Source organism: Onychostoma macrolepis, chromosome 18, assembly GCF_012432095.1.
Source record: "Onychostoma macrolepis isolate SWU-2019 chromosome 18, ASM1243209v1, whole genome shotgun sequence".
Taxonomy (NCBI): domain Eukaryota; kingdom Metazoa; phylum Chordata; class Actinopteri; order Cypriniformes; family Cyprinidae; genus Onychostoma; species Onychostoma macrolepis.
Window position 1 is genome coordinate 4,284,357 of NC_081172.1, and position 144,179 is coordinate 4,428,535.

The window sequence follows — 144,179 nt, forward strand, 5'->3', positions numbered from 1 at the left end:
ATTATATTTCACAATTTTACAGTTTTTACTGTATTTTTGATCAAATAAATGCAGCTTTGATGAGCATAAAAGGCAGTAAACATCTTATTGACCTCAAACTTTTGAATGACAGTATGGCCTCCTTTCATGGTCCTTTATGATGCTTTTTTATTTTCATTATATTAAAAAATACAGAAAAATGCAATTTACATGGTTGCAATGAAAGGAAGAAAATAATGACATAATTCTCATTTTTGGTTGAACTACTCCTTTAATAGTTAAGACATGGGTCTTTGAGCATTGCTTTTGTGATTTTCATGCCCTCATGGGTGTGAAATTTGGTTATGAAACTTAGAAAAGCTAGAAATACAGATGGGCAGTGTGGTTTTTTGCAAGCATTTGCAAATTGCAAATCTGATTTACAGTAGAGTCAATGAACACTTGAAGAGCAATGAAAAAATGTGTGCGTGTTTGTGTAAAAAAAAAAAAATCACTACGGCGTGCAGCCACAGTCCTGACGTGCGCTTGGCCGCGGGCATCACTGTCGTAGCCGTGTCTGTGTGAGAGAAAAAGCCAGTGAGTTTGAATATTGATGAGGAGAGGAACAGTCAAAAGAGGCTTCTCTCTTATGCAGATTCACTGCGCCGCCGTCCACGCCTGGGACGCTCCAGTAAACATAATTTAATTTGAGCATCAGGATAATCCAGACAGGAGGAATGTTTCAAATAGCTTGTTAGTTATGCTCCGTTCACACTGCAGTGCATCCTTCTCTTTCAGATGCACACACACACACACACACTATGTTTTGCATGCTTCTTCGTCTCCACTTTATCACCCTCTAATTGTCCCCTCAGTGTTCGGTGAAGTTTTCAATTGCAGGACAGACTGAACCCTGGTGCAATCTTTCTACGGCTTTCAAAATACTATAACATGCAGGATATACACGGTTCATTAATCTATGAAAAATATAATGCTGTTAAAATTTGATTTATGAAGAAAATGTGAGTGGTGCTTACCAGTGCAAAACCTGGCATCATGATGCAAGTCTGCTTATAAAATGCACAACTACTTGCAAAACAAAACAAAATAACAATAATAAAAAATCTCTCTCTCTCTCTCTCTCTATATATATATATATATACAAATATATAGAAAAACAACGAAATTTGTGAATAAATTAAAAAAAAAAAAATACTTAAAATAATGAAAATAAAATACATAAAACAATAATAAAATAAATAAACAAAACATAAGAAGATATAAGAAAAACAAAAAATATAATAATAAAAATATAACAATAAAAAACAACAAAACATAATACATAATATAAAGACATATAATGTAAGCAAATAAAAAATAAAACACTAAATAAAAATAAACAACAAAATAAATACATTAAAAAAATGAAACAAATAACATAAGTAAAGCAAAGAATGAAAAAAAAAAAAAACAACACCAAAAATAAACTAAAACATAAAAAAAAAAATTAAACAAATAGAACAAAAACAAATATAAATATCAATTTGAGTTTTATTTTATTTTATTATGCACAGAAGAAAGAGCACATGCCAACCAAGTTGCAGAATGTCACAGCTGGTCAATCAGAGTAGTACACTCTAAAAAATGCTAGGTTAAATACAACCCAGTGCTGGGTAAATATTGGACAGAACACATGCTGGGTTGTTTTCAACCAACAGTTGGGTGTTTAAATGTTTAACCCAACCTTCTGGGCAGTAACCTAACCGCTGGGTCTAAACAACACAATCGTTGGGTTCGTCCATATTTTACCCAGCGCTGGGTTGTATTTAGAGTGTACGATTTCCTTCAGTCTATGTAGTCATTGACAAAAGGCCCCAAAACCCCAAATCACTGAGCCAAAAATGCTTTTGCCTCCTGAAACGACTGTGTAGTCTGAGATAACTTGCATTATTAAAGCCAGCGTGCGTGTTTGTGTGCATTCGTGGAGTTGAACCGGAGTTCATTACGCCGTACAATATGTATTGTTTCCTTTGGAGGAAGGCAACATGCATTTCAGCATCACAGGGAGGAAGTGAACACACAAACACACAGCCAGCTTTGATAAAACAAGAGCAGCTACTAATGAAGCTTTTATCATTCCCAGATTCTTTTTCAGCGCCCCGGCGAATTGGTTTGAGATGAGCGCAAGCGTTCGACACAGACGCACAGACATACACGCAGACAGACAGACAGACTTTCATTTACATAAATTCAAACTGTTCCGTGTTTTTCTGAGACACCCGGACAGAGATAAAAGCGAGCGGTTTTGATTTTCTCTTTGATGAGTCTTGGACAGAGACAAGCACATTATGTTAAGATGCCAAATAACACTGGTGAAATAGATGAAGCCTCTTCAAACACCCCCTGCTGGTTATATCTTCCAGAAAATGAGGCCGAGCGAGACGAGAGGGCCATAGGGCACAGGAGGACCGCGGGACACGGGCGGAATGAGAGATGAGAGATGAGAGGCCGTTATGACTGCAAGGAACGTCATTGCAGTGACATTCGAAACAACAAAAAAATAAAATAAAATAATAATAATAATTACTAAAGGCTGGAATACACGTCTTTTAAAATCTGAACAAATCATTCACTTACCGTCTTTGCAAACAGTCACAAAGGAAAACTGGCCATCATACACTAAATCACACACTACAAGACTTCAAAAACTTTAAACTTACACCTTGTTGCTAGGAGACAAATGAAAACAATCCTCCTTATTCTTCCCATTAAATTGGGCGCGGCCATTTGTAAATTTCATGGGTCTCGCTTCCGGGCTCATTCGCTTCCAGATATTTTTATCTGTACAAAACCACTCCTTTTGCTGCTTGATATTGCAAATTGGTGTGTCTTACCATATTATTTTAATGTGTTAACTTAATTGCAAACACACTGGTTTGTAGTGCAAACAGTTTTACCCTTTACTGTTATTTTCCTATAGCGGCTAATGAACTGGAAGTCTTTGCACACCGAGTCTGAAATTCTCGTCTGAAATTGTCGCACGTTAAAAAATAATACCACTTCACGTTGTGTCAATCACGTTTACACACTGCCTCAGAAGCTTTCGTCCGTCACAAAAGAATTCGGAGCAGGTTCGATTTTCTGCGTCTTCGCATCCGTAGCAAGCATTTTGATAGGAAAGGATGACGAATACGAAGGAAAGAAAACGCATACGAAAATTTCGGACTCAGTGTGCAAGAGTCTTTACTTCCACGTTGAAGAATGAAGTGGATATGTGTTCTAAATTCGGCTGAAAATCCTCTGACTGGATGAAATCATAGTCTAAGCTAAAAAAAAAGCTAAGTCGTCACGTACTACACGATTTTCTATGAAATCTGTCAACTCAGATCTGCAGACTGGCTCTGACTTTCGGCAACTAACATCGACGTAGTCACACTGTAAATTGGGGGAAAATCGAGGCAAAAGTCATGTAGTGTATTCTTAAGTCTAGCAAAACAAAACTTCCATTATAATCAAGAAAGACATCATCACTGGAAATGTGAAGTTTACTGTACTTTTGATCAAATAAACACAACCTTGGTGAGCATAAGTGACTTCTTTCAAAAACATTAAAAATCTTACTGACCCTAAACTTTAAACTTTTCCATGGTAGATAGAGATATATATATAAGAATGGACTACTTTAGTAGCGAAAAAAAACCTCCCATCATAATAAAGATGTCAACAATGGAAGATGATGAACACAGTGGTCCAGTAATTTTTTTCATCTACACATCTAAAATACTGAATCACATTTAATTTACAAATATTTAGTGTGAACTTTGTCTATGGATCTTGTTTTAATATGCATTTAAGTAACTGAATGCACAGTCAGAGTCATATTTTTGTAATTTTTTGCAGATTTCAGGTCATGGGATTTTATTTTTTAAAGAAAATAATACACACTGTATGTGTGTGTGTGTGTGTGTGCGCGTGCATTTTTGTGACAAATGAGGACATCAATTTGTATAATGACAAGGGTATGACATAGGTATTACAAGGAGGTGGTGACTTTTCGGGACATTACCCCATGACCCCATGAATTTTAAGACTACTTTATTTAACAATTTTAACAACAATCCATGCAATGGATCTTAATTAAAATCCACACAAAACACCAAATATATTATTCAATACAACTTGAGAAGAATAAATCATCGTCTATAACAGTGCACAAAACATCATCATAACTCCATACATCTTTAAAGCCTTGAATATTATTCACTAATTTATAAAACATAAATTCATGTCTTATTCTTGCTTTAACTAGACTTCTGAAAGTGCCATCAACATCGAGAGAGAGAGAGAGAGAGAGAGAGGCCTTGAGAACCACAGGCGAAAGACAAGCCCAAAAAAACATTTTTATTCTCACCGTCATCGCATCTGCTCTACCTGTTCTTCTCCCCACAATCCACCGAGCTAACGGTGTCTCGACGATAAAAGTGATTTAACCAACAGCAAACGACTTTGTTCCATCAATATGAGAGAAAAACTGAAAGATGAAGCTGCTGTCAGACACTGACACACAGAAAACAAATGTTCAGAGAAACAAAGAAAAAAAAACAAACACACAGTGCTTTTCAGATGACATGATGTCGACTTCCTGCTCACAGCCTGCAATTAGCAGACCAAACACTATTTAAATGGCTTATATATATTAAATAGTTTTATAGAATTAAATAGTATAAAATAGTTTTAGTATGTGACACTGCAGAACATTTCACTTACCCATATATGATTGACCTCTGACCTCCCGCGTCTGCAGTGAACCCATGTGTCTGCCTGTCATCCAGCGCTGTGGTTGAAACCTCTGTGCTGCCATGACAACGGGTAAATTGGCTGACCTTTTGACCCGCATCCATCAGCCAACACGTCACTGGAAACCCCATAAATGACCTTAGAGGAGAAGCTGGACGAGAGCATCACAGATTACATGATACTGCGGTGTTTCAGTCAAGTATTCAATTAGTGTTCGACTGAAATAACAGTCTAAGAGAACTGACAAGTTACTGTCCTCTGGGTTTTCTCTCATATTCCCAGAGGAAAATTATGAAACTCTCCTGTTTCGTTTAGGTATCAGCTCTATCTTTGATGTTCCTTCTAGAACTAATTAGAAAAACTGCTGCAAATAAGACAATTGTTGTCATACAACAAGGAAGTTATAAAGTTAATTCATATAATATCAGATAACTGTGAGATCTTTGACTTTTGACTGCAGACCAGAGTTATTAACTAAAATTAAAACCATAAAAAAGTTAACTTTTGCATATTTAAAAAATATATTTTTTAAATAATTATATTATTTCCCATCTTCGTTTAGTTAAAGTACTAAAATAACTAATATATATAAACTAATAAAATTAATTTTTAAAAAAACTGTATAGGTATATTTCAAAAATGACATTATGAAAAAAAAAATTAAAGAGAAAACAGCAAATAAAAACATTAATCTAATTCGAAATATTTGCAAAAAATGTATCAATAATATTTTAAAACGGGTAATATAAAAAAGCTAATTCAAAATGATCTATCTATCTATGAAGTCAGATATATATCGATATATTATATATTAAAAACTAATACTATAAGAACACTGCTGCTGAAATGTGTGTCTTTGCAAGTCTGAGATCTCTTCTGAAAGTGTGATGTGAGATGACTAAGATATTTTTTTATACTGAAACAGACTTGAATAAAACCCTGTTGCAGATCTCTTTAATCTCAGAATAAACAAGTGCTAGGCCTATATTAAAGAAATCTCATTTGCAATTCTACAACTTTTTTTTTTTTTTTTATTGCATTTTATTGAAAAGTTATCGTGATGCTTAAACATTCAAAATCATTATGTAAACATTTCATTCAATGCAATGCAGTGAAATTCACTCAAACATCACAAAGGTTTGAGAATGTAAACAAGAGCGGGATGCGATGCGCAGCTCCACACTGCCCCCTCCCGTCTGAACACGCCACCGCCGTCGAGAGATTACAGCGACATGTTGAATGCGGAAATAATTTGTTAATTTTTCCAGCTGATAATGGGCAAAATGACTCTAGAGGCACTGTAGGAGGGGTAAGAGAGAACTCTGCTAACAATATCACACCGTAAAACAGTAAAAATCACCTGCTGATGGTGTTAAAAATAAAACCTGAGTAAACTCTCTCGAGCACAGTCCAAACCTTTCCTCTGTCTAATTTCCAAACTTTTCTGCTCCTTCTCACAGCTCTAATGTTGACACTTCTGTTTGACGCCTCCTCCTCGCCATCACCTCGACAGTCTCATTCATCCCCTCCGTCAGCGTCTCTCGGTTCTCATCTTCCTCATTGCATCTTCTCTCTCCAGGAAGAGGAGAATCAGCAGGTAGTTCAGTAAACGAGAAGAGGAGGAAGAAAACGACACAGCTGAGAGGAAGTAGGAGGGAGCAGCAGGCGTAGAGTGATCCAGTGAGTGGAGGAGACAAACAAACTCAATTCTAATACAGGTAGAAATGATGGGAAGACTCCAGAGAGCAATTTTGACTTCCCTTCAAACCGAAACCCTAGAACCTAGAACTAATGAGACAGGAGAGGGGAAAAACAGCAGAGAAAGTAATGCTAAAATAATAAACTGCAACTAAACATTTAATGGTTTGTGGATACCCAAATGCCATTAGGTACTATTTTTTGGTTTTCAAAAAGAACCTTTCAGTGATCAGTTCTTAAAAAAAACTATTTTTCTTAGTTTAAAGTACGTTTGAATAATCTAAAAAGAATCCTTTTCCACTATGAAGAATCTTTTGTGGAATGGAAAGGATCTATAAATGTTAAAGAATTTACATTAAACCAAAGTTGCCGATAAAGAACCTTTATTTTTAAGAGAGGAAAAATGCCATGCGTCCAACCAACAGTATCAACAGTATTTGTGTGTTAAATATTCATCCATTTGGTGGAAGCTAATCAAATCCATGCAGACCACATCTTTTGTGCAGTAGCCTATAGTTTTCATGTTTTCAAAGTGAAAGTCTTGCGTCATTTAACTAAAGTTTTTTTGTTTAAATGTTGATTCAGTAAGGTTATTCTTAAGCTTTTCATATTTTGTATGCAATTAATCACCAATTGCGAAGTGTACTTGCTTATTAATAATTATATGAATATTAATTGACATAGAAATGCTGTTTATTGGTAACACTTTACAATGCTGTTCAAGAAGAATATTCATATTTCTATGTATATGTTTTTAACATTTCAAGTTATATAAATTGACATCGTTTACCATTGTATTGGATAGCCAATGTAAAATCTGCATCCTGAAGCACTGACCTAGAGCTGAGAGATGCACTGGCTCTTGATGAGTATCAGATTGATGTTATACAATGAAATTAGGACATGCATATAACAAGCAAACAAAACACTCCAAACTGAAGAAAATCAAACGCTGATGCCGTATACTCAAGAGCTACTGAGGGATTATGGGAAATAGCATCTATCAGGCCAGAGCGCCAACAGGATTGGGACTGCACACACACACACAACAGAGACACACTGAGACGTGCCGCGTGTCTAATCCCGAACACTAGACGATTCCCCAAGGAGGTGAGACTTCAAAAAGGATCCCGCCCACAGCTACAGAGATAAAGCACCCCACAATTTTCAATTAACCAGTCTTTTTCATGTTCCGTTGCGTTCTCTCGGTTTGTTTGTCTTGTTTGCTTCAAATTCCATTCTTTCCGTCATTCCTCTCACTATCTTCCAGGGCAAAGGTACCCACACACGGAGAAACGAACGCACATTGCCTTCTTCACGCTGTGAGGTGCATATCAAGCGCAGAGTTACGGCCCCTTAGCGTAACGATGACAAAAAAACGATAACGGCCTACATCAGAGCGTTTGCATCCTGGCTTCAGGCTACAGGTCCACAATACTCACCGTCGACTTCTAGTTGTGTGTGTGTGTCGATAACATACAGAAAACCCCCGGAAAATGCTTCTCCCTGGCAAGTTGCGCAAGTATATGCCTCGGGCCGTGATTTCTGTGGACTGGGAAAGGTCTGATATTAAACAAAATTATAAAAAGAAAGTAAAAGGAGTCAACAACTCATCTACATGTTGGCTGAAGATGGCAGGCGATATCCCAAGTGCACATTTGATGACAAGACCGAATCGAGAGGCAGAAAAGAAGTGCTGACAGCTACCGACACACTGAAGTGAGCAATCGCTCGAGGGCCTTCATCAGGAAAAGCGCCGGATGAGTGACAAGGAAGCCTGCTGGAAAAACGAGTGCTTCTTATATAATTCAACAGGAGGGCATGTGAGCACTTATACGGGAGCAAGAGCACGAACATGATCTTTCATATTAGTGAGGCGTTAAAACTCCTAATTGCCCTGTTGAAACTCATTGGGTGTGACATCAAAAAGACATAAAAGAAAGAAGAAAAAAAAAAAAAAAAAGGCCAGTGAGGCATCTACTTGATTGCCTTGAGCAAAACGCCACTGATTTGCATATTAATTAATATGTAGGAAGTGGAGAACATCCTTCAAACTCCCCGTCCACATAAACGCGAGTCAGCACGACACGTCGCTAGATATTTAGACGCTTAGACAGTGATGTGTTCATTACCTGCAGCTCTGTGTGAAAGAAAACAGGAATTTCTAGTGACATAGGCAGAAAGTTGAAATACTTTGTGTTGGAGTTTACCTGGAATGCAGTCCAACTGAGAACCAAGTCCTGTTGAAAACCAAGGAGTAATGAAAAGAGTGGCCACCAAAAACAAATCCCATTATAATAAAAATGAAACATTTAGCTGAATTTCTGCTTCGGTTTAAGTTAACTCATTTTGAATGGATTTGAATAAAAATGAGTATAGCACTGTATGAAATTCTTGCAAAGCCACTAAAATAATCATTTCTGATTATTGCTTGTGTTAACTTTTAATGCATGTTTTTTCTCACTAAAGTCAGTTTGAGGTCAAACAATAACTGCTGACGACCATATACTAAAGACCCTAGGTAAATTGTACAAAATTATTGCCTTATTCAAAATATATTACTAATAAATTTGACTTCTATGAAAACAAAAAAGAAAAATCCAATAATAAAAGTAAATGTACACACTTTATGATGCTTGCAAAGCCAATAAAACAATCAATTTGATTATCATCTGTGCATATTATTTATTATTATCAGTATAATGTATTATTTATTTTTTGCGGGAGAGACAATGAAACTTTTCATGAACTTCAGTTTAGGTTGAAGTTAACTTATTTAAAACAACCGTTAAAGACCTTTGGTACAAAAATATTGCCTTGAAAATGTATTACTATTTTTATTATTATTATTATTATTATTATTATTATTTACTTATTCAAAAAATAAAGTTGCTAAAATTTACTTAGAACTTCACTTAATTTATACAAATCTGCTTTACGACCTTGTGTTATTTATTTTGGATTGGTGGAAACGCAAAAATCTTCAATGCTGGTATCAAATATGATATTCAATGTTCAGTGCCAAAGCATAAAGTTTCACACATCATGGCAGTAAATTTACAAGACTCAGTAAACACTGAGCTCAGACGTCACCTATAAAAGCCACCTAATGCATTCTGAGCTGGAATGGAGAGCTTTAAAACTCAAACATGCTCTATCAAAGTGGACTTCAAAAGCCCTGCCGCTTATGTTAAAATATTCCCTCTCACGAGAAAAGCCTTTGCATGTTCACAAGGTCTTCTGCAGTCAGCAGACATTCCAAACACTCACGGTCTCCATGGTTTCGGTCAGTAACAGCTGTCAATCAAAGTGCACTGGAGAAGGAAGAGGTTGCCTTGGGACATGAGGCCTAGAGTTCATATGAGGAGAACATGCATTATGCATTACAGCAATAGGGAGAACACCTGAGGAGAAGCAGTAGGACATGATGTGAATAAGCCATGATCCTGATGCAATGCAGTCTAGCTACGGAGAAAAGAACCTCAAGAGGAACGACAAAACTTCTCCACAGCAGGAGACTAAAAGTATATAATGGGTACAGAATACAGTATATTCACACAGATGTCTACAGACGTTCATATTTCAGAACTGTGCAAGTATTGAAGAATCTCTAAGTGGCCCTTAAAAATTCTAAGTTCTCAAGGTGTTGAGATCATAAAGGAAAAGAAGAAACACTATAAATAGGAAAACAACTTGAAGGACCATTCGAGGGTCTTCAAAACATCACACTGATCAAACCATTTGAAGAACATCTAAGGTTATCAATGACCATAAAAGAAATGAAGAAACTAGGCACTTTTTAAAAAGTGACTGAACCCTTTGAAGAACCCCTGGAAGTTCTCAATCTATCGATGATCATAAAGGGATGGAAGAAACATCATAAAAATGAAAAGATAACTTTAGGGACGATAGAAAGTCTTCAGATTTCAACTTGGCAGAAATATTTGGAGAGCCTCTAAGCATCATTTCTTTTAAAAAGTTTTCATTTTTAAACGATTAGAATCATAAAGGGAAGGAAGAAATACTATAAAAATAAAAACAACTTTGTTGGATGATTTGAGGGTGTTCAGAATGCCATACTGATGGAAACCTTTGGAAAATCCCTAGGTGCCCTTTAAAAAGTGAAGTTCTCAGAGTGTTGAGATCATAAAGGAAAAGAAAAAAACACTATAAACATAAAAACAACTTGAAGGACCATTCAGGTGTTTTTTTTTATAGTGGAAAAAGTTTCTTCAGATGGTTCCTTTAAGAACTGTTCACTGAAGGGTTCTTTGGTGAACCCAAAATGATTTTTCTGTTACACTGCACAAAAACCACCTTTTGGAAACTTTATTTTTTAAGAGTAGAAGGACATACAGGCATGCTTTCAAACAGAGCTGGTTTCTGTAGAACTTACAAAAAGGAACCCATAATTTCCTAATAAGTTCCCAAAAGACTGTTTATGACTTCCTCAGTAATCCAGTCATAAGCGAACTGGTTTGTGGCACTTGAAAGTATATTGTAAACAGCATCTGAAGCACCTTCTAATGCGCTCATGTAATTCATACAGTAACATCTAAGGTCATGAGGCTGAATGCAATGCAAAATGACTTGGATAAAAGCGCTCATCCAATGCATTCATGAAAATGTAAGGTTTTTTTTTATTTTACAGCAAGTATTACTAATAAAACAGGGAAAGCAACATATTGGGTGGCAAGAAAACTTTAAAGCACCTACCTAACCAAGTCCAACCTAATTAAATGGCTGTGCACATTATATACTAAAAAAAAATAAAAAATACAAAACTGGTCTAAAACAGCCAACCTACCATCCAATGCCTCCTGCATTGCTGTGAATCTTAACTTCGTGCACCTGGAGTAAGAAGAGCACTTCTATGAGATGGACAAAGTAAGCCAGGCATGAGTAGAAGCAAGTCCAGAAAGTAAGAAGGAACTGTCAGCAACGTCAAAGCCCACACATATTACCAGTACTCTTTCAAAGCCTCAGGTATGTCTCATGGCAACCAGGATGTGAGAGAGGACTGTGCATGCCCAGAGTCCAGACATTCCTCCTTTCACACTGATGCTGGAGAAAAGCACGTTAGAGACACACATACGAAAGGCGAAGAAAAGTATTATACTGTTACATGTAAAGCAAAAGTTCCAAATCCCTAACAGCAGCTTCACACACTTTGGACAATTTGCGATTGTTAAAGTGAACCTTGGATCTTATTCAAGTTTAAATTGGATCACAGAAAACACACAAGTCTATGAATCCTTGATTAACTCAGTCGTGAAATGACAAGATGTAATCTTAAAATTAATGGGCTCATTTCTTTGCTTAGAAAGACATCATATAAAGTAAAACTGATGATTTACCATTCAGAAAGCATTTCAAAAGATTACAGGCACTCGACACTCTTAAAAATAAGGGTTCCAAAAAAGTGTTTCTGCTGTCATGCCATAGAAGAACCATTGTTGGTTAACAGTTCCTAAAAGAACCATTTTGAAGACCATTTAAAGAACCTTTTCTGCGTTTGAAGGTTCCATGGATGTTCAAGGTTCTTCATAGAACCATTGATGCCAATAAAGAAACTTTATTTAATAAGATTGCAGATGCAAAATTCATTGTGGGAAAGGCAATACCAAAATGTGATTATCAACTTATCCAAAATTAGCAGCCGAGTCTAGAAATTATAAAATGGTTTCCTTGGCTTTTTTTTCTTCTAGGTAAGTAACAAGATAAAATACTATAAAACAGCAATTTAAAAACCTATATAAGCTTTTAAAGTTTGCTTTAGGTATAAAAAAAAAAAAAATAAAAACCAACAACTCTAAAATGGGTTAAGGTTTCATTCCAGTAAGACAGAACAAGACAAAAACATAACTCATTTTTGTGCTTGTATATGTCCCTTCTTCTATGGGTTTTTTTCCCATCTGATTTATAATCCACCAGACAAAAACCCCAACCGAAGTATCAATTACTCCCAATGTGCAACCAAAGTTTAATACTTGAGGTTAATCCTTAACCCAAGGTATGAGCAACAGTAATTGTGATGCTTACCTTAGCATATCTTCAGGCTGAAATGGGGACAAAAAATAAAGTAAAAACCCCAAAAACTTGAGTTTGACATGTGCGGTGTTTATTTGAACAATTCTGTTACCAAATATCTATTAAATATACATCTCTCATTCAAGTTCAAAGCATCAGAGGAGACAGCTAAACCCCAGCATTTACAAGCACGTCTGGACGCCCCATGTCCCGTCCCGTTAAGGCCCCCCAGGCATTTGGCTTTCTCTTGGACTGACCGGACAGAACGAAAACACGTCGGAAGCGAGACAGAGGGAGAAAGCAAGCGAGAGTGTCTCCACAGCGATAGTGTGACTGTAAAGCGCAGGATATGAGAAACGCTGGACGGTCGCTCCAGCTCATGAAGATTAGATTTAGATGGGGTTAGAAACCATAATAGAAGCCATCCAGCCTTAAGTGTTACCGCCAGGAGACAAAAATCATAAATTACAGTCCAAAGGATTTTTTTTTTTTTTTTTTTTTACATTGTTCATATAAAGGTTATTTAAAAAAAAAAAAATACACTTCTATGACTCCTATGCGACAGTTTTGAAGGTCTGCAGTATCAAGTTGGTTTGGTGGATGAGCCGGTTGGCACTGGCAAACACGTTTATTGCCCTGGGACAAAGGTGGAGAGGGAAGGGATGCAAATTAGATCAGAACACATTTTAATGTTATAAATGAAAGTACAAATGTTATGCAGTGAAATTGCAGGGTTCTTCAGGCAAAGAGTTGGTTTAGGTTAACACTTAATTCAAAATGAGCTGAAAACGACCAAAAAGTTATGCGTGTGGGTGAAATGCCCATTTCCAAAAGATGGAAGAACTAAAAGTACACAAATTATGAGTTCATAAACTATTATCATTTTCGCCTCTACTCTAAAATGATTCTAACTTTTAAAGTCGCGTGATGATAATATGTACTACTGTTCAAAAGTTTGTGGTCAGTAAGATTTTAAAGATGCATTAAAATCCACAAAAATATGAAGCAGCACAACTGGTTTTAACAGTGATAATAATAAGAAATGTTTCTTGAGCAGCAAATAAGCATATTAGAATAATTTCTAAAGGATCGTGTGACACTGAATAATGTAACGATGCTGAACATTCAGTTTTGAATAAATCACAGGAATACATTACATTTTAAAATATCTTAAAATAGAAAACAGTTTTTAAAACTGCAATAACATTTCACAATGTTAATATTTTACCACATTTTCGATCAATTAAATCAAATAATTGCAGCCTTCATGGGCATAAGAGACTTCTTTCAAAAACTTCTTAAAAATGTTACAGAGCCCAAACTTTTGAATTCTGTTATTTGTGTTATCAAATGCATACCACTTAAGTTATATTTTTTACTTTAATATTCCACATTTCTCCATAATAGAATAATATTAAAATGTTAAATGCAACAAAATAATGAATTACGTTGAAGCTGGTTGTCAATATATGTTTGTTAGTTAATTTCCATTTACTGTTTTATGTTTTTGTTGTGTTGAAAACTTTCTACTAAGAACTATCCATTACAAATGTATATGAAAAACGTTTTATTTTGGAATAAAAAATAAAATTTATTTTATTATTATTGAAAATAATGAGGTAGTTCTTAAAATTTCCATACTTTCCGTCTTTGAAGTATGTTTTCAGAGTGTCGCTGAAGCTTTTCGAGTGTTTCACAAACTCTTTCTTCTGATGCTCAAGTGCCTGGAAAACACAAAGCCATTTTCATTTCTTCCTTCAGTAAGTGAGGGATAGAGATGAAGTTATACAGTACACTGACTGTATCCATCTCATAATGACAGCGTATGTGTGTGTGTGTGTGTGTGCGGTCACTCACTCTTCTGTTCTGGTACTGGTATTTCTTAAAGACGTTGTTCACCGTGTCCAGTAGTTCTTTTATGGCACTGGCTATATCTCTGTAAACACCAATTAAACCAATTTAAAATGTTTATAAACACTGTATTAACGTCTCAGTCATTTGATTTTTATGCTTTTTATCAACCGTTTTTATGACCTTGAGCAGGGAAAAGTAATAATGGTGAATACACAAAATTTCCCCTTGCTGCGTTTTACATACAACTGACAAAATTCTTATTTTATTTTAAAACTGTAAAAAAAGTGGCTGAGTGACATTTAATTCCAAAAATATATAAAAAAAAAAAAAAAAAGAGGGATAAAGAATACAAAATCCTACTGCAAGTCTTAATTATCTGTTTTTCTTTTGGTTTGGGGTGAAATAAGAACCAGACGTTTGTTCAAATATTAAACAAATACTTCAAAAAGAAACTCTGTCAGGGCAAGTGCACACGTAAAAACTGACGTAATGAAACGCAAGCCGTGTCAGTATGTGTGTGTGATTGTGGGCATAGTAACGTTCTCACTTGATTGTCTGCAGGAAACGGACTCGGTCGTTGATTTCGTCAGGGATTTTGCTGAGGATCTGTTTCAGAGCGCGAGCTCTTTCATTCAGGTCCTGGAACTCCCGCTCAGGCCTGTCAATCATGTACTCTGCACACAAAGAACACACCCACAGGAAACACTCAGTCACCATAGCAACAACAGATGACTTGCCTCTAATAAGCTGTCATCAAAATGCGATGCACTTAAAGACATAATGGAACTAGACTGCTTTTAAATGGCCAATCATGATTGACAACCATCTGAGAAACAGAAACTTCTATATTGTCCTGTGAAGTACGTTAACACAGTCAGGCACCTCAGCGTATACAAGGATAGATTACGGTAGGAAGAGCAAAACGAGGATTTTACAATGAGCTTGGATTCAATTTGGAAGTACATTTATTATTCTTTACATTTCAAATAAACACAAACGAGCATTACCCGGAAACCCGATGCGTGTCTGCACATTCATTAGCAGTATAAATCTGAACATGTCAAAACTCTTGCAAAAAGCACAGAATTAAATTACAAGGGAAAATACATTACAGTTGTTCCTGGGTTTTAATTCATGAGGAAACAGCTCCCCCTAGAGGCGCGAGGCTGCATGGTTAACAACACTTTGCATTGCAAACCATACACAATGTTGTTCCGCTGTTCAAAAATATGGAAAATCATACACACCCTCAACATCGTCGGCAGCCATGCGTAATAAAGACTCTGTGAAGTTGATCTCCACGTTCTTCTTCTCCAGAATTTTCATGATAATATCCTGAGTCAGTCCTGGGTTCTCCTTCTCTGCCTGACAACAACAAACCCAGAGCACGAGTCAGTCCAACGCAACCGCAAATAAAGCAAACAGCATTTCTGATATTTAACAAATAAATTCATTTTAGAAAGATCTGACATGTGCTGAATTACGAAGAGGAAAACCATCAATATATCAAACTTGAGACATCATTTCATTTTATTAAATAATTGATTTTATGTAATATATATATATATATATATATATAAAATGGTATATTTTACTACCATTAGGAAAAGATAAATGACAATGTCACAGTGCTTTCATGATTCTAACATTATGATTTATATGACTTATGCAACAGCATTACAAAGCCACGAGCGGAAATGGGGCTGCTGAGACAGCAAAAGCAGAAAAACTATGATTTTCTTGCTGAAGTCTCATGGTAAGTGAGATATTTCAGGAAAGATGGAAAAACCCCACAAGACTGAATAAAAACTGCACTTTTGTAGCATCCTTTTTCTCCCCTGTGATCCACTTATAATGTTAGTCAAGGTTTTCGTGATTAACCAAAAACAGTTACTCATAACTATCTCCTTATCATTAAAATGGCTGTTTTGTTACAGTATGTTTAAAATGTCATCTTTATATGCAAATAACCTCTGTTATGATCAGGTGCCATCATATGTGAATGCTTTAAAAATATGTCGATAAAATGCAATTTCCAAATGACCCTCCTTTGCGGTTTAGATTCCACCTGTAGTTTTTGCCTTAGCAAGGAAAACAAAAACCACTGCCTATATAGCCATTTGAGTTCTGACTAATATTATTTTCTAGGCCCTGGTGACATCTGCGGAAAAGGAAAGTCGTTTTAGAGGTGGAGAATGTTACTACATTTTGATAAAAGATTATGAATACATATTCTTTCTTTGGAATAACATGCACTGATGAAGTGAAGTGTGAAGTGAAGCACAAGTAAATGGGATCCATTTTGATTTCTACTTGATGTAGATGAAATTCGGATGGACTGAGGGTGATTTTCTGACACATTAGAAAAAAAAAATCAAGATGAAGAAATGATAATGACTGAATCACGTCCTATTTACTCACCTTTATGAAAGCTGCTCTCAGAGTCTGTGCTGCAGACAGATTTACTCTCTCCAGCTGTAACACACAAAAGCCATTTTAATTTACTGCAAGATAAAGCAGGCTGTTTGGTTTTAGTGTTGCACACATTATACGCAGTCATTATCACCACATTAAAATTAAAATATAGTTGGTTGTAGGTGTAGATTTTGCCTCTAATTAAATAGAAACATCAGTGAATCCACAGAAGCACATATAGGCTGTTAACTGTGCTCATATGAGAGTATGAAGATTAGTAATGTTACAAAAGACTTCCATTTTAAAATGATATGTTTCTTGAGCAGCAAATCAGCAAATTAGAACGATTTCTGAAGGATCATGTGACACTGAAGACTGGAGTAAATGATGCTTAAAATTCAGCTTTGCATCACAGGAATAAATTACATTTGAAAACATATTACAATGGAAAAAAGTTATTTCACATTGTAATAATATTTCTCAATATTACTGTTTTTAATCAAACAAATGCAGCCTTGGTGAGCATTGAAAGGCACAAAAAAATCTTACCAACCCTAAATTTTTGAAAAGTTGTGTAACAATCTAGTAACTAAATATAAATATTATATACTATATTTTAAAAATAAAAGTGCATTTCTTAGAACTTGGACACAAAATAATATTTACATTATAAAACTAAAAGAAAAAAGTGATACCAACAAATATTAGCAAAGTTACAAGACAAAGCAGCTAATTCATTGAAATACAAAATTGTGTAGGCCTAATTATCTCAGTCAGTTGAATTTTATTATAAATGTACACTCCTTACAACTACAACAAAAGTTTAAACAAAAAATATAAAACAGCTAATATTAAATATTTAACTTAAAACAATTATTTAGCTACCAAAAAAAAATAAAATCACAAAATGTCACAGGAACTTTACAGAACACTACTGAGAATCTTTTTTAACCTCTCAAGCTATTTCCTGAATAAATTAGTCACTTTAGAGGAGAATGTTTTATTATTACCTAATTTTGCTTGTCTACAACAATGCTAAAAAATGTTGTTGTTGTTTTTCTTTCATTTTTACAAGGCCAAGTTAGCAAAGTTCCTTCTTTTAGTTTTTAACTTCCCAATGTTGATGCAATTCTCATATCATCTTGAAGCTAAATTCAATACTTTAATTCTCATCTTAAGTCGGTTCTTAAATCAGGTTCTAAAAAATGAAAAAGAGACATTTGTATTTATTCTTAAAAAATATTCAAAGACGTAGGCTAGCTCAGCCAGACAACAACTTCAGCATAATTGTCTGATCAAATAATGAACTAGTCATCTCAGTCTTCAACAGAGAGCAGTGTGACTGTATGAGTCTACACAACCTCAGAGAATGTGGGTGTGCATCATTTGCATCTGACCTTCAGTCTGTCAACACAACCTTAACTGAACACTCTCCTGACCACCGTACCTCATTGAAGACAGGGTACATCACAGCGTAGCGTCATGGATACCATCGAGGTCGCGTCTGCTTCATTCTTCATCTCTTCCATTGTCATCCTCGTCAGGGCGCGGGAAGGGATGGGGGGAGCGTCATTCACTCCTGGGGGGCTCGCGATGAGGGGGGCCCAGACGGTCGCTGAAAGGGAAACCAATGAGGAAGAGATTATAAAAGGGTAGCGGGATTTCATTTCACAGGTAAGGAAATGACATTTTCAACTTGCGTTCAAAAGGTAGATGTGATAGCCATGGGAAAGCGCCAAGTTTTCAGTGAGATTTAGGTGATTCAGGCCCCTCAAGATTAAAGGAATGAGACACGTGGCCAGTGCAAGAAAAATAAAGGCTGTTTCCTGGACAGTGAACCCTTGCCTTATGGTTAGATTTTGAATTAGACATTTTGGGTTGTATGGACCAAAGACAATACTGACTGTAAGGAAAAACTATAGTCGTAACTAAAAAAAAAAAAAAAAAAAGTAGACATAACTAAATTCAACAGCAAATTGGCGCCCATTAACGCAAAGAATCATAACAAATTAGCATCCACGCCAATGTACAATAATGTTCTGTTTATTATAAGAACAATCTGCAGGTTTGTACATAGATTCTGTGATAATACTGTGACAGGAATTTATACATTTGTGACGGTAAAAATAAATTTGAAAAAAAATCTATTTTTGGTATAACACTTCAAATGTCACAGAAACCTCCATTTTTGTAATATCAGCTTAAAATTTGGTGATTTTAGATTCTAAAACATTTTGAATTTTATTCATCTGTGACAGGAAAATTGGATTTTTATTATGACACAAACAAAATGTCACAGGACCTTCAAATTTGGAACAAATTTTTAGAGCAATTTTAGATTGAAAAATATTTTGAAAAATGTATATTTGAGACTGGAAAATTAATTTAAATTAAAAAAAATAAAAAATTGGTATAAGACCGAAAAAAAAAGTCACAGGAACTTCAAATTTTGCAATATCACCTTCAAATTTGGACCAAATTTTAAAAAATACTTATTTTCTATAATATAAAAAACAAACAGTACATTTTCTTTACAATATTTTAAATAAAATTCAACAAATAAAGGCTTGTTAACACCAATCCCAATGTACGATACGGTTCTGTTTATTAAAAGCATGCACTACAGTTATGTCTTTTGCCACTTTAAATGACTGAGTGGATTCTGATTGGCTGTCATTGTTTTTATCATTCATCAGCTGGAAAAAATAAATACATAAAATGATTCCAATAAAATCATTCCTCAGTTTCATTATCGTTATAGTTGTAGTCTAGGTTTCCCTGTTTGTATATGATAAGAATGATTTTAAACCTTTGTAGTCACGGTTATCTTTATAGCTTTGGTGCAAACAGGCCTCAAGTCACCTTATTTCTTCTCAACATCGACAACAACATACCAAAGTGTTTATTCCTTCACCCAACACGTGTGAAACAATAGCGCTTGTTGTTATCTGCAGAAGGTCACGGTTCCTCTCAAGCTACAAGGAACATTACAAACCATTGAAAGTGAGGCACGCTTATCTCAATGCCGTTGATTCAGACTAATGGACAGGAGGTCGTGAGTCATTCCCACCTGATCGGAAGGCCTTTGGCCCCACGGTGGGAGGCAGCCTTATCTGGGTGACATTCACAGGGATCGCTATGACGTCGTCACATAGAGCAGGCCTATGGTTGGAAATACCAGCACTCCTCTTATAAAACACTGTTGCCAGGTTACATATGCATTTTAATGACTCACCTTTTTCCTCCTGACAAAGGCCAACCAACACCTGATTCCTGTAGTGTCTCTAGTCAGAGTCTGACCTTGGCACTGAAACGGGTAACGCCCTAATGCAGGTGAATCCTGAATAATAAATCACCCTATGCTACATTTTTACCTCACAATGCATAAAAGATTAATTAAGCTAGAGAAAGTGAATCAACATATTTAGTGTCAAGCGAGGGAAAGTTCTGCCAATTATTAAACCACATCATCATAAAATAATGCAGCTATGCATTACAATAGTATATTTCATTGTATTTCTGTTTGAGTAAATAGTAGTACATTTTCTCTCATTACATGACTGAAACTACATAAATAGCACCATCATGTAAGCCAACCACTGAAAACACATCAGCTGACCACTGAATTCAGCTTTCATGACTATATATGACTGATAAAACCAACCGTCATGTTCTGACTTTTCAATCTGATGTTGACTAGCTGGAACAAATTAGTCTCCATACATATTACAGTTATGAATAAACAATTATTCAGTAGTCATTCAACATAAATAAAGACACCAACAAAAAAAATTGAAAATGTCAAACATTCCTTCCACCCAAGATTAAAATCCAAGGATTAAAAAAAGTTTATATATTAGAAATGCCATGAAAATGTTTCTATATTCCGTAAACATCTTCTCCAAGCAACTCTCCTTCCGTTTTCCAAACAACATTTTACATCATTCTGCCTCTTACACAATTTTGGAGGATTATAAAAACATTCCAAAAATTCAGCTCAATTTCATTCATTAGAGAGATCTGAAGATCGACAGAACGAGCTCAGTGACAGCTCAGCTATATTATTAAACCAAAAATAAATACATTTATCAAATAAAACGTCGTAAACAACTGCCAGACTGATTCAAGCTGTCAAGATGTTTCAGGTTTACACCCAACTGTGACGTCATCATATTTATCAAAACTGCAGTTGTGTGAAACACTGTAACAAACAACAGCCTGATCTGAAATAGATCTATGATTTCAACGCTTCAACATTTGTAAAGATATAACAGCCATCTAATCTGATTGGTATAAGATCAAAAGCTATTTCATAGTACATTTTGTCATTCTAAACCTGTCTGTGGACTAATTATATTTTGCCTTAGTCTTCAGCAGGCCTACTTTTGCTGTCTTTAAAACTGATTTACTCTCCATTACAGCTTGAGGCCTGGAAAATACTAATCTAAGATGGGCTACCTGGCATTGGATAAAACATAAAATCAAATTTAAACGTTATTACTTTTCTTAGTTTCTGATCTATTGTGAAGATCTGATTAGCTGGATTGCTAAAGTCTCTGTTAGCTAGGTGACTGCTAGTCCCAACACAAATTATTTTCATAGAAATCCCAGCGAAATGAACGCCGTCGATTACAAGTTAAAGTTAAAAAGTGTGATTTCAGCTTATCTTACCTGTGTGACGCTCGTACAGGTGTTTATTTGACTGCTGATTAGCTCGGTAACTCTTTTGAATATTTTCCTTTCTGTGTGGAATCGCTCGCCAAAGACGGAAGTTTTCTGCATGACCAATCTAAAGAACGAGGGGCGGGGCTACGTGTCGGTGAGAGCCAATCAGTGAACAGCAAGGGGATAGAACGACGCGACGTCTGACGTTATGTAGTTCTCAAAACGACCTCAAACGGTGCAAGACTGCACGCAGAGGCTAGACAAAGAACTACAACTCCCAAAAACCTCTCGACGTGCCGTCAAAAGACTGGCGTCTGTTTCGCCATATCGCAGTATTCATATAAATTCTTGGTTAATATTTACTTCTGTATTTTAAACGTTACTTTTAATGCCACAATATTTGTTTAATACAAAACTAGGACGCGTAATATAACAAATAAAAGAGAAAATAACGGAAAAGAATGTCAAAAATAACATCGATTTAAACCCTGACCAATCAGAAGAGAAAGGGGGCAGGACTGCTTCTCATAATAAAGGTGTGTAAGAGCGCAGAGACGAGCAGGATTTAACATCAGCATCCCAGAGCATCAGCATCTCTCTGACATCTCACGGTAAGAGAAATCCACGCATCGTCTATTCATGTTATCCAAATGACATCTATCCGTCATTCTGCAAGTTTTATAATTCATGTTATATCTGGTGTGATGGGTATATTCTCTACAAGAGAGGGTGTGCAGATGTGAATGTCCTTAAATAACAAGTGATGGTTCTATACATTTTCCGTTTAACCTCCCTTTTTTTATGTTTTTCTGCTCAAATTTTACATTCATAACAACATTTATTTAATTGTAGCCTATTAGAGGCTTTCGCAGTTTTACATGCCATTCACACAAATATATTCTGCACAAAACAATTTCATTTGGTAGATATAACCAAAAACATCAACATAAATCATCACAATCCTTGCTGAAGAAAATTCAGGATAATTCTGCTTTTTAATATTATTCATCCATTTGTTTTCCTTGTTGTCTTGATAAGTGTTGTTGCTTATTCTTGGCATTTTTTTTCTTCATTTTCTATTTTTAAACCCTGGATTCAATAATTCAAATGTTTGTATTGAATGTGGATACCACATCTGGGCGTATCTGGGGATGCGTAAATCATCTCCTGAAAGAAAATCCTATTTCATGTTTCTGTAAATGAGACACGCGGGGAGAGCAGAATGGAGGACGCACCTCCTTTCCAAACCCCCCCTCGCCTCTGCTGGTGTAAAATAGCCGGTTTGTTCTGTGGGATGCATTCACGTGGAGATTAGGTGTGCTGGAGAGCGTGTGTAATGTGGACTATATAAGAGAGAGAGAGACAGAGGAGGCCACTAAAAGAGAGGGGAGGGAAAATGAGGTGTTAAAGTGCAATCGGTTTGAGTAGGGAGGCAATGAAAGCGAGGGATCGATAGGAGAAGGATGAGGAAAGAGAGAAGACTAGAAAGCAACGGTGAAAAAGCAAACTGCATGAAGGTGCAAAGGAGTTGGAATAGAATTGCAGCACGTTTCAGGTCTAGAACACACACACACACACACACACACACACACACACGTGGACTCCTTGGTGGTCACCTCCAACCAGTGTATATCGATTCCCAGATTGATTGCTGGTTTGCAGGCGTGCATGAGCCATTCATTTGAAAGCATGAATAACAATGACAGTTCAAGTGCCTTCTCAAATGTATCGACACAGTTAGCAACACAAGACATGAAAATATTGCACAACGTTTTCTAAAAAATGATGTGAATAACACAAGCATAGGTTATTATTGCTCATACTAGTAGTTAAAAAAAATCCGTAAGCCAACGGATTGTAACTCTACCTGCAACCTTCGTGCAAAAATGATCTCAAATCACACTGCTTTTGCTTTCTTCAACTTTTTTTTTAGCTATTTATTTTTTATTTTATGTTATGTTATGTAAGATTTTATTTTATTTTGCATGGTGTATGATAAAATATGTTTAAAATAGTTTTTGTTTTCAAACTAATTTATTTGATTAATGCTTTGGCTGATGTATGTGATTTTTTTTTTTTTTTTTTTTTTTAAAGAAAATAATATTTTACTTTTTCTTTTTGCAGTTTTTCTTTAACTTGATTTTTAATACTTATTTTATTTTTTATTTTATTTTACATGGTGGCTGATTAGATTGTTTTAAAATATGTATAGCAGGTTTTTGTATCCAAACTATTTTATTTTATTTTGCATGGTGGATGATAAAATTGTTTTAAAATAGGTATAGCGGGTTTTTGTGTCCAAACTATTTTTGTAATTTTTATTTAATTTTCAAATTTATTCTTAAATTAATTTAAGTTCATTTGATTGATGCTTTGGCTGTTTTCCATTTTTGAGAACACGGTGGATTAGTATGTATTTTTTGAAGAAGATTTTACATTTTTATTATTATATTTTAAAGTGTAAAATACAATATAGCCAAATATAGCTTAAATGAGATGGCTCATTGTCAGATTTCAGCATGAGCAAGGCCGACATAAACCCAGGGATTTTTTTTCCAGATCCAGATAGTTGTGTCTTCCCGCAAACACTCATCTCTTGGCCTCAGGACTGCACAGATGGCATAAAGAGTATTAAAAACATCTGCGTTCTCTCAAAGGCTGCATCACTAAATGTGCAGAATATATTGAACTTCACTGTTGCTCTCTGAACATGTTCCTTGAGCATCTGTGATGGCCTTTCTAAACATATGCAAAGCTCCTGGTATTGATCGCTGTTCAATTGTGTGTCAAGCCCGTGAACTGCATCTGCTAAATGTGCCCTATAGCAGAAAGCAGACTGGGTCAGAACAACAGACCAACATGGACCAATTAATTCTCTGCTTCTGAGAAGTTCATCAGATTCCATCCATAATAATCAGTCGATTTGTGCAATACTAAGGAGATTCGCAGGTAGATGGGAAGCTAAAGCAGGACAGACAAAATTCACACTCCACTGTGTGGATGAACTGTAGAAGAGAAGATCACACTCATTTAATACATGTTTTGTGTGTGTGTGTGTGTGTACAAGTGTATAAAATTAAGGCCATTTTCCTTGAATTTAATATATTTATTCAAAGTAATTGCTGTGATATCCTTGCATAAATCATCTAAAGGTTAACAGGTTTTTAAGGTTGGTGTGCAATTGTACACTCTCAGAAAATGTACAAAAGCTGTCACTAGGTCAGTACCAATATGTACCAATATGGACCCTTTAGGTACAAAGGTTACCTTTTGAAGGTACAAGCCCCAGTGACAGCTTTTGTACCTTATTTCTGAGAGTGTAGTCTTATGTGCATATACTATATATTAAGTGCAGTCATTTTAAAATAAGGTTATAATTAGGCTAAATTTTATATTTTTATTATTTTTATTTAATTCTTTTTATAACATTATTTTAAATAAACTGAAGTGAACCCATACTATTTTTGTAGTTTTATGTTTATTTCAAACATATTTGTTATATATTTTTATTTATATTTAAATATTTTATATATTAATAAAACATTATATTTAAACATATTTGAATATTATTTAATTATTTTTAAGTTAGTTAAATAGCTGTTATGAACCTAGATTACTTTAACACTTTAGTTCATGTTTCTGTTATTTGCTTTAAATATATATATCATTCTAAATAAATTTGATAAATATTTAAAATATCTGATTTGTTATTTCATTAGTTTTAATAAAAATCTGTATTTTTTTTTTTTTTTGTTTGTTTATTAAGCAGTTTAAATTTAAGGACTTTTCAAGTAATTAATATAAGCATTGCTGATTGTAGGCTGCTTCTGCTGCTGATAAACCTCACTAAATCTGTGCGAGTTGATGAGGAGATTTGAAGCGTCAGAGCATTGGCAGCTCATGAGCGATTGGGTTTGTCAGTGTTTGGCCCTCTCGGGGGGTGATTTTGAAGGACGTCTGCATTTCTGAGTCACGTATTCTCTCGTCAGCACATGGAGGAAGTGACTCTGCCTTTGAACTCGGGAAGGATAAAAGAAGGTTTTTAACTCTGGGTTGCTGGCAGTGGTAAAGCCAAACTCAGGTAATCTGCTGTCTTAAAGAAGCAGTTCACTTGAAAATTATAATTCTGTATTAATTTCTTTCCAAACCTCTCAAAATATACATGGTAAAGAACAGGTATTAGTTAGTCAAGATGTAGAATATAGCTATTATAACAACTTTTATGATGCTTTTTTTTTTTATCACTATGTGGTCATTACAAATTACAGTATGCTTTGCAAGCTAATTGCTTGATTTTTGCTGGAAAATATATCATGACAGAAATTATATTTTTGGGTGAACTGTTCCTTTAAGGAAGTGCAAGCATAGGTCAGATGGAAATGACTTTCAAATGACTTAGACAGATGCAAAGAGAGATGTGTGGCTAGCATAAGAAAGTGAAGATGCCTCGTTTATAACAGAGCGACATGCATCAGTCTGGTGGTCTCTATGGTGGCAGCGATTTCTGGCCCGGCTTTGTTTATTTTCCAGCGGTGGGCAGTGCTGTTGGACAGCTGTGCCAATGCAGACTGAAGGAGATCATATCACACACACACACTGCGGTTAAAGCCTCTTATGCTGAACCTCTGCCACGACGCTGTCAGGACGAGCCAGATGCTAACCCTCTAATGATAGACGCATGCTGCCATGTGTTGACCTGGGTGGTACAGGACTGCTGGCAAGATGAGAGCTTGCCTAAACCCATACAACCTGTGTATGTGTTCGGTCTACAACATTTTTTCGACTGGACTGAGATTATTAAGAATTAAATTCAGATTTCTCTTAATGACTCTGCATCCTTAATGGATTCATTACCAATTCTGTAGGTACTTAAATGTTTGGATAATAGAAATGCTGTTTCATTGTTAAGTGGTAATTTTAATAATTAATAAACTGTAAACAGTTCTTGCAAACAGACTTTTTACAATCTTTTTACTGGTGGCAACTGGCAAGGCAACATACTAACCAAACAGAAATGTAGCAACATATTTTATTTACGTGTTATAAAATGCTACTGATACATCTCGTAATGTGCATCTTCAACTGCATGTTTATGTCGTAGAAACAACCAGTCAGTAAATGTACTGATTTGAGTCTGGCAGTTAAGTGTTGGATTCATTTAGAAGAATTGATTATTTCTGTAATCAGACAACAAACACAAAGTCTTTTTACAGTCTTTTCAAAGGTGGCAATCCAACTAAACCAAGTGACTCTTGGGAAAATGCCTTTTTTTTTTTTTGTCCCCCATTTTTAGTATATGCATTTTTTCCCAAAAGAGCCACTGTAAAAAATTATGTATTATTATGAAAAACGTGTTTTTTTTCTCTCTCTCAGTAAGCTATATATCAATAAATGATCTATTTATTGGTCTGTTTTAATATAGAACTTTGTCTATTTCAGTTAAAATACAGGTTGTTATTGTTTTGGTCAATGTCTGTTTGCCATAAAAAGTCTGCCCCCCTACGAAGACGAAATGCTTCCACCTAACGTACCCATTTATGTTGTGGAAGGGGCCGGCTTCACGTGTTTGCCTGGGGGTCCTGAGCGCCGTAACACCCAGTCCAAGCATGCGCTGGCGCCTCACCCCAGGGTGTGCACGAGCAAACCGGGTGCCAATCCGTGCCGGTAACCGGATGCTGCTCCGCGGCACAACTGAAGCAGCAGACACGTCAAGTCCTTCGCGGGAATTGCGTTTAGCGTACGCAACCCGCGAAGTCCTAAACACAGACTCGCCGAATGAAGCTTCACGAGGAAACTTCGCTCGACCGTCGGTATTGAACTTACCTTTCCGTCCCGCAGTACAGACACGCTACTGAGCTCGAGGAAGAATTCAACGGATAAATGAGACCGAAGGCGCGAGTCTTTAGAGCGCGTGTCATTGTGACGTCACTGAGACTAGCTGTTTGTATTTGACGTTTAGGCGCGCTTTCAAAGAAGTTACACTGAAAAAAATTATAGCCTACAATTTTTTTTAAGGTAAGTGGTTGCAAACAATTTATTTTAGCTACATTTAAATAAAAAAATGTTGAAAGTTAGTCAACTGAATTTATTTAAATGTAGCTAAAATGTTTAGTAAATTCAATGAATCTTTTTTTTTTTTTTCCTTCAGTATACATATAAAAATATTCATTTGAGTAGTTGCAAATTTTTTTTAGACTACATGCATCTTTTGTAACTTAGAGGAATAATCTAAAACACTTATTTTATGAAATGTGTTGGATTGAGGTTGAATATATAGGCCTAATTAAAGATTCGAGTTTCTGGTAAAGATATATTTTTGTTGTATAAAAATAAGAGTTTGGAGCAAAATTTGGTGATTAATTTAATAATTATGTATGGGAAATACCACACACACACACACAAAGGTTTAATAATAAACAATGCATTACATTATTTAAACCTGAACTTAAGCATTACATTGAAGCATTAAAAGATCTAAGAAATAAAAAAGCAAAAAGGATATATAGACTTTTTGAATCCTTTTCTTATGGAAAATTATTGTAAGTTATCCCCTGAAGTAGCTTTTTTCTTCTTCTATCTTTCTTTCCTTCTTTTTTCTGTTCGTTCCTTTGATGCTATTATGAATGTAATTGATAATAGCTGAAAACACTGTGATCCTCTATATATGTATATTGTTTTAATGTTCTTATGTAATAATAATAAAAAAAAACCTTTAAGTGCACTATTTTGCTATTTATTTTCTTTCAGTATATGTATTTTGTATTAGTTTTTGTCTGTCTGTTGTTGTTGTTGTTGTTTCTTGCTCCCTTGGCATTGTTTATGAAGAGTTAATTTGCAAAAACAGATAAAAAATCATGTTTTTTCATTGTGCATTCCAATTAATCTCAATCAAACTGCAGTTGGGTTATTTTGATTAGGTAACAAATAACTAAAAAATACTAGCTAACAAACAATAAAAACATGATAACTGAAAAAAAAACTGAGTTATCTGATTTTTGCAAATAAACTCTTCATATGTTCTTGTAATGTTTTATTGTTCAAAGAACAAGTTTTAGGCAAGTAGAAGATGCACAGAAAGCATCTTTCAGTAGCGGATTCAGCTCTTTTTCGTGGGTCATTGCACATTTAATATTTCATTTTAATAGCTATCAAGGACATCCCACTCTTTACTTTCACATTCATGCTTGTTTCTTAATGAATAATTTCAAACAGTCCCGTCCACTGAAAGCTGGCATAGGACACAAATTCACAGTCATAAAAATAAAAAATGTCATAATCAGACTGCACTGGCTGCACTGTATGTATTTGATACACTATAAAGAACCAATTCATAAGAGTCATTCATCTAACAATTGCGCTGCATGTGTTTGACTCACTTAGAAGAATCAACTCATTAGAGTCATTCTTTCTGTAATTGGATTCACATTTTATGGTCTGCTTTATGTAAAATAGTTTTTCATAAGATGCTATTCAAAAAGTAAAATAAACATAAATGTAAAATATAGCAAAAATTTATCAAAATGATTGATTTTATCATAATGAATGCCCAGCTCAGAAGAATAAATATCCCTATTGCACTTGAATGCAGTAAAAACTTCTCTGAAGTCTATGTCTGTTTAGCTCAGTCTGCATCTATTCTCTACCTGAGGATGAGGATCAGAGTGATAACAGTGTTTTGTCTTGTACAACATGCTTAGCAGGTTCCTGTGGGTGTTGATCGCTTTAATAGAGTTTAATTAAAGCTGACCCATGTCTTGCTCTTCTCTGGTCTCCAGTGGAGTTCCCACACCACTGCGCTGTCACTGCACGGCTCTTTAACTCCTCAACTAGAGTGTCTTCTCCTCTGCAGCCTTCCATCTAAACATTTGGTCTCATTCCGAATCCTCGATGTGTGCTCGACATTTCACCTGCAGTCAAATCCTGCTCCGCTCCGTCCTCTTTTTCCGTGTCCTCTTCTAAACAGCACTGCACCACTGGGTTTGTCCTCTGGAGGCCTTTGGAGCCAGGAGGGGAGAGAGATGGCAGTTTACCCAGCATGCTCTAGTCTATCTGGGCCATCCTGTCAGGAAAAAGGAGGCTGATGGATGTAGATAGAGTGTTCTGGTGCCACCAACCGTTTCTCTCTCTGATGATGATAGATCCGTCTGTATGAATGAACGATCATCTTTGGGAAATAAGAGATCCATTCCGAACTTGATGGAAAACCATGTTTGTTTGCTTAGATTTGCCTCCCTTGTTAAAAATGAAAAATATAAAATATTGCTCTGCTTAGAAAAGAAAAATAAACATGGAAATCTCTGTAATACATCAGTTGTTTCTTCTAGACAGCAGTGAGATTATTTGACAAAGACATTATTTGCAATTATATAAATTTGCATTGAGAATCTGAGGGTGCAAAAAAAAAATATATATATATATATATATTGAGAAAATCACCTTTAAAGTTGTCCAAATGAAGTTCTTAGCAATGCATATTACTAATCAAAAATGAGTTTTTATACATTTACGGTAAGAAACTTACTAAATATATTCATGGAACATGATCTTTACTTAATATCCTAATGATTTTTGGCATAAAAGAAAAATTTATAAATTTGACCCATACAATGTACAAATATACCCCAGCGACGTAAGACTGGTTTTGTGGTCCATACTCTGTGTGTGTGTGTATATATATATATATATTTACATTTTCTCATTCCTATTTCTCCAAAGGTTTTCTTTAAAATAATGAGTTGTGAAAAAGTGACCTCTGAGTAATATACTTTTTATTTTATTATGATATAATATGATTTTTTTCTCTGTGTTTTTGACTAATTAACACATGAAATACTCACACTTTAAATAAATAAACTAAAATTGTCATAATTTTCTGCCAGGACATTATCCATTATTTTTTACTGATATTTCCATTAACCCTAAAACACAATGCAACATGTTACACAATTCAAAATACAGGTAAAACGCCTGCAAAAATGCATAATGGAAAATTCCTTAATATTAATACAGTAATGTAACTCAAAACCTGGACAAACCAAGTATATGGTCAAATTCAATCTCACTTCTCGTTGCTGAACTTTTTGATCACTGGTTGCGCAACACCTTTTTTTTTTTTCATACTGGTGTTTCCACTTGGTCTTTATTTACTTTACCATCAAGACATACTTGCTGAACTTCACTAGAAACACCATGCATCAATTAAATTAAGATGGTTATTTGCATGGCTGTCCAGCATGGATATTCCTGGTACTCTTAGCTGGTCTAACAAACTATCTTCTTTCTCTGTCCTTTTGTTCTCTTGTGTTTCAGCTCCATCTCAAAATGAAAAGCGTAAAAAAGTAAGAGCTAGAAAAGGTCGCCTACGCTGCCCCCATTTCAGAAACGTCTTGACTGTGCGCTTGTTAGTGCAGTTTGAAGGCGGTTGGGAGGATATAGGACATATTTGGAGCAATTTCTCTGTGCTTGCGTGAAAGGAATAGAAAAGAGTTTTGTGGCACTTTGAAGCTTGATTTCACTTGAGCAGATTCTGACAAGTTTGACTCAACTTTAGTTTATATGTGTGCCAGATATCAGTGCTTTGAGGCAATAAAAACAGTTTCTTGAAGAAAAATATTAAACTTTGCCATCTAACTCATTCCTCACGTTTATGTTATAAATTACACCTCATTAATGGTATCTCAAATTGTGCGGCATATTATTTTTAGGATTTTCACCTGGCAGACCAGAAAGGACAACTCAGGATTTCTTTGTCGCTAATTTCTTTCTGGTTGGGCGCGTTAGTGTGGTTGGTGGTCTCGTTGACTTCTCCCAGGTGGCCGTCAGACCTTTGTCCAGAATTCAGCACGGGTTAGCGAAAGGTCAGGCAGGTCTGGTGCTGTTTTCACATGTACCTTCTCTTGTCCCCAGCGTTCACAAGCGGCCATCTGTTTTTCAGCCCAGACCTCGGTCACCAGGGTCAGGTCCAGTTACACAAGCCTGCGCACATGAGTCCGAAACCGAGAGAATCCGAGATACAGCGTTCAGGTCATGAGAGATCGGGAAAGCTCACGAAATAAGAACAGATGAATCTTCTGTGGATTGTTGGCCAGGCCTTTTGAATCGGTTGCTTGTTTTGCTTGAAGTCCATGTGCTGAAAAGATGCATGTGAATATATAGTGAATATAGTTTTGAAATCAATGACTGGAGTGTTTCAGATGTTTTTAGGATTAAAACAACATCCCAGATCGCCCTAGCACATTTCAACTCGCTGTATGTCACTCTGGATAAAAGAAAATGTAAATGCATTGCAATGCACTAAAACCACTGCACTATTTCATTGCTTCAGAATAATCTGTCAGGTTATAAAAAAATTTCTGTTGTTAGCTTAATTTATATATCTGGATTTTATGTTTACCTATGTCTGTTTAATGTGTAGGTTCAGCGTATCGTGCATGTCTGTCATCATCTGTTCAATGACAAACTGAATGAGTAATAAAGTTTAAAGTATGTGGCAGCAAGCTTTTCACGGGTAAACACAAACAGAAAGAATTTTCTTCATGTAAAATATAGAAACAGTTTTTTTATTCTTGGGTCCAGTGCCACTGCTGTCACTAAGGCGTTTTTAGTCATAAAGAGAAAGAAATTCGTAGAGGTTGAGGGTGAGTAAATGATGACAGATTTTTCATTTTTGGGTGAACTGTCCCTTTAATTGCTGGGTATTATAGACCAAATACCACAAACTGCATTGTAGCTTTACGCAGTGCATGCTTGTTCCTTACACTGCATACACACATACTTGAGCCCAACCTGTCTACACACTCACTCTCTCTCTCTCTCTCTCTCTCTCTCTATATAACACAATGGCACAAGGCCACATTCTCCCCAGCATTCTTAGTTTGTGTGGAAAACACTGTTGCCAGGCAACGACTAAAGCAGAGAGACTGTGCCATGCGAGGATGAAGGTAGAGCTATATCTGTGCATATGTGGGTTTGTTCGCTTGCATGAGCAGGTATATGCTGGTGTATTGAGCGGTGGCTGCACAGTCAGAGGGAGAAACAGAGGCATTAACCCCGTGTTGAAGTGTGATTTGTTTACACTATTGCTGAACCCCTTTTTAACTTCCATTATACAGAGTGAAACAGGTTATTCTCAAATTCAATACTCGTATGGTTGAATAATAACATGACTTGATGTAAAATAGGCAATTCGTTACAAGTCACCTTTTTCAGTGTACACTGATAAACTGTGTACACGATGAATGAATGAATTTTCAGATGTCTGTATGCAAATGACCTCTCTTTTGATTAGCTAACATTTGTGCATGTGAAATGAGTGACATTTGATTAGGCTGTTTTTAACTGCTTAAAGGGACAGTCCACCCAAAAATTAAACTTCTGTCGTGATTTCCAAACCTGTATAAGTTTGACGGCAGCCAATGACTTTTGATTTTTTTCCATAATAGGGAAGTCAATGGCTACCGTCAACGGTTGGGTTCTTTAAGCCTTTAATCTCTATTCTTTAAGGCTGAAGAAACGCAACACGACTTATTCTGAACAGATTGCAATAAAAATTAAAACAATGTGTTCTAAAATTGGCTCAAAATATCCTCTGACTGAATTGAATCATAGTCTGAAGCTTAAAAAATTGGAGTTAGTGGCCATCGTGCACTATGAAATTTATTGTGAAATCTGTCAACTCCGACTTCTGAAAATCTGCAAACTGGCTCTTACTTCAGGCAACTATCGCCAGTTCTTCCAGACTGCAAAAATGGGTGAAAAAGTCATGTGGGATATTCCAGCCTTGAGTTTCCGTAAATGTTCTGGCTGAACACAGCAGTTTTGCATTGTGAGCGTTATGTTAGAATATAGAATATATTTCCATGATGTAGATTCCTCTTATTCGCGAGGGGTTGTATTTACCATGTCCTTCACTCTGACTCATTGTTTCTTTCGTCAGCTCGTCCCTCGTTTACCATGTTGCTGCTCGGACTCTTGCCACTGATGTTGCTACGGGGGTGCGGCTGCCAGGCGGCAGACGTTCCCGAGGATGTGACGGCAGAGTTCTCGGTCAGACTGTACCACCAGCTCCAGATCACGGGGGGAGAGGAGAACATCATCTTCTCACCCCTGAGCGTGGCTCTGGCTCTGGGCATGGTGGAGCTGGGCGCCCGTGGCTCTTCTTTAGAGGAGATCAGGCAGGCCGTGGGCTACAGTCATTTCAGAGAAGGTACGGTCATCTGTAAAACAGCACGAGGGGTTACCTGTTCTCTTTCATCTTTAACTTTTGAGTCTTTTTCCCAATTAGCCGAAACAGTGACCACCTACTTTTTCCCATTAATTTTCTCCATAGGCATTTAAAAAAAACAACCAGCTTTGAAAGAAATCATAACAGAACAACATTTGATGTTGTAGGAATCATTCTAGGTTTGTCTTGAAAGGTTTATATAAGAAATTTCATAAAAACATGTCCAAGTCACATTGCACCCACAAAACGAAATTAATACATGAATATTTTGCATAAAACAAAAATGAAGCCTATTTTAATATATTTTTTAATTTATTTTAGATTTTAATATATGCCTTATTTTCATATAAAAATATTTGATTGCAATTAAGCTCATTTTCCACACAAATTTTCTGATTCCCAATATTCTTTATATCAGTTAAAGGCGGTACAATAAATGGTTTAAAGTAATATATTTTGTTGGAAATTTAAAGAATTTATTTGTATTACATTCATGAGATAGTTGACTGTTGTTTAGTCTAAAAGTCCCAATTGTAGTAATTGTAAAAACAGACTATATCGGTATATAAATAGTTTAAAGTATTAATTTAAAAAATAATAATAATACAATGTATTTGCATTACAGAAGTATCACTAAAGTAATATTTAATTTAATTTTTTTTATTATAATACTGTTGATAGGTTTCTTCCACTTCCATGACTGTAATATCGCAGCACATTATTCAGAAGTGTTGTCTTCTTGTCTGCACCTGCTTCAGATGAGGAGTTCTCTCTGTTGAGCAACCTGACCCAGGCCCTGTCCACAGATGAAGAGCAGTACGTGGTACGGCTGGCCAACTCCCTCTTTCTGCAGACGGGGGTTCACTTCAACGAGGACTTCCTGCAGCTCATGAAGAAGTACTTCAAAGCAGAGGTGGAGACAGTGGACTTCAGCCAATCAGCAGCTGTGGCTGAACGCATCAACTCTTGGGTGCTGAACCACACGGAAAGTAAGTTATCTATAATCACTGAGGAAAGAATATATTCAAACTGGACGCGTGCTGTTATGTATTTGAAATAGTATCCTTGTTATTTAATAAGACTGGATGAAATGGATTGACAAACAAAGATTTATTCTTGTATTGATTTCTTTCCTATTGACATAGACAGTTTGGATGTAGTGAAAAGTTTGTTCTTTTATAAGTACAAGTAGAGATGGCCTCAAAGCTAATGGAAAAAAAAAAAATAGAAATATGTTATAACGTTATAAATGTATTTACTGTCATTTTTCAGCAATTTAATGCATCCTTGAAAGGTGATGGATATATATATATATATATATATATATAGCCTTCATGTTTACCTTTTAGGTTAAATTAAATGCCATTTAACCACTGAATATAGTCATAGTTTATAATCCCATTTGGAATGATTTTACTTTCAAGTAAAACCCTCTTCAAAATGAATAGATAGTGTTAAAAGGAATTACTGTCCTCCTTCACTAAAGTCAGAGTAAAGTAGATAATGGCCGATCAGTCATATTCTGCATGATAATGACATTCCCAAGCCATTTCCAGGCAGATCCATTTTCTCACAGTCAGCTTTCGCCTTTGCGGGAGGACTGTCAGATAGCTGCACAAATCCCAGAGCTTTGGAAGAGAGATGATTTTATGCCACTGAAGAGATCATGCTATCTTTCCTGTTCTGAGAAAGAGAGGATTGTGACGTGCAGCGTTTATTTCAATCTGGGTTTCTGTTGTTGTTGCAGGCAAAATCCAGAACCTGGTGTCTGCGGACGACTTCAGCAGCTCCACCATGATCATGTTAGCGAATGCGGTGTACTTCAGAGGCAGCTGGAAGAACCAGTTCAGACCAGAAAACACCAGAACCTTCTCCTTCACCAAGGACGATGGCAGTGAAGTTCAGACCCTGATGATGTACCAGCAGGGAGATTTCTACTACGGTACGAACGGGCTTGAATAGGTTAAGTGTAGATTCTGTAGTTTTTTGATTATTTGTTTTGTTTTTCGCTTTCCTACAGAATGACTGCAGAGGGTTTAAGCTGACAAGGAAAGCTAGTCAAGACAAAATTTGAAGGCTGACTTAAAAAGTTCTGAAAGTTTAAAATAAAATTTCAAAGGTTATTATATAGGCCTGATCAAAGCTCCCTCTAGCTGTACAAATAATAATTTTAATATTTTATTCTATTCAGCTACACACACACAACCGTTCAAAAGTTTTGGGTCAGTACATGTTATTGTTTTTATTTTTTGAAAGAAATTTGGCAAGGATGCATTAAATTGATCAAAAGTAAGAGTGAAGACTATTATAATGTTTTAAAATAATTCAAATAAATTCAGTTTTTAAAACTTTTCATTATCAAAGAATTCTGAAAAAATAAATGCATCACGGTTTCCACAAGAATATAAGGCAGCACAACTGTTTTTACCATGTTTCTTGTTTCTTGAGCAGCAAAACAGCATTTTAGAATGATTTCTGAAGGATCATGTGACACTGAAGACTGGAGTAATGATGCGGAAAATGCAGCTTTTCATCACCGGAATAAATTACATTTTAAAATATATTCTAATAGAAAACTGTTATTTTAAATTGTAATAATATTTCACAATATCACTGTTTTGTTTTTGATCAAATAAATGATATAGTCTTGGTGAGTAGAAGAGACTTTTTTCACAAACGATAGTGTATATATAGTTTCGCCATGGCTCACTGCTGATTGGTCGGGCCGAGTCTTTCAGATCCCGCAGAATAGCTGCAGTGCGCTTGTCTCATCCATCTCTCTGACAAAACAGAGAAAGAGAAAGACCGATTGAAGGGAAATGTGGAGCAGGGAGACACTGAAGGAGTAAACAGAGCAACAGCACAAATTGAGTGGGAAAATGCAAGAGTAGCGTCTGTGTAAAGTGAGAAGTAAGAGATACAGTACAGAGTCTTCTTCCTCAGAGACACAGAGCTGTCTTCAACATTTGCATCAGTAGCTCTTGGAAATGGGAAAACCAGCGTTACATAAATGGAGGACATTCACAATGGTGGAATACAGAACCTTAACTCATGGCTAAAAACCTATGTCTAAATGTCATAATTAGCTGTTAAGATAAGATTTTTCCATACCAATAGAGTACATCAATTCAGAAAATTCTCCAACTTGGCCAAATTATGTATTAACACTCCAGGGTTATTACAGTTAACTTAAACTTAAAAAAAAAAAACTTGAAATGAAATAAATGTTCAAAATAAAATTTCAAACTTGATGTGCTAAAATAACTAAACCTGAAATTAATAAAAACTACATCAACATATCATTTAAAAACAACAAAAATGAGTAAAAATGATAAAAACACAGAACAAAATTACCAGAAACTATAAAAACAAACTCTAATTCAAAATATTAACAAAAATAAGACAAAGATTAACTAATAAAATAACAGTTACACTAATTCTGTTGTCCATCTCAGGATTATTGTTATTGGGACTAAAACTAAAACCAGAAAAAATAATTTTGTTACTCAAAAATGTTAACTGAAATAAAATCAAATGTTAAATAAATTCAGCTAAATAACCTAAAAATAATACATAAATCTATACACACATATTTAAATAAATAAAAAATGACAAAAACTCAAACAATTACTAAAACTGTTAAAACAGAAAATATACAAATAAATCTAATTCAAGATATTAACAAGAATTTACTGAAGTCCTTTCCATCCTCTGAAACATACAGTATAAAGCAATCGCTAACCTTCATCCTCAGGAGAGTTCAGCGACGGCACCACAGAGGCGGGTGGAGTGTACCAGGTGCTGGAGATGCTCTATGAAGGTGAAGACATGAGCATGATGATGGTTCTGCCCCGTCAGGAGGTTCCTCTGGCCTCCCTGGAGCCCATCATCAAAGCGCAGCTGCTGGAGGAGTGGGCCAACAACGTCAAGAGGCAGAAGGTGGAGGTCTACCTGCCCAGGTGAGACATACAGTGTTTTCATTTCCTTTATCAACACTTTTGCTTTTAGATTTGATTCATGGAACACCTGTATACTTGTTGTTTCTGGATCACGCTGACCTGATCATTCGGATATATTTAGGTTCAAGGTGGAACAAAAGATTGATCTGAGAGACACTCTGCAGCAGCTGGGCATCAAGAACATCTTCACTAAAGATGCCGATCTGTCAGCCATGACAGCCGAGATGACAGGTGATCGATAAAACACGCACTGACCTGTGGGAACGCTTCGTTATTCCGCGCACGCACACACAGATGCTAAGGATGTGATTGACGGCTCAAGGACGGGATGTAACGCACTTGTTTTGCTCTGGCAACCAGCCAGCTTTGTGGTGGTGATTTTTGCTTGCACAAGCACCACTCACATTTTCCCCAGCAAATCTATCTATTTACATATACTATATAATAATAAAAGATGTTTCTGTGTCGCGTGTGGTGAACATGACTGTTGCTGTGCTACCATTTCCTGTTTTGTTTTTCTTTGTTTTCAACATTTTTGAAAATATTATCATTTCAAACCAAAAGGTATTTAATGTGACTTTAACACCACCTAGACATTTTAAACCCACCAAAAATAGTAATATTAATTTAAAAAAAAAAAAAGACTTTTTTAAAAGTACTGAAATAGGTTTAATATAATTTTTTCCTGTTCAATTCATTATTCACATTTTAATGTTGAATATTATTATTATTATTGAACTTTTTTTCTATTTTAGAATTAAATATGCCTATAAAACTATACTCAGCTGTATGTTCATTATACTCTGCTCTGCATCCCTGATTACACCAGCTCATAAATAAATGGAAATAACTTGATAATCATATTCTGTAATCTTCATTTACATTTTCTGCTTGTCTGCAGACGGACAGGATCTGTTTATCGGGAAGGCTGTGCAGAAGGCTTACCTGGAGGTGACAGAGGAAGGGGCCGAGGGGGCGGCAGGATCAGGTGACGTTTATCTCTATTTTACTGCCACATTTTACTATAATTACATTATACATTTAATATTCTCACTCTGTCCTCCTCCACACTTCAATCATCTTTTGCATTTCTAATTAAAATTGTCCTTTCAAGCCCTCTTTATCAGTTACTCGGTTTTACCTTTTGTGCTCCTTTACTTTCCTCCCTGTCCTTCTCTTTTTCTGTCTGTTCTCTAAGCACTTTTTCTCACTGCAGTAAATTGCTTTGCAAGTCTTGAACATTCACACATACTGAAGCGCCCCCTCCTGTTCAACACGTGTCTTTTTAATTAAGGTTTATTAAAGGTTGACTCAGTCATCACATAGTGTTGGTTAAATCCTTTTAATATTAGTTTTTAGCTCTGCATGGACATCAAAAACAAATAAAGAGGTGCAAGATTATGAAAAGGAATTAAAAATAACCCAAGCCAATTTCTTAGATGTGTAATCTTTGTATTCATGTTGGGTTCATATTATGTTTGTACCATTTTTAGATCAAATTAAATTACTAAATTAGTGTACCTTTTAATCAGCACATGTATTCATCTATTTTTATATTCTATATTATTAGTAGTATTGTTATTAATAAAAATAAGCCTAGTTTTGAAGATCATATAAATGAATGCAGAATGCTTTTATATAGCTGAAATTCTCGTTTTCTGTGTTGGGTGTGGTGAAATTGAAGTTGTTTTTACTTATTTTATATATTTTTGAAATATCAAAGAAAAATTTTTTTTTAAAAAAACAACAACAACAAAAAAACATTTTCAATCATTTTAAGCCTATACCAAAAAATAGCACAATGAATTTTAATTTAAAAAAATGTAAAACTTTTTTAATATAAAAGAGCATAAAATGAAAAAGTACATTGACATAATTGTCTTATTGCACTGCATATTGCACTGAGCCGCTACTGTTTGCCCTTCCACAGGTATGATTGCATTGACGAGGACGCTGGTGCTGTACCCACAGGTCATGGCTGACCACCCCTTCTTCTTCGTCATCAGAAACAGAAAAACAGGTACATGCCATCTTCAAAAACCTATATATACTCTACTGTTCAAACTAGTGCTGTCAAACAATTAATCGCATCCAAAATAAACGTTTTTGTGTATATATGTTTGTGTGCTGTGTATATTTATTATGTATATATAAATACACACACATGCATGTATATATTTCAGAAAAAGATGTTATGTTTATATAATAAATATATTTATTTATAATATAAATTATATAAATATATGGACATGTAAATACATTTCAAAATATATACTGTATGTGTGTGTGTATTTATATATATACATAATAAATATACACAGAACACACATATATTATGCAAATAAAATAAAATTGATTAATCGTTTGACAGCACTATTTCAAACATTTTGGGGTCGGTAAGATTGTTTTTGAAGTCTCTTATGCTCACCAAAGCTGCATTTATTTGATCATTATTAAAAAATTATATATATATATATATATATATATATATATATAATTTGTTTTTGGTTTTTTTATATATATATTTGAAAATGTAATTTACTTCTGTATTTTTAGCATCATTACTTCAATCTTCAGTGTCACATGATCCTTCATAAATAATTCTAATATGCTGATTTGCTGCTCAAAAATAATTTCTTATCATAATCAATGTTGAAAACAGTTGTGCTGCTTAATATTTTTGATGCATTTTTCCAGGTTCAGAATTACACCATTTATTTAACATTATGAATGTTGTTACTGTCACTTTCGATCAATTTAATTCTTCCTTTGCTGAATGAAAATATAAATAAACGTAAAATAATTTCTTTAAAAAAATCTCATATTTTCCACATATTTTAGTAATGTGCGTTATCTTGATATCAGATTTGATGTTAAATAATGGTGTTTATTTTGTTTTCTCACAGGATCCATCCTCTTCATGGGCAGAGTTATGAACCCTGAAGTCATCGAACCCTTCGACAACAACTTTGACATGTAAACGCCCAGCAATCAGCGCTTATTTTCAACATCATCACGGAAAGCAAGCTCATTACGTCGCCATGGTTTTCTAAACACACCAGAAAATATTATATAAACGGGATATTTATATGATAAAAGTGATTGTGTTTTGATACTCGTAAGCTTTAACCGCACCAGGAAGTACAGAGCTGTAAATATTTGAAGTCTCTGCAACCACGTTCGATCCCATCTTATTCCACACCAGCATCATTTGTTCCTGTATTTCTTCTCTTGTATATTTGCTATTGTGTTCTGTAGGAAAAAAACGTTGATATTTATTGCAAGAATGTGAGCACTTCTCTATATGTAGACTCACTTACTGTCTTTTCATTTCTTTTCCCTGTTTTTGGTTTTGTACATGGCTGAAGTACTGCTGACATACTAATATGCCTTATTATATAAATATGAGTTTTTGATTTAATGAAAGGTTGTGAATGTACAGGTAGTGGAGCGCTGTTGCCATGGAGACTCAGGCGAACCGGGGGAGAGTGCATTTGGTATAAGTGATGAAAAAATACCAGCTGTATTCTCTATTTCAGAAATAAAGATGAATGTCTTCAACTTGTCATCTTGTGCTCAGTTTTAGAGTTGATGGAAAATATGGATACAGAAAAAGCCTCTATGCTGTTTGCGGTTTTGAGGTCCAATAATATAACCTCTGTTAAAAACTATAAATGTGCACCTAATTTACTGACGATAGATGCACTTGATCATAAAATTATTGTTAAAGGAAGTTGTAGGGAAAATGCACGCTGTATCAGGTTGGTAATATTCATAAAGTGTCTGTTTTGCATGGTAAATGTCAGTCAGATTATATTTGTCCTTTGCCAAAGCATGAGAAGATGCTCAAAGCAGTGTTCAAACAGAGCAAAGTGCCTATGATAAGACCAACTTTGTTTCATCTCTACTAAAACCAGTTGATGTTTTATCAAAATGAGAGATGCTTGCAGTGAAATACTTACATAATAACTGTAAATGTGCTGCTGCAGAAGATAAGACTCGAACCATGATGAAGACCATCAGTTCTTGTCAAGTCCAAGCAGTCTGCTGATTAATGATCACTGCCTTGACCTGCTTAATTGAAGCTGGAGCTCTGTTTGCTTCAGTTCTGAAACACAACATTGATCTTAACCTGTGGAGACTCTCAAAGGAATACAGTAAGCTTAGGCAAATAAATTAATAAAAACGTTTGTTTGTTTGGCCTTTTGTAAATAATATGCCCCTTACGTGATATGCTCCTTAATTAGTTGCTGTTAATTCTGTTTTTCTAGCAAAATGTAAACAATAAAGCAAAAAAATGCAATGACTTAATAATAGAAAAAATCAATTATAAACATTTTAATGTATCTGACAAGCCCCGATATAGGCTAACGTTTCTACACCACTGCCTGGGAAAACAATTGTTTATGTAACTGAGTCAAAACTTTGTACTATACATATATACTTCGATATAATTTATATACTATCTATGTATCTCATATTCTAGTAGCAATATCACTTGAGCAAGTGTGCTTAAAATCAGCAGCCTCGTGCCGGGAGTCACCACGAGCAACAGTTTTTTTATTTTTTTATTTTTACATTTTTATTGCAACAGTTCAATAAATAAAAACAAAAGTTAATATTCAGTTACTTACACTTCCAAATTCAGAGTCAACCGTTGCGCCCCACGGCAGAGAATACATCAGTGTGTTTGTACGAATCATTTGAATTAATGATTCAATGACTCGCTCATAAACCCATTCACTTGTATTGTTCTCGAATGAATCAGTGCTATAAACGAATCGGTTTATTGAATTATTAAATGATTCACTCATAAAGAGCGGTCACTTGTCGCCACCGACTGGCGAATTGATGTAACTTGCATTTCCCCACTATTAATGCAAATTAATAAATAAATTTAAAAAAATTATTTATTTATTTATTTGACCCTGTGGTGAGACAAATATATTTTTAAAAGTATAAGTTGTAAGTTTTGCTTCTACTGAAAGTAGTTCGTGTTCTTATTTAATTAAATGGTCCTGTGGTGTGACATCCATTTTCAAAAGTACAAATAGTCTCAGTTTGATCTCGCAAAGCCTGCAGTAGCCTACAGTAACTACATGCAAAATATACTGTATACAGCATAAAAGGGGTACAGCTATATTAACATTTCACAGCTATACTGCATTTTCCAAAAGTCACTGAAGTGCAACCTTAGACACACTGATGCCCTGACTGACCTCCGTGCGCAGATCAGTGAAACCGACGCATGCGCAGAGCCCACACTCACCTGTCGCACTTTAGCACACTATTCATCCAGCATCAATGGGAAACCGCACTATATTCCTTGTAAATAACTCACTTCACTGCGTGTCAAATGCCGAAGGGATCTGTCAGAACCAACGGACATGTCCGAAAGGTAGGAACAGTTTTCAACAATATCTCCTAATATGAAGCACATTTGCAGTTTTATTTCTGAACACAGTCTGGAACCGAAAAGGAGGAACGCGCACTCATATGGCTTTTAGTTTAGATTTCTCTGCTTGAATCGTCTTTGGAAGACTGCTGATATACTTTTCTGCGTAATTTATGGAAATTACCACTAGAACGTGAAGATCTACAGTTACGGCTAATTTATTCATGGATTAAAAATAAATTATCACGATATTGCCACAGTTATAAAGACATTATATAAACGAATGCCCTGTTACAATTATTATATTAGGCTACTTTGCAAAATAATGTGCAGCAGTTTCACATCACATAATACATAACCAATAGCCAATAACAGCGTTAAAATGTGAGCTGAAATTCTAAAATGTTCTGATATATTGTGCCGGTGCGCTCGGGTGTCGTGGGTGACTTTAATCCGGAGCAGGGTGCAGAGTTCACGGTAATCTACACCAGAACCTCAGCTCAGCGGATGTAAGGACGCGCGGGCTCTCATTACACACAGGCTGTGTCTCAGAACCTGCTGAGCGCGCTTCTTAGGCAGCACACTGTGCATGCAGCATTTTTGAGCGTCATATAATTAACATCTTGAATTTTATAAACATTTTCATGTAATATGTTACACTCTCCTGCTGCCCAAAATGCCTTCTAGATAGTCAGCTCACTAGGTTTTGGGATACAAACAAGGACCTGTCTGTATTTGTGCAAATCTATTTAAATTTGTTGGTTACACACTCCATTATAAATGAACATTCGCTAATAGCTAGAAGTGTATTGAAATATACTGTGATTGAAATACTTCAGGTTTTAGACTGTGATCTGATCCGTTAAGCATCAGTCCTCTGTAATGTTTGTTAACGGCTCTCTCGCTCTAGTTCCTCTGGAGTGAACACCAGCAGTGAAAGTTTTCCCAAGTCTCACTCGCACTACTCTGAGTTAAGCGACACACACACTCCTTTCTCTGTGGAACTGACTCCAGACTCTGGCATTGTTGCCACTCCAGTAAGTCAATTCATAGTCATTCATGAAGTGTCATGTGTGGTTTGATTGACAGCTCACGTGTCTATACGAACACTGAATGCTGTCATTGTGTTTGTTCCATGCAGTTGCCGTCCAGTCGGTTCAGGTTTGCCTCGTGGCACTGGCTAGAGGAGCATGATGTGCGTGGAGACCAGCTCGCCTGCCCCAGGGTCAGAGAGGGTAAGAGGTCATTCTGGGTCACCCTCCTTTTATATATTTTTTCAGTGTTACCATACATAAAGCAATCACAGAACACACATCAATCGTCAAACAGGGCCTGCCGAAGACGAGCTGTCCGTTAAAAGTGAAGACATATTTCTCAAAGGAGGAAGGAGGAAGAGGAGGGAAGATGAAGGACAGAAATGGGAGGAGAGACTCCAGGAGAACTGGGAGAACTGTGTGGTGAGACACCAAACTTTCTACTGTATCTATCTATCTGTTTTATAATAATTAATACTTTTATTCAGCAAGGATCAAACCGATCAAAAGTGGCAGTAAAGGCATTTAAAATCTTACAAAAGAGTTCTATTCAAAATAAATGCTCTTCTTTTTATTCATCATAAAATCCTAAATAAATGTGTCATGTATAACCACAAAAAATATGAAGCAGCACAATTATTTTCAACATCGATACTAATAAAAAATGTTTCTTGAGCAGCAAATCAGCATATTAGAATGATTTCTGAAGGATCATGTGACACTGAAGACTGGAGTAATGATGCTGAAAATTCAGCTTTGATCACAGAAAGTATATTTATTTAAATATATTAATATATTCAAAAACAGTTATTTTAAATTGTAATAATATTTCACAATAATCCTGTTTTTATGGTATTTTTTAACAAATAAATGAAGACTTGGTGAGCATAAAAGAAAAGAAATCTTACAGACCCTAAACTATCTAGATATCTGTCTAGCGACCAGCTGGTTATCTTCGCATTGCATTTACGGTTCTGTCTCTGTGACCCCAGGTGCTGAACTTGTCTTATCAGGACTTGGGAGATCCGTACCAGCTGGAGAACTTCATCCGCATCCTGAGGAGACTGATCCGGGCGGAGCGTCTGCAGCTGGTGGATAACGCACTGAGAGATCTCAGCTCTGTCAGACTGCCAAGGTACAAAACTAACTTCTAAACTATAACAACTGAAACATGTTCTCATTTGAGTGCACATGAACATCATTCTGAACGCTGCTGACACTGTAAGTGAGTTTAGATGGAGATCTGGTTTGTGGTCTGTGGACCATATAACACAAACTCCCTCTTGATCTTTCCATGGATGCTGTCCTATTATATTGCATTGGTTGTTTTGCAACAGTATGTGTATGGCTGTGTAAAAATACATGTAGTGCAACTTTAGCTGCATGCTGTAATCTCATATGACGAGTTTATTTTACAGTAAGAAGGAAGCTGTTAATTATGTATTAGCATCAAACTCAGCATTTCAAAACAGCCTTAATCACATTATTTGATCTGAATATGAATCTTACTGATAGATGGTTAATTGCAAATATGCATTGCAAATTTTCTAATAATTTGAAATTCTGTGAGGTTTTGTGAGAAAAAATGTAAAATTTGATTTATTTAATTGTCCTTCAGATATTCAAGCCTGAATGTTGCGCTATGAAAATATGAAAAATATATTTCTCTTAGTAAATTACAGTGGCTGTTTGGACACTAGATAATTAGACATTAATCCTGCTTGCTTTACTGTTTTGTCATCTAGACAATAATACAATTTCAGATGAGTTCAGTGTATATGAGGTAGAACATTGTGACATATTACAATCACTAGCAAATCTTGAATCTCGAGAATGTGCATTTGTTATAGATGTAAAATCCTGAATCTTCACCGGAACAACTTGACGTCCATTCGTCAGCTGCCAAATGTTCCTGAGATCCAGCACTTGTGCCTGTCTGAAAACAGTATTTCCTCTCTGGGCGAGCTGTCCCTGCTGAGAAGCACGCCGCTCCGGTCTCTGACACTCAAACGCAACCCCTGCCAGTTTCTGGAGGACTACCGCTCACGGTGAGAGGAATACAGAGATAAATGATGTTTCTTCAAGTTATACCCTTTTGAGAAAAAAAAAGTATGTGTCAGCATGCTTTTAAAAAAAAAATTTAAATAACAAATTTAAGAGCAAACTGAATGTAATCCTTTCAGACACTTGATTGCATGTTATTAGCAATTAAAATAAAATGTATTATAATTTACATTTATATTAAATGCAATTATTTTTTGACCCAAATTAAGTAGGACTTTAAGTGCATCTTTCTATGTAATTTCTTGTGTTGTGTTGTACTGTTCCAAACCTGTATGAATTTTCTTCTGTTGAACACAAAATAAGATGTTGGTAACCATACTATGGAAGTCAATGGCTACCAATAATTAGTTATCGACAATATAGGAATATCTTTTATGTTTCACACAGTAACGTAACAGCTTGAGGGTGAGTGCATGATGACAGAATTTTCATTTTCGGGTGAACTATGTTTTTATGTTTGTAAAGAAACAGACATGGAAGTGTTCTCTATGTACACTTAAGTGGCCTTTTATTTAATTAATATTATATTATCTGCAAGTAGTTTTAAAAACATATATATATATATATATACTTTTAAGATTTGTAGTGCACTACAAGTGCACATTCAATGCAGTTGAGTGCACTTTTTTCACAAGGGTATATAAAAGAACACCACTGAGCTTTTAATAACTTGCTGTCAAAAAGATGACTGATTAAAACTAATCAGCTAATTACAGCTTTTAATTCATCTAAAAAGCCATACAGCATCTGTCTCCAAAATCACATTATGTCCCAAGTTAATAGCTATGGCAGAAGATAATATCGTAATTTACTAAACAAGAGCTGACCAAAAATGTCAATAAATCTTTCCAAGGGTTCAAAGAGAGCCAAGAGAATAATTTCTAAGTCTGTCTAATCTAACCTTGAGATTCGTTTCCTCTGCAGTGTGTTCTCCTGTTTGCCAAAACTCCAAGTTCTGGATGGCATCCCAAAGCTACCGGATGATTCCGTGCCTCCCTCTTCTCCGGCAGCGTCCAGATTTTGTACCATTCTCTGATGTTGAAACAACTGAACCTGAAGCCAAGATCCAGTGTACTGTACTGTCAGAGTGAACCGAAAGCTCTATAAATGCATTGTATATAGTTGTGCGTATACTCATTTGGGCTGTTAAAAATGTATTTATACGACTTATTAAAGCTATTTTTGTACCTTTACTTCACATTTCATGTACTCAAAATAAACCTGCACTGACTTCAGACAGCAGCAGCCAAGATATAAATGAGAAAAGACTATTTATCAGACATTTTAACAGCTACTCACAGAATGGATCATAGCGCATCTGTTCAGGTCACAGTGTGTCTGTTGCGTGTAATTCAGGATATTTGGTTGCTCAATGACCAGCCAAGCCTGGGCTTTGTTGGGTTCACACTTTGTCCTGAGGACTGTTTTGACAGACGAGTCCGTTCTTGGGTGGTATCGCCTATTGCCCGGCTGACATGGTGTGAAGAAGGAGCACAGAGATTAAATCAGATACGGTCATGTGACACTGTTAGCAGCAGATAACTGATGATGTCACAGCACGTGTTGGCTAAGCGTTTCATGTTCTCATGCACTGAACCACATAGGAACAATATCTTAGATTGAAATTAAAACCGTAAAAGTGGTTGGGTAGGAAAAACGTGGCCTTGTTTTGTACATCATGGTCAGACATTCTAATACGCTTAGCGTGAAAAACGCTTAACGTGGCTTAATGCATTAAAACAGTGTTTTTAAAAGACCAAACTCAGTAAACACATTATTAATAAAACATATGTACAGACAAGCAGATGAGCCCAGAATGCGAAGGCAATGTGTGTAATTACACGTTAAGGAAAACGCTTAACATGGCTAAATGATTTATTGTGATTTATTAATAATGTTTGAGTTTGGTGTTTTTAAAAACACTGTTTTATTGCAATGAGCCACAATAACTGTTTTCTATGGGAGGAAAACGCTTCATGCGTAATTAAACACGTTGCATTCGTATTATGGGCTCATATCTGCCTGTCTGTACATAGTATGATTTATTAATAATGTTTATTGAGTTTATTGAGCTGGGGTAGGACAATTCTAAGGGCCCAGCGTTAGAGGGGGGCCCCCCGAGGGGGGGAAAGCGATTTCAAATGAGTAGGAATACCATCCACCTATAAGCTTTTATTTAAGTTTTACCAGTCGCAAATGCTAACACAAATAAACCACGTACAGCAACAGTGCGCCATTTGTATCGTTCAGTTCAGAGCCATTGAGAAAACGGTTGAGTCGAGTCGACATTTGTAGGCATTAGGCAACGTCTTGGTCATACATACTAGTTTTTTATCAGACATAATAAGAGCACAAAATCATGTGTACATTTTTAAAGTCCGCGTGAACCAGAAGTTGCTGTCAACTTTATTTCAGTGTTTACAGACAACAATAAAGGTTTTTTCATGGTTTACCTGTTGCAACCACTAGTTTCGTTCATGAATCTTTTAGATAACTGGCGTTTAGCTGACTGACCCCGATAGCATACGTACATCATGGAGACATCATTTTTAGAGTGTTTGCACATCTGCAATATGTCTATAGGACGTTTCATTTTAAATATCAAATAATGTCTTTAATATGTTTATGATTTAGAATGTATGTAAAACTGACATCTTACAGACGTCTGTCAGATGTTTGTAGACAGCAGATGCTTTCCAGATCAAGCGATCTTTAACAGACATCTTGCAGACGTGCGTGTGCTATCTGGGACGCATTGAGTGTGACATAAACCTTGATCGACTGCAATACATTAAGGCATGAATGCAAAAAAATAAATCTTAAAAAAAAAAAAAAAAAAACTCTTGCAAGACTCTTCATAATTCACGCACTGGCTATATAACCACAGCATATGTTTACGGTTTAATACACATTCAGTAGCCATTCATGACCCGCCATTGTCCTGTGAAGTTCAGCTTATCCTTACAGGGGCGATGACTAATTCATATGCACTTCAGTGTTTTGTTTTAATTTTGGTGTCAATTTCAGCACAGCTGAAACCCGAGCTGAAGAGACAGGAGAACAGAGAAACGAGAGATCTGACAAAATTATACAGCTTATTAAATCTGTGAAGCGGCTTTGTTTGTCAGCAGCAGAACCCCGCTTCCCTACGGAGAGCATTTTTTGCAGTGTTTCCAAAAGGATTCTCTACAGCTGCCTGACAAACAAAATGAACACAGTGCAGATATATGCTAGTGGCACTGAACACCAGAAAACCAAAATGGCTATATATATAAAATAAATAACAGCAGAAGATACAGAGAGGCAACGGAACACAAAATACAACACACAACCAATTTTTGTACTTTTTATGATGAAAACAGTTTTTGGGATAATCTCAGTTTATGTTGTTGGACTATTTCTAAAGCTCTCATCGGTCTACAAATCTACACGGTCCCTCTGTCACTTACTGCAGCTTCTCATCAGCCTTCCAGAAACTGCAGGATGAAAGCAGTGTTATTTTGCTTTGGGTTTATTTTTACGTTTATGTCAGACGAAGAGATTTTTCCTCTCTGCTCAAGGTCACCAAACATCAAAACATCGGTGCGCCCGCCAGACTTTGTGCATGATTAAAAGAGGATGAGCATTAAATCCTTCACCCATTTTTATTTCGCTCACATGGCCATTATCAACAAAACGCCACAAAAATATTTCTCACAATAGTTATATTTGACTTCCTTTTACAAAACTTGAGAGAAAAAAAAAAAACTATACACATATAGATATTTATTTTAAATATAAAATATTAAAGCTGAACACTTAACAGGAAAGCTTGTTTATTACCAATATTACATCAGCTAATAAATCTAAAAATCGTAACAAAAGTGACAAAAGATTATTTCATTTTTTATAATGTATGTAAAAACAACAACAACAAAAAAAAACAAGACAAAATAAATAAAAATTTTCAATATTGTAGTGATTTAGCATACATTCAGAACAAATCATTTTGAGTAAGCTATTCCAGCAATTTTGTTTACCCATCACATATTAAAAATTTACATCTGAATATTGTCTCCTTAATTCTCATTTCAATGTGGCATTAATTTTTCTGCTGTCTGATGTCTCATGTTAAAGTCTAACAGTGAGACTTAGAGAACCAGGTCCAGTAACACTTGTACTAGTTTATACTAGAATAGTTGTTGACAGACCAAAAACAAACAAACCAAAAAAAAATGTGTTTCCATAACAGAGACATTCGACAAAGATGTCAGGAACTGATTCATCCTGGCAAGATAGGTAACATTTTTCTCTTATAAACTCTATGAGGCACTTGGTGAAAAGCAGATGAATATCAGTCTTTAACTGAATGATTTTGGTTCACGTCTAGGCAGCATATAATTCAACTATGGTTAATAAACACATACAGTAACTTTAAAAAAAACTTGAGCATTCGACAGCTACAGTTCTCAGCTTGAATTACATGTAAACATTCATTTAGTTCATCTATTGACCCAAGCATCTTGCCAAACCCATCCTGAATTATTCATCAACAAGATGGATGAATTAACACCATAAATTTGGGCGGGGCCAGGTGAGGATTCGATGCTGATTGGTGACTGCTGCCAGTCCATCAAAATCAGTCTAAACTATTAAAATAAGGCTGTTTCATGTCAAAGATGGAATATATCTTGCATGTGGAGCACAAGTAACCAAAAATGGCACTTGGCAAAACTTTCAGTGCAAGAGTTTCTGGTGGTTAAAATCTGTGCTTTCAGATTCGCAGTCCAGTCGAAGAAATCAAATGCAAGATATGAGAGCATTTAAATGGAACTTATTCACAAGAAACGATAGACAGACGTACAGTAAAGGCAGACAGCAGGGCGTTTGGTCTGTAAGTGGTTGGGCGTTTTGGTGGATCTCGGTTTCAGAGTCACACAGACCGGAAGTGAAACCGGTTTACTATTCATCAGGACCCAACGGAACCGTTTCCGGCACAATGTTTGAGAATATTGGGTGGGAAACCCAATCCAAACAGCTGGCAGCGACTGGCTGTCCTTCTTTTCAATCACATCACATTTCTGCCCTGCGATTGGGTTTATCACCGTTGCCTTCTTCTTCCTCCTCATCTTCGTAGTTCTCCTCATTGGGATGCAGGGCGGGCTGATTATCCTGCTTCACCGCTACATCCTGATCTCTGGCCTCATCCTGGACAGAAACAAACAGAAAATATTCAAATATGCAAATATGGTTGCTTGCAAAAAAATAAAGTGATGGGTTTGGACCAACATGAGGGTGAGTACATATTTTATGTTTATAAAATGACATATTTTATGACATATATTAAATATTGGGTGACCTTTCTATTTAAATGTGCACAGATGTGAATAAACATTCCCTGTATCTAAGAGATGAGGTGAAAATGGAGGAAGGACTCATGGCAGTAACTGGACACCGCTGCAATCGATCTGACTCACCCAACTGTGGCGCTGCCACCAGTCTACAGTTACAGCGGCAGCTTGTACAAAAGAATAAGTGAAAACATACACACATAAGCAATACATAACTATCTGTGATATATTACAGTGACAGAGACCATGAAATGTTTAAACAGTCTTGGAACAAACAGCTTAACTTTTTTGACAAGAAACAAAATTATTGCGAATTTTTGATACTCTAAAATAAGTTGGTAATTTATGTCATTAACAATTATATACAATCTTTAAAAGATAGTTATGTATTTGATGTATTAAATATACATATACCACCACTTAAAATTTCATGGTAAGATCTTCTAATGTTTTTGAAGTCTCTTATGCTCATCAAGGCTGCATTTATTTGCTCTATAAATTTGAGCATTGAATAAATTAGCATTTATTCCTGTGACGCAAAGCTGAATTTTCAGTATCATTACTCAAGTAATGGAGTCACTTGATCCTTCAGAAATCATTCTGATATATGCTGATTTGCTGCTCAAGATTTTTATTTTTTCTTATTATCAGTGTTGAAAATCTTGTGATGCTTAATATTTGTGAGAAAACATATTTATGTGAGGATTTTTTGATGAATCTAAAGTTCAAAACTGGTAAACATTGTGAATATCTTTGTCACTTTTGATCGATTTAATGCATCCCTGCAGAAAAAAAAAATAATACAAAAAATCTAATTGACCCCAAATTTTTGAATATTAGCATATATAGACTGAATAAATGTACACAATCAAAAGGAAGAAATATTAAATACAAAAAGTTCCTCAAACATACATAAACATTACTGGCAAACTTTCTTTACTTGCAAAGTGGGACATCTAGTACCCACTGTACATAAAATATTTATCCAGTTAAAAATATATGTAATGTAATCATGCATAATGTATATAATATGTGATGTAATCAACTAGAGCATTACTAGGTTGTTAAGGTGTGCCTTTATAATGCAGTTGCCTTGCATTGTAGAAACTTAACAGCACACCTGTACTCAACAAGCCTTAAAATATAAATATTTTGTACCTGTTCTCCATTCTCCTCATTATACGGGTCTCCCTCTTCCTCCCGCACCACCTCACGCTTCTGATTATCTACCAGCTCATCCTGAGCCTGGAGAGAGAAAGCCATTACAGTTAGAGAACAAATAATAACTCTTATGTGTGCATTTGCATTTGTTATCCGACCTCATCATCTCCATCCTCCTGGTACTGCTCATCCAGAGCATCTTCCTGTTGGTCTGGGTTTCCAGCCATCTGCACAAAACACAAAACTCATTTAAGACTTTCTAAGCTGTATAATAAATAAATGTCAACAACAGTGAAGTTCTCAAACTAAATCAATGTATACTCCCAAGTCTTTTTTTGATACACAAAAGCATGTAACGTCACCCACAGACAAATATCAATATTGCTCCAATTGCATATTAAACACGGTCACTTACCACCAGCTGTTCATCGGCGGGCGGCTGGTGTTGATTCTCTACGGCCAGGTGCATGTCAGGGTGGCCAACAGGTGCTGCCTCTTCCTCCTCCTCTTCCTCATGGGGCTGCTGCTGCTCCGCCTCCTCAAACTCATCCTCCCCCTGGTTGTTGGGGTCGTCCTCCGGATCCACATCTGCTTCTACAGGATGCTGTAAAATTAACGTATTTATCATCAGTACACACATTAACATACACTGGGTTAAAACAGAAATACGGTTAGTTTATATATATATATATATATATATATAATAAAAATTAAAAAAAAACATTTTATCGGTGTCTGTATTAAGGACCTAATCAAACCTAGCCCTATGTGTTTACAATAACATAAGGTAACACACCTCATCTTCATGATGAACATGCTCTGCTTCATCTTGCCTCGGCTCCTCATGGTGCACATTCTCCTCTACAAATAACAAAGAAATGTAAAAATATAATGCAAAGATATTAAAATTGCACCAAACATTGAAGTTGTCCTTTTTTTTGAGAAAAAGTAGCGCTGCTATGACATCAAAGCACATGAATTGTCACCTTTCTCCTCAGATATCTGTGGCTCTTCTTCTCCCTGGACTATATCAGTATCTATGTTTTCATACTGTGCCTTTTTCCTGATTAATACAAAAAAACAAAAGAACATATAAAATAAACCATTGCATTGTTTCCTGGCTTGGATACCTGTGAAATTAACTGTAAAAATGCCAGTGAACACACACACGACTATTATTCATTAATGTAGAAATATGCTTACTGGAACAGTTTTTTGCTCATTTTGTTAAAAATAAATGTAATTATTTACTGATTATCATAGACGAAAAGGGGATTAAAACAAAAAAAATTAATACAGCTTTAATTTTTTTCGTACATTAGAATGTGTACTGTTGAATAAAAATTTTTATGAGCAAAAAATACAAATTATCATACATTTCTACCATTATTTAGTAAAGACGCCCACTAAAATCTCATTCAGTGTAACAATAGTTAATCTACTAAAAATGCTGTCAGGCATATTTAGATCAAGAATCATTAGATGACATTAAAAGACTCTAATTAAAGGACCACAGTGCAGTCCCTCAAAATTATTAACTGTAATTTTAAATCTTTACCATTACCCTTCAAAACACTAGGTTTTACCCATTTGTCAGAAAGACGTTTTTAATTATTTAAAATATAATGAAATTCAGTATGATAATTTTTTCTAAAAAAATAGCAAGCACAGGACAGAAGAAATATGTTATTACATAAATTTCTCTGTTGCATGAATGACAATGGAACATTATTTCACCCATATTTTGACATTTTATTTTCACAGAAGTTATCTGAAACATTAAAGTAGACACCTTATTTGCATTTAATGTACTTTTGTGTGTGTGAAATCACTTTCGTAAATTTGATTTGATGCTGACACCAAAATGGGACATCTCGTCTTTGACCCATTGAATGTATATTATTTAAACAATAAATTGCTGTTGCAACCATTTCAGTGATTGGATGCCCACAACGCATAAACCGTGGTAAAATCACTGCAACAAACAATCCCTCATAGCTTTTTTGCTTTATTTAAATATTCATAATAATGGTTTTTATAATATATTCATAACTGCATAACTTAAGGGAAGGTGTCTGACCGGAGCATTTCTTGCCGGAGTTGTTGCTCTTTGAGATCAGCTTCTCTGTTCTGCTGTTGCTCTCTCTCTCTCTGCAGACGCAGCCTCTCCTCTCTCTCCTTCTGCTGCTCCAGCTGCTGTTTCTGCAGGGCCTCCTGACGCAGGTGCAGCTGTCTGCGCTCCTCCGCCAGCTGTGCAGCCAGACGCTGCTGCTCCTTCTGCTGTTCGTACGCTGACTTCACCCGCTCCACCTGTGCATGCTGCGCATGAGCCTCAGCTGGCGCCACCTGGGGGAAGAACAGAAGAGTGAGGGCCTTACGGGTCAGACTGAGTTGAAGGATAATGCAGGAATGGAGTATTGGTAGGGATGCACCGAAATGAAAATTCTTGGCCGAAACCGAAAAAGAGGAAACCAAGGCCGAAAACCGAAACACCGAAAGAAATTATGCCAATTATTAGTACCATTGCATTTATAGCCATGACTGTGTACTAACTTTACTAAAATCAAGGCATTGCAATTGCATAAATTAATATTAAAGTTTCAAAGAATAAATCAATTACAAATTATGCAAATATTTATTTAGCACATTGCAACAATGTACAGTATAAAATAAAATTCAAACTAAAATGTTTAACTTGACCCCACTCATGTGTACATTAAATGATAATGTACAGGCCAACTGGCCTGCTGAAAGGTTGTAAAATTAAATGTTCTCTCATAAAAACAAAGTGTATTTAGGTCAAGTGCATTTTAAATTTTTCTCTGTAGGACTACTACAAGAAAGTGCATTCAGAACAAGTGCAACTGCTTAAAGATACAATAATATTTTCTCTGTAGGCCTTCAACATAATAGTGTATCAAAACAAAGACTGCCATAGCCCATATGTTAACTTTTGTGTATGTTTATGCCCTTTGCCTTAACACCATCACTGGGAAACTTCCTTGCCTTTTCAAAAACGTCCGCCACAGACGGAGTGGGCGTGCTCGGAGGCGTTTTCCTTTTCTGTGCCGCGTTCCTCTCATATTCAGCGTAGCGATCGGAATGTTTGGATTTCAGGTAGGGCTGCACGATATTTTGCATGCGATAGTCATGCGCATCTCGTCAGTAAAGCCGGTTCCGTGATTAGCGTTAAATCTCCATCACCTGTTTTCAAATGGCATTTAATACACAGAGCCGTAGTTCACTGACAAACTACGCAATTCGCGCTCAGAATCGTAGATGAATCGCCTGCGATATTGAACGTGATATTGCGTAGCTTGTCAGTGAACTACGGCTCTGTGTATTAAATGCCGCTCCATTTGAAAACATCCGTCCACACCGCAGACATGTTGCTTCAGACAAGCACGTGCAGGTTGCGGTTTCTGTTTGCGTCATCACAACATTTCGGCTGTATTGTTTCGGTAATAAAAGCCTTTCGGCCGAAAACCGAAAATGCACTTTTGGGCCATTTTCGGCCGAAAATTTTCGGTGGCCCGAATATTCGGTGCATCCCTAAGTATTGGCATTGGTAGGTAACAGCTCAATATTCATGATAATAAGCATAAAAACATACAGCACACAATTATCTCATAAAACAGCATTATATGGCTGCCTACCCTTTGGAACGGCACATTATGATGGCTAAAAATGTTGTCTGGCCAGGCAGCTCACTAGGCAACACTACCATACAAAAAAGTTTGGAGTAAGTATTTGTGGGGTTTTTAAAAAAAAAAATTATACTTTTATTCAGCAAGGGTGCACTAAATTGATCAAAAGTGATAATAAAGGCATTTATGCTACAAAAGATAAAAACAAAAACGTTATCATGATTTCCACAAAAATGTAAAGCAGCATAACTGTTTTCAAGCAGAAGAGATTTCTTTTTAAAACCCAAAGCTTTTGAACAGTTATGTAGGCATACAATTTTATTGGTAATTTTTACTATGAAGAGCAAAAAAACAAACGTGACTTGAGGATTGTGGGCCGAAATTGAATATCGTATTAAATTAAATGTAGCATTATATTGAATTCTACTTATATTCTGTACATTTCAGTATTTAAAGAAAAAAAAAAAATATATATATATATATATATATATATATATATATATATATATATATATATGAAAGCTTAATAGAAATATTAAAAACTAATAATTAATAAAACTGCTAAAATACATCACACAAAATTAAATAAAAACTAAACAATTTTAAAAATAAAAGCTAATTTACAATACTAATACTGAAATACCACCACTGCCAACCAGTGGACTGTTTACTTACTAATTATTGCAAATTATAGGTTATATTTCCAAGTATTTGCAAATGCATTCACACGTCAGTTAATTGTTTGTTTGTTTCCTATTTTCCCCCCCTTTTGAAATTTAAATGAATGAATGATGCATTTATATAGCGCTTTATTGTGTATTGCTGTACACCCAAAGAGCTTTACAATCATGTGGGGAGGTCTCTCCTCAACTACCACCAGTGTGCAGCATCCACTTGGATGATGCAACAGCAGCCACAGGACAACGGCGCCAGTGCGCTCACCACACACCAGCTACAGGTGGAGAGGAGAGAGAGTGATAGAGCCAATCAAGTGGATGGGGATTATTGGGAGGCCATGATTGATAAAAGGCTGGAAGGAATTTGGCCAGGACACCAGGGTTACACCCCTACTCTTTATGAGAAGTGCCATGGGATTTTTAGTGACCACAGAGAGTCAGGACCTCGGTTTAACATCACATCTGAAAGACCGATTTTTAACGGAATTTAACAGGGTTTTTTAGACAAAAATTTAGCCAAATCAAAGGTCATTGTGGGCCCTGATTTGGGCATCTGTGCTCTAATGTTTGCTTTCGGAGTTCTGACCTCATGAGCGTGATGTTGCTCCCTCTCCAGTGCGTTTTCATCTGGTTGGTTGGCCTGTGGCTCTTCCTCCTCTACTTCATTATGCGCCACATCAAACTCCTCCTCCAGTTTCTGTGGCTGCCCGGCCTGCTCCATCTCCTCCTCTGCCAGCTCTCTCCTCCTCTCCTCGGCTCCTCCCATTTCTCCATCCTCCTCCCTGTGGTGTGGCTGAGGCTTCTCAACCTCGTCATGTTTACCCGCCTGACGAGATCCACATGAGACAGACCGTTCAAACAAGTGACAAGTCAAAAAACTCAGTTTGGAATGCATGATGGGTAAACAGCTTTAATACCTCTGGCTGAGCGTCCTGGGGTTGATGGAGCTCTTCTGCATTCCTGTTCTGGATGGGCTGTGCGTCTACATGCGCCTGAGGCTGTCCTGCAGCATGTCTCAGACTGGGCATCTTATTGAGTGTTTCCTTCAGCTGTTTATATTCATCCACCTGAACCTGGAAGCCATCGAGACCAACCACATTTAGTACAACATCACATATTAGAACGAAGGCCTCATATACACTGGCAAAATGTTTGGAGGTTAACTGAAACAGGCAACAAATGCAGCAAGCTGAAATCAAGAACCTGACACAAGGCAGAAGAGAAAGAGAGATTAAAGCCCATTATCAGTGAAAGACACCAAGAACAGAGAGAAAACCAGAGCAAGCTACAGAAATAATTATTTGAATAATTCATTGAGAACTTAAAGCGAACTGTATTTAACACTAGAAAACTACATTCCATGGTTTTAAATTTATTAAATTGTTTATTTTTGTGATTAAATATGTGATGCATATTTAATCAATTAATGTTTATATTACGATTTAAAAATGTTTAAAAAATATTTTTTTAATAATTTGTTCAAAAGCATACTGTTTAGAACCTTATGTAATTGAAAAAAATACTAGAAAACTAAATGTTTTAACATTTAAATTAATTATTTAATACATATTTAATCATTTAATATTTATACTTTTTAAAATGAAATAGTGTGTTAAAAAGCCTATTATTTAGAATTTGTTTAATTTAGAAAATACTACAAAAACTAAATGGTTTTAATTTATTTCTTGTATTTATTTATTTATTTAACATTTATAATAACTTTTAAAACGAAAGAGTGTTCAAAAGCCTATTATTTACAAAGCAGCATGTATGTCATTGCAAAAATAGCAGAAAACTACCTGGTTTTAATTGATTTAATATATACATGATACATATACTGTATACATATATATATATATATATATATACATATATATATATATATATATATATATATATATATATATATATATTTTTTTTTTTTTTTTTTTGCACTGGTTTCAAAATTAGTATTAATTTAATTTAAATATAAAAGTCTGAAAAGATTCAGGCTTGCATATACTAAACATAAAAAAGATGCAATGCTACATCTGATGTCACTGACACCAAACTTTCCAAGTTCTTGTGCATCAGACAAACAATCATGACATGCAACGTCTGAATAGATGCAAAAACAAATTAGAGGGAAGAGCTAAACAGGAAGTAAATAACAACTAAAATTTTGGGCGGGTTATTCGCACAATGCTAATTGCTAATTCTTTTAACCACACTAATGTTTTCTCACCCTCAATTCTTACCCAAATACCCGCAATCCTAATCTAACCTTTCTTTCACCCAGTTCTTCACTAGGGTACCTGTTTTTTCTTTTCTAGTTAAATGCCAAGTGTTGGCAGCATATGGAAGGAAAATAACACACTGGATGTGTGGGTTTGAAAGGAGAACAAGTGCAAACACACACACGCTAAACCCACTGCCTCCCAGCATGCTTCCCTATCATCCTGAGAAAGCAGATAGTGACAGTCCTAATTAACGAGCATCTGTACATCTGCTTTCACAAAGCCGGAGAGACAGAGCGAGTAAACAGGAAGTACAGCATGTTTGCTTATCAGAGTCATGCACATTTTAGCATACTAAACCAGGGCAAGAAGTTCTGTAGAAATGAGTGAAAGAAAGAGAGTGTGTGCGAGAGATCACAATGGCCTTGTGGAATGCGACCGGACTTGAAATGCAGGCTTAGGCCTGTTTGACACAGCTCACGCAAGCAGCGCTGCAGTCTAACTGCATCAGCAGGATCAGGTGCTGCTTTCACACTGACAGCATTTTTGCTGCATAATTGATATGCAGTGCTATGCAGAAAATAAAATGATTTCTGGGTTAACATATTAGCTCTGATTCAAAACCAAGAGAGTTGCCTTGCTGCCTACATAGGCAGCATCCTAATTGCCAAAGAACCTCACAGGCAACTGATTTGGGACGAAGCCATACAAATAAAATTGTGCATGCAAATTGCACAGGAAATGTACAATTATAAAATAGAGTTTGGTATATGTTGTTAAGTATGAAAATACATAGCGCACACAAATATTGTGTAAAGGAATAAATAAATAAATAAATAAATAGTGTAATATTGTATATAATAGTGTAATATAATTTAAAGTTAATTTAATTACACTAAACTATTTGGATATTTATTTTGGATAGGGACAGAACAAAAATCATGAATCCAGCCATGATTAAAAAAAAAAATTTTTTAAATAAAAAAGGCTGAAAAATACATATTGGAGATAAAGAATATAGCATATAATAATTTGCATCTCATATTTATTACATTAATATAATCAGTTCCTTGTAAAGAAAACAACTTTTCTTTGATAAATAAAAGAGATCATAAAGTTATGGATTAATAGTCAACTAAAACTAAAACCATCAAGAAAATGCATTTTACATAAAACTATAAAATAATTAATCCTAAAACATAAAGAAAATAAAAAATAATGTTGACCTAAAAAAAAAAAAAGATTTTCATTTTATTCATTTCTCATTTTAATTTAGTTTAACTTGATGTACTAAAATAACTAAAACAGAAATAAAAATAAATAAAAAATGCAATTATATAACCCAAATAAACAAAACATTAACTAAAATTCAAATAAAAACCGTTATTAATAAAAATACTTCTAAAAACTATAATATCTTAATGATACTAAAATAACAATATAATAAAAGTTTGTTAATTTAAAATTTCATTAAAATGACGTTTGTACAAAAAATACAATATTTTACCTTTGCTGAGCTTCAATGATAATTAAATTTCACCATACAAAGCGTGCAAATAATTTTACTTTTATTAAACATATTGCGTGTAGACTTGACCAAAATATATGTGGTATAATGGCAGTGGCAACTATAAAGGTAATTATTAAAGTGCAAAACACTGGAAATGATCATGCTGATAAGTAGGTTTAAAGCTCATGTTCACCATATTTTCTGCCAAATTTAGCAAATATCTGAAAATGAATCTGATACACAGCATTGCATTGCTTACAAAGACTACAGGAAACTGCTAATATGGGTTCGGAAATAAATATACACCATCTGCAAGCTGCTTACACGAGCTGTGTAAAACTGGACTTGTATTTCCCACAGGATGTGCTCTGCACAGTGTTTGATCAGTCAGTAGGATGCATGCACAGCAAACACATACTTCACCTGATTAAAGCATATTTACACACACCCCCCCACCCTAACCTGGGCCGCAGCTAGCGCACTCTTGTGGTCCTCCAGGGTCAACACAAGCTGGTCGTGGGCAGATTTTAAGTTCTTGTGCTGTTGCTACAAGAAGGACCATCACAGGTAACGCTCAGATACAAGCATTCAGGACAACCACACTGAATATTTGTATGGATAGTGTGTATAAATACAACTGAATGATGTGCAAAAAGATGGATCATGGAACCACGGATCATAAATAAATATAAATATAAAAACAAATTCTATTCGGGTGAATTTCATAAAAATTGTCAAAAACATTTGCAGGTAATTTCCCCCAAAACCCAAAAGAAAAAAATATATAGGAGTATATATGTTGCACAAAGAAAAAAGTGTTTGAAAAATAGTAATATTTTTTGCAATGTGAATTTATTAATTTTTGGTGAATTTTAGTGCTGCCATAACAGACATATTTTCATAAGATTCACCCATTCATCTTAATTATACCAATAACCATAACACACATTTTGTGCTATTCCTCTAAAAAGAGCTGAAGCATTTTATTTTAGAGCTGAAGCATTGAGCTGGTATAAAGCAAAACCCATAGTACTTTTTGGCATTACCCTGGTGTCCTGAAGCTGCACATAGACTTCCTGATGAGCTTTTCTCAGCTGCTTGTTCTCCTCACGTAGATTATATACATTGTCTGCAGAAGAAAAGAGAAAAGGGAGACAGCTGAAATGACTGCAGCTTGTGATTCCACCATATAGACACCAGCAGATGACAGGTCAAACGAAATTTTCACATTCCTTGCCTGTGCAAAACACACCACCATGATTCTTTTAGGATGCAAGGGTGTTGCCATGTGATTGCTAAGAGTAAGATGGTGAGAACATAATACCTTTGAGCTTAGAAATCTCAGACTCTTTAGTCTGATGAAGCTGGTCGAGTCTCTGTTTATGTTCATCTAATGCCTTGTTGTGTTCATCATCTTGTAGTTGATGTCGCTCTTGTAGTTCATAATACTGCTTTTTTAGGTCATCATGCTGGTTCTGATGGTAAACACACACACACACACACACACACACACAGACACACAACAGTGAATTATCTGTGCTTGCTGTGGGACGAAAAGGCATGCATATTTTACAGTACATCACAAACCATCATTTTTGTGTAAATGCATTTTCCCCACTGACCTTCAAAATCTGATGCTGGGAATGCAGAGAATTGAATCTGACGCCGGCATCTTGCTGTAAGCAAACAAATACAAACAAACCTGGTCATTTTGTAAGCATGCCATCAGTGCACATCTAAATGCCATGCCAGAGAGCCACAGGCCGTGATATCCGAGAAACATATGAGCCATTCGCATACAAACAACCAGATGAGTATTTGACTGCAGGGCAAGAGCATGTGCTCTTGAAAAACTTCTCCTGCAGTTTCACAACTCAAGTTTTTGCTCTATGAAAACCATCCCTTATGCTGTAGCTCTCAAAACAACATACCTTTTCTTTGTTGACAGATTGCTGAGCCTCTATTTTATACATAAGATAATCTGTGAGGAAAAGGCAAAAGCAAGTGTTACATGTATTAAGTATTGCATGTTATTATTTCATTCCCACTGCAATGACAATCATGCATTAAAAGTTTGGCTTAAGGGTGTCCGAATACTCTTAGGATCTTATTAACTTTGACACTTGGCATAACATAGCAGCTTTGGGCTGCACCAGTTTATCCATCATGCAAGCTACAGGATGTCATTACACTTCAGAATTTCCTCTTCATCAATTAGTCAAAAAAAAACTTGCCATCTTTGGCTTTTTTATGCTCCAGCCGCTCCTTCTGAAGAGACTTCTCCAACCTGGAGCGATGCTCGTACACAACTGAGAGAGGAAGAAAGAAAGAGAATAAGATTTGGTATTGGTATGCTGACATACAGCTATACTCAAACTTCAGTGTAAAATGCAACTTTTTAGCAACACTGTTCCGTGTTTTACTGTGCTGTAAGGCATTGTAACCAGAGAAGTTGCATCTCTAAATTCATCCTCTCTAATGCAGCACAGCTATAGCCATCAAAGCACTGCTTATGTAACACTCATTCACCACCTTCCACAATACAATCAAGACAATAGCTATCAGATTTCTCATCACCAGGTGTAGATAGAATTAACGTTTAAATGCATCTGACAGTTTTGTGCAGTAAAAGGTTATTTAGATATTTTTTTGGTTATCTTTTAGCTACAGTTGGAGTTATTTTTTAACTGCTGGCCTATACAAAACTGCAAACAACGGTGTTCGCTGTCGTGTCATATCATTTGTCATTTGTTTTGTATAGCAACATGAGTCTCTTGAAACCTTTGTGTTGTGCACAATGTGCTATGTTTGGACACAATAATGTGTTCTATGTGAACCAGTTGAATTACACCATGTAAAGTTAACTTTTGAAAATTTGCCAAATTTAAAAAATAAAAATAAAAATCCATTGAGGCATTTTAACTTCAAACTCTCGCTTTTGACCAAAATGCCTGTTTTTAATCCATAATGCTTCCTCCAGTAAAAAAGTCCATCTCCTGTTGTCCTCTTATATCAAAATCCCCCTATCCATTTGTTTAGAACTGTTTTGGACTGTTTTTCTTGTAAATGGTGATCTGTGCGTATTTCTCTCCTGATTCAGATGAGATGACTTTCATTGAAGAAAACAATATTATGGACAGAAGACAATGGACAATGATTTGAAGTTAGAAATGCCTTAATGATGGATTTGTTTCTTACAAACATGCAGCTTTTCTCTTCACAAGGCATTAATTGATGGACTGAAGTCGTGTGGATTACCGAGTTGTTTTTATCAGCTGTTTGGACTCTAATTCTGATGGCACCCATTCACTGCAGTGCACTGCACTGGTGATCAAGTGATGTAACGCTAAATTTCGCCAAATCGGTCCTGATGAAGAAACAAACTCAACTTGAATGGGCTGAGTAAATTTTCAGCAAATTTAAATTTTTGGGTGAACTATTCCTTTAATTATATGCAAAAATACATTATTTTGCAAAAACCAACATCAAAAAGTGATTTTACTCAGTCTAATGTAGATAGAACAATTACTCAGAATCAATATCACATACGACACAATAATAAAAACATCTGTGTGAATGCATATGACTGTAGTGGCCATATTTATAAAAAAAAAAATTTTTTTTAAAAGTAAATTATTTATTTTAAATTTAGCAATGCAAATAATGATTTTACTGTGCAAACTATAAAGTACAGAATCTGTTAACATGCAAATAATGTGCTAAAAATAACACAATTAAAAAAAAGAAAATCTAGATACCCCACAACAACCAGAAGCTTTTGCAGAACCACAGTTAGAAAGTAAAGTGAGCTGATCTATTTTTTGAAGCCTTTCTCCACTGTGTGATCCACTGACCCGTTGAGTGCCACATTCGACCCTCTTAATTTCTCTCTAATGGCATCAGAATGAAAGGTTGCCCCTGCTGCTCTCAGAGTGCACTGACACTGGCACTGTGTATGTGCACAGCAGCCTTCCTCCAAAATCTGAAATGCCACAGGAAATGAAGCCTGACTGAGCCTTCCCTCCCCATATTTGTGTTTGTCCAGCAGTGTAGGTTGCTTCTCGAACAGTGATGTCATGGTCTGCGTCCTTCGACCCCTTGCGTCTGGTCTTGTATCCTCCCATTACAATCATCATTACATTACTGACATATCAAGTACTGATTATACTGATTAAAGAGGCTGAGCAGTGATTTATGACTTGAAGGCAGTAATCTCAGTTGACTCAAACACAGTCTCAACAGAGGACCTCCTAGTGGTACAATAAAGATAAAATCGTTTGTGTGATGGGAAGCACATGCTCAGGACATAAAAGACCCGTGAGGTTAAAGATTTCACGTCCCAAAGCCCATAAGAAAAATCTATAATACTTTTAATTTTTTAAAAAAAATACAAAATAAGTATTAGAAATTAGTTATAAATTATTATAAATAATTTATCATAATGAACTCTATATTATGATTACACATCTAAATTATAAAACTCTTTATAGCAGGAAAATAACAAAAATAAAAATAAAATGTTAAATTTTATTTAATATTTACATTTTTGTTTAGTAAAATTTTAGTTTCTAGTAATAACTATTGTTCACATATGTAATTGTCATGCCAAATATGAACTATATAAATATAATAATTATAGAACAATTTATTAAAATGATTTATACATTTATAATTAATTATATAATTATTCTAAAATACAAAAAAATCTAAATATCTTAAAGTTAAATAAAAACATAAATAATTTTACAAATATAAATATTTATTATTAATCATATTTTTTATGTCAATACAAATTTCTGAGCTACATAAATAATACATATAAAATGTACTGTTAATTTATAAAATTTATTTTAAAAGGCTGTTATAAATTATATAAATAATTACATAGTAATTATAAAATTTAATTACACAAAATGTAAAAATAAATATACATATACATACATATATATATATATATATATTAGGGATGCAGCGATTAACCGGTTTTACGATTAACCGCGCTTTAAAACGTCACGGTTAATTAATCGTAAAGGCTCTGCTACACCGAGTGTTTCTGTTGCACGGAATGGAACTGTTGAAACTTGCGCAAAACGAAAACAAAGTTACACTAGCGGTGCACCATCTTAAAATGCCGTGCTTATCAGAGACATGGAGGCTACTAGATTAACCAGGGCTCGCAAAATCGCTAGTCCGACGTCCCGGGGCTATTGTGTTTTCCAGTCGGGCTACCAAAATGTATCACTGCCTGCCCGACGGGCTCCTTAAATACAGATCTCCCGCGGGTCCTTAAAAACTCTGAAAGTGAGTTGTATCAAAATTAAGGCCATAAAAAGTTTTAAATACGTTAAATGGTGTAAGAAATGTCCTAATTATAATTTTAAGAGTTGGGGACTGAAAGACATGAGTCGCGATACGGCAGGATTAAACTTCAAAAGGCAATGATGTCATTGAATAAATATGAGCGCGGCACGTTTCAAGTCAAAACATGGCGCGGATGTCTTTATGTGAATGTATCTGAAGGGAACCGACTGTCCTCAGAAACGTGTCATTGGCATTTTAATTTCATTTTACCTATAATTCCTGATAAAGCAGCATTTATGAGCGCGGAGCTGCTTTGTGTACAGCGTTTTCAGGGAAACCGCAATATTTCAGCGCTCCTAAAGCGCCACCTCGTGGCAGAGAATGAATACAACGCTGTTGTATAAGATTTTTGTTTTTGTGAAAACCTGTAATACATGCATAATAATCGTAATAATCGTGTAACCGTGATTATTCCTCAGACTATAATCGTACCAACAAAATCTATAATCGTTGCATCCCTAATATATATATATATATACACACACACACACACACACACACACATACATGTTCCTGGGGTAAAAGATTTACAAATTTAACATATTTGCAATTTTATTTTTATCATATTTGTTGTTAAACTTTTATTGTTGAGCCCTGAGCATTTAAATTAATTCAATTTTGTTAAAAGTCCATATATGGCAAAGCAACAAAACTATAGTTTACTCTTCAGATGTTTAACATAGAACTGCTTGTGATCTAAAGACAAAGGCCGTTTCTTCATGCCCTTTCAGCAGCAAGCATACTGAGCTTGGACGGGCAGACAAACAGAGAAGCCCATCTCCGTGGGACAATAGAATGAAAGCCTGTGATTTTAGGCACAGGTTGAAACAAGCTGGCTGCCAACAAAATGTTCTGCATAAAAATGAGCATCTTCAGCGGCAGCTGCCTGCAGGGAATCAGTAGCTACAAAAAAAAAAAAAAAAACAAGCAAACATTTCTAACTTTTTTTCTTGATCAGTGTCAAATACACCTCACTGTGTGTGAATTGCAGCAAAGATGAATTTGCAGCAAAATATGATTTGCATGTCAATGCATTTCTTTAAATATGCATCAGTGTCATGCAAAAGATGAAATTTCTGCATTGCCATATGGAATCATTTTAAATGGTTTGAACTCACAATCCTTAGGTTATCTTTTAAAAGTGTGCAACATCTACCCCCCACTCCACTCTATTCTAAAGTGTCAGCAAATGAACAAATTTTTTTGGTTACCGACTTTTTAGAGCTTTCTCAACCACTAGACAACAACACTACCCTATGAATACAGGTCTTGAAACTTTCAGAAACGTGTCAGTCAGTATGCACTAAAAAATGTCATCTATCGTGTCATGTGACATTCCATTCTTTTATGTGATTTACACCTAAAACGTTTGAAGACCTCTCTAGAGCTTTAATCACCAAACCACAACACCACAATAAAAGAACCAACAGGACGGTCACTCACAGTAAATAATGTTTCAGAGCTCGCTGGCCAAAAACCTGAAACTTGCCAAAGTTCCAAAATTTATAGAATGTTTCTTGCGCCGTGACGTCATCGCGACGACGTTGTGTTTTACCTTGAAGCTGAGCGGAAAGAGACTCCTGGTGCTGCTGGTATTTCACGGCCATCTCTTCTGTCCTCTTCAGCTGTCTGTGCATCTCGTAAGAAAACATCCCACCATAGATCATCCCAAACACCACCGTGACCAGCAGCAGAGACTGGAAAATCTTCTTCTGCTTCCTGGAGCACACGCCGTTGCCCATGTTCCCTCCTCTCCTGGATTCCACAGAAACTTTCCAGGGAATGATTTTCTCTTCACTCTTCAGTATAGAAACAACTCCGTCCTCTCCGAGATTCCTCATGAAACATTATATTCGTGGACAGTTGCTCGTGCGACTTGTGTATCTGAAATGTTTACAAAAGTCTCACGCTTCGCCAAGTTTTCCAAAGACATTCAACAGATTAAAAAAAAGTGACGAATACGATTGTAGTCGATCCTCGTGCTTAGTCGAAGCTCTGTTGAGTTTTTTACATAATGAAAAGCAGTCTTTTTATGAATTATCTGAAGTTTAGAGCGGCCTAATCGCACCTTTCGTTACGTGTCACCTAGAGCTGCAGCAGATCATCCAGCGATGAAGCTGAAGGAAATCCCGCCCCTCACAAACATTCGGTTGCTGTGATTGGTCAAGGTTCATGTCAATCAAAAGAGATTCGCTCAGATGGGAGGGGCGTGTGCCTGAGAACGTATTCGATAATGTCCAGAACAGTCGAGGAAATTCGCGATTTGGATCATATATTTTCAAATGCAGATGAAAAACTATTTTGTTTTTTAAAACTGTGAAAAAATGGTATTAAGTTTTGAACACCGTTTTTTTTTTTTTTAATAAATGATTACCTTAATTCAGCAAGGAGGCATTCATTTGACAGTAAAGACATAATGTTACAGAAGATTATGATTCAAATAAATGCTGTTCTTTAGATTTTTCTATTCATCAAAGAATCACAGCAAAATGCATCAGAGTTTCCACAAACAAATCACTGAAGACTGGAGAATTTACTACTGAAAATAAGGCTTAACCATCACCGGAATAAATTACATTTCGTACCCCTTGATTTATTTATTTTTTCTTTTCTTTTCTTTTCAGTTCACAAACCATTCAGTTTTGTTATGTTGCAGCCTAATGTTAAACTGCTTTAAATGACTTTATATATATATATATATATATATTTTTTTTTTTTTTTTTTTTCTACACTCCATAGGCTGCGCCATAATGACAAAGCACAAAACAGGTTGCAAATTTATTAAAAATAAAAAAACTTAAATGATTCCATTGCATAAGTATTCATTCCCTTTTCTGGGACACTTGAAATTTAGCTAAAGAGCACTCGTATCGCTTGTAGATGTTACTACAATTCGAGTGAAGTAAACCTGTGGCAAATTCATTTGAATGAGTACGATTTGGAAAGGCACACACGTTTTAATAAAAGGTCTAACTGCTGAAAATACATATCAAAGCAAAAACCAAACCCTGAGATCAAAAGAACTGCCCGTAGTGCTCGGAAACACAATTGCATCAAGCCACACATCTGGGGAAGAGTTCAGAAAAAAAATCTGCTACATTAAAAGTTCACAGAAGCTTGTAGTCTCCATTATGCTTAATGGAAGAAGTTTGAAACAACCAGGGCTGTGATTCCCAAAAGCATCATAAGCATAAGTACATTGTAGACCCATTGAAACCAATGGAGCTATGATCAACCTGGAATACACTACACGACTTTTAAAATCTGAACAGATTTTTAAAACACTAGGCATCATACACTTAAGCCTGGAATACACTACGCGATTTTTGCTCCAATTTTCCCCTGATTTTACAGTCTGAACAAGTTGATGCTAGTTGAGGAAAGTCGAAGCCAGTCTGCAGATTACAGCTGACAGATTCCACAGAAAATCGCATAGTGTATGATGGTCACAGACTCCGATTTTTTAGCTTCAGACTTTGATTCTATCCAGTCGGAGGATATCAAACATCTTTGATATTTTCAGCCGATTTACAGAAGAGTCAAGTTTTAAATAGGACAACTATCGAAACTCTTTGGTCATTTTTGAACGCGATGCTAGCGGTCTAATCGGATTCAATGATCTATGCTAAGCTATGCTAAAAGTGCTATTGCCAGATCCAGAGATCAGCTGAATGGATTCAAAAACGGTAAAACTCAATTTATTAACTCTGGGGGAGTTGGAGAATGAGCCTATTTCCAAAAAAAGTGGAGTGTTCCTTTAAAAGTTGTGTAGTGTATTCCAGGCTTTACCGACTTTGTAAATAGTGACAAAGGAAAACTGGGCATCATACACTACGCGACTGAAGATCATACACTACCAGACTTTAAAGTTGTTCAGATCACAACAAACTCAAGCAGAAATGTGTGCCTTGTTGCTAGGAGACGCATGACAAATTAAAACATATGTGTTCTAAAATCGGCTGAAAATATCAAAGATGTTTGATATCCTCCGACTGGATGGAGTCAAAGTCTGAAGCTAAAAAATCGGAGTCTGTGACCATCATACACTACGCGATTTTCTGTGGAATCTTTCAGCTGTAATCTGCAGACTGGCTTCGACTTTAAGCCTGGAATACACTACGCGATTTTTGCTCCAATTTCCTCCCAATTTTACAGTCTGAACAAGTTGACGCTAGTTGAGGAAAGTCGAAGCCAGTCTGCAGATTACAGCTGACAGATTCCACAGAATCTGATTTGTGACCAAGAACCTGATGGTCACTCTAGTTGAGCTCCATGATCATATATGCAGATGGGAGAAACTTACAAAAGGACAAACATTACTGCAACACTCCACTAATCCAGTCTTTATGGTGGTGTGGCAAGACTCAATCCTCTCCTCAGTGAAGACGCATAAAAACCAACTTGGAATTTGCAACAAAGCACCTAAAGGACCCTCAGACTCTGAGAAACAAGTTTATCTGGTCTGATGAACCTCAATTCCAAGCATCGTGTTTGAAGGAAACCAGCTCTGCTCATCACCTGCAGAGTACCATCCCAAAAATAAAGTGTGCTGGTAGCAGCCTCATGCTGTGGGGATGTTTTTCAGCGGCAGGGACCGAGGGACTCGTCAGAGCAGAAGAAAAGCTCAACACAGCAAAATATATAGAGATAGCCTGAATGAAAACCTAGTCCAGAGCATTCAGAACCTCAGACTGGGCAGAAGGCAGAAGGTTCACCTTCCAACAGGACAATGACCCAACGGGACAATAATTCTGGAGAAACCTGAAAATGTGCATCTACCCCCATCCAAGCTGACGGAGCTTGAGAGGTGAAGAGGTGATGAGAAGAATGGCAGATAATTGCCAAATGCTAATGTGCAAAACTTGTTGCATTATACCCAAAAAGACTTGAGACTGTAAAAGTGCTTCAACTAAGCACTGACTTAAGGGTATGAATACTTATGCAATGTACTTATTTCAGTGTTTTGTGATTCTTCATTATGGTGGAGTGTAGATTAATGTGTGTGTGTGTGGGGGCAGTTTAACATAAGGCTGCAACATAAAACAAAACAAAAATTTGAAGGGGTATGAATACTTTTGCAAGGCACTGTATATAATCATATACAAAGGTGAAATAATATTCAGTCATTTCTTATTGAATTCACACGTGCACACACACACACACACACACACATATACTGTATCTAAAATTATTATTATTATTATTATTATTATATCAAGTGGATGGTAATGATCATGTTTTTTACAGCTCTTTACAACAGGTTTTTGCTCATGTAAATTCATAGAATCTTTCTATTCTAAACCTTTAGTCATGTACAGTCACAGAAGACGTTGAAACTGTCTCCAGGAGTGTTATTCACAATGAATAAAACAGTGCTTTGACAGCAGGAGGCAAATTTGCTGGGGATGTTCTGCATTACACAAAACCCTTTTGTTCACTTCAACTGTTTCTTATTAATCAGTTTGAAAACAAAAATTACTAGCTAGTTGTTAAATTCTCTCATACTCTTTTCCTTTCACTCTTTCAGTGATAAAAGGTGTCCAAAGCTACTGTTTCTATGAGTAAACAAGTCTATTAAAAGGCAATTGGCTCTTTTTTTAATTCAAAGGCAATTTAACACAATCATTATTGTAACAATATTGTACATTAGGATAATAAATCAGCGCTGACTCATGAGGTGAAGTCAACATTCCCCTTCAGTAATATTAACCTCATGTTGCTCATGGGTCTCAACCTGCCCTAAAGGAAAGGCTGATCTAAAAGTGTTTTTAGTAACCTGTATGACTTCTTCTTTCTTCCTTTGATCACAAAAAGAGATCTTGGGGAATGTTAGCGTCTGACTACTTCAGTGTCTGTTTATTTTTATGGAAATATTCACATATGAAATGCAAGGCGATTAAGACTGTCATCTTTTGTATTCCATGCAAAAAAGAACGTGTAACAGTTGAGAATGACGTAAAGTTGAGTAAACAACGGCCTAATTTTCCGTTTTATCAGATGGTAGTGATTTTCTGAATCTGAAATATCATCTGAAAAACCTCTTAAATATTTGGTATCATGTCTGAGGAATGTGAATTTCCTCTTGATTGGAATTCAGACTGCAATAAAATAGTTTCTCTAAACTGTATTTTAATCTTGTTGAACAGTAAGAAAAAAAAATTCAATATGCATTAATTAATTTTAAAAAATACAGATGATATATATAGGCCTATATAAATTTTTCAAAGTCAAACATGTTAGACATAGATCAAATTGTTCCCATAATAGGAAGTCAATACTAATTCAGTAAACAGATAAAAAATAATGATTGTGTATGTTGCTTTTCAAGGAAGCTGATTCCTGTCATTCATCACATGCTTGTCTTCAGCTGGTGGAACAACTCAAACAATAACCTAGAAACAGAAAGTATCCACCCATCTCTCAGTATATGGCATTGCTCACTGTGCGATTCCGTCAGACACAATGGCACACGGCGCGATGCTGCTGCTGCTGATCAGCTTGGCTCTCGCTCTGGGACCAGCCGTAGGTTTCTATGGGGGTTCCATGACGTTCACGCCTGGAAACAGATTTCCAGATGGATCAGTGGAGGTTGAAATTTTGTATTGTATTTATTATTTTTAGTTGTCTTACTTGTACTATTTCTGTGTGTTAGTCATACAAAGTATGTAAAATTAAACAATCTAAACTTAGATCATGAATAGTTAATTTCCTGAAGTTTCTCAGCTTGCTGTGGTGCAAAGCAATATTATTATTATTATTAATTACTATATTATGTATTTATAATATTATAGTGTTTATTCATATTTTATATTTGTGTTGATTTTTCTTATATTTTTAACATTTTTAAATGTAATAGTAATTTTATTATGTGCTTTCATCATTTAATTATTTTTATACATTTCTATATAGCTTTACGATTTTTCTATATTCTATATTCTTTAACTTAAACTTATTTTCATTAGATGCCAAGTTAACATTTCTTATTTTCATTTAAGTTTTTTTTTTTGATTTTTTATTTGATGTAACAAAAATAAACCTTTCCTGATAAAAAAAAAAAAAAATCATATAAAACATGTAATGTAATTTATGTAAATCATGTGAAAACTAGCCCCGGTCTCCTCTATGTGTTTTTGGCAGATGCACTTTTACTACAGAGAGTCCAGTAGGGGTCCCTGTGGTTCTCAGGTTGACTGGATCTGTGAGAGTGGATCGTGTGGCATCCTCACTAACACCGAACCTGTGGTGACAGACAGCGCAGCTGAAAATCTGTGGTGCCAATCAGAGGTTCACATGGCCACCAATGTCACTAGTAATGGTCCATTCATTCTGAGGTAATTCTGATGCTGTTTTTATACAAAATAAGTATTATGCTCTGCCTTAGGTTATTGATAGTCTTACATTGTAATCACAAAATACACAGAATAGGTACAAATAAATAAATACAGTCCCAAAATGCACATACTAAAATGTGTATATGTTACAGGATTAAGTCATATTAAGTTCTGTAGTTAATGCATAAAGTGAATTATATATTCTCATGTATTTAAACACATAAAAATAAATGATGTACCGGTATTAACGAAATGCACATGCATTTTATTAAATATCTCTATCAGTTCTTCTGGTTGCTGCTGGGAGGATAATGATCATGGTGTCGGTGGATGGACGCTTCGCACTCATGTTGACACTGGACGACGATCTGACACTCAGTCTCCAAACAGATCCCCTGTTTCAGCAGCAATTCCAAACATAAGGTGTGCGCTTTTTAAAATGACAACATGAAAATGTGTTAATACATATATTTTACATTTCCATTTTCATTAACAGACACATCCACTTCCATAAATAAATAATCTTGCTCCATCGTCTTTTTGATAATACTCAGGATTCCTCAGAACTGCTTCCAGAGCATTCATTTGCTGGCACATGATCCAGATGACGATGTTGTGAGATGCAGGTTTAATGATGCCAACTGCACAGTTTGCCATCAACATCAAAACATTCATCTTCAAGAGGTAATGTTTTCTAATGCCAAACTTTTCAACTTGAAAAAAAAAAAATGCAAATGCTTGAAAATTATGATCCCTGACCCTCACATTTTGACCTTTTAATATATATTTTGGTACATTAAAATGTGCATGGTTTATTCTTTTTTGTAGGAATCGTGCACTTTGCACAGAGAAAATTCTCTGGACGTGGGTGTGCATGTGTTTGAGCTCATGCTGGAGGATTATCCTGTTTCAAACATAACTGTGACTGACAATAGCGGGGTCTCCTCAGTCAGTGACAGCAGCAACCCAACCGCTCTCAGTCAAGTGCCTCTGCAGTTTGCCGTGGAAAGTGAGTGATGATCACATTATCTGTTATGGGTCAAACAAAGATTCTCCCTCGTGCAATAAAATAACATAGGGAGCTTGTATAGCGTTTCAGAAGAGATTAGAAAAAAAAAATGGATTCAAAAGTATAAAAACATTAAGAGCACTATCTTTTAACAATTATTTTTACCATACAAAGTCTCACAAATGAATTGAAAATATTAATTTGAAAAAGTACACTAACAACTTTCATTCAGAAATTGCTAGTATATTTTACAAACAATTACAAAGAAATGGCAAGTTACACATTGTTTTAGATGTGAAATTTTGAAAAACTGAAATAGAATTTTCTTGTAAAATACTAGTTAGTTTTATTTCCGACTTTGAAAAAAATAAAAAATCATTTTACAGTGTAAGAAATATTCAGAGCAATCCCTTTAAACTGTTTTATAAAAATCCTAATGCAGTAAACAACTGGAAAAGTCATGGAAATATATTGCTCAAGTTCAAGCTGGAATATATATATATATATATATATATATATATTTTTATTGAAGGTGTCAAATATATAATCAGTTTATAAAAGGTTTGGTTTTTTTAATCCAAAGAAAGAAAAATGGAAGTTAAAAGTGCATGGGAAAGAGTGTAAACTAGACAGATCTACAGTATAATTCCACTGATATTCAAGACATCGATCACCTCCATAACAAAAATAGACATTCATTTGTGTTTAATCGACCTGAACAATCAGTTTTTGTCATTTGAGAGAATGCATGTCCGTAAAAGCCAAAACAATGCAAGACATGTCAAAAGAAAAATTGTGGATGAACAGGTTCTGTGGTGAATTATATTAGAACATGTAATTGAAAGTAGAAGTGAGCTTATGCTGCACTTACAATAAATGTTTGGTGTAGTATATTCAAAGTATTGCCACAGATTACACTCTTAAAACAAATAAACATTCCAGAAGGGGCTTATACAGAAGATGCATGTTTGGGTTCCCCAAAGAACCTTTCAATGAACAGTTCTTAATAGAACCATTTTGTCCCAGCTTTTTTCTACTATAAAAACCCTTTTGTGCACTGAAAAGCTTTCGTGGATGTTAAAGGTTCTTCGTGGAGTCACAGATGCCAATAAAATAGCATTTAGTTTTATGAGTGTATGAGATGCTTTTATTTTAGGTCTGTTGTGAATTGTGTCTTTAATTCTGTGTTTGTGCATTTCTGTGTATTTAAACACGATCTACACCATCTTGCAGTTCTTCCACCGTCTCAGGGTTGTGTACCAGGCGTGAACAAACCAAGTTTCTTGACACCAACGCCTTTGCATGGAGATGTGCATCATGCCGCTGTGGGAGAGGCACACGAGATCACCCTCCGAGCACAGACCTCGGACAGCAGGTCTGAATAATATTTTGTGTTTCTCACACAAAACTAGAATAACAGTATTTCTCTTTTATAGCTATTTGTTAAACCAACGTTTCGTAATCTGCAACTTCCAGATTTGATTGAATTTTGCTTATTGATGGCAGTCATAATAGATTTTTAATCAGTTTTTTAGGTTCTAAGTGACCTGATTTTGATGAGCAGATGAACTGAACTGAATTCCTTTTATATCAGTAGATCGAGTTGGAAAGAATAACTTGATATGCTCAAACGTCAGTGTTTGCTGAAGGTTTTTCATGTGTCTGCCGCTCAGTGCTGGGCAGTAACTAGTTACTAGTAATTTAGTTACTGAAATAATATTACTTTTTGTAGTAACTAGTGTAACTAATTACTAATAAGATTTCAGTAATAATATTACAGTTACTTTCCATAAAACAGCTTAGTTACTTAGTTACTTTTGATGCCTCAACCCCGCTGATTTAAAATACAACAATCAAATAATTCCTAGATTTATTTTCATAATTTTCATGACTCGCACACGCAAGTGATGTCCCCAGTGCAGCAGGCAAGCTTGGAATATGGAATAGCTTACATTCAGCATATTGCATTATATTGATTTTGTCAGGAAAAAAGATCTGTTGTGTAAGTTGTGGCTTCACTTTACTCTGGCATTACATCCCTCTGATCAGCATGTGGTACATTATATTAATAGAATTAAAAATATTTCTGGAAAATGAAACAGTTTCTTACAAACGCATGTGATTTGATTAATTCAACATGTTAACAACACTTCTACTTGAATGCCACTATCAATCACTATTGAGTGTTTGTAATAACTTCTGACTGCGATCCAATGTGGATTTTGGTCAAACGATGAGGCAGAAATATGTTATTAGTAACATTCTAGAAGAATTTTATGTGGAAGATACACAGTTACAACTTCTGTGGGGCGTGAAGAAAAAGTAATGTAACTAGTAGTGTAACTAATTACTGTTGCCAGAAAGTAATAAGTAAAGTAACAATATTACTTTTGAAAGAAGTAACTAGTAATGAGTAATATATTACATTCTTTGAGTAACTAGCCTAACACTGCTTCCGCTTGAGTTACAGTAATGTTATCTGATCTTTCTTTTCCTCCTGTCTGTGTAGCATCTATGACTTCCAGGTCAGTGGCCCCTCTAATATGTCCAAGACCCTGACAAGTGAGAGTAATGGGGTTTTGGTGGCAACACTGACCTGGACTCCACAGGACACGGATCTGTATCGCCGTGTACCTGTGTGTTTCGCAGCAGACGCGCTTCACAGGTAAAATGGGGTCTGTATTTTAATTGATCACTGATTATTTATGTTCTCTGCATAGTTTCTTATGAGTTCTTGTCTGTCTTTTATTTATCAGTCAGTCAGAAATGAGGTGCATCATTGTGGCTGTGGCAAAAGCAAGGATTCTTTCAGGTACGTACAATAGCAAGGACTTCTTTTATGAAAATATCTGGATACAGATGCGAAGGCCTAGAAAAGTTGTTCGCGAATAAATTTTTTTCGAAGTGAATGAATCATTTGCGTGTTCGCAATGATTCGTTTCATTCACTCAAGTTTCTTCCTTTTGAAGCACGTGACTGTCGAATGTTTGAAGGTTCACATGTTGTGAGAACGTTAAAGCTATAATTTAAATAGCCTGTTCTGTTATAGCCTCATTTGTGGAGAAAACAGTGCTTTAACGTTCTTTCTAGAGTGCTTTAGTGTATTTTTTGACACGCATATTTACTGGTCTTCAACATCTTAACGACTCTAAACTGTTTTTAATGAATCGGTTGAATAAATGATTCTATAACTCGCTCAATAAACACAAATAGTTTCACTTATCGCCACCTACTGATAGAACGATGTAACTTACAGAAAGAGCCACTGAACGTTTCAGAACAAATCTGTTTGGTGAATTACTGCGGATAAATCAAATCCCAACAAACCTCAGTACTCAAGCGAGTTTGCGTTAAATTTATTAAACCTGGTGTGATATTATTCAGGTAGTTAGATAAACGACTGAAATTAAATGCTAATGTCCACTAGAATGCAGTGAATCAGTCATTGTGCAAATCTTGCGTAGAAGCATTTGCATTCACATAATTGTGTAAAATGTAATTCCTTGATGTTTTTTATGATTTAAATGCAGGTTACATAAAAATAAAATAAAAAACACCAGTGACTAAATGAATGAATCATATCTTTCAAGGTGAAGCAAAAGTCATCTGTGAGGATAACAGCATCAGCATTGTTGTCAGTAAAGCCTCCATGGATGGCATTGACCAGAACTGGCTCCAACTGCGAGACCCCACCTGCTCCCTTACCTCCAATGAAACCCACATCCTGGGCTCGATGTCCCTCAACACTTGTGGCACTACCATGGATGTAAGCCAACTAATATGTAAAATATTTGAGTGTTGCATTGAAGCCCCTTACATTCTCTTTATTTTTCTCTCTTTTTTCTTTGTTTTCAACACGAAATCAGGACACTGGAGATTTCATCGTCTTCAAAAACGAAATCAACTCCTTCGAGAACCCGAATGCTGTTATCACCAGACGCAATCAAGTTAAATTCGGCTTCTCCTGCCAGTATCCCAAAATGGCCAGTGTCTCCAACCGCTACGTCAACCATAAATCTGACTACATCTTCACTGAATCCAGCTTCGGCACGTTTGGTTACTCGTTTGAAGTTTTCAGCGACAGCAGTTTCAACAGTCAGGTAGATCCCAGCCTGTATCCAGTGCAGGTTGAGCTGATGGACCAGATCTACATGGGCATTGAAGCTCATACTGCTCTACCAGAGGTCACGCTCTTCGTTGAGTCCTGCAGAGCCACTCCTGAAGACAATCCATTCAGTGCTGTCTTTTATGACATCATCAAAGATGGGTAAGACTTTATCGTGAACCAGATTTGGACATTTTTAGAAGAAGAGAATAGGATGTTGCCCATTTTATGGTCCTCCAGCCATACGTATGAGCAATAGCATGCACTAATGATAGAGTAAGTAGGCCTATAATTAGTCCCAGAAGTCTATTTATTGTATTCCAAGCTTATCACTGGTAATGCTTAAAACACTGCAGGAACAGGCTACTGACAAAAAGGTTTCAGGTTCGATCCCTTTTACTAAGTAGGTGGTCTTCTTTAAATACACGTTAAGCCTTCAGGGCTTTGTTGAACCTCACAATGGCTTTTCTCGAACCATTTATCATTACTGTGGCTGCAGGTGTGGTTTAGTAACGTGAAAAACAATTGTGAAGCTAAAGATTGTTGTTTGTATTTGTGCACCTGAAGCCTTTTTCAGTGCTAAACACACTTGTTTATACCGTGTTAGTGAAAGAAAACAATTTGTCATTTAATTATAAGGTCAAGTTACTCATAGCATTTAATCTGCTGAGAGATCTCAAAATAGCGTCATTAATACTTTTATTCAGCAAGGACGCATTAAATTGCTCAGAGGTTTCACTAGAGACATTCAGAACAAATAAATGCTGTTTTTTAAGTTTCTATTCATCAAAAAAATCCTGAAAAAATATGATTTTTCTACAAAAAGATGAAGCAGCACAACCGTTTTCAACATTGATAAATGTTTTTTTGAGCAGCAAATCAGCATATTAGAATGATTTCTGAAGGATCGTGTGACACTAAAGACTGGAGTAATGATGCTGAAAATTCAGCTTTGCATCACCGAAATAAATTAGATTTTAAAACATTTTCAAATAGAAAATACTTATTTTAAATTGTAAAAATATTTCACAATATTACTGCTTTTACTGTATTTTTGAGCAAATAATTGCAGCCTTGGTGAGCAAAGACTTTTCAGTAGTGTGCATGGACTACTCACAGTTCAATGAGTATATTGTGTTGAATTTTCTTTTTACTTGGAAAACAGTAATGCACAATTCCAAATTTCCTGATATAGGCAATAATGTCATTGAGTTCCTCGATTGTGTTATTTCAGGTGTGTTATGGATGATACAGTCATGGTTTACCCAAGTGCCTCCACAAAGTATGACTTTCAGATCCAAGCCTTTAAGTTCACAGGAGGCTTCGATGAGGTACAACACGTTTGCGTAACAATTGTGTTTGTGTTTAGCAGGATCATTTCACTATAATACTCTAAAATCATGTTGACAGGTGTACATCAGCTGCTCCGTGATCCTGTGTGCAAAAGACAGCTTAAACTCCAGATGTGCCCAAGGCTGCCTAGACCAAGCCGCACGCAGACGTAGGCGAGATGTGAGCCAAGAAACTGCCAGGCACTACATCACCCAGGGTCCCTTGCGAGTGGCGAGACAGACTCATAATGCTGGTATATGAATATGGTTTAAAGAATAGTTCATTGACAGCACGATCGGTTAATTCTCATTTTTGGCAGAATTATTCTTTTAAACAGTGACTGTAATATGATTTCAGTAACACTTTGATTCCATTATTTACATTAGTTCATGCATTAACTAATATTAACTAACAATAAGTAATATATTTCTTGTGGTATTTTTTCATCTCTGTTAATGTTTGTTAAAGGAATAGCTCACCTAAACATTTGCTGAAAATTAAATCACGCTCAGGCCATCCAAGATGTGAGTTTGTTTCTTCATCAGAACAGATTTGGAGAAATTTAGCATTCCGTCACTTGGATGTACAGTGAATGGGTGCCATCAGAATGAGAGTCCCAACAGCTGATAAAATCATCACAATAATCCACACCACTCCAGTCCATCAGTTAACATCTTGAGAAGCAAAAAGCTTTGTGTTTGTAAGAAACAAATCCGCCATCCACCATGTTTTTAACTTCAAACCTTTGCTTCTGGCCAAAATGCAAGTTCATAATCCATAATAAAGACCCCTGTCGCCCTCTCACATCAAAACCCACCACCATATTTGTTTAGAGTTGTTTTGCTTCTAAACAGTGCTAGATCTGTACATATTTTATAATGCATAAGTTAAAAACATCATAATGATGGATTTGTTTCTTACAAACACACAGCTTTTCACTTGACAAAATGTTAATTGATGGACTTGAGTGGTGTGGAGTATTGTGATGTTTTTATCAGCTGTTTGGACTCATTTTGACGGCACCCATTCACTGCAGAGGATCCATTGGTGAGCAAGTGATATAATGCTACATTTCTGCAAATCTGTTGCTCTAACATTGTGGATGGCCTGAGGATGAATAAATGTTTAGCTAAATTTAATTTTTGGGTGAACTATTCCTTTAACTAATGTTCATGAATGGAACCTTATCGTGAAGTGTTACCATGATTTCTATGTCATAATCTTTGATGTCTGTTGCTCTTTCATTTTGTAGCCTCAAATGACGATGGATTTCTACACTTGAGCACAAGCACCGGGGTCTTTGCAGGACTCTTTGTTGTCTCCATTGCAGTGTTGGTGGGAATACTGGTATATAATGCCAGAAGAACAAGACCTATTGACCGCATGCATCTACTGTCCACTTTCTGAGATCCTTTAGTGACCGGTTTGAGTAGACGCACAAAGAACTATCCTTTCAGACTATGAATTGTAGTTAAAGTCTTTCCAGTTTCTCGTACATGAGCAGTAAATGAACAGTTTTTGAAGTAAATGGTATAAACACACAACAATGACCTTTGGTGTGGCTGGTATTATCCTAATTCTTTCATTATCTTTTTTCTACTTATTTCCTTCTTCACTTTCACACAGCATTCCTCATTGAACATAACACACTTATCGGGGTGTATAATTATAGAAAACATGAACCTTCGCTTAGTCCTACTGAGAATGAGATGGCGTTCCAGAGCTGATGGAAGAACAAGCATTTATTAATGAATGTTAGTTTTAAAATAAAATGTACATTTAAGTATTTATTTTATTGGTGTGAGGTCATTTGCAAAAAAATAAAAAATACCCTCCTTGGTCAATTTTGTGTGTAGAAAGTGTTTATTCAAGCGTTATTGTATGTACTGCTTCACTTTAGTCATTATAAGAAATAGTATTGTTATTACTATAAAGTATTGGTTTCAGTAGAGAAGCAGCTCACATATAAAACTAAAAGATTCCAATTCAGACAAAGATTCATGAGGTTAAAGTGTTTTTTTAGCCACACGCTTTCCCCTCTTGATATAAATCACATGCCAGATGCTTTTAATATTCTTGCATAACATTAAAAGATTATATTCCATGGGACTTGATAGCCTGAAAGTACATCATCTTCATAAATTCAGCCCTGTTATATTCTCACACTGCCTGATGCTTTTATGGAAACAACTTTAACTGAAATTATATATATATATATAATAGCATAATATAAAATATTAAAACTATATACATACTGTATTTAGGCACAACTATAGACATATAGACAAGAAAAATGAAATTACTAAAACATTAACTAAAATGAAAATGAAAACAGAAAATATATATTTAAAAAACTATTCCAAAATATTAATAAAAACAATAATAGTATTTAAATTATACTCAAATAAAATAAACCAATTTTTTATTTTAAACCAATAAACCACATTTTAATAAAATACATTTATTTTGAATAACGATTATGTATAAAATGCATCCAAAATCAATCAAGTTAATCTACATGATAATGATCAATGATCATCACTCACTATCTGAAAAATACTGAAACATTTCCAATTGTTTTTGTTTTTTTTGGTTGTGTTATGTAGAAGGTTATAAAAGAAAAATCAAAAGTTGGGCCAGCATTAATTATTCTTAGCAGCAAACCTGCTTATAAGCTTAGTGCTGAAATGCTCTAATTATAATAAGTAATCTCAAAAATGGTCTTGCATTCATGTCACCTACATCAGGTGACTTATGGGAAAGCAAAACTTCCTGATGGTAAAAATGGGGAAAGCTGCAGAGCAGGAAGTGCATGCATATTCTTATAAGTAAGATTTCAGAAAATTTACATGTCCTTAAAATGCATTGAGTTTCACTTTTTTTCCTACAGATCCACTTTATCTCAGCAGATTAGAGAGCACAATTTTAAATGTCAGATAAAGTCATAAAATTATTTACTGCAATATGCAAAATTACACAGGTATTATAATGATCTGCTAGTGAAAGTAGAAGGGAAACATAAGAAAAGTGAATTAAATAGATTCTAGCTGCGAAATATTATTAAATATAACAATTCTAAAATACTTTATATTTACAAATAAATGCATTTGATAAAAACTATTTATCTAAAGGGCAACATCATTTATCTTTAGTCAGATGTTTTGAGATGATTATATGTAATTAAACCAGTGCACTTATGAAATACTGAAAATGTACACAGTCAAGAAAGGGCTTTAATTAGCAACCAATTACACTACATACCCATCAGTCATCATTTACAACTTGAAGATTTACATTTTAGATGAGCACGTGTATGAAACACATGGTTTCCACGTTTTATGGGGACTTTCCATGGCAGTATTGGTTTTTACACTGTTCAAACTGTATTTTCAATTTACTTACCCTAACACTACTCCTCACACAAAACGTTCTGCATTTTTAGATTTAAAAAAAAAAAAAAACTAATTTAGTATAATTTATAAGCTATTTTCCTCACGGAGACCAAAAAATGACCCCATAAGGTCAAAAATGTCTGGTATTACTATCTTTGTGGGGACATTTGATCCCCATTATGTACAAAATACCAAGTACACACACACAAAACTGTTTATATATATATATATATATATATAAACATCACACAGTTTCATGTCTCAGTGGTTCATTTGATGTGGCTAGAAGAGAGGTGTGATTTGTTATCATTCACCTGTCATTGTCTGAAAACAATTCAGGATATCAAAAGTGTTTTTGAGAGAAGTGTGAGCACATGATTGAGTATCATCTAAAATGAAAAGGAAAAGAAAAAAACGGCAGAACAAACTCATGAGTGAGAAGTGACCTGGCATGAACCCTTAGGCATTTAATTAAGCGTGGCATGAGCAATAAACAGATTGCATGCACACTGATTACACGTAAACTAGTCTTATTTTGTATCATTGAGATACTATATAGTTTTTTTTATACATGTTTTTTCTGTTTTCACTGAAAATGATTGGGTGTAGAAATTTTTTTACTTGGAAATTGCTATACTAAACCAGAAATAGTTACAAAAAAACTGGCAAGTAGCACATTTAATTAAGCATGAAATTTTGAAGTAGAAAGACTGAGTATGTTCTTGTAAAATGTACTTCAGTCGTCATAGTCTTAATTAAAACTTGGGGATTACAGTGTAGGTTTCTTTGGTGAATAGAATAAATTACATCTTAAAATATTTTCAAATAGAAAGCAGTTATTTTAAATAGTAAAAACAATATGTTTAAAAAAATTGTTTTGGATCAAATAAATGCAGGCTTGGTGAGCAGAAGAGGCTAGAATGAGGCAACTGACTAATCAGAGCCAAATATTTCATAAATAGTAGGGATGGGAACATTCCCCGATTCGCTCGGTGCATCGGCAAAAAAAAAGTTAACGATGCGATGCATCGGTTAAAAAAGTGTGCATCGGCTACAAGTTGACATTATGCATCGTTTCTAACACATTTGCATGAGTAAAAACCGATTTATTTATACATAATGACTAGTGGATGCGCTACACTTTTATTGTTTATAAAGTGACCAATAATCTGTGACCCATATTTTATATTGATTTCTCCTCTCGAGGCTGTTTCTCGAGCGCGTTCTCTCATCACCGCTGCACACGAATTTGACGAATCACAACAACACCGCGGGGAGTGGGCGAGGCTTAGGTGAGTGAACGAGCGCTGCTGCGCGCATGCGCACTACACAGACCGAGCGCAATAATCTAAGTAATAAAGTCAAATATGCATTTTGCTAAAATATTCGTTGTTGGACATTAAATGTGCCATTTATAGAATTTTAAACCTACATATATGTATATTTTCATGATAGCATAGCAGTAGTAACTGTAAAGGTACTATTGTAATGATTAAATAAAATAAACTGATGCAGTCCTAATTAGTAATTACTAAACTCAGATGAGTTAATGTGTGTTTCTTATAGCAGTTAAAATGTAGTTTTAAATTAGTGATTTTAACTTTTACTTTAGTGATTTTAATGCTTTAAAGAGCAATGTTAGATTGTAATGTTCTAATGCTGTTCTAACTATAAAAGGGACAGCTGTCATAAAACCAGAGAGAAAGAATGCATGGCTATAAGAATGTATGAGAGAGTCCGTAGTAATCATTGCATTCATATTGGTCAGTGTTAGAGGAGCTCAGCTTAGCCTGACAGTTTGCCTGCCCTGGATATTGATATTGCTTTTATCTGATTTCAGATACTTACACTGAACCAAACTCTGCCACTGCTTCCAAACCATGTTTTACATATATATTTTCATATATTTTTAAAAGCACAATAGCTCCAGATTAAAAGGAAGTTCAGCATCACTTACTGGCTGTATGGAAATTCATTTGCTCGTCTAGCTCAACTGGTTCATTTTCTTTACTTTTCAGGGTGTCATATGTAAACCTTACCAGTAGGAACAGAAATAAAAACCATTTCAAAGACAATGCCACCTTGAGTCAGCTGCGAGTTTGTGGTTGCATCCTTTTGTATATGCAATTAAAATGACTGTGCAAATAATAAAAAATAAAGTGCGATTATTCATTCTAAGATATGAAAGTCCAAGAATATGTTTGCATAAGGTATATTAAAATAAATATATTTCAGTTTGAACCAAAATCTTGTGGTCACAGTACTGCGGTGTTTCCAACCTCAAATAAGTGAAACAAAAAATGTAAATACCAATCATTCTTTATCAGTGTTTTTCTTTTCTGGAAATCAGGCCAGATTGTAGACTGTCATTTCCTCCATCAAATACAATAAAACAGAAACCTGTTCCCAGACGCAGAAGACATCACTTCTGATCAGCATGTCTCTCACCTCTCTGCTCCTGGCCGAGCTTCTGCTGGTCACAACAGTAACAGCTTCACACTTCTATGGAGGCTCAATGACCTTCAACCCAAGAAGGAATCATGATGGATCGTACAAGGTGAGAACTCCTGAATTTTAACTGTATCAATAGCAGCCATAGTCCTTGTTGGGTGAATTATAATACAATGTAAAACAAATTTTTAGATTTATTTGCATTTTACATTTATGCATTTGGCTAAAATAAATGCATTTTAGAATTTACTTCAGTAGTTATGCCATTTCATTTTTGAAAGTTAGATTAATTTAACAACCAAGTTACTATTTTAAGCTTTGTAAGCTTGTTAAAAGTTGAATTAACCACTTTAAGAAATTAGATACATGTACCACATTTTTGTGTTGCAACAAATTCTGTGACTGCTTTGCAGCAGTTTTCCTTAATTGTTGAATGCTGACTTAACATCATATTTAAAATTTTTATATTCAACAAACATACATTTTGAAGTTTAGCTACACATATGGTTGATAAACGTTAATTTCTACTAAAGCCATGTGTCAACCTCTCTCAAGTACTAGCTCTTTGGATTAATTAACAAAACTGAAGAAACGTAACTTTGATGAACACTAATCACCATAATGGTGACATAAGAAGTGTTCAAACAAAACACCTCTTTTTACACTTGTATTAATCCTCAATTGTCACCATGAATTAACCAAACACAAATGATTATTACATGTACATTATTCAAGTGCAAAGGATAAGGTATTATTTCCCCCATGACAATGTTTCAGTGGTCCAATTCTGCAGCTTGCTAAATTTCATGTTGTCAATAAATAAAAACATAGCAATCGCATGTATAACATCCTAAAGTAAATATTATTTAGGGTAGATACGTAAAAATAAATAAATGAATAAATAAATAAATAAGAGCACTTAGTGTGTCAGTTCCATCTTCATTTACCAGATCTCACTATTTAAAATGGGTATACAATTCAGATTTTTTTTTAAACAGAATAGCAGGGTCAGAAATTAACGTCACCATTAAGGAGAAATATTTGCCCCCTGAAACTGATTTCCAGTGGCATTTTTTCCCTCATGAGGGCATTGTTTTTATGTCAAACACTCAAAGGCATAGTTCATTCAAAAATGAAAATTTGCAGTTAATTTACTCACCCTCAGGCCATCCAAAATGGTGACTTTTTTCTTCAGTGGAACAGTAAAGAAGATTTATTACTGAAATTGTGGTCCTTGGTGATTCATAAAATGCAAGTCAGTAGCTGCCCATCTTTGAGAATTAAAAAAAGCATATCAAGGAACACAAAATTGATACTCATGGCTCCTGACGATATATGCACTTTTGCAAAAACTCCCGTAATAATCACTGAAGCTGTCTACACTGCAAAATAGTTCTCTTACTTGCATCTTTTCTGCACATTGTTGTTTAAGATGAGAGAATTTGTGAATGCAGATTCAGAATTCCATCAGTGAGCATAAGAAATCCGGTGATCTCCGCAGTGAAAAATCAAAAATGCCTCTGATTAGACACTGCATTCATAAGCTCAACAGAGATGTGTGTGATTGGTTATAATGCTCAACACTGAAAAAAAAAAACGTGCCTAAAAAGAAAGCTGATGTAACTAAAGAAAATCTACTGTAAATTGCAATGCCACAGTCGACATTTTTCATTCATTTCACATTCCACTTTAATCGTGACAGCTGTAATAATAAAGCCCTCGTTATTTCCAACGCTGCAGTGCAGTGTTTTATAGTACAATTCAGAGTCGTTTCCACTTCTTAGAAGCTAATTTTGACAGCCACATCATAAGTTTAGAAACTTACTTAAGTCAAACTATAATTAAAACATTTCAGGTTGAGCTTCGCTTCAAGACAACCTACCATTCCTGTTATGGATATGATTACTGGCAATGCAGCTCTGGACACTGTGGAAATGATGTCAGTACTGTGATTGGTAAAGTAGATTCGAGTCTCAATGGTGGCAATTGGTGTCAGTCTGAGGGAGTGATAACAAAGATGGTTTCCACCAACAGCCCATTCCAGCTCCTGTAAGTAAATATATTTTCAACAACACAATCATTCACTAAAAAAGATCTAAACAAAACGTAAATATGAAATGTCCATGTTTCAACAGCAAAAGTGGTTGTTGCTGGATCTATAACACAGTCTCATATTCTGGAGACTGGAGTCTTCTCACTTACATTGACCTCGGTGTGAGATCAGACACCTCAGAGCCTAACCGATCGCCCATATCCACCACCCTACCATTTGTCAGGTAAATCAGCTGTTTAACAGAGTTAATGGACGCTTATGGTGTCTATTCATCTATTTTTCATGATGTGCATTCAACATAATAAAGTCGTGCAGTTCTTCACTACATTAATGTTGCCATATTGTTTTGTGTTGCAGAGTTCCTCAGAACTGTCCCAGGAGGTACAATCTTTTAGCCTTTGATCCTGATGGTGACCATGTCACATGCAGATTTGGACTCAGACAAAACCAGGAGTGTGGAATCTGCAACCAGCCTGCTGGTTTTACATTGAATCAGGTGAAAAAAAATATTAAGATATGTGAATGACTAAACAAGGGACATAAAATTCATTCCAGATGGGAGGAGGGCAGTATGGTCAGTGTAAGAACTATATGCATGTATAGACATACATATATGCAGTAAACTATCAAATCCTTTGAAAAACATTTAGATAAAACACTGCAAGTATATTAACACTTTTGAGCAAATATTTCAACTCTTGATAGCTTGACCTGTTGTCTTATGTCTGGGTGTACATATTTGCCCGATGAACTACACACAAATGTTTTACTTAAGTATTTCAGTTAGATCTTTCTTTTTTCATTCACACTTTTTTATTTTCTTCAAAATGTAGCATAACTGTTCTCTGTCATATTCACACACATCGGTCCGTGGAGTTTATTCTTTTGAGCTGGTGCTAGAGGATTTCCCCATTCGCAAGATTACTCTGTCCTACACTAACCAACCCTCAAAGGAAAAGTTTCCAAACAGTTTCATCAGAAACCGACGTGCTATTAATTACTATGGAACCACTGCTACAACAGAGATTATAACAACCACACTGTCACCTGAGACGTCCACGACGACACCTGAGACAACCACAACTACACCTGAGACAACCACAACACCACCTGAGACAACCACCACAACACCTGAGACAACCACAACAACACCTGAGACAACAACTACTACACCAACAACCACAACACCTGAGACAACCACAACACCACCTGAGACCACCACCACGACACCTGAGACAACAACTACTACACCAACAACCACAACAACACCTGAGACAACAACTACTACACCAACAACTACAACACCACCTGAGACAACAACTACTACACCAACAACCACAACAACACCTGAGACAACAACTACTACACCAACAACTACAACAACACCTGAGACAACCACCACAACACCTGAGACAACAACTACACCAACAACCACAACACCTGAGACAACAACTACTACACCAACAACCACAACAACACCTGAGACAACAACTACTACACCAACAACCACAACAACACCTGAGACAACAACTACTACACCAACAACCACAACAACACCTGAGACAACAACTACTATACCAACAACTACAACACCACCTGACACAGCCACCACGACACCGCCAACAACCACAATTATACCTACAATGACCACGTCTGAACCTACTACAACTACAATAGCCACTACTACACAAACAACAACCACAATTCCAATAACGACCACTGCAGCAACAACAACAACAACTTTGGCACTGAGCAAAATACCTCTTCAGTTTTCGCTTCAAGGTAAGTATGGATGTTTAGTGTAAAGTACACTTCAGAATTATCCTACTATGTTTGATTAAATATATATTGTGCATATGTTTCAGTTGATAGTCCAGCACCATCTTGCACTGAGGGTGAATATCTACCACGGTTCCTCCATCCAACGCCACATCACGGAGAACAACTGCAGGCTCGTGTAAATCAAGAGCTTGAGATCAGAGTGAAAGCTTCTGCATCTTTTTCAAAGTATTAAGAAAAAACTTTCATTTAAAGTCATTTAAAACTTAGACACTGTTTTTAAATTGAATTTTGAATAGCATATTAGCATACTACTACATATTTTTGCCATGCATACTACTTATATTATTTCCAGCAGATATAAAGCTATGACAGTTAGAGCAGTAGAATAGTATGCTATTCCAAATTCAGCCATTGTCTGTGGGGAAAATAAAAACTGCATCTGGTTGTATTGGCGTGCAGTGCTCTGTAGCGCCTACCAGAGGGCAGGAGTTCAAAGAGGTTGTGGTGTCTTTGATGGTTATTCCCTAATATAGACGTTCACACTAGCAGTCTATTGTAGCCTACTCTTGTCCAAATTAGTAGCTGCCCAAAAAATAAAACGGAGGGTTATAGAGGTACACAGGACAAACTCTATGATGGCTAGTCATTGTACAATTGTGAAGACGTTTGGAACATGGTTGTGCGCTATTAGAGTTTCTCAATGCTTTTGTTTTGTTATTGTGTTGTTGTCATCTAGAATCATTGATGTCATCATTAGTGGACCTCTGAACAGCACAAAGTACGAAACCACCACTGGGGAATACGTGATTAACTGGACACCAACTGCAGAAAACTATGGCCAACATTTTCCATTTTGCTTTATCGCAGAAGGACAATATGGGTATATTTTACTAAGTGAATGTTCTTTTTAATTTTTTTTACCACTTTAAAGTCACATTATGATTGTTGATAAAAACCTTTCTATTTTAAGATTTGATATTTACCACTCTGAGATGAGGTGCGTTGTTGCAAAGGTGAATGCTAAAGGTGGGTAAAGCAGTTCATTTAATTCCATTTTATGATAATGCAGACCCAAATGATAATTGCAATAATGGCATTAATGAGCTTTTAATGAATGAACATTGGTAAATGAACAATGACGTCAAATTGGTTATTTATAAAGTGGGTGGAGGATTTGTATTGTTTAACACTGAAGAAGGCCTTTGAGCCGAAACGTTTGTGTCCTTGGTGTGTAGTATAAAACGAAAAGAAAAGGCTGTTTCGTGAGTGCGGATCATGGTTTTGTGTAATTGATGAGTGAAATTAAATAAATTAAATTATGAAAGAAAAATGCCATTAACTTATTTATATGAAATAAAAATTGACATATTGTGGCCTTTAGTCCATGTCTATTATCTTTAAAATCATCAATATGCTAGTGTGCACCTAAACGTTGACAAAATTAACCTTTAGCAAATGTACACATTTAAAATGTACAGTATTTACCTTCTGGGAAACCAGACCACAAGTTTTAATAACTCATCATTTGTCTTCTCCCATTTGAAGGTGTTCAAATGTCCTGCTCAGAAGGAATATGTACATTTGTATAGCTATGATTATTAATGTTATTTTCAGGACCTGAGGCAAATGTAACCTGCACTCAAAACTCAATGTCAGTGACAATTGAGAGATCCTCCATCAAAAACCTCCATGGTGACCACTTGAGACTGATAAATCCGTCTTGTCGGGTTTACACTAACAGTACCCACCTGTTCACCAACACACTTCTAAACGACTGTGGCACTCGGATTGAGGTGAGCAGTTTTATAATCAACATTTACAATCAGATCTTGTGAATTCCAGAGCTAAACTATTTCACAACTTCTGTTTCTTTGCAGGAGAACAATAATGAACTCATCTTCAAGAATAAAATCATTACATTCGATGATCCCAGGGACATTATAACCAGGAAAGATTACCTAGAAATTGAAATCCTGTGCAAGTACCAGAAAAGGACCAACGTTACTGTGGAGTTTGATACTCACAGACCACCAATCATCATCTCGGAAAAAGGTTTTGGCACATTCAACTATCAGTTTGAGTTTTATGCTTCTGCAAATTTCCAGACCAGCAGGGGTCCAGAATCTTACCCACTTGAGTACGATGTGGGCGATAAGATCTTCATGAAGATCGAGCCTGTTACTCCAGTCCTAAACACTGAGATCTTCCTCGAGTCGTGTGTGGCTACACCTTACGATAATCCCAATTATCCAGTCTCCTATCCCATCATCAAGAATGGGTGAGATTCCATAAACATTATTGATCATTTACACTTTTTACTCATGCCATTGTTACATGATAAGCTTGTCTAATCAGTTTATCACACAAATTAATCAAGCACTTTTTTATTTCAGATGCATTGTGGATGAAACGGTTCGGTTTTTCTCAAGCCACCAAACATATGTTCAGTTTGAAATGGAGGCCTTCAAATTCATTAGTTTTCATGACCAGGTTAGAGTGGCTTTTAGCACACACACACACACACACACACACACACACACACACGCTTATTAAGGCTTGATTTACTTAATTAAAAATACAGTAAAAACAAGAATATTGTGAAATATCATTACAATTTAAAATATCTGTTATCTTTTTGAATATATTGTAAAATCTAATTTATTCCTGTGATGCAAAGCTGAATTTTCAGCATCATTACTCTAGTCTCCAGTGTCACATTCTAATCATTCTAATATGCTGATTTGCAGCTCAAGAAACATTTCTAATTATTATCAATATTGAAAATAGTTTTGCTGCTTAAGATTTTTGTGGAAACATAACTTTTTCAGGATTCCTTCCTGTATGTCAAAAGAATAGCATTTCTTTGAAATAGAAATCTTTGATCAATATAAAGTGTCTTTGCCAGATAACAATGTTAATTTCTTAAAAAGAAATGACTAACTCAACATTTCTGGTTGATTGATTAATTAATTAACTATTTTCCATACAAGTGCAGGGGCTATGCATTACTAAGAACTGAATTTTTAAATAGACCACACATTTTATTTTATTTTTTATATGTGAATGGAACATTTTACAACAAACCTTTGGACGCCCCCAAGCTCATTTTTTAATGATTTTTAAAAAATATTAAACATTTCATGCAAATGGTCTATGACACTGTGTTTAACATGCGGTGACTTTTTGCTGTCATGCAGGTGCTGGTCCCCACTGACTTCCATAGTATGAAAAATTAACACTATGCATGTCAATGGGGACCAGCAACTGAAGGTGACCTATTCCTTTAAGCGTTTTTCTGAAAGCGAGGTTTCCTCTTATATACTCTGACAGAGACTCCATAAGAGAATACAGCGCATCTATAAGTTTTATAATATTTCTGTTTAACCCTGCCTTCTGTCACTGTTTCTTGTCTTTTTGTCTTCCTCTCTCTCCTCTCTAGGTGTTCATCAGCTGCTCAATCATCATATGCCAGGCCAACAATCCCAACACCCGCTGCTCTCAGGGCTGCGTCAACGGCACAGTCGCTCCGCCGGCCCACCACCATCACAAAAGAGAGGCTCCCATCCAGACCGGCAGTCACTTCATCTCCCAGGGGCCCCTGCGGCTGAAGAGGAGCGCATCACGTAAGACATCTCAAGTTCATGCAGCTTAACAGATGATTGTACACTAAACAAATAGTGTTAACCATTTCAACCTTTGCTCACATTTCAGAGGTCACCGTAAGCCCGGGTCTGAACCTAAACCTTGTTGTCGTCGCTGTGTGTCTCATGGCAGCAGTTGCGACGGTGTGTGGAGTGATCGTCTACAGAGCCAGAGGGCAAAGGATCAGATATAAACCCGTGCCATCGCACGACCTTTAGTTATGTCAGCTCTGTTTTTTTATTTTTCAAAACATAATGCTCTGTTTTTCCTGAGAAAACAGAGAATTAACAAGATTGTTGGTGTGCTTTCAAACAGCTCTGATGGGAGTCTCTGGTTAAAGTGTGTTTTTCTTTCTTTTGTAATAATTTACAGTAAGTAATGTGAGCTGAAACAGATTGGGAATATATCAGCAGTCACACTATTAAATATGACTTTTGCCTCAATAAACTTTGTTGCTTATAGTTGTTAAGTTTAGGTATTGGGTGAATTAAGGGATCTAAAATATGAGCATGCAGAATAAGGCATTAATATGTGCTTTATATGTACTAGTAATATGCATAGGGATATGCATGCTAATAAACAACTAGTTAGTAGTGAGAATTGCTCCCAAAAGTGTTACCATATCAGCTGAAACAGCTTGAACCACCATCATTCATGTTTTTAAACTTCAGTAGCAAAAATGCTACCAGAGTTGATAAGTTTGATTCATTTCTGTGAATCAGTTCAAACTGCCATCAATTTACAATCAATTAAATTCAGTTCATTTGTGGCATTACTAAAAGTCTCTTTTTTCCCGTATATTCATAAATTTGTGAAATGTTGGTGAATCAGTTTTAATTCTATGTATTATGTTGGTTATTCTCCATGAAAACGTGCCTTGATTCTTATAAACTACATATGACAAAACTGGGTATGAAACAGTTTCATGTTTCAGAAGATCCTTATACAAGAGAGAAGTGATTACAGTGCTGTTGTCATTCTCCTGCCATTTGGCTACTTGTCTGAAAAAAACAAAACAATCAAATGTGTTTTTAAGTGAAGTGTGAGAACAAGCTCATGGCGGACAATCATCGGAAATACAGTAAAGGGGACAAACTGCAGATCAAACTCATCCGTCACCCTGTCTGGAGCATTAAAGAAACAGATGCATGCATGCGAACCAGTGTTATTTTAGTATCACTGAGATAGTATATATTTCCTTCTTTCATTTAAATGTTTGTTAAAGTTTTTGTAATGTTGTGTTTTCTGTTTTTTTTTATTTTTAAATATGTCTGAATACACAGAAAAAGACTTGGCAAAAAAAGAATCAATTTTCACTCAGAAATTGCTAGTTAATTTCACAAATAGTTACAAAGAAATGGCAAGTAACACATTTAATTAAACATGAAATTTTCAAGTTATTTTATTCCAGAAATGTTTCCTTGGCCAACATGATTGGCAGCTAGATAAATCAAATAAGTTCATGATTGTTGTTTTTTTTCTTTCAAAAATACTGTATTTTAAATCATTTAATGCTTGTTTTATTTCAACTAACTTTTTTATATATGGTTTTACTTTCAGTTTTATTTAACTATAATAATCCTGAGTTGAACTGCAATTACTGGCTAACAATATGCTGTCTCACTGTGCATATTAAAGGGGTGGTCAATCAGCTATTTTCAAGGCTTGATCGTGTTTATGGAGTGCACTGTAACGTGTTCACAGAGATGGGCACAATTACATCAAAAAGTATTTAGTTACAAATTACAAATACAAGCTCATCAAATGTATTTAATTAAAATGCAAAAATACTGGTGTGAGAAATGTATTTAATTAAAATACAAGTAATTTGTCATTTGAAAATACAAAAATACAATCAAATTTTACAAGCAATCAAGTGCAAGAGACAGTGCCATTACATTTAGATACACATATGAGATCTTTACCCGCCTTGAACAACTTATAAACAACATACTCTTTAACCCTAACACTACACAATATATACAATATATTGATCCATGTTTCTTCTCATTTCTGTTTACTTGAATACCATCAAGCATTTCTACAATTTATTTTTTCATGTTTCTTTATCGCTCCTTTATTGTTTCTTTATAAGCATGTCAAAAATTAAGCAGTCCTGCAAATAGTATCGTCATACCACCTAATCCTACTCAAGAGAATGAATCAAGCTATTTCACTGTCAACAAAATGTTGATATTTAGCTGTTAAAGGGCTCTATGTAGAACACAGAAACCCTTGTTATTAGCAACACTGGTGGCCATGCTCTTGCGCACACTCTATAGTAATGCCAGCGAGCAACGGCCAGTGAGATTCACTGATATCATGTCGACAGATGAGATTCAATAAAATTACACTTTAATGACAGTTTCCCTTGGACTTTACAAGCAAAACCACCCTGAGTCATTCACATAATAATTAGTCTTCAGGCTTTCGTTTTTTTTTTTTTTTTGTTACATGCTGTTCAGACATTAGCAATAATATTTATTTTAATGTACACTCTTAAAAATAAAGGTGCTTCACGATGCCATAGAAGAACCTTTTTGTCTAAATGGTTCCATAAAGAACCATTCTTCAGATTATAAAAAGTTAAGGAAGAGATGGTTCTTTAAAGAACCTTTGACTGAATGGTTCTTTGTGAAACCAAAAATGGTTCTTCTATGGCATCGCTTGAAGAACCTTTTGAAGCACCTTTATTTTTAAGAGTGTAATACTAGAAATTTTTTTGTTTGTCTATAGAAACAAGTAGCTAACTTTTGCCAAGCAAGCTAATGTCAGTTGTCAGCTAGCAAGTAAAGTACTAGAGCAGCTTTTTCATCTGTCCTGTAATAACTTTCAGTGAGCAATATAGTATACATTTTAATACATACTTAGCCAGTTTGCACTGAGCACCAAAACGGTTTCTTTCATTTTATTCCAGTTGGAACCATGGACGAATTGAAGGTTTATTTCAAAAGACATCGTTAAAGTACTCCATGTTACTTCAGTGGTTTAACCTCAGTTTTATTAAGCAACATGAGTGCTTTGTTTGCACAATAAAACATAATTTACAACTTTATTTATGAAAATATTGCATAGTGTTCATGAGAGCATTAAAATGCATTTGTGTTGTGTTCATGCCATAGAAGGCTTGCATCATCACAACACTAGAGTGTTCACTAGAGTACCACAACACATGTGTTTGGATAATATTTTTGGAAATAAAGTGGTAAATTATGTTTTTTGTGCAAAAAAAAAAAAAAAAGCACTCATGTCACTTAATAAAATGGTTTACTTAATGATATGCTTAATGACATGGATTGCTTAATGATGTCTTTCCTACCGTTCTGGACCTTGAATGTGTAAGCTGCATGATTGTAGAGGGACAGAAAGCTCTCGGATTTCATCAAAAATATCTTAATTAACGTCTCAAAGATAACGAAGGTCTTACAGGAGTGGGATGACACAAAGGCTGAGTATTATCAACAGTTTTTTTTTTGGGGGTGAACTAACCCTGATCCAAGAGGACATGATTCACTTGCATATAGCCAAAAGCTATGATAGGGTATAGTTGGCAGCACTATTAACACAGGTGAAGAAAGAGCTTTATTGCCAGGTATGTTTACTCACACAAGGAATTTGTTACGGTGACAGAGGCTTCCACAGCACAAACAGAATGACAGTGACAAGACAAGACACAGATAATAAAAATAGAAAAAGTAAATAGGAAATAATAATATATAATTTTTTGAAAGACCACAATATACAAAATAAAAATTATATGGTATTTGTGTGTACAGGGGCCCGTTTCAGAAAGGAGGTTAAGTGAAAACTCTGAGTATGTTAACCCTGAAATGAGGGAAACTCTGGGTTTTCCGTTTCAAAATGGGAGGTTTGTCAAACCCTGGAAAGCAGGGTAAGTCAAGCCCGTTTCTGAAAGAGAGGTAACTTATACTCAGAGTCAGTTACCATGGTAACTGACTCTGTGAACCTAACCTGGTCGGGAGCAGGTTTTCTTCGGTAAACCCGGAGTTTCTTTCCGTCTCCTCCCCCTTTTTATAGTGTTAGGGAAGTTTAAATACCTTATTCATTCATTCACATTGCAAAATTGCTTTTCTTTCTGAGTATTTTTTCTTTCTAAGTACAAATAACTAAAAATTCTTAATATGCATTTTATAGATGAAAAGTGTCTAAGATATTTAGTCTTGTTTCCTGAGGGATTTTCCTTTTAAGTGCATATTACATAAAACAAGTAAAATTGTCCACCATAGGGTAAGAAAAATAATCTTAATGCAAACGGAAACAAGAATATTTTTAATTTCCTACCCCATTGGAAGATAATTTGCAAAATAAGAAAAATGCACTTTAAAACATCGGAGATGCAGAGCACATTATAAGTCCTCTGTATGCAGATTTTAAGGAAAGTGTGCATCACTCTCATACTCATTCTGAGAATTTTTTCCTGGGCACAAATTCACAGGACTGTAAGTCAGTGGTGTAAAAATCAGTTTAAATTAGGCTAATCTGATAAATGACATTCACTTGATAACATCTTTCTGTGACGTCTGGAAGTAACCCAATAATCAGAATTTCCTTCAGGATTTCCAGTGTGGTTGGATGCATTGATGACAAGCATATCTCCACCATTGCACCTTCTGAAAATGAAACTGATTACTGTATGGAATGGAAGGATGCCAGATGGAGGAGTAGTACGAGCCGTAACCATCACCACAGCTGTTAAATAAACAAATTATTCACAATTTTTGGTCATCTTTATTTCCTAATACAAAAGCAAAAGTTGTTCTTTTTACTTTTCCAATACTTGACCATCTCCTCTTCATCTGTCAGTGGTGCTGTGCAGGTTCTCCCTCTGCTTTCTTGCTGTTGACAAGACAAGAATATTTAATTATGTGAAAAGAGTGTTAGACTCTGTGGAAAAAGCTGCAGCGCATTGAAATAGACACTGAATGATATTTAATGTCAAATGTTTGTAAAGTAATTTACCCAACACCCATGAATTGTGTTTTTATACTTCATTTTTAGCTGCTGCCACGTTCTTGTTTCTTTTTTCTGTCTCAACTCTGAGTTCAATTTTAAAACACAGAGTTGGTTGAACCTCCTTATTGAAACGGGCCCCAGGTGTGTTATGTACAAATGCAAATAAGAAGCTTGGTGTGTTAAATAAATGCATGTATAAATAGTGTTTTGTGTGTGTGTGTGTGTGTGTGTGTGTGTGTGTGTGTGAAGAAAGATATTGTATTATCTTAGAAAAAAATAAAATAAATAACTAGGTCTAATTGATTATGTATTTTGAGTATTTCAAATACAAAATACTGTCTCTCAAAGTATTTAATTACACATTACTTTTTATTTTATTTATTTTTTGTCCACCAAAATACAAATTACAAAATAGTTATTTAGTAATTAAATACGTATTTCAAATATGGGTTTATGTAAATTTTAGAGTTCTTGTGTGCTGCACAAGTGCTGAAAAGTGAAGCCCAAACATTTCGATCGCCCCCAGATGGCTGGACCCAGTATAGGTCATAAACCCCGTCCTCTCCAAGTAATCTAATGGGACGTGAGACAAACAAAATAATAAAATGACATTTCAAATCTATTTTTTGCAAAGATTTTTTCCATCATTTTAGGTAGTTCTTATCATGCTGATGTATGTTCAAGTGTTCATTTGTCTAATAAGTTTGCTTTTAATTAGTTATTTGATGCTATAAAAATGGGGTGTGGTGTCATGATTATGATCTTGCGATTGGGTCTGCGGGAATTTAGGCAGGACTTTGATACTGCGGCTCCACCTCACAATCACTTCTGTGCAGACTCTGGTCCCAAACGAACCACTACTACACAGACTCGGGCTCCAAACAAACCTGTCACGAATCCTGTCCGTGGTCTTCCGTCCACTTGCCATCAGAGGTCGCACTCCAACTACATTGACTTTCACACCACACAGACTGTTACACATCACCCTGGACTACATTTCCCATCATCCATTGCACTGATTGCACACAGCTGTCACCAATCACACGCTCACCTGAAAGCTATTACAAACACTATATAACACCCACTCAGATCCTGCTCAAGTCGCCGAGTATTGTCTGTGTTTATTGCTCTCCAAGTGATAGCACTTTACGGAGCCATTTCCCTGTCTTAGTTTCTAGTTCCTAGTCTCAGTTCCTAGTTCTAGTCTTAGTCTAGTCTCGTCTTGTCTCGTTGTGTTTCCTGATGTCCTAGTTCCTGATTCTTGCCCGCATATCTTGGATTAACTCTTTGCTTGCTGTTTCGGACTGTGTTTGCTCCTCGCCTGGGGTCTGTTCTTCGTACGTCGCTAACTCAGTTAGCTGGATTTGATTGTTGCCGATTTCACTTGATCTTGGATCATTTGGTTCTTCGAAGCTCATCCCGGAGGTGTTGTCATAGCAACAGGTCCGTAAGCTTAAACCTGCTCGGGAGCAGGCTTATTTCATGTAAACAGGATTAGATCGCATCTTTTTAAGCAGAATTGATACTTATAATAGGCCCCAGCCACCGCTACTTCATTAAAAGAGTTCCCTGCTGGTCCAGGGACAATAATTTAAAATAATAATAATAATTAAAAAATGTATTTGAAAATAAGATAACAATGTTGTGTAGTCTATAATACTATAGACACAGCCAGTTTTACTCATTGAAAGATTTATTAGTGATGAAATAATTACTTTATAATTGTATTGGAGTCTTACACACATGCTATACAGTTAATCTGAGTCTTGCATTAATTTGAGTGACGACAGCTATTATGGGAATGGCTTGATGGCGCGCAGGAGATGCAGATAACTTGATCTCTAAGAAACTTTAATTAATGCTGTCACATAACAAATCTGTTTCAAAGATAAAATTAAATGAATTGCTGATTACAACATTAAAGTAAAATTGTAAAGCCTGTAGAAATACTAGAAATAACAAATATAAATAATTGAGAATCATGTAAAAAATGAAATAAATAAATAAACTAAAAAAATTCAAAATACATTTATGTAGTTTTGTTCGCCTGGCTGTTTCCTTATAAAGGTCCAGAAATTTGTCAAGTTTTTCGTCAGGTGTCTTTAATGATACGATGTCATTACGTTGCTGTCTTGCCGCCAGCCAATCACTGCATTGCTGATCGTGGTTTCGAGGATCGATACATCTGCCCTTTTCAGGGAACACGAGAACGCGCAGTAATCTTAGATAATTTAATCCAGATATTTTAATCTAATACGCAAATTTGTTTGAAGAACCAAATTAGCCAGAGATCAGTTATCAGGATTAGAAGATCTGGAATCTTTCAAATCATCTCAGATGTAATAAGCGACGTACGAAGAACGGACCCCTGGACGGATTACCTCTCTTGTCAAGCCCTCTGGATATTGTTAACCGTCGATCGACCATGCCCGTTTTTGGATTTCTCTTTCGTCTCGCCTGTGCCATATTGATTGCTGTTGTTCGACCCTGCCTGTGTTTTGACTGTTTATAAATAAAAGCTTGCATATGGATCCACACGCTTCACGTCTCGTCGGCTCTGTAACAAAACCACTACTGCTCAGACACTGGTCCTAAATGACATAATTTTCACAAGATGACAGCAGCCATACTGAGAATGTTTTGGCTTAACTTTTCTATACTGCAAGGAAGTGGAGACACGTCATCCATCTTTTTTTTTTTTTACAGTCTATGATCCCAGCCGTTTGTTGAAGGCCTTAAAAATGTGAATTCTGTAAAAGAAAATATCTCCCCATCATAACTTTGCAGATGTTGTTTATGCTCAAACAGCAACATTACACACTAACTAAAGTTAAAAAGTGAAACCATAATCAAGGACCTCTTTAAGAAAAAACACAATTAAAAATGTGTAAATTATGTCAGAATTTTCATTTTTGGGTGATCTATACAATAAGACAAGCATTATATTTGCCTAACCCAAGGCAAACTCTGCCACTGCTTCCAAACCATGTTTTGCATACTGATTTATATTTATTTTAAAAAATACAAAGCGTCATATTCCTTTTTAATCTTAATAGTTGGTTTTCTTAATACAGATATGGAGATTTAGTTTGAGATCTGAATATGTTCTATTCATCCTCATGTAAAGCTGATGATTGACATTATGAGCCCAGTCCAAATTCCATAAACATAAGCTGTGGATCAAATAAAAGGAAGTCCATCATCAGTTACTAGTTGTATGGTAATTAATTTGCTCATCCAGCTCAACTGGTTCATTTTCATTTTAAGGTGTCATATGTGCTCCCAGTAAGCCTTATTTCTGAGTCTGACCTGATCAGCAAAAGCTTTATATTCTGAGAACAGAAATAAAAACTTTCAAAGACAACGCCTCTATGAAACAAAACCAAATGAGTCAGATGCCAGTTTGTGGTTGCATTGTTTCGCACATGCAATTGAAAAGTTTGTGCAAAAATAAAATTAAATGTGCTTATTCCTTCTAGCAAGATATGTAAGTGCATATATTTGTATATGCTACATTACCATATTTCAGTTTTAATTAAAAACTTGTGGTCACAGTGGTGTGTCCAACCACAAAGATGTCAAAAGAAAATGTATATGGCAATCATTCTTTAGCAGTAATTAAAACTAAGATGACTATTCTTTCTTTTCCTGGAATTCATGACAGATCATCACCTGTCATTCTTCCATCAAGTACATTAAAACAGAAACCTGTTCCCAGATGCAGAAGACATCAGCACTGATCAGCATGTCTCTCACCTCTCTGCTCCTGGCCGAGCTTCTGCTGGTCACAACGGTAACAGCTTCACACTTCTATGGAGGCTCAATGACCTTCAACCCAAGAAGGAATCATGATGGATCGTACAAGGTGAGAACTCCTGAATTTTAACTGTATCAATAGCAGCCATAGTCCTTGTTGGGATGAATTATGAGGCACTGTAAAACAAATGGCATTTAAAAATGTATGCATTTATTTGCATTTCATATTTATACATGTATGCATTTGGCATTATGTATTTTTAATCAGCCTACTTATGAATTGTAACCTCAACCAGTTAGACTTGTTGTTAACTCAAAATGTACACTTTTGTACCTTTGTATGTACCTTTTTTCTTTTTACTTTTTTTTTTTACAAATATGTACCATTAAGGTAATAATATGTACATTTTAGGTACTAATACGCACCATTAAGGTACTTATATGCACCATTTAGGGGTAAATAAGGTACAAATGTGTTCCTTTTTAAAGGGTCTCACCCCAGTGATAGTTTTTGTACCTTTTTTTTTCTGAGAGTGTATTTAGCCAATTTAATTTTCTTTATTAAGAATGCCTAAATAGTCTTCATAAGGTTGCTAAAAGAGTTAAATTAACTGCCACTTTAAGAAATTAGATACATACAGCACATCTTTGTGTTGCAACAAGTTCTGTAACTCGATATACTTTGCAGCTGGTTTCCTTAATTGCTGTATGTTGACTCAACTTTGTGTCTTTAGTATTTATATTCTATGAACATACATGTTGTTTGATAAAGCCATGTGTCAATGCTATTTTGTTTGGGTTAAACATGAATATGACTGACAGTTTTGTAAATGCAACCAACAAAACTGAAGACACTTTAAGGAAAGCTAATCACAAGACACAACATCTTTAAACAAAAAAAATCATAAATTAATTAATATGTACTCATATGTACAGATTTTGAAACCAAGAACTTACTTTAGTCATATTATAAACCACTGATTATTTCAGGTTGAGCTTCGCTTCAAGATGACCTACCATTCCTGTTATGGATATGATTACTGGCCGTGCAGCTCTGGAGACTGTGGAAATGATGTCAGGACTGTGATTGGTAAAGTAGATTCGAGTCCCAATGGCGACAATTGGTGTCAGTCTGAGGGAGTGATAACAAAGATGGTTTCCACCAACAGCCCATTCCAGCTCCTGTAAGTAAATATATTTTCAAGAACAGAATCATTCACTAAAAACAGATCTAGCCAAAATGTAAATATAAATTGTCCATGTTTCAACAGCAAAAGTGGTTGTTGCTGGATCTACAACACAGTCACAAATTCTGGAGACTGGAGCCTTCTCACTTACATTGACCTCGGTGTGAGATCGGACACCTCAGAGCCTAACCGATCACCTATATCCACCACCCTACCATTTGTCAGGTAAATCAGCTGTTTAACAGAGTTAATGGATGCTTATGGTGTCTATTTATCTATTTTTCATGATGTGCATTCAACATGATGAAGTCATGCAGTTCTACACTACAGTAATATTGCCGTATTGTTTTGTGTTGTAGAGTTCCTCAGAACTGTCCCAGGAGGTACAATCTTTTAGCCTTTGATCCTGATGGTGACCATGTCATATGCAGATTTGGACTCAGACAAAACCAGGAGTGTGGAATCTGCAACCAACCTGCTGGTTTTACGTTGGATCAGGTGAAGAAAATAAGACATGTCAATGACTAAACCAGGGACATAAAATATAAAATTTATTTCAGAAGTGAGGAGACCAGTATGTTCAGTGTAAGAACTGAATATATATAAATAAACATATATGCAGTAAACTATCAAATCAATTGAAAAACATAAGATAGAACACGACTTGTATTGCTTAATTTAATGGTCAAATATTTTTTGATTGGTCCTTCTGACAAACACCTTTGAGCAACTATTTAATCTCTTAATATCTTGAGTTGTGTTTAATGTCTGGGTATACACATTCGCCCGATTACCTGAACAATTCTATGCCCATGACTGAAGCTGTGGTATATGCTGTAAGAAAATAGTATGCCATGGGTCATGAGTATTTCAGTTCATTCACACTTTTTTATTTTCTTCTAAACGTAGCATAACTGCTCTCTGTCATATTCGCACACATCGGTCCATGGAGTTTATTCATTTGAGCTGGTGCTGGAGGACTTCCCCACTCAAAAGATTACTCTGTCCTACACCAACCAACCCTCAAAGGAAAAATCTCCAGTCATTTTAAGCAGAAACCGACGTGCTAATAATAATCATGGAACTGCAGCTATACCACCTCAAGCATCCGCACATACAACACGTTCAACAACCACTACAACACGTTCAACAACACGCTCAACAACCACTACAACACGTTCAACAACACGGTCAACAACCACTACAACACGTTCAACAACCGCTACAACAACTCATACAACACCTACAACAACTCGTACAACAACACCAGCAACAACAAGTACAACAACCACACAGATATCAACCACAATGTCACCATCAACAACCACAACATCACCGACAACAACCACTTCGCCTTCAACAACTACTATGTTACCAACAACAACCACTACATTACCAACGACAACCACTACACCACCGGCAACCAGAAGAATACCTACAACGACCAAAACACCTTCAACAACCACTACAATAACCACTACATCACCAACAACAACCACAACACCTTCAATAACCAGTACATTACCAACAACAACCACTACACCTACAACAACAAATATGTTACCAACAACAACCACTACATCACCAACAACAACCACTACACCTACAACAACCACTATGTTACCAACAACAACCACTACAATAATCACTACATCACCAACAACAACCACAAAACCTACAACAACCACTATGTTACCAACGACAACCACTACAATAACCACTACATCACCAACAACAACCACAAAACCTACAACAACCACTATGTTACCAACGACAACCACTACAATAACCACTACATCACCAACAACAACCACAACACCTACAACAACAACTATGTTACCAACAACAACCACTACAATAACCACTACATCACAGATGACAACCACTACACCTACAACAACAAATATGTTACCAACAACAACCACTACAATAACCACTACATCACCAACAACCACTACACCTACAACAACCACTATGTTACCAACAATAACCACTACATCACAGACGACAACCACTACACCTACAACAACTATGTTACCAACAATAACCACTACAACAACCACTACATCACCAACAACAACCACTATGTTACCAACAACCACCATGACACCTACAACCACCACAACAACACCAACAACGACCACACCTGAACCCACTACCACCATAATAGCCACTATTATACAAACAACATCTCCAATAACAACCACTGCAGCAACAAAAAAAACAACTTCTCCGATGAGCACAATACCTCTTCAATTTTCTCTGCAAGGTATGTTTGGAAGTTTTGTAAAGTATGCTTCCAATTATATTTTTTTTATTTGATACAATCACACCAGTGTGATTAGATCGTTCAGTGCGTCATATCATCAGCAGCTAAATTAAAATCTGCAATTGCGCTTTGGCTGGCACTGAGCCAGATACAGACCGCACAGCATTATAACCAATCACACACGATTCTGTTGAGCTTATGAATTCAATGGCCAATCAGAGACATTCAGATGAGTCATCGCTGAAACACAGTGTTTTGTTCACTTACTCGCTGACTGAATTATCTGGCGAATTCTCTCATCAGAAACAACAAAGTGCAGATGTGCGTACAAATGTAAGATATTCATTTCACAGTGTAAACAGCTTCAGTGATTTAAATTGGAGTTTTTGAGAGAGCTTGAACTCTGGCTAGAATGAAAGAAAATGTTCTTTGATGTTCTTTGCTCTCTGTAAAATGAAAGTGTTATAATTAGTAACTTACAATATTGTTATTAAATTCAGATTAAATACAAAGTCAGTCGTATTAAAAATATTTTATGGCATGAGTACCATATCTGGTACTTAAGTAAAAAGACGGGTTTTTATGCATAGTTAATAGATTACACTATTAATCTACTTTGCCCATCACCCATTATAGGTCAAATAACAATCTATAAAGGTGCAAAACGCATTTACTTACACATGTTTGAGAATCGAGATATTTCCTGATATAGTTAACACGTTTGGAAATATTTCAAATAGAAAGGAAAAAATAAATAAAACATAAGCCTATATCAGTTATACAGTGCTATTGTGGCTGCTGTGTGTCACATGACAAGCATGACGAGCACCCCCCCCCCCCCAAAACACACACACACACACACTCGTGCCCCCTCAAAAATCATGAGTGCATGATGCCCCTGTGTACATATGTTTCAGTTGATGGTCCAGCACCATCTTGCACTGAGGGTGAATATCTACCACGGTTCCTCCATCCAACGCCACATCACGGAGAACAACTGCAGGCTCGTGTAAATCAAGAGCTTGAGATCAGAGTGAAAGCTTCTGCATCTTTTTCAAGGTATTAAGAAAAAAACTTTTATTTAAAAAATACTTTCATTAAAACGGTTTTGAAATTGAATTTTGAATAGCATATTAGCATACTTCTCCTACATATTTCTGCCATGCATACTACTTATATCATTTCTGGCAGATATAAAGCCATGACAGTAAGAGCAGTAACATAGTATGCTATTCCAAATTCAGCCATTGTCTGTGGGGAAAATAAAAACTGCATCTGGTTGTTTTGGTGTGCCGTGCTCTGTAGCACCAACCAGAGGGCAGGAGTTCAAAGAGGTTGTGGTCTTTGATGATTTTTCCCTGATTTTTCCAAACGTCCTGGGGCCCGTTTCAATAAGGAGGTCAACCAACTCTGACTTAAATCCTGAACTCTGAGTTGGCTTACCCTGAGTTGGGAAACTCTTTTCAGGTTCAGAACAGCTGAATTGAGTTAATTCCATCCACTCTGAGTGGGTTGACTCTGAGTTAAGTGCATGAACCACAACCAAAACTATGAAAAGCCATGATCAATTTGATCATTTGACTTCTGCTCAGCCAACAGCAAGAAGGCAGAGGCTCACAAAATAATGAAGAACGGATGAAGAGGATATAGAATATATTATATATAGAATATATTAAAATCCAACAGGAAAAAGAATAACTGTCGTATTTGTATTTGTAGGAAATAAAGATGACCAAATAAATTGTGAATAATTTGTGTTTATTTAGCCGCTGTGGAGGTGGTGGTTACGGAATATATCTCGTACTACCCTTCCATCTGGCATCCTTCCATTCCATACAGTAATCAGCTTAATTTTCGAAGGTGCGATGGTGGGAATGTGTGTGTCATCAATGCATGATCCAACCACATTGGAAATCCTTAAAAATATATATATATATTATTAGGTTAAGTCCAGAGGTCGCAGCAAGTTATCAAGTGAACATCATTTATCAGATTAGCCTCATTTAAACCGATTTCTGCCCCACTAACCTGTAGTCCTGTGAAACTCCTCTTTGATGGGTTTGTGCACAGGAAAATTTCAAAATATCTAAAGATTCTTAAATCAAGATGCATTTTCCACATAAGAAAAATTACATAAGTTACTTAGCCTTGTTTCCTGGGAAAATACTCAGAGGGTTAACATACTCAGAGTTTTCACTAAACCTCCTTTCTGAAACAGGCCTCTGGAGAACAGCAGTCTGTACTTTTGTTTTTAGTTGACTTCTTTTGTCCAATTTGGTAGCTGCACAAAAAAAAAACAGTTATAGAGGTACATAGGTAAACTCTATGATGGCCAGTCATTGCAAAATTGTGAAGACATTTTGGAACATGGTTGTGCGCTATTAGAGTTTCTCAATGCTTTTGTTTTGCTGTTGTGATTTTTGTCATCTAGAATCATTGATGTCATCATTAGTGGACCTCTGAACAGCACAAAGTACGAAACCACCACTGGGGAATACGTGATTAACTGGACACCAACTGCAGAAAACTATGGCCAACATTTTCCATTTTGCTTTATCGCAGAAGGACAATATGGGTATATTTTACTAAGTGAATGTACTTTTTAATTTTTAACCACTTTAAAGTCACATTATGATTGTTGATAAATAAAAACCTTTCTATTTTAAGATTTGATATTTACCACTCTGAGATGAGGTGCGTTGTTGCAAAGGTGGATTCTGAAGGTTGGTAAATCAGTTTAACAATTGAATGTAATTAATTACTGAATTAATTTCCTTTTTATGATAATGCAGACCCAAATGACAATGGCATTCATCAGTGAAATGAAGTAAATTAGCTTGTGAATAAAACAAACGGTAATTAACTGATTTATATGAAATCAAAATTGACATTTTGTGGATTTTAGTCCATGTCTATTATATTAATCATCTGTATGCTAGTGTGCACCTAAAGGTTGACAAAATTAACCTTTAGCAAATAAACACATTCAAAATGTACAATATTTATCTTCTAGGGAAACCAGACCACAAGTATTGTTGACTCATCTTGCACAACACATTTGTTCATTTGAAGTTGTTGTTCAAATTTCTTGCTCTAATTAAACATGCATGTTATTAATGTTATTTCCAGGACCTGAGGTAAATGTAACCTGTACTCAAAACTCAATGTCAGTGACAATTGAGAGATCCTCCATCAAAAACCTCCATGGTGACCACTTGAGACTGATAAATCCGTCTTGTCGGGTTTACACTAACAGTACCCACCTGTTCACCAACACACTTCTAAACGACTGTGGCACTCGGATTGAGGTGAGCAGTTTTATAATCAACATTTACAATCAGATCTTGTGAATTCCAGAGCTAAACTTCCAGAAACACAACTTCTGTTTCTTTGCAGGAGAACAATAATGAACTCATCTTCAAGAATAAAATCATTACATTCGATGATCCCAGGGACATTATAACCAGGAAAGATTACCTAGAAATTGAAATCCTGTGCAAGTACCAGAAAAGGACCAACGTTACTGTGGAGTTTGATACTCACAGACCACCAATCATCATCTCGGAAAAAGGTTTTGGCACATTCAACTATCAGTTTGAGTTTTATGCTTCTGCAAATTTCCAGACCAGCAGGGGTCCAGAATCTTACCCACTTGAGTACGATGTGGGCGATAAGATCTTCATGAAGATCGAGCCTGTTACTCCAGTCCTAAACACTGAGATCTTCCTCGAGTCGTGTGTGGCTACACCTTACGATAATCCCAATTATCCAGTCTCCTATCCCATCATCAAGAATGGGTGAGATTCCATAAACATTACTGATCATTTACACTTTTTACTCATGCCATTGTTACATGATAAGCTTGTCTAATCAGTTTATCACACAAATTAATCAAGCACTTTTTTATTTCAGATGCATTGTGGATGAAACGGTTCGCTTTTTCTCAAGCCACCAAACATATGTTCAGTTTGAAATGGAGGCCTTCAAATTCATTAGTTTTCATGACCAGGTTAGAGTGGCTTTTAGCACACACACACACACACACACACATTTGTTTGGGTTTTTGAAAGAAGTCTCTTATAAATGCTTAGTAAAGCTTAATTTACTTGCTTAATTAAAATACAGCAAAAAAACAAGAATATTGTGAAATATTATTACAATTTAAAATATCTGTTTTCTTTTTTTAATATATTTTAAAAATGTAATTTGTCCCTGTGATGTACAGCTGAATTATCAGCATCATTACTCTAGTCTTCAGTGTCACATGACCCTACAGAAATCATTCTAATATGCTGATTTGCAGTTCAAGAAACATTTCTTATTATTATCAATATTGAAAACAGTTTTGCTGCTTAACAGTTTTGTGGAAACATGATAAAAAAAAATTCAGGATTCCTTGCTGTATGTAAAAAAATCAGCATTTATTTGAAATAGAAATCAATGATCAATCTTTGCCAAATAAAAATGTTAATTTCTTAAAAAGAAATTATTAACCCCATATTTTTGGTTGATTGATTAATTAATTAATTATGTTCCAAACAAGTGCGATAAAACTGTCATTTTAAATAGACAACACATTTTTTATTTTATTTTTATATTGTCAGGATTGAACTGTCTTTGTGTTTTGCTCCCCGTGACCCAGTTTTTCCCTCACATGCCCTTTTTTGGTCGTTCCTGTTCCTGTCCTCGTCGTCTCATTATTAGTTGATTCCCCGCACCTGTCTGTCCCTCATTAAGTTTAGTATATTATGTGTAGTCCTTTCTATGTTCCCTGGTCGGGTCTTAATCGTCATTCCATGTGCTCTGTGTCTCCCACGCTCCCTGTGTTGCCAGTGATTGCATAAATAAAAAAATAAATAGCCTGTTTTGTTGAAGTGATTCCTATGTCTCCTCATCTCCTCGCTCCCAGTTCCAGAGAACCGTGACATATATGTGAATGGAACATTTTACAACAGCTCTTTGGTTGCCCCCTATCTTGCACTTATTGTCATTTTTTAATGATTTTTAATAATATTTTAAACATTTCATCATTCATTCTTACACCAAATGGTTTATTGACACTGTATTTAACATGCGGTGACTATTTGCTGTCATGCAGTTGCATTATGGGCCCTTAAAATGGTTTTAAGCGTTTTTTCGAAAGCGAGGTTTCCTCTAGAGTTAGGGTTAGGTCAGAGAATACAGCGCATCTATGAGTAAAATAAAATAGAAATCTTTCTGTTTAACCCTGCCTTCTGTCACTGTCTCCTGTCTTTTCGTCTTCCCTCTCTAGGTGTTCATCAGCTGCTCAATCATCATATGCCAGGCCAACAATCCCAACACCCGCTGCTCTCAGGGCTGCGTCAACGGCACAGTCGCTCCGCCGGCCCACCACCATCACAAAAGAGAGGCTCCCATCCAGACCGGCAGTCACTTCATCTCCCAGGGGCCCCTGCGGCTGAAGAGGAGCGCATCACGTAAGACATCTCAAGTTCATGCAGCTTAACAGATGATTGTACACTAAACAAATAGTGTTAACCATTTCAACCTTTACTCACATTTCAGAGGTCACCGTAAGCCCGGGTCTGAATCTAAACCTTGTTGTCGTTGCTGTGTGTCTCATGGCAGCAGTTGCGACGGTGTGTGGAGTGATCGTCTACAGAGCCAGAGGGCAAAGGATCAGATATAAACCCGTGCCATCGCACGACTTTTAGTCATGTCAGCTCTGTTTTTTTATTTTAAATGTTACCCTGTCAGATTAAACACCTTGAACTGCCATTCATATAGTAGGAAATATGCTACCAGAGTTGAAAAGTTTGATTTATTTCTTTGAATCATTTCAGTCATCAATTTCAAACCAACTCAATTCAGTTAATTTGTGTAATTACTCAAAACTGCACAGTGTCTATGAGGGTTTTTTTTTTTTTTTCATGTTTTTGCAGTTTTATATGTTGGTAAATACACTTTTTATTTTTGTGTGTTACGTTGGTGTACATGAAAAAAAACAGTGGAAACAGGTCATTTCTTTTAAACTAGAGTGTTACTGTATTTTACAGTCTGCATTAAATATCTTGATTCATCATGGCTACAATTATTGTGTTTGTTCAAATTATGTTCTTCTGATTTACTTTTTAAAGCCATATCAGAGCAAATACAGGCTGTCAGGGTGGTAAAGGAAGAGGAATCAGTTTCGGGGATAACAGAGATTTATTGAGTTTCAAACAAAACAGGAACTCAGGAACTAGTCACCGTCTGAGAGGGTAACCAGGAGAGATTCCAGCCAGGTCCGTGGAAGAGAATGTCAGCTCAGCAGGAGGCGTCTAGGAAAGGGGTTTCTGAGTGATTGGCAGAGAGCAACAGTCCAAGAGCTACGAGACAGAAGCTCTCCAATGAACAACAGGGCACAAGGAATGGCGAGGGTGGGAGAGAGGTTCCAGGAAGAAGGCAGAAGCCTAGCTGACTTAAATGGGATCTCCTGAGGCTGGTGGACGAGACTGATCTTAGCTGAGCAGCTGGATGGATAGAACTAGAAGGGCAGGGAAGCAGGTAGAGCTGAGCCACAAGGGATGGGAGGGAGGCAGGAGGGAGTCCAGCAGGGAGTCCAGCAGCCAAAGAGGGAGCTGGGGAGCAAATGGGGAAACCAAAAACAAAAGAAAAACTAAAAGGTAGGAGCTCAAAAAAAAACAAGGTACTAGATAGCACAGACCTCTAATCTAAAGAAAACCCTAATATCAAAAGTATAAAATAAATGCAAAGGAAACTAAGCAAGACTAGGCTTGATAACAGTCAACAGAGACAAGAGCCAGGTTAACTCAACAGAGCATAGATTCGATCTGGCACAGGACAGAAAACAAGAGGGGAATATAAAGGGTGACTTAATGATCTAAAACAGGTGTTAACCCTAACAAGATAATAAGGTAACAAGAGGGGCGGGGTAACAATAGATAATAGAGCACATGGCGAACACAAATACCAACTGACAGCCATGTGCTCCAGACAGACCAGGACACAACAAAAACAAACCCAGATCAGACCGGCGCCTTGACGCAGGGTTGTTTCAACCCAACTTTGGGTCAAATATGGACTAATCCAATTTTGGGTAAAAGGGTATTTTTAAAATTTAACAGTTAGGTTAGTCCATATTTGACCCAATGTTGAGTTGAATCAACCCAGCATTTTTTAGAGTGTGCACACTATAAATTGTCAGATATTACTTGGCTCTATTACCCAGCTACTGTGTAATAATATAGGCAAGCACCGAGACGAGATCTAGTCTCACAAAACCAGACTTGCAATAAATCACCAATTCATTCAAATAATAGTGCAAACGTCTCCATGAAAGGTTATAGAGGTGACACCAAACAAATGTATACTGTCCAAACATGGCAAAATAACCACATTTGTTTGACTATTGAGAGACCTTTGGTTGTTAAACACTGTGAGCATGACTTTGTCTACCACACGTTAACAAAGCTTATATTCTGATCTGCCTTTTAAATAAAAACACACAAAATAGTTAGTCAAATGAAACAACCACTATAAGATACTTTTGTTACTTGATAAATCTAAGTGTGACTGTTCTGTTCAAGAAACCAAATAAAAGAGCCAGTTTGCAATTAAGTCCTTAATAATCACAATGCTGAGATGATAAAAACATTTGATAAGTAAGATCTGTGTCCTCCTGGACAAAGTACAGTCTTCACCTTCTTGCCCCAAGTTCAGGAATTTTGAACTTGACAGTCATTTTAAATCTTTGATTACCTTTTTACAACATCAGGCAAATGCTTTTGTTTGTCTACCAGTCTGTCTAAGATAACTAGATAACCATCAGACGTAGACAACGCAACACAGGCTCGGCTTCATCCAGCATGTTTAGATTTTAATTGCTAGACAGCTGGCCTCTGTGCATGTTAAATGAGAAGATCACAGAATAGGTCATGATGAATAATACAACCATGCAATTTATTTTTAAAAAACAATTTTGTTGTTGCTCTTAATGTTTTATTTTTTTCTATGCTGTGTTGGCGCTTACATCCAAATCAATTTTGTCAAGTATAACATTTCTACATGTTCAACAATTCAGTAAATTTGAATTTGACGTTGTAAAACTTAGTTTCTGCAATAAAAATAAATCTTTCTGAAAATACCCATCTATGGTGTTTCTACTCATTATGGTATTTTAGCCATGATTTTACTGTTGTTTTTGGAATTTTTGTCCCCCCAGAATCCCTGAATTTGAATAGTCTCTCTAAATCTTTTCTGACCTTACTGTCCAGTTTCAGTGATTTTTTTTAATGCAAGCCACTGTTTCACATTGAAACATGTTTTTAAAATGAAGCATACGTGATGATTGAAAGAGAACAGAACCGAAAGAGAAGCTAAAAGAGTTGCTATGTAGCACAAAAACATCAACAGCATTCAGTTGAGCCGTAGAAATGTAACACGCATCAGGTATCAGTCAACACACCTGCTGAATGACTGTGGTTACCAATACAATTCTCCGGCCTGCATAACAAACAAAATGGCTTTGTTTTCATTTTAAGACAAAACAAATCAATCAAGCAGCTGAGCCCAACTTTTATGCATTGGCATTTGTCACATTCTGTTCTGTTCCTGTTTCCTGTCATTGTATGTTGACCTAGTGTTTGCCTGTTAGTCACTAATTAAGTTCACCTGTTTTTCATTTAGTTTTCCTTGTGTATTTAAACCTGATTTCTATCTGTTCGTCGTTCCGTGTTATTGTTATTTTACATGATTATGTTTTACTAATGTTCCTGTTATCCCCTGGCTGTTCCAGTTGGATTAATTAAAGACCATTTCTGTTTTGTTCTCTGCATCATGCGCTTACTACACGCCTATCCTGCGCTTACTATGTGCCTATCCTGACCAACTTTACAACAAGGTGTGATTTGTTTGCATTTAGGCATCGTAAATTGCTCCAGAGGACGAGTTTGACCTTCGAATTCAACATCTTGTCACTTGTAATGCATTGAAAAATGATTTCACGATAATGGAGGAATCAAGACATTTTTTTATAGAAAATACAGAAAAAGTACGGATAAAATATTTAATTCAAAATATTTATTTAGAAGATCATTAAAAAAAAAATGAATTTGAGAAATATATTAAAAGTATACAGAGAATACAAAATTATTTTATGTAAATTTGACTTGTAACCAGCATGTATTTATTAATATGCATTTAATTTATTTATTTAAAGGTCACTGAAAAAAGATAGTGGATGAGTTAAGAAAAAGATTAAAAGTGTATAGACAAATATGGATAAAATAATTTTATTATAATTGGACTATTTTAACATTTTTCTTATTTATTAGTTCTTGGTCTCTAAGTTCATTGAAAAAATCAAAACATTTACATCATATATATTGTTGGTTAATATTAATTTCTTCATATACAGTTTTAAACATTTCAAGTTGTGCAAATTAATATAGATATTATTATAAATAGCATTATGAATGAACAGGAATGAACAATTAACAAAAGAATATTTAAAGTATAAATTATGATGTGAGGAAAAAAGGAACAAAAAAATATACTGTATATATAGCCTTCATAACCTAAGTCATGAAGGCTATAGTAGAAATGACTGGAAATAAAGCAAAATTAAATTCTTCTGCTCATGGTTATCCAGATAACAATAATTGCCTCAGGCAAATGTGGACGGTTGGATTTACTAAATATTGCATCTGTGTGCAGTCTTTCAGGATTAATCACACACCATCAGAAATCTAGTTTAACTAGATGCTATTCACCAGTAATCGCCCTGCAGCAAGCCTTTTTTATTAAATTATCATCATTCTCTTCCGCACAAACATACTTCCAATCTGTGTATGTAAAACAAGCATATAGATGTCTTTGTTCTAACTGAATTCCACTTATGAATAAGGAAATTATGTGAATAATGAATAACCAGAACACATACAGGTCTTCCTCAAAAGCACTCATCGTTACAACCTGTAAAATATTATACACAGCAGGTGATCAGCAAATGGACTGCAGCAGTCTGTGAACATGATAACTGAGGCTTCGGCCGTGAGATTGAGAACAGAGAAAGTAACACTAATGTTTAAAACAATCACGTACAATTATCTTTATGATTTATAATGCTGCGTGCAATTCTATTGTCATGAGAAAGGCTTGGCCCAAGCTGTAGTAATAGACTTATTATTGTTATGTCAATCAAAATACATTGAAAAGACTTCATTGTTAATTACATAAAGAATCAGGTTTGATTTGTTGGCAGCTAGTTAATGCATTATCATAAACTAACAATAAACAGTACTTTTACAGCATTTAAAAATCTTGTTTAATATTAATCTCTACGTACAAAGTTTTGTAACTTTTCAAGCTGCATAGATTCTGATATGAACAATGAATGAAGATTATAATTATGTAAATTCTGTCAAAAAAAAAAAAAAAAGTTTCTCGTTAGCTCCTGAAAGCTAATGCATCAACTAATGTTAACAAATTGAATGTTATTGTAAAGTGTAACTGCTATTTTTTAAAGCTTGAATGCATATAAATAAATAAACAAATAAATAAAGCTGGACGGGCATGTTTATATGATGCTATATGACAACACTGTGCCTGAGCAGGTAATTAACTGAAGTGAAACTAAAGTAAAAAATAACTAAACACAATACACTTATTGTTTAAAAGGTTGGGTAGGACAAAGGACTAGTATTCTTGTTATGATATATAAGGTTTTACCGTCCCTTAGGTATTAGTCAGAATGAGTCATCATATGGCATTCATCAGATCTCATTCATTTACCGCTTATACGATAACCTAAATACTCCAAATTACAGCTCTGTATTCTGCCATGAACACAGAAATTCTCACTTTTTTTTTTTTTTTCCTGCAAGATCTGTGTAATTAAATGTAATTAAATATAGATTAGAAGGATTTGGGACGTCTCGTGTAGCCAGATTTCGGCATAAATCCGGTCCACTTTGCAACCAATTTTTGGCCCACATAAAACTGTGCGCATAGATAAAATGTAATAAAATAGGTGTTAAATTTCATGAAATGTGTGTACACTTTATGAGCATTTATTTCTTTCAAAAAGTATAAAATACCAATTATTTTACTGCAATTAAAACATAAAACACTGAAAATAGAGATGGATAAATAAGAATGGAAATACTTAATAAATTTTAACTTCACAAATGTTCATGGAAAATACAACATTTTGTTTAGAATTAGTTAGTATGTGTGTTTGTGTGCACTTGACAGTCTCATCCAAATATTAAAGTTTCATTTCTAAATAATAATAGAAACTGGTTATTTCAGGTCTAGAGCCCTTTCATTTCATGTGCCCTTGAATCTGTAGTACTTTGATCAATTTCGGAGTAATCGATAGTGAAAGACTCTTTGACTGGTTCTGGTCTGGAATTCTCAGATTACAGGTTTTACCTGATTGTATTTACATTGTTTTTTGCAATAAACTTTTGCTGTTTCATCACTGGCACATCCATCACACAAAAACAAAACACATATTCTTCCCCTCAAGCTGTATCTTTAATATACGGTTTTAAGTTTAACACAGTCTTATCCTTCCAATTTTCATAAATTTATCAGCAAGCACTCTTCAATGTCTGAAGTCCTGAGAAATCAATTTCAGATCGCTGTATGTTTGAGATTTGATCTTTCACTGCGCTGTGGGTAAGGCGGGTGGCGTTTGAGAAAGCAAACAGCTTTTGTTTAAATAGATTTATATCTTATGTCAGGTCACTGCTATGTAGGAGTGCTGGCATCCAGGAAAAAAAAAAAAAAAAAAGATAATAGAGCTAAAAATATTCAATAAGCCTACTCAAATGGTACTCGATAATGGAGAGATATCCTTTTTTTTTTTTTTTTGCAATGAGATTTTATTTTTTTAACTCAAGGAAATTATTATACAGTATTTGGCATTGAAGCTGTGCAATAAAAAGTGTAATTTTCCAGAGCATCTTGCCCCTAGTGGACACTCATCACAATGTAATACTTTACATGTGAATGAAGAGGTGTGTGTTTTGTGAAGTGAGTTCCGATCAATGGCGAGTTTCAGATTTGAATCATGTGACTTCTCAGAAGAACCGAGTAACTACCCTCTAATTTTTTTGTGTGTAATTCAATGCATCGCACGAGAATGCTTTTAAACCCATCCCAGAATTCCTGCTCACCTGAGATGTATAAAAGGCTCAGCTCAGCTCTGCTTCAACAAGTGAAGTGAGCTCAGGGCCTCAGGTACCATGATGTCCTCGGCTGTGGTGTTCAATCTTCTGCTCCTGGTGTCCATTGCTTCAGCAGGGCACCATTATGGAGGCTCAGTGACCTTCAGCCCTAAAGGAACCAATGCAGATGGGAGCATGAGGGTGAGAATTTATTTCTTATTTACATTTAAGAAGTGTGGAATTAAGCAACGGATTATACAACACTTCTCTTCATTTATCAAATTAATAAAAAATGTATATTATTAATAACTAATAATAAATAATTAATAAACCTAAACGTATTTTACAACTGCTTGTTTGTAAATGTTTGTACATTTTTAATCATTTAATAATTATTTTTATTATTCAAAATTATTATTATTTTTTTCCATCCCAAAAGTGGTCGAATAATAAATGTATCTTCATGCATTCTCAACCTACATAGTAAATCTTTAAAATCTTTTAATAGTTACCAATCACAATATAATATTTCTGAAAAACAAATTCCACACTTGTTTTGCTCCTCCACAACATATATCATAAATGTTAAAATTAAAATAAAATGTATATTTAAAAATCATAGTTGGTTATTTCAGGCCAATAAGCTAAAATAATATTTATTAAAATAAATTCTATTCATTTTCCATGTTCATAAAATAAAATAATTAAATTAAATTCTTAAATAACTCTAATGCTGCACTGAAATGTATCAGTGTCAAAAAATGTGGAGATTTTTTCAATCATGGAAATAAATCAGATAGAGAAGGTAATGTAATATTTAAAATTTGATGGGAATAATGTAATAATATTTATTGATGAAGTGTATTTTTCGCTGAACTTTAACATGAATTAGCCAAACAGATATATAGATATGGTATGAAAAATATTATATTGCAAATGACATGATTCATTTTTGAATGACATATGTCGTCAGTTAAGTCAAGAAGTTACAAAAGAAGGCGATAAAAGCTGCCTTAAAACTGTGCATGCAAGTATTATTTCTGAGTCACATTTAAAGCAGTGTCAGATCTGCATCAAATTCAGCAGTGACAGTTTTTAAAGTAGCAGCCAAAATAAACTAATAACCAGCTGCTGTGATGTCTGTTAATCAAAGAACAAAATTAAAAGAGGGAATCAATAACATCTGTAGTTTTAAGCATTATCTTTATTTAATTTAGAATTTAGTGTTTGATAACTTTATTAAATTAGGCTATATTTTCTTGCTGAAGGGCACAGGTAGCTATAGGCTATATGACATTTTTTATAATGGGTTTACGTTAAGATTGTTTTAAGTTCACTTAAATTATAAGTTATTTTTTAAAGTCTAATAAATGTTAAATTGATAACTCTCAATTATACTATAATGCTGAATGGCTATAGTCAATGGTTAAATATAAGGGAAAAAATCCATAGACATCAGTTGGTATCAGTGATACTTGCCTTCAGTCATAAAAAAAAAGATGGCATTAAACAAATATTAAAAATATATTTTATGTTGTTTCTACATTAATTTGAAGATTGAATATGAAATCCTCTACCAACATGCATTCTTCTACCAACAGGTAGAGTTTCGATTCAAGCGAACCTATGACTGGTGTATTTCTAGTCAGTGGCACTGCGCCTCTGGAGATTGTGGCTATGAATCCAGCAATGTAGAAGGTGAAATCGACAGCAGCTCTAACGGCAGAAGTGCTTACAGCAACAGCTGGTGCCAATCAGAAAATGTTGTCACAAGAAACATCCACGGAAACACACCCTTTGACCTGCAGTGAGTAACTGATTTATTTATTTTTTTTATTATTGAAATGTTCATTCAACATATTCTAAAATATATCATTGTATCACAGGGACTACTCATGCTGCTGGGTGCCCACAGTGAACGGTGTTAATTATTGGTTCCTCCAGACCCACGTAGATCTAGGCATAAGAGCTGATACCAATGAACCAAACCGATCACCTCTCACCACTACTTTACAACTTCTACGGTAACCCATATATTTATTCAACAGGTTTCCATGAACAAGATTAATCACTACAAAAAAAATAAAACATTTATATATATATATTTTTTTTCTTTTTTTTTCTTCCCATTAGTGTACCTCAAAACTGTCCACGTAAATACCACCTGATGGCCTATGACCCAGATGGTGACCAGGTCAGATGTAGATATGGAGCTCAGCAGTATGTTGAATGTGCTACATGTGACCAGCCAAGTGGTTTCCACCTAGATCAAGTAAGAAACATACAAAATATTTCCAGAATAATTTGATATATACTGGTGTGTTTTCGCAATTTTGAACCAGTGAGGAGGACAGAAATCTGTGGCTGGATCTAGGGTGAAATAGGGTCATATCAATGTGGGTTTTTGAATGACAATCCCAATCAGAATGACAACGTCAAACTTGAAAAAAATAATACATTTATACTATGTTAAAATAAAACTAAATTAAATTAAATAAAAATCAGAACACACCCTTTTATATAAAGGATTCTATGACATACCGACCGAGGAGAACATAAAATGCTTTATGCATGAAATGCGTTAGGAAAATGCTAAATCTTTTTTAAAATCTGTTCATTTAGAACTGTCGGAGTGAAACATTCATCAGAATGATTCGGTCTTTACAAGAGCGCAATTTAGGAGGAAATGATTCACTAGAATGAATCAAAATTTCTAAAGCTACAACTGAAAGAAGGAGGGCCGTTAAATCGAACCAATTCACTAGAAATGCATCGGACATAGTGCTACATACGAGAGAGAGCAAGTGCGGTTGTTTACCTCCACTTGCTCTGCAGTAAAGTAACACAAATACAGTATTAAAATAGTGATCGTTGCACTACACCGTTAATCCTTTCGGACGCTGCATTCATAGAAATATGGTTAAATACGTTTGTTGAAAAAAAACAGCTAAAACCAGCCTAAGCTGGTTTGAACTGGAAGTAGCTGGTTTTAGCTGGTTTCCCAGCCTGGCTAGGCTGGTCAGGCTGGTTTTAGCTGGTTGTTTCAGCTGGTCTCCAAGCCTAACCAGCTAAGGAAGTGGCCAAAACCCCTCTAAAACCAGCCTGCTGACCAGCTAAAACCAGGCTGGATGACCAGTTAAAACCAGCCAACCAGCTTAGGATAAAAGGATTAAGCTACACAAAAAACATTTTTACACAACCGATGTGATTGTTTTAGTCATTTGATTTCATTTCAAAGCCATTAGTAACATATATTCTAATTTCTGACAGCTTTTGACCCAATAAAAGCTTCCAGAATTGTTTTGAAATAAAACAAAATGAACATCCACTAAACTGAACATCTCAATTCTTCATTAGCGTGCCTGCACACTAGACTACAGCTATGCCTCCACAACAGGCGTCTACGGATTTGAACTGATTGTGGAGGACTTCCCAAGGAAACACACCACTCTGGCCTATACTGATGGCTCCAGCTCTTACAGATGCTCTCTGACTGGTGGAAGACACCAAAGGTCACTTAGCGTGACACCGTACCCATGGTATTACCAAAGTTCCACAACTGTACCATGGTGGCAACAAACTACACCTTCACCATGGTGGTGGTGGTGGCAACAACAACAGTCGACCACCACTGAACCTACAACTCCAGCATGGTGGTGGCAACATCAACAGTCGACCACCGCCACACCTACAACTCCAGCATGGTGGTGGCAACATCAACAATCTACTACCCCTTCACCGTGGTGGTGGTGGTGGCAACAGCAACACACAACCACTGCTCCAACTACACCAGCCCAATGGTGGTGGTGGCTGCAGACCACGACCACAACCACAACCACAGACCCACCTCAAGAGTACACAACTTCTATGGCTTCACATCAGCGGTCTTATGAACCTTTCAGCAAGCTCCCTCTGCAATTCAGTGTTCTCGGTAAGGCTTTCTCAATGACCAACTAAACAAGATCACAAGGTCATCACATTAGTAGTGTGCCTAATGTTTGTCATTCTAATTTGAATCATTGCAGTTGATTCAGCTGCTCCTTCCTGCACCGAGGGACATTACATTCCTCACTTTGTGTCGCCAACTCCACGCAATGGAGATGAAATCCAAGCTACGCCACTCCGTGAAGTGGAATTCCGGGTTAAGGCTGCAGCAGCTTATGCAACGTAATTCACATGTGAATGCAATCAATGCATCAAGTTATTTAAATTATTAGATTGGTGTATAACACATATTTATTTTTCATTCTTAGGATTACTGATGTCATCATCAGCGGTCCTTTGAATATAACTAAGCACGCTTTGAGCACTGGAGAGTACGCCATCAGATGGACACCAACGAGGAACGACCTTGGAGATCATTTCCCCGTGTGTTTCATTGCTGAGAGCGTGAGCGGGTGGGTAAATTATTAATATTTAAAATCTAGCAGCTAGCAACATTTAAGGTGAACTGAATTTCATAAATATTACTATTCATTATTGATTTACAGAAGCAGCGTTTATCAGTCTGAAATGAGATGTGTCATTATCACCGTTGGACACCAGGCTGGTTAGTAATTTGCTTTTACTTGGACAACTATGTTTTGCCAGCACAATTTTGGTAATCAATTCTAATGATTGATCTCATTTACAGTGGAAGCAAATGTGATTTGCACCGCAACCAACATGGTTGTTGAAATTGAGCAGCTGCACTCCGTCGGGCTCCACAAGGACTATCTGCGTCTCAATGATCCTGCCTGCACTCTGGACTCAAACGGCACTCATGTGTTGGCAAACATCTCCCTCAATGCTTGTGGTACCATGATTGAGGTAAAACAGTTTGTCAAATGTTTGTCATCAATTACTCATCCTCGTATCCTTCCAAACCGATTTTGTTTCCCATCTTCCATGAATCACATGTCAGAACTTCTCTTCTTCAAACAATGAAAGCAGAAAAAAGCACCATAAAAGCATCATATATGGTCCATATGACTTAATTTGAGGTATTTTTGGTGCTTTTTTGGTAATAAGTACCATTCGCTTTTATTGTATTGGAAAACAGAAGCTTAAATATTCAGATTGGAATGGCATTGGTGTGTTTAAAAGTTTCATATAGGCACAGTAAAACCATTAATATTTCATACTCCATTTCCTTCTGCAGGAGGATGAAGAGTTCATCATTTTCAGGAATGAAATCTTCTCAACTGATGACCCAAATAGCATCATTACCAGAAAGCATGAGGTGGAGATTGAGTTCTCCTGTCGTTACGAGAAGAAAAACAACATCTCACTGGAGTTCACCGCACGGAGACACATAACCACCATCACAGAGAAAGGCTTTGGTACCCTCACCTACAGCTTCGGACTCTTCACAACAGCAAACTACCACACAGAAATAGACGTGATCGCATATCCAGCGGAGTATGAGCTTGGGGAGATGATTTACATGCAGATTGAATCTCAGTCTACAATCAACAACACCGAGCTTTTTGTTGAATCGTGTGTTGCAACACCATACAGTGACCCCAACTACCAAACGTCCTACACAATCATCCAAAATGGGTAAGAGCAATTAACCATAAGCTGCAGATCCATTAGCACAATCAAATTAATTCTATATATAATGTCTACATCAATTATGTTCGTCAGGTGCATCTTGGATGAAACAGTTGAGTTCTACACAAGCCACCAGCCAATGGTCCGCTTCGGCCTGCAAGCCTTCCAGTTCATCGGAATGCATGAGCAGGTAAGAACTAATTGATTGGATCATGATGAAAGCAGTTTAGCAGTCAACATACTGTACAAAAACATAATGCTGCTACTAACCTATCAGAATCGAGTATTCCAGACAGCCATGACTTCATCCCTCTCTTTCTCTCTAGGTGTTCATCAGCTGTTCGGTGATTCTGTGCGAGGCCAACAATCCCAACACCCGCTGCTCTCAGGGCTGCATCAACAACACAACAGCTCCACCGTCCCACCATCATCACAAAAGAGAGGCTCCCATCCAGACCGGCAGTCACTTAGTCTCCCAGGGGCCCCTGCGGCTGAAGAGGAGCGTAGAGGAGCATGAAGGTAAAACCTCAGAAACAAGACAACATATTGGATTATTTTTTTAGAATGTAATAATATTTTAAAGGGGCAGTAAATATAGTGTTGGGATGAAATGTCTTGTGTTACAGAGATAAGTCTATATATATATATATATATTTCCAAATAAATTAATTTTATAATATATTAATTATATAAAATATAAATAATATTATATATATATATTAAAATGAAAGATATATATGTTTTTATATATTTTAATATATACATTATACATGATGTTTTAACCACACCTTTGTGTGTTTTCCACAGTGTCCTCCACAGTCTTGAACCTGAATCTGGTTTTCATTGCCGGATGTGTCCTTGCAGCTGTTGGCATGGTGTGTAGTGTTCTCATCTACAAAACCAGGAAATCAGACGTCAAATATCAGGCTCTTAAGTCAGATGAAATCTAATGGATCTTCTCAAAGACTACAAAAATGTGTCCTCTTTGCTTTCTCAGGGAAGATTCTGGCTTTGAAAGACTTGGTTGATCTTTTTTTATTATTTTGTTTCCTTTAAATATTGTATTGTAACCCACAATGGTTATTAGGGTTATTTTTCATAACTGCCACTGTTTCGGTCTATTAGTGTGTATCTCTGTATTGCACTTTTTAGACTCCTGATGCCAATAAAATATATAAAGAAAATAAAATAAGTGTGAGATTGATTTAAAAAGAGTCTAGATGATGCATACCCACAAAGAGAAACAAATGAACATACCTCTTGTATTGTTATTTTAGTCTATTTTCATTATCAGCATTTTTTGAATGAAAGCAACATTAGAAATGCATGTATAGAATTGCATTCTAGAATTAGAATGCATAAGAAATGCTTTCACACCAATCGAATGAATCAAAATCAATGCCAAATGGGCTCAACAGATAAAATAACCATGAAAATATTCAAATATTCACCATATAGTATGATGTTTATAGAAAGTGGTAGTATTTTAAAGTGTTATGCTGACTGAAATGGCAGCCTTGTGTTGTACCGATATTTCTGGAGTCAAAATATAATAAAATAAAATAAATTAATCTATTTAAATTTAATGAAAATATTTGAGACTGATGACTGATCCATTGCATCTCACCTGTTCGAAGGAAAACACCTTTCACTAGTGTTGTAGTATTCGAGACCGGTCTTGGTCTTGAGACTGGTCTTAAGACCATTTTTTGATGGTCTTGGTCTTGTCTCGGTCTCGAACGCATTTGTATTCGGTCTTGTCTTGGTCTCAGACTAAGAGGACTCGGGATTTTATTTCAAGACCGGTCAAGACTGCGGGGATACCACTAAATTGTCTGATTTATTTACAACCATAATTAATGTGATTGGATGTAAAACTTCCTGCTTCAAATGCAATCAATAACTTGATTTATACCAGTGGATCTCAAAATGTTTGACTTAACTGCCCCTATTGTCCACAACATTATTTAAAGGCCCCCTCCACTCACCCAAAATATTTTAGAGTTTAGCATGACTAGAAAGATGTGTATTCATTACAAAATAAGCAAATACTAAGAAATATCTTGGATTTTTACCTGTTTTAGCTCATTTTAATGCTTGCTTTGTTTTATTTTACACAGTTTTAAGTCATCTTGAGGCCCCCTTGGAAGTTTGTTGAGGCCCCATAGTGGACCCCGGCCCCTGGCTGAGAACTAATTATTTATACTGTTATGCCGGGTCAGAAATTATTGAGGGACTGTGTCAAAAATGTCACCAAAATTAATACATACTCCCACAAAATTCAAGATATCGTTGCAAAAAAAGTGCTTGAGTGTAAGGGAACTGTTTTGGGGGATATTGATTTTATAAAAACAACTTTTAACATTATTCTCAACATTATTTATGCATTTGTAATGGTACCAATTCAGATGTAGCTTCTATGCCACCACTGCAGTGCAAAGATGAATTTTGTTGTTAGAGATTCTTATTATTGTATTTAATAATTAAAAATAAGGCATTTCTCAGGCAGTAAATGTGGATCCTTTAGATGAATTTGAGCAATGCTGGTCTGGTCTTGGTCTTGACTCGGTCTCGATCCTGCCTTGGTCTTGGTCTCGTCTTTGTCTCAACCCCTCAAAGTCTTGGTCTCGTTTTGGTCTCAACACAGATTAGATGATCTTGACTACAACACTACCTTTCACACCAATCAGACAAATCAAAATCAATGTAAAATGTATTCAACGACCATGAAAATATCCAAAAGAAAACAATATAATATATTATGTGTGTGTATGTATGTACATATTTAATTCAGAAAGTCTTTTTTAACCCAATATCAGCATGTGACCCAAATAAAATCATAAAAACTGTATGTCATTGTATGGACAAGTTTTAATTATAACAAATGTTCCAGTTCAATCACTCACAAAGACAGCTGTAATTAGTCATGGGGCAGATCTTCATCAGGTTGAAGTGTTGATGTTACACTGAGGCTGCAGAACAATTGTCAAAGCAGCTTCTATAGAGTGATGGCATGACTGGGAAACTCGAGGTTGTCAGCACAACACTGCATTGTAAGGAATCAATCAATCAACAATTGTTACAGTATGTTTATGTGCCATGTCTCCATGACGAAACGATCACACCTGATCATACGAGTCCTTAAAATGAAAGCAAAAATTACCAACGACAAATATTTTTTGTTTGTTTTGGGGGTTTTTTCTTTTAAATGCATGGGTGGAAAGCACAGTCTACTGACAGGCATTCCACTCACTCGCATTCAGGCGCAAAACACTATCAACATGAAGAATCTGTGCATTCTATTTAACAATATAGCAAGCTGATAGCAAGTTCTGATGCAGACTGTCAATCATTTTAGTTATTTTCCATCATGGTGGAATTTTAAACTGGAACTATTGTATTGCTTTCTGTTCTGTTATTGTTCATGAAAGAGGCTTGGCAAACATTTATTAAGCTGCCAGTCAATGCCAGACACTGAAAAGACTGTCACTTACTTTATTAGTACTGTATGTCACAATGGCATTCTGCTTGTGAAACGTACTTGTAATGTAATAAATAGAAATGTAAACTAAATGTTGTGAGATTATATAAAGCAGGAAGTCTTATTTTGGATTAATTTCAAACCCAATACACATCTCAATGTGCAATGTAAAAAATAAAGAGCTTTTTGAAACTGCTAATATAAGTACAGGGTTTCTTCAGGTTTTATGAAGATAAATTTAAGACATCCTAAAGAGATTTTAAGACTAATTAAGGAAAAGTTAAAGAATAAATTAAAGGTGACACAATACATCAATATGATCTCTGTGTCTAAGAACACAACTGAGTTCTTCAAATTTCAAATAAAAAAAAAACAGCTTACAACCAATCGTCATTACTTTTTCATTTTATACAAAAAAAAATAGGTTAACTAGAATATGGAAATAATTTTTTTTTTTAGAATATGAAATAATACTTTTTTCTTGTTTTTCTTGTTTGCCAGTGAAAATGTCTAAAAAAAAATTTAATCAAGGTAAATGCAAAAATAACGCATGATAAGAAGTCTTGCTTTCTGAGAAATGTATCAAAATGAAGTGAATTTATGATTTAAAAAAAAAAAGACAGGTATCTGCCAGAAAAATTCATTCAAAAACTTAATTCAAAGGGAAAACAGGTTTTCATTCAAGACTTTCTGCTCCAATTTAAGATCTTTTAAGGCCTTCATTTGTGGAAGGGTAAATTAAGACATTTTAAAGCTCACAGAAACCCTTCAAGTAGGCTTATTCAGGTCCTAAGGACTATTAATTGTAGTTAAATCATGTTTGACTTGTGCTAAAAAAAAGTTGTGATCTCAATCCTCTCAGTGTGCGATCGATCATGAAAGAATTTTCCACCCATCCGGTCTGAAATTCTCGGTTTACAGGCTTTACCTGATGTTTGAGATGATCTTTCATTTCATCACATGGTTCCATCACTGTCATGCAAAGCAAAAAAAAAAAAAAAAAGTGTTAGTTTCATCTTTTAAAATGTCATATGATTTCAAGCCTAATGCAATTCTATGCTTCCAACAGTTATGTAAATGCATCAGCAAGTACCTTTCAATGTATGCAGTCCAGAAAGAATTTCTGCTTGTGTTCTTTCAAGTTCTGAACTCTTGGTAAACCTGGTGGTATTTCAGAAAGCAAACAGGCATTGTCTAAATGGATTTATATCTTATTTCAGATAATTCAGTTTCTCACGTGAGAAACTGAAAAAGAGCAAAGAAAGCAGGAAACATTCTCATATACAATAACCTACAATCAGAGATTGTAGATTTTCCAACCCACAGTGAACTTTGCTGTCAGACACAGGACATTTGGCATTGGACTGCAATAAATGAAAGAAAGAAACCAGGTAGTAATCCTCTGAACCTGTTAACCTCTACTGGAGACAATAACACGCTCTGCAAGTGTGTGAGGTCTGCTTTGATGAGTGGGACTCTCACATTTAAACCGTGATTTCTCGGAAGAGGTTTTAAGTTTTAATACCCGATTCAAAAGACAGGTATACACTACCATTCAAAAGTTTAAGGATGGATAAGATTTCTTTTTTTTTCTTCTTTCTTTCTTTTTTCTAAGTAAAGTAATTTATAATTTTAGAAAAGATTTATATTTCAAATAAACGCTGCTCCTTTTGAATTATATATTCCTCTGAATCCTAAACTTCAACACTGATAATAATAAATATTTCTTAAGCAGCTAATCAGCATTTTAGAATGATTTCTTAAGGGTCATGTGTTTTAATCGTATAAATTGTATATGATTTAATTATATTATTGGGCTAATATTGCTGGTTTAATCCCTAAAAGAAGCAAGCTATGAGATCTCTTGTCTTTGACATTTAACCCAAACTTTTTGCTGACAACCTGAAGTTCCATCCACACTGCAGTTTATTACTGTAAAGAACTGCCCACTTAGACAAGAAAAGAATGCATGACAGACGAATGAAGTGAACTACATGTTCTTTTTGTTTTCACATGCCACTTAAGGGCAAGTAAATAGCTGTACTACAACAACTGGCATGGGGAAAACACTGTTAAATGAACATAAAAAATGTGACGTGGAATATGTGATCTGAACAACTGTGCTGATTTCATAGAAAAAAAACAAAAAGGTTCAAATGTGAACATATCAAAATCAATATAGAGACTGCTAGGGACTTTTACTAGAGAAAAAAAAAGCCTTTTCCTTTTGAGTGATGATAACTATTAGCTCTGGAAAATCATTTTTGATTAAAAGATTGATTAAGGTTTCAACTCAGTCAATTAAATTTTCACCTTCAGTGAACCTATTCAATTTTCAGTCCTTGTATAAGGAGAGAGTAGGCTACAGTTTTTACAATCACTAGCACCCATTTTTCAACAGTTAGGTTCAAAACGGAATAAGACATATCTACAGTTATACTATATTTCAAATGTAAAAAATGAAATACTATATTTAAAAAAAGTAGATGTAGAGTTAGCATGGACTGTGTAAGACATGTGTAAGAGTGAATTCTGAACAGTAGAGAGCTGTCATTCTTGTTTTGTAAATAATTTTTCATAATGCTATCTGTTGTAAGTAATTTTAGCTCAGTGTTTTATGAACGACAAAGTGTGTTTGTTGGGTGAAAACCTTTGCTAGTGTTATTGAAGAGTGACTTGAGACCTGTATGAAGTGATTTTGTAGTTTTAGTGCAAAATGTATTTTGGATAAAGGTTGATAAAAAGATAAAAAGGTATAAAAATGTGCAAGTGCACAATTTTGTATTTGTCCACTAGGTGGCAGGCCAGCATTTTAATACTTTTGAGACTAACGGTACATGCAGCAACATCAAAATCTAAAATAAAAAGTTGCCTGTCATAAAAGGCACTGAGAAGCCATCAGTACTTTCTATTAATATCTTATCATTTTAAGTAACTTTCTACAGAGTTGTAGACAGAGTTACCATACTTGATCAATGGATATCAATCTATGACCTTTCTTGACATACACATAGGTTTCAGATTCATTTGTTTAGAAAAAAAAAAAAAAAAAAAGCATTACATCTAAAAATGTGCATGTTTTTTTTTCCAGGTCTGACAATCAAAATATTACAACCCTCTAAGATTTCCTGATTTTTCCGCATGCATATGACCCTAAATTTAAATTTCTATCAAACCTAAAATTGGAATGATATGGTAACAAAGTCATCTTTGAGGGTTATGACATTTAATGCAATCTGAAAGCATATGTATATATATTATGTCCACCTGTTTCAGAAAAAAAAAAAAAAATAGTAGGAGAGCAGTTTATATAAATGCATATTATCTTTCTATGGAGTTTCAAACTAACCTGATTTGTTATTTCCGCATTGTAAGAGAAATACTGTTCATCTGTAGATCATATACTTGAAAACAGTAAATTGACAATATCAAACCAGCAGAAGAAGTAAAGACCAAAAGTAAGATTTCACTTGATAATCAATTATCATTCTTATTACAGTTAGTATATAACAAATACAAAGTAAACAAAATCCATGTAATGAATACTTGAATACATAAACTGATGCATCCATGGGGATTTATGCCCAAACTTCCAAAAGATGGAAGCTTGTGCAGATTATTGTGATCTCAATCTAAATATTAAAGGAGTTGTTTTAATGCTAACTAACAAGAAAACTGCAAGAGTGGCTATTTTGCCTCCTATTTGTTGACTTAACACAAGGACAAATAAAGAAATCATCATATATACGGTACCATATGTTTACATTGCTGCAGTTTCAATTCTCTCTCAGTCTTTCCTAATGAATGTTTGATACCTGCTGGATATGTAACTTGGCCTTTAAATGGCATCGATTTTCTTACCTGACGCTCCATTCTAGGGCGCCACTTAACAAGCAGTTGTTCCAATCATTATGAGCTCCTGAGTCACACGGCACGGCGGGAGGCTAATTAATCGAACAAACTTGGGTAAAAGCTGGTTATACTGTAGAAGGAGATGCTGATGATTAAATTAACAGACTGTGAGTTTCATCACTATGGAAAATTTTTAGACAAAGACTACGTTTTTCATGCACTTAAACATATAATTGAATTTATATGAAGAATAGTTTTATGAACAGAAAACACAATATTAACATTAGGCAGTAAAGGATGCATTGTGCACAGCTCAGTACAAATCTTCCTTTGGTTTAAAGAGGACTAACAGCTAATCACATTAAAGTCAAAAATACAACGTATGGTCTGTGTCGAGGCTACGCTGTAAGACTACGCAAGTAAATTGGATTTTGAATTCTTCTATAAATACCTATTTAATTAGTTGAACAAGAAGTATCTGCCAACAATACGTAATCATGAAGTCTGAAAATAAACTAAGGGGATAAGAATTTAAAAATAACAATGACTAAATAAACTTAACTGAAGATTTGATTGCGTAAGATAAATCAGCACTAATATGGTTTTCTAAAGTGCCTCTGAGACACCAGAGAGATCAGTCTATATGCTTAAATAAGGTTAAAGAAAAGACACTATTTAATGTAGCAGAAGGCAGTATGGAATATGACACCACCCATATTGTGCAAAGTATACAATATTAGGTGCTTGCTTAACAGAACAGCCTAAAAACCCAAACAAAACACAAGCATCATTTACTTCATTTATTATAATAAATATATTGTATATACACTAATTTAACATGAGTACAATTCATATATACAAATAAACTATAATAGACTGTTTTTCAGAACACACCTAAGGCCCATTTTCAAGAGCACAAGCAGTCTTCAGAAACATGGACTAACAAGAATATCTTGGTGCGAATCATCAGGAGGTCAGAAACACGATGAGCAACTTTAAATATGTCACCTACCTATATAAAATGTGAAACAAATACCTGTTTAATATGCACAACCCTCTGATAGGCTACTCTGAGGGTCACAAAAGTTGTAATCTTCAGGTTAGGTATTTGCCAAGTGATGAAACTGCCAGTTAGTTATACATCAAAAGAGTGACAATTAATTTGATAAAATAAAAGCTTTTATGAGACAATCCCACTTTTGATTGTGATCTGTCCAGTTTTTTACATTCATGGGTTGAGGAACCAGTCATGATGGACCACCAGAAGAGTTTTTATTCCTTTTGGCTATTCCCTTTGAACACTGATGCATTTTACTAATAGCCTACCCATCAAGGTGATCTGCTTATCTCCACACCAAGAGCATCATAAATTACCTCCACAATTTCACAGGCCTACCGTAGCAACGTGTTGCTTCCTCCATAAGAAAATCTAAAGTCCTGAGCCACTGTCATCCAGATAGACTATCTTCACCCATTATAGATTGATCACCAGGTACCCCAGAATTCCAGCTATGAGCAAAACCGCGGTGAAAATGATCCCTGCAAATACTTTCATCAAGCCAGTTTCTCCTTCCACCGTTTCTTTGGGTTCCTCCTCGCAGATCGAGATGACACCAACCGATGAATTCCCAACGCTGACGGTGGATTTCAACTCGGCTCCCGCCTCTTGCTTCGCCTCGACTGCCCACGGCGCCACCTGGACCTTCATCTCCATCTCCTCCATCATCTGGTCCACCTGAGCGATCTCGGTCTCCAGCTCTTTGAGGTCCACCGTGTCGATGTTCGCGTCGGCTTCGTACTTCATGTTTTGGACGCTCATGGCTCGAGCCGCGACGGTGGTGGTGCTGCCTGTCATTCCCGTCTGGATGAGGTGTCTCGTCGGCACTTTGAGAGGAAAATCCTGCCCGATCTCCAAGGACCGCTTCATGTCCACCTCCAGGAGCTCCATGCTGCTGGTGAAGAGCACCCAGAGGCGCTCGTATTCAGCTCGATCATCTTTGCTGATGTTTTTGTCCTTCAGAAGAGCCGTGAGTTTAGTCCTGTTGGCCACGGCCAGCTCCTGGGCTTTCTTTCGGGTCTTTTTAAGTTCCTCTCGGAGGTTTTGGGAATCAGATGTGCTCCCCAAAGCGATGACCAGATGCCTGTAGCAAGCTGTGACTTTGTTGAGCGCGTCCAACATGGTCTTGCATTCGTCTTTGCCCATGTTTGCGCAGAGACACGGATAAGTTTTTCACCGAAAATCCACAAAACTAGTGAAAAACGCGCTGGATGATAGTGTCTTTTAGTTTCCACGGGAGCAGAGCAGTCATATGAGTGCACTCACCATCATCATCATCATCATTGCTCTCGTCATTGCAAATTCCTCACCATCCATGTTCCCTGTTGATGCAGACAGACAGCAGCAGTCGGGCTTATCACTAAATGGATCCCTAAACGGCTTTAGTTGCGCTGCCGGAGATTAGAAGGCTTCAGTATGCCCGCATGAATTTAAAACGTCGCCTCTATTCTTCTTTTTGCGCAGCGTGCATGCCATTTGAAACATAAACATTTGAAACAGGTGTTCATTTTAAAACTCCAAACAGAACGTCTACCTCCATGACGTCACAAAGGCATTCCGAGAGAGAGAGAGAGAGAGCAATGTAAACGGATTCTCCGAAGGCGGAATGTAAACAAACCCCCGAACGTTCTAAACGCGCAATGGTTGATGATGCTGATGAAGATGCCGAGATTTTCAGAAGGCAGCAGCGATCCGTTATTCGCCCGTCATCCGTGATACGAGCTTAAATGGGAGTAAATGCTTGCCAGTGAAATAACGAGTCTAGCACTCACATCCTGGAAGATCAGCCAAACCTGTCGCGATTGGTTGGCCGATACCATTTGATACCGTTTTTTATAGGTCTCTTTAAAGTATTTATAAGCACTGTTTGGAATTTCGTTTTTGATATACCAACAGCTTTGTTATAAAATGGGTTACATTAGGCTATTTAAAAAATGCTTTCATATAATATAGCCTATAATAAACAGTTATTATGCTTTGTGCTTTTGCTTGATGCCTCTCCACAGTAAATGTTTTGTATTAGTGAAGGAACAGGTGGCAGTGCTACCTTTAAAAAAAAGAACATGCAGTCCAATATTTAATCAGAGCTGATATTCATAAACCATTACACTGATGGCATGACTGAAAAGGTCTGCATCAAATATAGTTGTTCCTTTACTAATTTGGATACCTCTCAAGTAGTTTTGGAACACCTTACACCTTTAACCCAGCTTGGAAGTGTTGATGCTGAGTGGCTTATAGGGTTTATTTTGTTAACAAGCAAAGCTTACAAGAGCTTAAATTCAGGCTTTAACTGAAATTGTGATTCTTATTTTAGATGCTGCAAACATATCATGATTAGCGCTTTAAGAGCTGTGTGAATCACATCAAATAGACCCTAAAAATAGGAAACACACCATTCAATGTTTTTAAAGAGATGCACAAAACAAAGTTTCTCTGCGAAAGAGCTGTCCCATGATACAGGCTGTCCAACAACTCTAGTACAACAACCAAAGCTTTTAAAAAGTCTACATTCAACTTTTACTGTATTTTAAAATAAAAGTATTTTCAAGAGTATTTCTAGTCCTTTCAAGTCTCTTTTTTTATCTCAAGGTTTTAGAAGCACCGATTTTATTTTAAACTTAAACCTTACCCAAAAACTACATTTTTGGCATCATTTACTCACCCTTCAAATCTTTCGAGTTTCTTGCTTTTGTTGAACACTATATTTTAATGAATGTTGTTAACCAAACAATGTTGTTTATGGTAGTCATTGACTTCCATAGTACTTTTTTTCCCATACTATGAAAGTCATACATTTTTTCTCCATGTACAATGTTAATTAAGATTTCTCACACAAAAATGTGATGTTGTGATGTAGCTTTCATTACCATTTCTTTCTGGCCCTAGAAAATTATTAATGTTATATGCTAACTGTGTGAGTCATTCATTCCCATAGAAGAATTTGTCATGTTCATTTAGGGTTCTTTAAAATGGAAAAACTGAATTGGACAAATTTTAAGTTTACTAAAACTAGAAATATGATTTTAGATAATCATATGTGTGTTTTATGTGCTGTGTCTACCATTGTATGATTTTCAGTTAAAGAACTAGGCTTTGTTTTCAATGTGGGTCACTTTCACTTAATCACCATTGGCAACCACTCAGCCATGTGCTACTTTCAAAAGCATCTCATTTCAAAACATCTTATGTCAGATTGGGTCTCTCATTAACAGACAGCCACTTGTTTGATATAATGAAACCAGAGCCAGAGTATTAGATGTATTGCTTTCCATGAGTACTTGTGCATTGACAAATAATATGGATTTCATAAATAGACAGAAAGATTTACATAATTCAGTCTAATCTATCTATCTATCCTATTGTATCGCATAATTTGTTCAGTTATCCCCATGTTCAATAAGATTATAAGTATTCATAGACAGAAATAATTGGGGTGAGTATTTCCTCTAAACTGAATGAGAGAGCATGTGGAGTTGAGAATGCCAAATATATTTGAATGACGGATTAGTCATGCATTAATAAGAAGGAAATATTGATTTTTGTTCTCATTTCACCCTTGCCTCAGAGCGTATGCAGATACAGACCCACACAGGCTGTGTAATGGCAAGAATCTGTGCTGCTATCACAACTGTCGTGAGCAGGATCCCAGACTGGGGCAACCCTCAGCTGCAGCTTTGCTTCTGTTATGTCACTGTTGTCCCTGTGAGAAAGACGCCTCACCCCAGGTCTGCTCCAGAGGGACTGTCTCTGCAATTAGCGCATGGGAGATGCTCTGAATAAAAAGCCACTGCCAAATAACAATTAATTTACAGACTGCCTCTGCCTCGTTTTAATTGATAGTGTCTTTAACGTGTTTGTAAAACAAATAGATATAGTTCCCTTCCAATTGAGTTTCATATTGTTTTACTGTACAATAAGAGCCGTGATGAGACTTCACCTGCTGGGAGATCTGGAGGAAAAAACCTCCACGTTACCCTGCTGTGTGAATGCAGAACAGGATATGCCATTGCAACTGCTGCCCCATAGGGTGAAAAACAGCACGTCCCTGCAGGCCACTGGCTGAGTCGACCTCCCATCACCTCTGCCAGCTGTGCCACCACAATATGCCCACCCCAAGAGACTTCATATGTAGACTACATATACAGGCCGAATGCATCGTGGTATTCTTTGAAATACCATGCAAACACCATGAATATGGTAATTATTCAATATTTTACCAGTTTACAATACAGAAGGACCACACATATGAATTCAGTAGTTTGGTAACCTCATAGTGCAATTAAAATGGAAGCTTAGTATTTAATTTGAATGTAATTTGTTAGAGAAATGTTTTTATACCTACTTATGTTACTGTTCAAAAGTTTGAGGTCAGAATTTTTTTTTGGAAATAAATAAATAATTTTATTCAGAAAGGATGCATTAAATTGATCAAAAGTTTCAGTAAAGACATTTATAACGTTACAAAAGTTTTCTATTTCAAATAAATTCAACTTTAAAGAATCATAAAAAAAAAAAAATTATCACATTTTCCAAAAAAATATTAAGCAGCACAGCCATTTTTTTAACATTTAATAATAATAATAATAATAATTTTTATTTATATAGCGCCTTTCTAGCACTCAAGGTCGCTTTACAAATCAGGCTTAAGGAACAGAGACAATAGACATCAATACACAAAAAAAAAAAAAAAAACCCTGAGTAATATACAGAAACCACTTACAAGATTAGATTACAAACAGAAAGAATGATGAGAAACATCCATAACAGGGTACAGTTCACAGTCAATGACGTGAAGAGTAATAGTCAGAAAAAAAATGTTTTTTTAAGAGGTGTTTAAAGGAGAGAAGGGAGGATGCCTGACGGATGGTTTGGGGAAGAGCATTCCACAATCTGGGAGCAACAACACTGAAGGCCCTAGCTCCCATTGTCACCAGACGAAATTTAGGGGTGACTAACAATCCCTCACTAGAAGATCTTAATGAACGGGCAGGAACATATGGCAGAAGTAGATCAGATAAATAAGGAGGAGCAATGTTATGGTGGGCTTTATAAGTGAGAATTAGTATTTTGAAGTTTATACGCAAGGAAACCGGGAGCCAATGAAGATGATAAAGGATAGGGGTAATGTGATCGTTCTTTCTAGTGTGAGTAATCAAGCGAGCAGCAGAGTTTTGAACATACTGTAGTCGTTTGATATTATTAGCTGAGATGCCACAAAAAAGTGAATTACAATAATCTAATTGGGATGTAACAAAGGCATGTATAACAGTTTCAACATCTTGCTGACTGAGAGAGGATCGAATACGCGAGATATTACGTAGATGGAAAAAAGCTGTCTTAACCACTTTACCAATATGATCGTTGAATGAAAGAGTAGAATCAATGAGAACACCAAGATTGCAAACTTTAGTGGAGGGCATAATCAGATCACCATCCAGATCCAGCAGTTGACTAGAATGCTTTGACACAACAGCTTTAGAGCCAATCAGAATTAGCTCAGTTTTATTAGAGTTCATTTATAATGAGAAGAAATTTTTCTTGATCAGCAAATCAGCATTTAGAATGATTTTTGAAGGATCAAGACTGGAGTAATGAAGATGAAAATTCAGCTTTGCGTCACAGGAAACAGTTATTTTAAATTGTGATAATATTTTGCAATATTATACAGTTTTTAGTGTATTTTCAATCAAATAAGCACAGTCTTGTTGAGTAAAAGAGATTTAAATTGATTGATTTATTTTAAATCACAGACTAATTTAGATAAAATAATTGCATTCACTGAGTGGTTATTTAGATGTTTAAATAACATTTAAATTATTACTTACTGAATGCATTTTCCTAAATGTTTATTTTATATATATCTATATATATGCATGCACCATCCTGTAGTGCAATTCATATTTCATTTGGGGAACAAGCCTATTTCATTTAATGGTACCTCATTTGTTACCATCTGTTCAAAGCCTAATCATGACATCTGGTGCTGGCAGCTTATTGTTGTTTTCATGAGTACCTTTACAAATTCCATATTCATTTCTGCTTTGAGCTCATTTGATCTGCCACTGAGAAAATCATGTAGAACACTGACACACGACCAGCCATGCTCAAGGAAAATGTTGCTTGTTGTTTAATAGCTCTTCTCTAGTGGATGGAGAAGTGACCTGAAATACACCCACGGCAGGAAGCTCTTAGCCTTGGAGAGAGCAAATGAGTCCACAAGCCTCCAGCTGCTTTCCTGTCATAAGCGGTAAGGTTCATATTGGCAGGTTCTATACCTTCCTTGGATGTATTGAACTTAAAATGTACTTTTTAAAGGGATAGTCCACCCAAAAATGAAACTTCTTTCATGCTATTCCAAACCTGTAGCGCTGCTTTAGAGCAGCTGAATTAAACTTGTTTTGATGGACTTAACTGTATGCATTTCTTTCTTCTGTGGAACATAAAAGAAGATGTTTTGAAGAATGTTGCTAACAAAACTGAAAAATGGTTTCAGTTTCCTTTCACTTTCATTGCATGGACAAAAAACACAATGGAAGTCAACAGGAACTGAAACTGTTTAATGCTTCAAAGTATCTTTTCTCTTGTTCTGCAGAGGAAAGAAACAGATTGAAACATGAGGGTGAGTAAATTATGATGGAATATCTTTCTTTGGTGGACTATCCCTTTAAGTTTTTTGACCTGATCAGCAACCCTGTAAAGAACTTCCAGTAAATTAACTATGGAAAGGATGGCACATTTGACTGTGCCGAGCCGTAGAAGCGAAATATGTGTGTTTACTGGCCCCTTGGGGCACTTAAACATTTGCAAAGGCTTACATATTAATGAGAAACACAGAGCAGAGGAAGGCATACGGTTGCGAGTGTTTACTCAAGCAGCTTCCCAGTAGATCAAATATTGAAATGGTACAGAAAACATGCTAATGCACTATAAAGATGGTCTTTGACAGAGGGGTCACCAGCCCAAACCACAGGATGATCTGCACATGCTGTAATCCAGATTACCAGGTTACTAAAGGCCCCTGGATTAACACTATAATGCTCACTAATGCCCCTTTTAATGGAAGTAGCCTTTTCCTCACTCATCTTCTGACCATGTGAAATGGCTTCTTCAGATCAAAGTTTTCAAAAGGGATAGAGCACTTGAGGCTGGAGGATATAAGCAGCCAGCAAATACATTTACAGTACATTCAAGTACATTGACGTTAGTAATGCAAACACATCATTGTTTTCATGTGGTTGAAAACACTCAAAAAATCTGTCCAAAATATGTATTTAAATACAGGTGCATCTCAATGAATTAGAATGTCGTGAAAAAGTTCATTTGTAACTTATTTCAAAAAGTGAAACTTTCATATATTTTAGATTCATTACATGTAAAGTAAAACATTTTAAAAGTTTTTTTTTTTTTAATTTTGATGATTAGAGTTTACGGCTCATGAAAGTCAAAATATTAGAATATTTACATTTGAGTTTGAATAAATGGCCATCCCTACGGTATAAATTCCGGGTATCTCTTGTTCTTTGAAACCACAATAATGGGGAAGACTGCTGACTTGGCAATGATCCAGAAGACGAACATTGACGCCCTCCACAAAGAGGGTAAGTCACAGAAGGTCATTACTGAAAGGTGTGGCTGTTTACAGAGTGCTGTATCAAAGCATATTAAATGCAAAGTTGACTGGAAGGAAGAATTTGGGTAGGAAAAGGTGCACAAGCAACAGGGATGACCGCAAGCTTGCGAATACAGTCAAGCAAAGCTGATTCAAACACTTGGGAGAGCTTCACAAGGAGAGAACTGAAGCTGGAGTCAGTGCATCAAGAGTCACCGAGCTCAGACGTCTTCAGGAAAAGGGCTACCAAGCCACTTCTGAACCAGAGACAACGTCAGAAGCATCTTACCTGGGCTGTGGAAAAAAAGAACTGGACTGTTGCTCAGTGGTCCAAAGTCCTCTTTTCAGATGAAAGTAAATTTTACATTTCATTTGGAAATCAAGGTCCTAGAGTCTGGAGGAAGAGTGGAGAGGCACAGAATCCATGTTGCTTGAAGTCCAGTGTGAAGTTTCCACAATCTGTGATGATTTGGGCTGCCATGTCATCTGCTGGTGTTGGTCCACTGTGTTTTGTGAAGTCCACAGTCAATGCAGCCATCTACCAGGAATTTTTTGCGCACTTCATGCTTCCTTCTGCTGACAAGCTTTATGGAGATGCTGATTTCATTTTCCAGCAGGACTTGGCACCTGCCCACACTGCCAAAGGTACCAAAAGCTGGTTCAATGACCATAGTGTTACTGTGCTTGACTGGCCAGCAAACTCGCCTGACCTGAACCCCATAGAGAATCTATGGGGTATTGTCAAGAGGAAGATGAGAGACACCAGACCCAACAATGCAGATGAGCTGAAGGCCGCTATCAAAGCAACCTGGGCTTCCATACCACCTCAGCAGTGCCACAAACTGATCACCTCCATGCCACGCCGAATTGAGGCAGTAATTAAAGCAAAAGGAGCCCCTACCAAGTATTGAGTACATATACAGTAAATGAACATACTTTCCAGAAGGCCAACAATTCACTAACAATGTTTTTAGTGAATTTAGTGTTTTATTGGTCTTATGAAGTATTCTAATTTGTTGAGATAGTGAATTGGTGGGTTTTTGTTAAATGTGAGCCTAAATCAACACAATTAAAAGAACCAAAGACTTAAACTACTTCAGTCTGTGTGCACTGAATTTATTTAATACACGAGTTTCACAATTTGAGTTGAATTACTGAAATAAATGAACTTTTCCATGACATTCTAATTTATTGAGATGCACCTGTATATGCTATAATGCATGTTGTGAACAGTAAAGCTCAATGAAATATATGAAATATATACATTTATTTTCAACCTTCATATACCAAAATATATTTCAAAATGTATTTCAGGGGCAAGAAAATACAATTTCCACTCTTCCAGTAGCCTACATTTAGGTTATTTATTATATGTATTATATGTTATGTGTTAGATAACACGTGTTATATTTTATGTTTTATAGACAAATAAAGCTTTGTCTTCAAATGCGACTGTAACGTGGCTGACCAGACGTGAGACATGCGGATCCATGTGCAAGCTTTTATTGACAAGAGACGTGGTCATAACAGGCAGGGTTCGAAACAATGGCAAACAGATATGGCAGGGACAAGACAAAGAGTAATCCTAGGGCAAGCAAAGGTCGACGATCAGCGAACAGTATCCAGTGGGCAAAGCAGAGAGATAATCCAGGGAACACAGGCTAGAATCCAAACACGGGAAAACACAATCCAAAACAGGCAGGGCAAAACTAGGAAAACTAACAGGGGCTCTGTAGAGTAGCTACAGCTATGGGAGCGGTAAACGCATAGAATACTCGGCAGTGAGGGAAACAAAGTCCAGGGTTTATATAGAGTGTGTGATTGATCTCACAGAATTCAGTGTAATGTTCACAGACTTAATTAACCTCCGAATCTGTGGTGGCATCACGGAATCGCCGAAAATTCCGTGATGGGCTCACAGAAGGCATCAGCCCTGGTCCACGCACGGATTCACTGGTTCAATACCAGCGCTGCATCGGACCACGTAAAAAGAGTGACTCCAATGCAGTTATACTTTCACTGGAGTACCTGACCCCACTCCTACCCTAAACCTACCCAGTTCTGAACAATAATGATGACAATAAATTTCCCATTATTGCGTCGGCATATTGATGCTAAGGGTTTCCGTGCGTGGAGCACGGCTGATGCCTGTCACTGACTTACATTGGTATCACTTCTGTGAGCCCATCACGGAATTTTCGGTGATTCTGTGATGCCACCACAGATTCGGAGGTTAATTAAGTCCGTGAACATTACACAGAATTCTGTGAGATCATGTTGGATTAGTGAGAGCTGTGTGATCAGTGCCTTCAGCTGTGTGTGCAATCAGTGCAATGGATGATGGGAAAATGAGTCCATTGTGATGTGTGGCGTGAAAGTCCATGTGGTGAGCGAGTGACCTCTGGTGGTGGGTGTATGGAAGTGCAGAGCAGAATCGTGACAGCGACATTTGTGAATGTATTTTCTTGGACTTAAATGAGGGCAAAATAAACTTTTTAAATTATTTGCTTTTTTAAATATATATATATCTATATTCAAATACAAAAAATGCCAAAAATATACTGGTAGAAGTACATTTAAAGATATATTTCAAAACATTATATATTGCTGTATGGGCACAAAAACTGCATACAAATAATAAATATTATAAGACAAATATTATAAAAAATGTTTTGTTTTTTTTTTTTTTTTAATGTTTAATAGAATGCATTATGCAGCATAAGCATGAGGGGATATTAAAAATCATAGCTGATATGAATTCTAATTCATTTGTTACATGGAAATTTCAAGTTGATTGCATTGTGGGAAATGGAAATGAAAAACCAAGCTGCACTGATGTCGCATCTCAAATGCAGTATTTCTTCCGAATATTTCATGCATACAGAAAATTCACATATACTATGCACAGAACTTTATCTTTAACATGTCCATAAAGTGCTTCTAAATATTCTGTTCCGTGTTTCTTCCTCTAGATATCCACGTAGGCTGCAGTGAATAAATAGAGTTCCTTTTGGAGCTTTTGAGCGTGCATTAAAAAGAGATGAGTGTTTTATCGGCTGAATATGAAGAAAAAATAAAACAGCACACCAGCCAGACGAAAAGAACGGTAAAAGAAGTGCTTGTCTTCTTCATTGAATTATTGATGCCACACTCCAGAGATTCACAGACTGTGTAGTTCCTGGCAGAGTCCAACACGCAATATCTGACCTGGCGTAACCGGAGATTCACATCACCATACTAGTGCCATGTCTGTATGTATAATGACAAGCCTCATCATGGCATTTAAACCCAAGGTAAATCTCGTTTGCTTTTTTAATCTATTGTTAACCCTTCTTGTCTGTCTGCACATACCCTTTATTATACATACCCCCTTATATTCATACTCTAACTTATACTTTAACGTAAATCTGCTGAGGCTCTCACAGATGACCTTGATGCCACCTGCAGTTGCATTATGAACCATGACTTCTCTCCACTAAAAGGGATCATCAGGATGGGAGACGAAGCATCTGTCAGTGCCAGTTTTAGCACTAATCCAATCTCATCTTTACCCGCAGATAGCTGAGAACCTGAGGTGAGAGTGAAAAACCTCCTCTTGCCTCATTCCATACTATCCAATGTTCGTCTTGCAACAAACAGATATGGTTTTATCCTGCGTCATTCCAATCACACGACAAAAGATTTCAAGAACAACCTGTATTTACGCTCATAAAAGATGGGGCATATTAGTACCTGAATAGTACGCCTACATACATTAGTCATTTTTGATAAGGTGCCTCCCAGATTTTGAACTTTTTTTTGAGAGAGAGTTTAGAAAACATATCTAAAGCCCTAAACACACTGCATGATTGTCGGCTGTCCCAGACGAAAGATTGGCATCGTGAAACAATCGTGGCGAATCTGAAATCGCCAGAAATTTTCAGAAATCAGAAATTTTATTTTTTTGCAAAATAGCCAGAAAAAAAGTCTTAACTGTGAAATAAAACGTTGTTTTGTTTTTTTGCTATTTCATACAAAATAAGCTACAAAATCAATCAAAAATCACAGCCAATCAGAACAGCGTGTGGGCGGAGTCTCTTTTATTTATTTAACAATAAATAAAGCACATAGTCAAAAAGACATCGTTATCATAAAGACAATCCTGTCCTGTCTCTCGTCGAGTATTACAGTTACATCGCGTTGCATCGCATCTGATTAGAATGTTCCAGAAAAAGTGTTTATCTTAATATTCTTCAAGTCAGCAAGAGCAATGATATCCTGTATCCACATCTGAAAGTGTTCATTTAGTCATGACAGATTTTCTCAGTGTATCCACGTGTTCTAATGTTGTTGTGTGAAGACTTTGGGGTAAATGAATGCATTATGGTAAATATAGGCCTCTGCCATGTGGGCAATAATATGAAGGTTTATTAAATACAAAATACACATTTAAATGCTAATTTATATAGCATTTGATATGATAAGTATGGTGAGTTTAATTCATATTGAAAAATATAAAATGGGTTTGGTCAATAGTCAACCTGTTAATTTGGTTTGAAGCACATTTGCTGTTTGCTGATTTACAATATAAAAACTTAACCATCTTTGGTTGTAAAAATCAGTGTACATATTCAACCTAGCAGTTTCTGAAATATTAATTCAGAGGGAAACATGATGTAAGTGTCATATTACTCAAGAACTGTCACTCAAATTATTCACTGCAAAAATGGCAGGCACATCATTACATGAAAGAAAAAGCAGGGCAAAACTGCTGGACCTGAATCTTGTGCACTTTTGTTTGTGCATGTATGTTCAGTTCTGTGCACAGAGAATTGACTTTGTCCACAGAGGCTGTTTTTGAGAGGTTTATAAAGGCTTTTAAAAAATAATTAGCTCTGACTCGTTCTACTAAAACCCAGGTTTTTCATGCAGAGGGGCTTGTGGCATTAGTGGGATGTTTAATAATTCAGGTTTAGTCAAAGATGTTTTGTGCAGACTGTTACAGCACGGCCACCTGCCACGCCTGCTGTATCTGAGTCATTATGAGCCGAAGCACTCACTGCTCACTGCTGCTTCAGTTTGGCCAGGTGACAAAATCATTATCACTTCAATGCACTTTGCATACTACAAGCAGCATGAAACAAAAGAGCAAGTTGAAGAGAATTATGACGTGCCTTTAATTTCGCACTTCACAAGATTTTAACATAGTAAATTAAATATTTTAAAACTGA

The 144,179-nt window shown here is 35.9% G+C and overlaps 10 protein-coding genes and 3 long non-coding RNA genes across 17 annotated transcripts; 8 read left to right on the forward strand and 5 right to left on the reverse strand.

Moving 5' to 3' along the window:
* Positions 1 to 245: 245 nt before the first annotated feature.
* Positions 246 to 5,246, reverse strand: LOC131524646 (uncharacterized). Its single transcript, XR_009267041.1, has 3 exons — positions 4,726 to 5,246; positions 4,370 to 4,515; positions 246 to 535 (listed from the first exon to the last, which is right to left on the reverse strand). It is a non-coding gene; the product is annotated as an uncharacterized LOC131524646 (long non-coding RNA).
* Positions 5,247 to 5,499: 253 nt separating this feature from the next.
* Positions 5,500 to 12,256, forward strand: LOC131524651 (uncharacterized). The gene is made up of 2 exons (XR_009267046.1): positions 5,500 to 6,064; positions 6,216 to 12,256. It is a non-coding gene; the product is annotated as an uncharacterized LOC131524651 (long non-coding RNA).
* A 296-nt stretch (positions 12,257 to 12,552) lies between these two features.
* Positions 12,553 to 27,323, reverse strand: pdcd10a (programmed cell death 10a). The gene is given in 9 exon segments (XM_058751884.1): positions 12,553 to 13,119; positions 14,125 to 14,207; positions 14,341 to 14,419; positions 14,885 to 15,011; positions 15,585 to 15,702; positions 16,759 to 16,812; positions 18,200 to 18,230; positions 18,232 to 18,367; positions 27,241 to 27,323. Coding segments are annotated over 8 exon segments (630 nt in total). The 5' UTR covers positions 18,288 to 18,367; positions 27,241 to 27,323; the 3' UTR covers positions 12,553 to 13,037.
* On the forward strand, positions 21,435 to 41,233 carry serpini1 (serpin peptidase inhibitor, clade I (neuroserpin), member 1). The gene is made up of 9 exons (XM_058751878.1): positions 21,435 to 22,028; positions 33,353 to 33,622; positions 34,399 to 34,629; positions 35,388 to 35,582; positions 37,395 to 37,599; positions 37,721 to 37,830; positions 38,501 to 38,587; positions 39,530 to 39,619; positions 40,506 to 41,233. The coding sequence occupies exons 2-9, from the start codon at positions 33,370 to 33,372 to the stop codon at positions 40,577 to 40,579; spliced, it is 1,245 nt and encodes a 414-aa protein (XP_058607861.1). The 5' UTR covers positions 21,435 to 22,028; positions 33,353 to 33,369; the 3' UTR covers positions 40,580 to 41,233.
* LOC131524648 (uncharacterized) lies at positions 35,621 to 42,295 on the reverse strand. Of its 2 annotated transcripts, none has more exons than XR_009267043.1 (4): positions 42,234 to 42,295; positions 41,562 to 41,707; positions 37,383 to 37,591; positions 35,621 to 36,420 (listed from the first exon to the last, which is right to left on the reverse strand). It is a non-coding gene; the product is annotated as an uncharacterized LOC131524648 (long non-coding RNA). The 2 variants fall into 2 exon arrangements; XR_009267044.1 differs by having other exon boundaries at positions 35,621 to 36,477.
* Positions 42,296 to 42,863: 568 nt separating this feature from the next.
* LOC131524639 (dynein axonemal assembly factor 11) lies at positions 42,864 to 47,330 on the forward strand. Of its 2 annotated transcripts, XM_058751880.1 has the most exons (7): positions 42,864 to 42,997; positions 43,905 to 44,031; positions 44,136 to 44,229; positions 44,324 to 44,451; positions 45,021 to 45,163; positions 45,879 to 46,076; positions 47,017 to 47,327. In XM_058751880.1, the coding sequence occupies exons 1-7, from the start codon at positions 42,987 to 42,989 to the stop codon at positions 47,126 to 47,128; spliced, it is 813 nt and encodes a 270-aa protein (XP_058607863.1). In that variant the 5' UTR covers positions 42,864 to 42,986; the 3' UTR covers positions 47,129 to 47,327. The 2 variants fall into 2 exon arrangements, with proteins under 2 accessions (XP_058607863.1, XP_058607864.1); XM_058751881.1 differs by lacking the exon at positions 43,905 to 44,031 and having other exon boundaries at positions 42,871 to 42,997; positions 47,017 to 47,330.
* A 2,392-nt stretch (positions 47,331 to 49,722) lies between these two features.
* Positions 49,723 to 68,131, reverse strand: golim4a (golgi integral membrane protein 4a). 3 transcript variants are annotated; one of them, XM_058751870.1, is made up of 17 exons: positions 67,550 to 68,131; positions 62,868 to 62,942; positions 62,565 to 62,614; positions 62,256 to 62,309; positions 61,958 to 62,108; positions 61,680 to 61,762; positions 61,096 to 61,179; positions 57,825 to 57,980; positions 57,494 to 57,733; positions 54,664 to 54,929; positions 53,570 to 53,646; positions 53,380 to 53,444; positions 52,999 to 53,187; positions 52,742 to 52,810; positions 52,581 to 52,667; positions 51,549 to 51,589; positions 51,151 to 51,279 (listed from the first exon to the last, which is right to left on the reverse strand). In XM_058751870.1, the coding sequence occupies exons 1-16, from the start codon at positions 67,833 to 67,835 to the stop codon at positions 51,578 to 51,580; spliced, it is 1,944 nt and encodes a 647-aa protein (XP_058607853.1). In that variant the 5' UTR covers positions 67,836 to 68,131; the 3' UTR covers positions 51,151 to 51,279; positions 51,549 to 51,577. The 3 variants fall into 3 exon arrangements, with proteins under 3 accessions (XP_058607851.1, XP_058607852.1, XP_058607853.1); XM_058751868.1 differs by lacking the exon at positions 51,549 to 51,589 and having other exon boundaries at positions 49,723 to 51,279; positions 67,550 to 68,130; XM_058751869.1 differs by lacking the exons at positions 51,549 to 51,589; positions 61,096 to 61,179 and having other exon boundaries at positions 49,723 to 51,279; positions 67,550 to 68,130.
* A 4,335-nt stretch (positions 68,132 to 72,466) lies between these two features.
* On the forward strand, positions 72,467 to 81,615 carry LOC131524627 (uncharacterized). Its single transcript, XM_058751867.1, has 13 exons — positions 72,467 to 72,582; positions 73,132 to 73,325; positions 73,611 to 73,748; positions 73,880 to 74,009; positions 74,154 to 74,334; positions 75,568 to 75,709; positions 76,844 to 76,999; positions 77,091 to 77,146; positions 77,925 to 78,100; positions 78,201 to 78,601; positions 79,674 to 79,770; positions 79,850 to 80,024; positions 81,024 to 81,615. The coding sequence occupies exons 1-13, from the start codon at positions 72,472 to 72,474 to the stop codon at positions 81,176 to 81,178; spliced, it is 2,112 nt and encodes a 703-aa protein (XP_058607850.1). The 5' UTR covers positions 72,467 to 72,471; the 3' UTR covers positions 81,179 to 81,615.
* A 3,985-nt stretch (positions 81,616 to 85,600) lies between these two features.
* LOC131524830 (location of vulva defective 1-like) lies at positions 85,601 to 89,112 on the forward strand (the record flags this gene model as incomplete). Its single annotated transcript, XM_058752184.1, has 5 exons — positions 85,601 to 85,720; positions 87,470 to 87,663; positions 87,750 to 87,890; positions 88,025 to 88,163; positions 88,501 to 89,112. Coding segments are annotated over exons 1-5 (1,206 nt in total), but the record flags the coding sequence as incomplete, so codon positions are not given.
* On the forward strand, positions 89,101 to 94,744 carry LOC131524632 (CUB and zona pellucida-like domain-containing protein 1). The gene is made up of 9 exons (XM_058751874.1): positions 89,101 to 89,449; positions 89,533 to 89,674; positions 90,186 to 90,329; positions 90,420 to 90,475; positions 91,064 to 91,242; positions 91,327 to 91,727; positions 91,843 to 91,939; positions 92,889 to 93,072; positions 93,161 to 94,744. Exons 1-9 carry the CDS (start codon positions 89,311 to 89,313, stop codon positions 93,307 to 93,309), a joined length of 1,491 nt encoding a protein of 496 aa, XP_058607857.1. The 5' UTR covers positions 89,101 to 89,310; the 3' UTR covers positions 93,310 to 94,744.
* Positions 94,745 to 105,243: 10,499 nt separating this feature from the next.
* LOC131524832 (CUB and zona pellucida-like domain-containing protein 1) lies at positions 105,244 to 111,057 on the forward strand. Its single transcript, XM_058752187.1, has 9 exons — positions 105,244 to 105,277; positions 106,195 to 106,336; positions 107,709 to 107,852; positions 107,945 to 108,000; positions 108,407 to 108,585; positions 108,674 to 109,074; positions 109,190 to 109,286; positions 110,550 to 110,733; positions 110,822 to 111,057. The coding sequence occupies exons 1-9, from the start codon at positions 105,244 to 105,246 to the stop codon at positions 110,968 to 110,970; spliced, it is 1,386 nt and encodes a 461-aa protein (XP_058608170.1). The 3' UTR covers positions 110,971 to 111,057.
* A 6,441-nt stretch (positions 111,058 to 117,498) lies between these two features.
* LOC131524626 (uncharacterized) lies at positions 117,499 to 124,403 on the forward strand. Its single transcript, XM_058751866.1, has 13 exons — positions 117,499 to 117,633; positions 119,034 to 119,239; positions 119,319 to 119,456; positions 119,566 to 119,704; positions 120,790 to 121,363; positions 121,458 to 121,599; positions 121,686 to 121,829; positions 121,923 to 121,981; positions 122,066 to 122,241; positions 122,573 to 122,973; positions 123,061 to 123,157; positions 123,294 to 123,486; positions 123,775 to 124,403. Exons 1-13 carry the CDS (start codon positions 117,511 to 117,513, stop codon positions 123,915 to 123,917), a joined length of 2,535 nt encoding a protein of 844 aa, XP_058607849.1. The 5' UTR covers positions 117,499 to 117,510; the 3' UTR covers positions 123,918 to 124,403.
* A 6,696-nt stretch (positions 124,404 to 131,099) lies between these two features.
* On the reverse strand, positions 131,100 to 133,150 carry si:ch73-167i17.6 (regulator of G-protein signaling 9-binding protein). The gene has a single exon (XM_058751882.1). It carries the CDS (start codon positions 132,501 to 132,503, stop codon positions 131,775 to 131,777), a length of 729 nt encoding a protein of 242 aa, XP_058607865.1. The 5' UTR covers positions 132,504 to 133,150; the 3' UTR covers positions 131,100 to 131,774.
* Between the last annotated feature and the right edge of the window lie 11,029 nt (positions 133,151 to 144,179).

Excerpts from the sequence above, each read along its gene's own strand:
- golim4a (XM_058751868.1), bottom strand. The coding sequence starts at position 67,835 with ATGAGGAATCTCGGAGAGGACGGAGTTGTTTCTATACTGAAGAGTGAA. Across the intron at positions 57,981-61,095 it reads GTGCGCTAGCTGCGGCCCAG|GTTCAGGTGGATGAATATAA; the intron begins GTTAGGGTGGGG and ends GATGGCTTCCAG. Across the intron at positions 51,280-52,580 it reads ATGAGGAGAATGGAGAACAG|GATGAGGCCAGAGATCAGGA; the intron begins GTACAAAATATT and ends GTTTCTGTCCAG.
- si:ch73-167i17.6 (XM_058751882.1), bottom strand. The coding sequence starts at position 132,503 with ATGGGCAAAGACGAATGCAAGACCATGTTGGACGCGCTCAACAAAGTC.
- LOC131524639 (XM_058751880.1), top strand. Across the intron at positions 44,230-44,323 it reads CTGCCCCAGGGTCAGAGAGG|GGCCTGCCGAAGACGAGCTG; the intron begins GTAAGAGGTCAT and ends ATCGTCAAACAG. Across the intron at positions 44,452-45,020 it reads AGAACTGGGAGAACTGTGTG|GTGCTGAACTTGTCTTATCA; the intron begins GTGAGACACCAA and ends CTGTGACCCCAG.
- LOC131524632 (XM_058751874.1), top strand. The coding sequence starts at position 89,311 with ATGACCACGTCTGAACCTACTACAACTACAATAGCCACTACTACACAA. Across the intron at positions 91,940-92,888 it reads TCATTAGTTTTCATGACCAG|GTGTTCATCAGCTGCTCAAT; the intron begins GTTAGAGTGGCT and ends TCTCCTCTCTAG. Across the intron at positions 93,073-93,160 it reads GCTGAAGAGGAGCGCATCAC|AGGTCACCGTAAGCCCGGGT; the intron begins GTAAGACATCTC and ends CTCACATTTCAG.
- LOC131524626 (XM_058751866.1), top strand. The coding sequence starts at position 117,511 with ATGATGTCCTCGGCTGTGGTGTTCAATCTTCTGCTCCTGGTGTCCATT. Across the intron at positions 121,600-121,685 it reads GCTGCAGCAGCTTATGCAAC|GATTACTGATGTCATCATCA; the intron begins GTAATTCACATG and ends TTTCATTCTTAG. Across the intron at positions 122,242-122,572 it reads CTTGTGGTACCATGATTGAG|GAGGATGAAGAGTTCATCAT; the intron begins GTAAAACAGTTT and ends TTCCTTCTGCAG.
- LOC131524832 (XM_058752187.1), top strand. The coding sequence starts at position 105,244 with ATGAGCACAATACCTCTTCAATTTTCTCTGCAAG. Across the intron at positions 107,853-107,944 it reads ATCGCAGAAGGACAATATGG|ATTTGATATTTACCACTCTG; the intron begins GTATATTTTACT and ends TTCTATTTTAAG. Across the intron at positions 108,586-108,673 it reads ACTGTGGCACTCGGATTGAG|GAGAACAATAATGAACTCAT; the intron begins GTGAGCAGTTTT and ends GTTTCTTTGCAG.
- LOC131524627 (XM_058751867.1), top strand. The coding sequence starts at position 72,472 with ATGCTGCTGCTGCTGATCAGCTTGGCTCTCGCTCTGGGACCAGCCGTA. Across the intron at positions 77,147-77,924 it reads AAAAGCAAGGATTCTTTCAG|GTGAAGCAAAAGTCATCTGT; the intron begins GTACGTACAATA and ends ATATCTTTCAAG. Across the intron at positions 78,101-78,200 it reads CTTGTGGCACTACCATGGAT|GACACTGGAGATTTCATCGT; the intron begins GTAAGCCAACTA and ends ACACGAAATCAG.
- serpini1 (XM_058751878.1), top strand. The coding sequence starts at position 33,370 with ATGTTGCTGCTCGGACTCTTGCCACTGATGTTGCTACGGGGGTGCGGC. Across the intron at positions 33,623-34,398 it reads CTACAGTCATTTCAGAGAAG|ATGAGGAGTTCTCTCTGTTG; the intron begins GTACGGTCATCT and ends CACCTGCTTCAG. Across the intron at positions 37,600-37,720 it reads GTGGAGGTCTACCTGCCCAG|GTTCAAGGTGGAACAAAAGA; the intron begins GTGAGACATACA and ends GGATATATTTAG.